General features: G+C 44.9%; 8 protein-coding genes and 1 long non-coding RNA gene across 10 annotated transcripts in view; 5 read left to right on the forward strand and 4 right to left on the reverse strand.

Moving 5' to 3' along the window:
• The window catches only part of fas (Fas cell surface death receptor), a 3,444-nt gene extending 1,373 nt beyond the window's left edge, over positions 1–2,071 (forward strand). The window contains exons 6-9 of the mRNA XM_084470922.1: positions 1–40; positions 337–383; positions 858–906; positions 1,011–2,071. The exon at positions 1–40 is cut by the window's left edge and continues 62 nt beyond it. Coding sequence (XP_084327048.1) covers positions 1–40; positions 337–383; positions 858–906; positions 1,011–1,330 — 456 coding nt within the window. The 3' untranslated portion in view covers positions 1,331–2,071. The remainder of the gene's footprint in view (positions 41–336; positions 384–857; positions 907–1,010) is intronic.
• A 1,733-nt stretch (positions 2,072–3,804) lies between these two features.
• itprip (inositol 1,4,5-trisphosphate receptor interacting protein) lies at positions 3,805–7,720 on the forward strand. Its single transcript, XM_084470397.1, has 2 exons — positions 3,805–3,936; positions 4,564–7,720. The coding sequence occupies exon 2, from the start codon at positions 4,649–4,651 to the stop codon at positions 6,287–6,289; it is 1,641 nt and encodes a 546-aa protein (XP_084326523.1). The 5' UTR covers positions 3,805–3,936; positions 4,564–4,648; the 3' UTR covers positions 6,290–7,720.
• A 6,697-nt stretch (positions 7,721–14,417) lies between these two features.
• nt5c2a (5'-nucleotidase, cytosolic IIa) lies at positions 14,418–28,518 on the forward strand. The gene is made up of 18 exons (XM_084470731.1): positions 14,418–14,457; positions 15,174–15,287; positions 18,202–18,275; positions 19,415–19,532; positions 20,085–20,180; positions 20,585–20,676; positions 20,762–20,819; positions 21,145–21,238; positions 21,333–21,386; positions 21,565–21,648; positions 21,902–21,943; positions 22,380–22,487; positions 22,925–22,991; positions 24,282–24,452; positions 24,876–24,927; positions 25,223–25,283; positions 25,645–25,821; positions 26,189–28,518. The coding sequence occupies exons 2-18, from the start codon at positions 15,187–15,189 to the stop codon at positions 26,426–26,428; spliced, it is 1,689 nt and encodes a 562-aa protein (XP_084326857.1). The 5' UTR covers positions 14,418–14,457; positions 15,174–15,186; the 3' UTR covers positions 26,429–28,518.
• A 23,957-nt stretch (positions 28,519–52,475) lies between these two features.
• LOC311350254 lies at positions 52,476–53,063 on the reverse strand. The gene is made up of 3 exons (XR_014636651.1): positions 53,020–53,063; positions 52,685–52,838; positions 52,476–52,578 (listed from the first exon to the last, which is right to left on the reverse strand). It is a non-coding gene; the product is annotated as an uncharacterized lncRNA (long non-coding RNA).
• A 17,390-nt stretch (positions 53,064–70,453) lies between these two features.
• Positions 70,454–72,445, forward strand: cst7 (cystatin f). The gene is made up of 4 exons (XM_084470277.1): positions 70,454–70,523; positions 71,176–71,354; positions 71,724–71,840; positions 72,046–72,445. The coding sequence occupies exons 1-4, from the start codon at positions 70,469–70,471 to the stop codon at positions 72,124–72,126; spliced, it is 432 nt and encodes a 143-aa protein (XP_084326403.1). The 5' UTR covers positions 70,454–70,468; the 3' UTR covers positions 72,127–72,445.
• A 1,688-nt stretch (positions 72,446–74,133) lies between these two features.
• borcs7 (BLOC-1 related complex subunit 7) lies at positions 74,134–75,395 on the reverse strand. Its single transcript, XM_084470924.1, has 5 exons — positions 75,262–75,395; positions 74,880–74,942; positions 74,742–74,785; positions 74,629–74,649; positions 74,134–74,501 (listed from the first exon to the last, which is right to left on the reverse strand). Exons 1-5 carry the CDS (start codon positions 75,391–75,393, stop codon positions 74,450–74,452), a joined length of 312 nt encoding a protein of 103 aa, XP_084327050.1. The 5' UTR covers positions 75,394–75,395; the 3' UTR covers positions 74,134–74,449.
• A 431-nt stretch (positions 75,396–75,826) lies between these two features.
• On the forward strand, positions 75,827–79,405 carry cyp17a1 (cytochrome P450, family 17, subfamily A, polypeptide 1; the record flags this gene model as incomplete). The annotated part of the gene is made up of 8 exons (XM_084471008.1): positions 75,827–76,138; positions 76,293–76,431; positions 76,624–76,859; positions 77,331–77,417; positions 78,092–78,298; positions 78,400–78,569; positions 78,839–78,942; positions 79,143–79,405. The coding sequence occupies 8 exons, from the start codon at positions 75,827–75,829 to the stop codon at positions 79,403–79,405; spliced, it is 1,518 nt and encodes a 505-aa protein (XP_084327134.1).
• Positions 79,406–79,947: 542 nt separating this feature from the next.
• On the reverse strand, positions 79,948–86,835 carry wbp1la (WW domain binding protein 1-like a). 2 transcript variants are annotated; one of them, XM_084470390.1, is made up of 4 exons: positions 86,674–86,835; positions 85,250–85,352; positions 83,315–83,476; positions 79,948–82,826 (listed from the first exon to the last, which is right to left on the reverse strand). In XM_084470390.1, the coding sequence occupies exons 1-4, from the start codon at positions 86,734–86,736 to the stop codon at positions 82,243–82,245; spliced, it is 912 nt and encodes a 303-aa protein (XP_084326516.1). In that variant the 5' UTR covers positions 86,737–86,835; the 3' UTR covers positions 79,948–82,242. The 2 variants fall into 2 exon arrangements, with proteins under 2 accessions (XP_084326516.1, XP_084326517.1); XM_084470391.1 differs by lacking the exon at positions 86,674–86,835 and adding an exon at positions 85,747–85,848.
• Positions 86,836–94,041: 7,206 nt separating this feature from the next.
• Positions 94,042–121,165, reverse strand: fbxw4 (F-box and WD repeat domain containing 4). Its single transcript, XM_084470979.1, has 9 exons — positions 120,827–121,165; positions 119,844–119,939; positions 119,468–119,656; positions 118,659–118,791; positions 117,969–118,054; positions 105,759–105,824; positions 97,060–97,200; positions 94,678–94,819; positions 94,042–94,340 (listed from the first exon to the last, which is right to left on the reverse strand). Exons 1-9 carry the CDS (start codon positions 121,006–121,008, stop codon positions 94,164–94,166), a joined length of 1,212 nt encoding a protein of 403 aa, XP_084327105.1. The 5' UTR covers positions 121,009–121,165; the 3' UTR covers positions 94,042–94,163.
• Positions 121,166–130,551: the final 9,386 nt, after the last annotated feature.

Raw genomic sequence — 130,551 nt, forward strand, 5'->3', positions numbered from 1 at the left:
GTAGTAGGCCTATGTAGGTGGAAGAAATGGTTTTGCTTCAGTGAGTATTCTGTTATCCCGAAGCAACATTAAAACGATCTGCTCATCAGATATTCTGCTTAAAGAGGCAGTGTGTAGAATTGAGTGACATCTAGCACAACTGACTCTGCAGAAATGGAAAATAATGTTTGTATGTTTGTTTTAATTAGTGTGTAAACTCTTTCACAAATGTGTTTTTTGATTTAAAGATGTGATTTTCTTTATGATAATTAACATACAAACAAGGTAGAAGTCAATGGTGATGCCTTAAGAGCAAATAAGGATCTATAATCTAATTTTAATTTCATTTGATTATAGAAATGGGAGAAGGAGAAGTAGAGGGGACGAATGGAGTAAATATCGAAGTAAGTTGATTGTAAATTACTCTACTTAGTATGTTTCCTTAGTCCGGACATAACACTTACTACTAACCATTTTATCTAATTGTAAACCCTGTCTCGTCACTTTTTCTATCATTAGCATACATAGCTGGCGGTTTTTGTACAAGGAGATGCAGGTTTGTTAGTCTTACCAGTTACACAGGGCGTATTGCTGTGTGTTTCCTGAGTGAAGTAAAGTCTGTTTTTGGACATGCGCCCTATGAATCAATGCAGCCATGTCAATCTTTCGTTTTTTAAATAAATGTATACAATTCTATATAGTAACATGTTTTTTTATCTATATTGTGTGTACATTTATTTCATGTCTTTCCCTGGCTGTATTTTGTTAGTCAAGTCATGTTTTTACTTACTTACTCTCTATTCTATAATTATTTTAAACAGAGCTAATTTTCCTGCTGAATCAGAATAACTTGTTAACTTAACTTCATGTTTTCGTAGCTTTCTTCTCCGAATCGGGCACTACTTAACAATGCATACCTTGATGAAGGTAAGGCAAATGACCTCCTCCTTCCTCCGTCAAAAAAACACATCACTCAATAATAAAGTAGACATGCTAATACTACATGATAATCTTCCTGATCATCATGACAGACGGGAACTTCTCCACGCTTATCCCTGCCATCGCAGACGTGGTGGGATGGGTTGAAATGAAGAACATCGCCATGAAGGACGGCTTCATGAAACCCGCCATCGAGAACCACCAGTTGAACAACCCCAAGGACTCCAAGGAGCAGACCATTGGGCTTCTGGGGGAGTGGGAGCAAAAGCATGGCAGGGAGGCCCCCAAGATGCTGGTGAATGGGCTGTTGAAGAACAACAAAATTTCCATAGCGGAGCAGGTGGACAACATCATTCAGAGTGACAGAAATTCTCGCAACCAACCAGCATCTGCCCCTCCAGGAATAATTTGATATATTGATTATCATTTTTACACTTTTGAATTATTACCACACAGAACTATCCAAGACACTCTGCATTTTTACACTGCCAAGCAGGTACGGTCGCTACTTGGCAGATGTTAAAATTTCACTGTCTTGCTTGTGTTAAACCGAAGGGGTATATTCCCCCTTCGTCAAGGAGCCGGCTTTGGTTCACTGGAGCAGGCGGGGCTACGCACAGAGACCTCTTTAGAATAATTTGCATACTCTGAATGTTTTATTTTATTTTATTCAAGCCACTCGCGTTCAAGAATAAGTAGAGTACATCTGAGTGTAGGCTACAAACGTGATTCATTATTTACAAGTGCAAAACCATTTTCTTTATTTAGATTATTTTATCTTCCCCCGCTTTTGTACGGGGGAAGTTTACATCCACTAGATATGTATTTGTGGCCAGAGACACAAACCTACGCAATTATTGATCAAATCTATTTAGCTTAAATTATGCATACAGGCTTTGTCTGTATTTTATTTTATAAAAAAAAGGCTATAAAGGTCCTAAGTAAAAACAATGGCTAAGGTGCGCCACACAAGCAAGTGCTTGGGGCGGGCACAGGGATTTGGGGCACTTGCACGCACACCCATATCTCCATCCTCGGGACCCATGTGTTATCACGTGTGTTAAGCTGGAACATATCTTTATCGTGCTTCCTTATGATGAATAAAGTTGACCTGCCACTGTGTTATCTTTGGGCAGTGTATTTTATTTTTTTTACCGTGCTTATCGTTAATAAATTTGTATTATTTGTATCATCCTCTTGTTAACATTGATTCACCCAGGCCTGCCATGTTTTCAGAAAACTTTGGAGTCAGATTTGAGCGGCAGATTTGTTTGGGGCCCGTTCGGGGTCGCCACCCCGCGCTGACGGCATGACTACTTATACCCATTTCCCAAGTTTCATAACCTCTAACACCCAAACCATAAAAACATTATAGGTGCCACTGATCACTATCAACCACCGGGTATGTTTTTTTTTTTAACCAGACTGGACCTAAATCCGCAATCCCACATACCCCCTCCATTGTGGCAGTATTTACTTTACTTTTTTACTAGTATTTTTACCAAGAACCCCCAACATATATCCCAAAAAGTCACATGACTTACAGACAAAGAGTAGACCACATTTAATTAATTTGTTAGTTCACAGTCGCCTGCACTCATTTTATGTAAGCATATTTGTAGAACACATTTATATTGGGTATAAATGTTTGCCCTAAATTTCCTGCTGCCACTGTCACCTTGCCTGTCTCCTTCACACCGTTCACCTCCAGGACTCATCTGTGGAAGGCTGGAGTGGAGTAGGCCAGGACAGTCCTGTTGCATCTGAAGCAGCACCTCCTCCTGCCTAAGTGACCCGCTGACACCAGAAACACTCAAATACAAAGAGGTGGCGGGTTTCAAAGAGGGGTACACCCCAAAAGGACAGCACCACTGTGATGACACTGCCCTTGATCTGTGCCCTCTTCTTATGGATGACATTTTTGAGAATGTTCCTGTAGATGCATATCATGCAGCTGAACTGTATATTCTCCTAGGGAGACAGAAAATACCTCCACAATACCTAATAATTTCCACAACTATTACCCTAACCCTTATTAAAGGGGTGATACCATGCCACCTAGATGTATGCTGGGTAGATCAGTCCACCAGCCTACCCAGTGGACTGTGGCAAATGTTGTGTATCTATTCATCATACATCTAGGTGGACACGCCCACTAGTGATGATTCTAGGGCACAGGAAAAGGCCGATTTTCAAACGGCATGTAATGGCTAATCACACACACCCCTTTAATAAATGACTTAAGTAAATCAACGTGACTCGACGGAGCCTACTGGTGAACGAACACTAAGCTCAGATTATTTCAACAAGGCATGTTTATTGGACACAATTAATGTATGTATCTTATTCATAAAACACATCCAAAGGTAATGCAGTAAAACCTGCTCCAATCACCCACTTTTTCAGTCCAAGCGCCAGACAGTACAGGGGCTAGGCTATACCCGAGGGCCGCCCAGGCAATGACCCCTCATGTGTGAGAACACTTCAGCTTTTTATGTGTCGATGAAATGTGCATTTGTGCAGTTAAATGTACTTAAGTGGAATGAAGAATAAGAGGTTGTTATTTATGCTTTTAGGTCCATGTTTAATTATGATCACTGTTGAACTTAAACAGACTTACCCGATCAAAGACAATTACATCCGGAAAAATGGTTTTGGCTGCCCTGCAGTTTCTTTTTGTTATAGGTTTCTCTGTGCACTGGCACCTTTATATATAGTCTACCTATATATTTCTCTGTGCACTGGCACCTATATATATATATATATATATATACACACACACACACACACACACACACACACACACACACACACACACACACGTTAACGTTGCCTTTTACAACAGGAAGTGAGTAGGCTGTTCCCTTTCGAGGGTGGAGACAGCAATGCCAGGAAATGTACAGTCTAGTTCCCTTTTCTCGCTGAACCGCATCTCTCTTAACAGTCAAAGGTAGACTACGAGCCCCAGCCATGGTGTGTGACAGTGCGACTGTGTGTGTTTCAGGATCTGCTGCCAAGGTAAGTTTGAGCCACATGGGTGAGACGCGGCTCACTAGTAACACGTTCGTGTTGTTCAAGTTAGATGTTGCTACGTCGGACTTGTATTGGCGCATGAAATTAAGAGCGTGGTTGTAGAAAGTCCCTGAGTTCATTTCTTAAAAAAGAATGATACATTTTTTTAATGACATTTACATAGACGGCATGTTTTCATTCCCATGAGTCATGGTTGTGCGTCACTCATTTCTTGTAACGGGTCGGAGATAAGGGTTTCTGAAGTTCCTCTCCATTTATTTGTATTGTTTTCTGTTGAATTTGTGTTTCTGGTGGTTGTATGTGTGTTCCTTTTTTTCTGGGAATGTGGCACATAGGAAATTGTGATGCTCATCAGTAGGCCAATGCAAATAACTTAAAAATATTTGAATAGATAGGCCTACTTCTAAACAAAACAAACTTTACACTTCCGCATGTAAAACCCTATATGTTCAATGTACAGGGCTTTATTAACAGGCATAATTATAAACGCAGTATTGATATTTATTTAAACTCGCATTATCAATTTCTAAATCTCATCCACTCTCAAAGCTCTCTCTTGTAGCTTGTGTAAATTGTTCTAATGAACTGTATTATGTGTGTCTCTTTTAAAAGGAAACATACAAGGGCAATGCGGTGCTTGGATGTGACGTAATTCCTTTTAAAAGGTGTGAAATTAAGTGAGACTAGGCTCCTCCAGATGTCGAGCGCCATTGCGCGGGTATGTCTGGTGGTGGCGGCAGCCATCTTCAACCACCCGCTGTTCTTTCCTCAAGAGAACGCCACCCTGCCAGAGCAGGACGAGGAGCTGCTGACCCGCATGCGCCTGCACGAGGAACAGATGCGCGCTCATGAGGAACGACTGGTTCGGGAGCAGTCCATGCTGGAGGAGGAAGAGCGCTCTAGGCTGGAGTCAAAGCCACAACAATCAGAGGGGAGCCCGGACGAAGCGTATGTCTGGTACTTCTGGGGTGCCGTCTCCCTGGTCGTTTTCCTTGCTATCGAAATCAGCCGGGTGGATCTCGCCCACGTGGAACCATGGACCATCGAAGACGAGGAAATGTACCCAGGGAATGGCTCTGGCGGGGCCAGAACGCTGGTACTCGACAAGGGCCTGTTGAGACAGTTTTGTGACCGATGCCTCTACACGTTATACCATGAGAACTGGAGGGTCCAGGAGTTTGCGGAGGGTTTGGCAGACAACCTGCTGGAGTCCATGAGGAACGTATGCAATACGGAGACACACATGGAGCTGGGGGACTTCCTGGGAGTCGGCAGCATGTTCGAGTCCTGGAAGGTGCACAAGCCTCTTACGTGCGACCTTATCGTGCCGTTCACCCCGCCGGCACCGTACACCTTCCAGTACCACCTGTGGTGCAGCCCGGCTAGCCGTGTGCCCCCTGACCTGCAGGGCTTCGCTGCCATCGAGGTCACCAGAAAGAATCTGGGCGTCGGTTGTGTGTGTGACTCTGTGGTCGTCGGGGAGGATGTGCTTTGTCTCCTGCACAGCAAGACCGCCGGGTTAGAGGAAGTCGACCGCAGGGAAGACAACCTGCTGTGCTCCAGGGACACCACCTTCTTGTCCAAAGACCAGGTCATGAGGTGGTTCCAGTTCTCCGTGAGTAAAGCGTGGGGACGCATCGCGTGCAAATACGACTTTGAGCTGGCCTTCCACCAGCTAGACACCGCTGGCGCCCTGAAGGTCAGATTCCGCTCGGGGAAGGTCATCGTGCTGAACCTTATCCCCGCAGTCCAATTGGACAACACGGACGCTTACTTCGTCTCGCACTTCCCGTCCGACACCAGCTCCACGCCTGACACCTACTGGCCCCTGTCGCTGGCCGTCTACGAAAGGAACTTGCTCAAACATTTTACGAGAACCCTACCGCAGAACCCTTGTCATTTGCACTGCCTACAGGTTCTCACTTTCCTCCATAAGAAGCAGACGGGACTGACAGGGGAGAGCGCTCTGACAGACTACCATCTCAAGACCGTGGTGCTGCACCTCCTGTTGCTGAGCAGACAGCCGTCGAGTTGGGGCGGCGGGTTCCTTGACCAGCGGCTCAGGGACGCCCTGGTGTTCCTTCAGAGGAGCCTGACTGAGAAGAGGCTCCACCACGTCCTGATTGGAAACAGGCATCTGCCGGGGGAACTCGGAGTGCCGGAGGTGTTCAGAACTGCAGAGCCTGTCAATCTGTTTCGTGCGTTGGTGCTGCAGAGGGTGCTGTATGTGGACACGGTCAGACATTTAGAAGAAATGCTTCGAAACGCACCGGCGTTGTTACAGGAATACACCCCACACTTGTTAAATGGAGTGGTTTGCCCAAGTTTAGATAGTTAGTTTCACTGTCCCTGTTTATATCTAAGCCAAATATTTTTGGAGTTGAAGTTACCTACCGTGTTAAGATGAGATTTGACTTGGTCAACAGTTTATCTGTAATTTCAGTATTTACGTTTTACAGTTTTTCACAATTGCTTAAACACATTTCCTGATAGACTACCTCATTTTCTCAAAACCCTAGACACAAATTTCAAAACTCACACACAAAATGCAAAATCCTACACTTCTCTTGCAAAAGCACACTTTGCCCTCAAAAGTGTTAACTCTTCACTAAATGGTATTTTCTTTTCAAATGACACATACAACACATACATCATATGAGTAGACATTTCTAATCACCCATTGAACACTGGTGTGCAGAATGGAAAACACTATTGAAAACACTGAATGCTTCATCAGTAGAATTATGCTATTGCATGTTGAGTGTTACACTGTCACCTGGTGTAAAATATTACCTATTAATGTTAAATGTTTTTAGGTACTCAAATAGAAAACAACACACAATACTTTACAGTAACAACAAATACTGTATTTGTATCCAAAATGTGAAGTCTACTATAAATCACAGCAAACAGGATGAAATGGAAGAGATAAAAGAAAATAGGCAATACTGTAAACAAAACATCTGAATGAATGAATGATCGAATTAATGCATTTTTATTGGTCGTAACCAAAGGGTAGGGCAGAACCTTCAGCTTATATCAAGCCCCCCCTTCTCACATTTTTAACAAACAAATGTCATACATACAGTGTGTTTGCATATACATGCATACACTTACCTACATAAATACATACACATACCCATAAGGGTCAATTATATCCAGTACATTTCCACCATAAAATGGATAATATCCTAAATAATGATCATGTTGATGTTCATCATCATCACCACTATCAACATTCTCATAGTGATATTACTCAATGTCTGTACTTTAGTGTCTTTCTTTATTTCTTTCTTTCTTTCTTCTGTGACCCTTCTATAGCAAATTGCAGATTGCTACAGCATTTGGAGTTTAGAAATGTGATTGGCAGTGTGTTCTGTGTGAACACCAAGAGAGGGAATTCAGGAAGAGTGTGTAAGATATAGAGAATTGTGTGTAGTGTTGTGAAAAATGTGTGGTTTGGAATGGGAATCTGAGTAAAGCAGAAAATATGTTTGGAGTTCAGCAGAATTGGTTTTGCAGTTGGTACATGAGTCATCATGTAGTTCAGGTTGTGCACATTGTGTCTGATGTTCCAATTAATGTGTTTAAACAATTGTGAAAAACTGTAAAAAAACGTTACAATGGTCATTTGTCTGAAAACTTTTATTTTTCTATAATACTGAGACATAGTGGAACTGTGAAGGAGTGCAACCAGAAACAAGTTGTTGGTTTATTTTTGGTACTGAGAAAATCCTATCTTTTTTTTTACGTTTAAATAAACTGAATTAATGTAGAACATCAATAAACATTCCTGTTGGAAAGCAACACACCATCACATTTGTCTGTTACACCTAAACATGTTACAAAAAGGAAATAATAAAAATAACTTAATCTGAACACCATAACCATTTCAGAATTATCTGCGGATCAGGAAAAAATCTAAAATACCTGCAAGGAGCAAACTAGCATGTTTTGGGGGGAAATCCATGTTTGTGAAATCACAGCAGCATGATGTCATGATGTCACCTTTTCTAATGAGATGAGGACATCCAATGCATCACTTCTGTCCAGCTAACTAAAGCTGAATACATTTATACCGTACCTTCTAAACCTGCATTTGTCTGTTTGTATTAGAGTAATGTTTACTCCAAGCAATAACATATTGCACAAAGTTAGGCCTAACTGTATAGATTTTCTTTAACATTAAAAGCAATATTTTATTGAATACCTGTTTGTTACTTTGTATGGTAGACAATTTCATCCAATTAATTGTTTTACCCTTATTTTTTTAACTACTTCTGCAATTTTTCCTTGCCAATAAAGCTGTTGAATTTAAGGTGACAACAGGAGTTATCAGAAGATAATGAAGCCTTTGTGACCTATTGTGGTAAGGTTATCAAAACATATAAGCCTATTTAGGGGGACCTTTGGTTCAACGCCTAGGCCTATCTAGAATCAATCAGTCCAATTCAACAAAATCTACTCAAATGTTAGAATAGACTCAGAGTTTGTTTTTATACTTAAGCAATAGATCACGACAGGCTGTGGTTCTATTTCATTTAGGTTTCGCCTTGAGTCCACCGGGGACGTAAGCGCCACGGAACATTTCGAAGGCGGAATTGATGGAGAGTGTGGATCCACAGGTGCATGACCAGCTGAATCAAAAGCTGTTACAGACTGTGTTAGAGCACACCCAGCAGCACCCACGAAGAATGTGTGAACGTTGATGCACATTTAAATGCGCGTTATTGTTAAGGTTTTAGTTTGTTTTATTGTTTCTTTCTTTATATTTTCAATTTTATTGTGTGGTGTGTGTATATATATATATATATATATATATATATATATATATATATATACACACACACCACACAATAAAATTGATAAAATATATACACCACACAATAAAATATATATATATATATATATATAAACATCCACATAATCCAATATCGTCGCCGACATTGACGGTGACATCATTGCTGCTGCCAGTTCTGCCATTGTTTACGTTTTATTCTTCTTCTAGTGCGTGGAAATAGTAAAAAGTCGGTAGCCTTTCCTCAGTGGCGACACCTCTGTTTAGGAGAAGACTGCAAATAGTGTCGTGGCCACCAGCGCAAGTATAAATAGTCACGGCGCTCCCGTGACAACTTGGGAACGGCGAGTATACTGCGGCCTTGACGCAGGGCACAGGACGCAGCCGTTCCGCGGCGCTTACGTCCCCGGTGGAATCAAGGCATTATGGGCTTGTCCCATGCGCGTGCTCGCGCGCACTGAAAATTTCAGCTATGCACCAATCAACGTGGGCACCGCCCACATTCCCCACGGCACCGTGTATATAACGCGGCGCAGATCAGCATTCGTCCTCCCTTTTCTTTCCGCAATTGCTGAAACTAGTCAACTACTTCGACTATGATATACGATGAAGAAACGCAGCGGCGGCGTGACAGAGCCCACAGAGGTAAGGCCTCTCTGCTCCTCCTGCCCGGCGGCGTGACAGAGCCCACAGAGGTATGGCCTCTCTGCTCCTCCTGCCCGGTGGCGCTTCCAGCAGCACGCCAGCGGCGCCACGCCGTTTGCTTCGACAGTGCCAGTGAAGTCGGCATCATAGAAGAAGACAACATGGTGGAGGAAAAAACCCTAAAGCAGTCTACTGTCCAGACTCCGGGTGGAGTCCGAACGTAGAGCCGCTGCCCCCACCATTCCCAAACAGCTCGACTCTGTGGGATAGACATGTGTCTGTGCCTCCCTGAGCGCTGCGGATGTTACGAACGTAACTTGCTCTCCTCTGCCTGTCGGCCATGACAGTCTCCTGCCAGACGACGTGGGAAGCGCCGTCGTCATCGCTACGTCGAGGGGGACCAGACCGCGGAAGAACCGACCTGTTTTATCTTTCTTTCCTCACATAATGATATATATGTTGTATATATAAATTATGGAAAGTTATAAAGTCGCACTTTACACAACCATGTGTAGAATTGTCACGCTCCCTTCCCTTCAGCCTAGTGGTTGTAGTGTGGTGTAGTATAGCCCGTGTTCGTCCGCCTCCATGCGGGTGACCCCATGTGCTTCATGAGTGGGCTGGGGACTTGTCGCACGTTGCCACACATGCGGCCTCATGCACGATAGTGGGGGATTTCATGATTAGTTTGAATGCATCAGTTTGCCAAGAACATTCTTTCGTTCGTTCGTTCATTCGCATTTCCGGTAGTGGAGAATCATGATTCTCAGTCACTGAGTCGGTCAGACTCGGCTCCTCCCTCGTTCTCGTTCAAACGAATCGCGAATGCACGTTCTCAGCCAAGTCGGTCAGACTCAGTTCCTCCCGCGTTCTCATTCTCAAATGAATCATGATCGTGCAATGGTGCAAACGGTCATCAATCAACACAACAGAGTGCTTCATGTTCGGAATCGGGATGTTGTTGCCCGGCTGACTCTCGTGACTTCTCAGTCCTCGAGTCTTCACCGCTAAACACAGTCAGTGAACGAACGGCGACTCGCGAGTCAGCTAGTGGGTGGAGCTGGGAGTCGAGTCTCGGCAAACGAACGACGACGAATGAGAGCGGCGAATCAGTTTGGTTCGTTTGTTTTAAAGAGTCGTTTGTTCGAACTGATTCGTTCGTGAACGAGCCACCACTAGTGCACGAGTCCCCTAGACCCCGACATTTCCCCTCTTCCTACAGTCGGTTCGCTGTAAGGAGAAAGCAGAGTTGCTCTGTCTCTTCGGCCTGCCTCCGCTTGCAGACGAGCCAGACATGACACACGTTGTGAAGGTGGGAGGGGCCAGACAGATTTAATCAGCTGTCTGCTCGCCCTCTCCCCGAGCGCTATGCACTTTGGCAAGAGCCTTTCTCCCTACAGTCGGTTCGCTGTAAGGAGAAGGCGGAGTTGCTCATTGTACGTTCTTCTGTCACCCTGTCGCTTCGGCCTGCCCTGCAGCGGTATTCTCCGCTTGCAGACGAGCCAGACATCACACGCCATGTGAAGGCCCCAGTGGTGGATGTAGGAGAATCTTTGTTGCTCTGCATCGCCCTTTTTTCATATATTCTATGAAATGGGGTTGAGTCAGAAGTTACAGACTCGCTATATTCTCCTGATCATCGCTTTGTGTGCTCTTAGGAGAATTTAGGGTTATTTATAGAGCCGTTGTGTTTTGCACACCCTCGGCCTATTGAGCTAGGTCCCCGCTGAGAGCATGACTCTGCAGTGGAGGTGGCTGTCTCTTGAGAGACGAGCCCATTCTGGATCTAAAAAAGCTGGCTCCGCGCACCTCATAGTGTGTGGGGGTTGTGCTGGTGCCACTCAGGCGTCAAGGGATAAAAATATTATTTTGTATCTCAACAACCTGCTTGTCCTGAGCCACTCAGAGGAAGCTGCGAGACGTGACACCATGACGTGATAAACGATTGCTCGATCTTCCTTGGGTTTAGCCATAAACTGCGAAGAGCTCACAACTCCCCAGCCGTCGGCTAGCCTATGGGAGTTTCCCTAGACTCTGCCACGATGACAGCGAGGCTCTAGCCTCCTCTGTGAGATGCAGGAGCGTGACCGCACTGTCTATCATGCACCTGTTGGGGCTGATGGCAGCTGCCCACCCTGTGGTTCCCCTGTGTTCCCCTTTTTGTGTAGACTACAGCAGTGGTTACCCAGAGGTTGGATCCCCAGGCAATATAAGCTCAGGGTGCTCTCCGTACTGGCTCTGTGTTGCCAGACCAGGAATACTGGGGAAGCCCCCTTGCATCTCTCAAGGGGATTCCCTTTGAGTGACGTCTTACGTTGTGGTCTTTATGGACACCTCGTTGACGCATTGGGGAGGGACTCCCTCACTTAGTCATAGGCTGACGCCCCCCTCTGCACACATAAATGTGCTAGAGCTTGCCATGGTGAAATTTTTTTTTATTTTCCTTTTCCTCACCTGGTGCGTGGCCGCTATGTTCTGATCAGAACAGACAGCGTGTCATAATCTGCTCAGCCCAGCCTAGAGCCCTGCATATCGTGGGCGCCCAGACCGGTTGCTTTGGTTTGGTTGATCCTGCAGGGCAGACTGCCAGCAGTGGTTATCAACACTATCCAGAGTGCCTAAGCGCCTTTCGCTATTCCGCCCTCTGCGCGGTGAAGTGGAGCGCTTTCTCTACATGGTGTGACAACAACCATGTTGACCCATCTCTTGTGAGGTGGGCAGTGAGCTTGGTTTCCTTCTGTGCTTACTGGAGAAATGCTTTGCTTTCTCCACTATCAAGTCCTTGCGGCAGCCATTTCGGCTGGCCCCACAGGCTGTGAAGGTAACCGTTTTTTCAGTCACTCACTGGTCAAGAGATGCTTGCACCACGGTTGGATCTTCCCACCGTGTTGTGTGGGTTATCCAGGGACCCTTTCGATCCTCTGGCGCTTTTTATCCGTCTTTAATGTCCTGTCCTCTGACCATTTCTAATGAATGTTATCCTTGTCTCTTATACGCTTTGCGTTTATTGAGAAAGTTATGATTGCTTGTGTGGACTTTTAATCCAATGTCGCATATTTGATCCAGTTTTACACATTCTGTGTGTCCACTGGCAACCAGAGCTTCTTCGTTGCTTTGTGAAGCCGATTAGATGCTCTGTTCGTTGTTATGCCTGCCAGCGGTTCCTCTTACCGCCTCTCGTTGGGAGTGGACGTAAGAGGGGCCTTGCTGCTCGCCGCAGTTGGTGGCTTGGGTTTTTTCCTAGCTCCGCCCCCAGTGGCAGCGGACGTAGGAGAAGCCTTGTTGCTCTGCATCGCCCGATTTATCATAGATTATGAATTAGGGGTTGAGTCAGAAATTACAGACTTGCTTTATTCTCTTGATCCTCACTTTGCGTGCTCTTGGGAGAATTTCGGGTTCTTGAGTCTGTTGTGCCCTGTGACTTAGGTCTTGTGACTTGGGGTCCAGCAGGAGTACATTGATTGGGCTCCACTCGCAGCTTCACCTTAGCCCATAAGGCAAAGCCTAGACGGCGTAGCCTACATGAAATAGAACGTTAGTTATGTTATTATAACTCTAGTTCTATGATTGTAGGCGTAGCCGTCTAGTTTCCCACCTGCTGTTTTCTCCAATAGCTGAAAGAATAGCGTGGAGGACGAACGCTGATCTGCGCCGCGTTATATACACGGTGCCGTGGGGAATGTGGGCGGTGCCCACGTTGATTGGTGCATAGCTGAAATTTTCAGTGCGCGCGAGCACGCGCACGGGACAAGCCCGCGAAGCCTAGACGGCTACGCCTACAATCATAGAACTAGAGTTATAATAACATAAATATCGTTCTCATTATACCACAGTTAAGGGGCGTTGCGCGTCGGGACGGCGACCCCCTTAACTGTGGTATAATGAGAACATTTCACTGACTGAAGTGATCTATTGCTTTTATAAAACGATTACGTAAGTATGGCGAAATGAAAGTCATAGACACCCTCAATTTTGAAAAAGCGAGAAAGTCTGAAAAGCATTTTTTTTAACGAATACAAAAAAGTAGTCCCTCCTGGCTGCCTGCAAGTGTACGGCGGTTGCTATGCAACACACTGTAGCGTCCTTCAGAGAGAAGGGTAGGCTAGAGACGGTAGCTTGGTTCGCCGGCAATTTAGCCTACTATCGAGTTCACTCACCGTGTGCCTATTGCTTTACAACATTTCCACCCTCTCCAGCAATCAATATGTTTTTAGTCTTCAGTGAATTATGCTATTGCTTTTATATAAATAAACAACAGTTCAAGTTAGGCGCGGAGTGATACGGAAGTCTATAAACTGAACTGGCGTCATAGCTGTGTGTATATGCTCAATATATATATATAATAGTTGGGAACCAATCAGATCGCTTGATTTAAGCCACCCGTTTTCGCAGGGGAAAAGTTGCAGCAGTGTGAACTGGTCATCGCAAGGAGTCCCCAAAAGATTGAACATGTCAAATCGCCAGGTCCAGTTTTAGAACGCAACGATGTGGCTATTTCTCTTCAGCCAATCAGGACACAGCACAACAATTTAGGCTTATTAAATACAAGTTGTAGATGCTAACGGTATTATCTTTGGTTTTACACCGCACTTATTTAACATTCCCTGCAAATGTATAAATCAGTGTTCGAATTACGTGGGAGCCAGAGGGAACCGAGCTTCCAAAAAGGCAAAGTCAAAAAACTGAGGGGTCTAGATAGATCACGACAGGCTGTGGTATAATGACCGTATACCACTGACTGAAGTGATCTATTGCTTTTATAAAACGGTTACGTAAGTATGGCGAAATGAAGTATGGCCGTTTTATAATTAAGCAATATATTGTAATAATAATAATATATATATTTTTAAATGTCTATACAGTTAAGTTTCTGTTAAAGTCTTGAAAAAGCTATTACTAGTATTACTAGATTGTCAATAAAAAAAAGAAAACTGTTGCAACAAACATTACCCTTAATGGTGTTATTTGCATTGTAACTGAAAACGCAATGCACTGACTGCGCATGCTCAGCTCAGTGACCACCACAACAGAATCTGTGAGACGATATTACACAAGAGTTACGGGTGAGTTACTCTTCCCCCTTCCTCTATTATGTTGTTTCACCAAACCGTGTTTGAATAATATGTATTTACGGGTAGTCTAAATAACCAGTCGCCACAATTTGCTAAGTCAACAACTTGTTTTCGTAGGTTTTTAAAAAGTTGTGCTAGCTCCATTAGCTTCACAGCTGTCATAACTGTGCAGCCGACCTTAACCCGAGAAATCCCTCAACCTGTCAAAAGCTTCCTCGTATATTATATGATATAACTAAATATGTGCAGATTTTTGCAAATAAGCAACTCGAGGTTTATAGTTCATTCGAAACGTAGCCATGCAACTGATTGAAATGTCTGGATTTGATATTATCTCCTTAGCTTATGCGTTAAATCTGCAAACGCTGCTTTTCTATTTCGTCCTGTTCTGTTCTTGCAACAGTTGACGTTATTGATGATACCTAGTGATCTATTCTGTTGAGTTAATGTTATTGATGATACCTAGTGATATATTCTGTTGAGTTAATGTTATTGATGAAACCTACTAGCCTAGTGATGTTTTCTGTTCGGTCAACGTTATTAATGAAACCTTCTGATTTGCGTTTATACAGTGATGCAGGGCATGTCGATTTCTTTTAAATTAATACTGTATTTAGATTTGATTGCAAGTTGCTGAAACCCAGACCTCAATGTACCGAGTTAATATTTTACATCATCAGCAACTTGGGTACTTCTAAATTTCGCAGGAACCAATCCGAGATGACGACTTCGTGGAGTGACCGATTACAGAACTACGCCGACTTGCCAGCAAACATGGACGGTATGGCGATGAAGAAATACCGTCGTGAAGCCCACCACAGGTAAAAGATAAGAAAGAGAGACATCTTGAAAAGGAAGTTCTTCCCCATGCAACATATACCGGGAGTCCATTAGATGGTGCAGATGCAGGGCACTTTAATTTCTGTTAACCATAAACTTTCTGCAGTATTCCTATTCCTCTTAATTGTATTCTTTAATCTGCTTTGACCAGAACTATCCTTGTTACACACTCGTTATAGCACATACACAAAGACAGATCAGGTGCCAGTACAGACAAGAGCAGTGGTAACTTTGTTATCATGGCAAATGTATTCTCTATTGCAAAGCTTTCCAAGGGATCTGGCCCCAATCCACCCTGCAATGAGGTACGCTGTCCTGTTGCCGGGTAATTTATACTGACTTAATGCTTAATCCTTTCCTTATTTGTTGTTGGATCAATGTCCATGAAGTGAATTGATCCTCCATCACGTCATGGACCATTAAAGCTGAATGGTACGTCAGTGTTTAATAGCTGCTGTAGGTATACGTGGGTCTCTACGTCACCTGCATGTGCCTTAGGTTATGTGCACCGCCGTGAAAATCTAACTACATCTACAGGCTACAGAGAGCCCTCTGGTTTGTTTCTCAACGACAGGGAAAAAAACAGGGAGTAAATAGACAAGAAAGACTATGTTCACTAATTTGTTCATGGGTATGACACATCATCTTCATACTCTAAAGGTGACTCCCGATGCCATTGAACTGTGACGATACAATCTTTTAAGCAGTCTACCAGCAGAACCATAACTGTGAGTGCTGGCGTACCTCTGGCGGCTATTCGACACAGAAGTATAATTCAGCCTTTACCCATACTGACACTAGGCCACCCACCCCCACCACCATCGTCACCACCATGAAAAACAAAACCACAGCCCGTGATCAGGGCAAGTGTCTGGACGTGAGGTGCTCTCGTCTCATTCCCTGGTGATCCTGCCATCTGTTTTTCATCCCTCCATCTCCATAACCCTTCAGGCGGTTCAGGGTTACCTGCCTGTCCACCAATGTCATCTGAATATAAACTTCAGGCTCCCACGCATGTCACAGCAGGGAACATGAACACTGCATACTGTGGTAGGAGGACCAGGCGCCAGCCCTAATGATCTGTTTGGGGGTCTCAGGCGGAAGACACCAGCGTGTAGGTCCTCTACGTCCTTTAGGGGGCTTGCTGCTGGTGGTGGTGGCAGAATGACCCAGTTAAGGGGAAGAAATGGGGTTTTATTCACCTAACACAAAGCCAATCTATTTTTTTTGTCCAGTTAAGATCTCAGGGAGTAGTTCTTTAGTTTATGTTTTTTGCAAAGTCCTGGTTGATAAATACATAAAAAAGTCCATGCTGGCCAAAGTTGGTCAAGTCCATGCTAAGGCTGTCCGAAGCGGTCATTCAAATTTTTTGTGTCTTGTAGACTAGGATGTCCATGTTCGTTGTCAGTGGTACTATGATCTGTCTAAACATTCAGCCCCTATTGCCCTCATAAGCATCCCTGGAAGCAAGGATCCCTCTTCTGTGTTTTGTCCCTCTGGTTCTTGGGGAGTTCCCCCATGCCCCTTAGAGGGCTTAGGGTTGGGGTGTATGGGGTAATATAATGTGGGCCATCTCTTTGAGTCCATGACTGGGATTAAGGGCTACAATGATTAAACCTCACTTGATTTGGGAGATGAGATGTTATGTAGTAGCAATTTGTAGAAAATGTGAAATCAGAGTGTAACTTGATTCTGATTGTTATGTGTCATACATGTTTGCCACTAAGCTGTTATTACAAATGAGAGGAAGCAATATAGTCCACCGGTTAGGCCTTTGACGCCCGGCTGAGATGTTCTGAGTTTGATCTCCAATTCCCCAGTTGATGTGTAAGCTTCCCAGAGTAATAAGCCCTAGCCCCTACTTGGTCCTTAATGAGCTGTACCTGAATTAGCTGAAAGATACTTTGGATGATAAGGTCTGATAGTATAGGGGCAGATCATTTCTGCCTATATTATACAATCCTTTATGTTTTCCATTGCATTGGTGTAACTTCAATGTATGCATCATCCTCATTTGAATGTTAGCCTTGTGTGGACATTACGCAGTAGGGAATCAGTAGCACTGTTTTTATAGAAAGTATTGCTCGATTTGAAACAGTGATGTTGCCACAGAGTTCCTGCTGTTCTGTGGTGAACAAGTAAATGGTGAGGATATGTTGGTGTGGCAAGGAAGTCTTTTGTTCAGATGCTCTGATTGGTCAATGCATGCATGTGGCGGGTGTGGGTTTAATTTACATTCCTAAAAAAAATGCATTAACCTGCTGCAATCCTAGCCTTTCCCCAAAGCATTCTTATGCCTTTCTCTTTTTTTAACTGAATTCAGTGGAATCAGATGTGAACACAACAGTAAGCATTCTAGCAACAGCAAGAATAACTGTTTTACAGATGTCAGGAGAGGATATGCAATATTATGGGTGGGTTGAACGGCTTGGGAGTCATGTTGTTCCTGATCACCTGTTTCAAAAGCGATGACACCCACTGTTGCAATGGCTTTGCCCAGTGTAATCCATCCATCCATTACGACCAGAGTGAAGCTGGCTCTATGTTTTGCATCACTTAAGACAGACGCAAGCAGAAATCTCACTCTCCTTAAAACGTCTGTTTTCTCCTGATTTAAGAGATAAAACAAAGGCATCAATTCAACATGGACCATCAGACAACAGCCAACCCAATAATATTATTGCACTCTTCCAGAACTCTGTACGGCTGCTGCTGCTGCTGCTGCTGCTGCTGTTGTTGTTGTTGTTTGGTGTAGGAATGTATCTGGATGTCTTGTGGTGTTTGGTGTAGGAATGTATCCTGAATGTCTGGTGGTGTTTGGTGTGTAGACGATGAATGTAACCCAGTGGTGTTTTTAGGTGTCAACTGACTGTATGCCAATGTTCCTCCCTGCAGGGTGTTTGTAAACAGAAGCCTGGCCATGGAGAAGATCAAGTGTTTTGGCTTTGATATGGATTACACACTAGCAGGTACGTGCAGACGAGCGGTGGGGAAACCACCACTCATAGTCAATTCTCCGGATTCACAGTATTGCTTTCGGGAATGTACTGGGCTACAAACTCCTACAGGTTGTAGTACAATAATTAAGAAAGAAAAGTACTCCAATGTATCAGAGCTATTTAAGTCCAACAGCGATTTCAAACGTGACCCTTGACACAATACCCGGTGTGCAGCAACAGATCGTGCCCACACTAGCCAACCACAGTGTCCCATTCTCCTGCTGTACCTCCCACAGAACTCTGTCAGGGACAATGGTCATCATAAGCTTTCCCCCGATCCACAAATCCACACTGGCTGAGCCAAACCACCTACCTTATTGACCTGCCAGAATGTAAAGAGCAGATCCTAACTTTTGGGCCTGAGAAAACACTTGTCAGCCTGCTCCTCTTCAGTTCCCTGGCTTCATGCTTTCTCTTGGGGATTGCCCTAAGAAGGGTGACCTTTTCGCCTGGTCGTTGGACCCTATAACCTATTATCCATTACCTTTTAATGTGTGACAAGTGACACAACAGCTGAGCATTAAGGGAGTCGGCATGCAGGCTTGGCTTTAGGTCCAACATAACTGTCAAAGCGATGATATCGCGGCAAAGTCCTTTTGGCGTACATGGTCAGGCCCTGCTGGCGAACGCTGGGGGGCTTTTCTAAGCCTTTCAGACCCAACCTAGCTTACCCCTGCCCTGCCTGGTATTTCCTAGAACCGCTCTTCACAGAGGAGTTCACATTGCGTTGGTTTATTTGGCTTCTCCTTTTTTTAGAAGTGTGTCGTCACACCTGAAATATAGAAAACAACTTGTTATTTTCCCTACAAAACCCCTTTTATCATCAGAATCAAGAGTTGTGTTGCCAGGTAAGCTTTCACATACAAGGAGCAAACTCCTTGCCACTTGACAGGATATTCAAAAAAGGAGGATATGAAAAATACAATCTACTTAAAATATATAGTTTGAAACATAAAATATGTGGGTTTGCAATTGGCAAAGTGGTTGAGTACCGGGGTCGATTTAGATTGTGAAGCATCAACGTTGGATCAGAAGGCATATACTGTATATCCCCAAAACGGCCAGCCGAAGGAACGTATTAAAGCATTGTGTGTCTTTGTGTGTATTAGTGTACAAATCTCCAGAGTACGAGTCGCTGGGCTTCGAGCTGACCGTGGCCCGGCTGGTCTCCATCGGTTACCCCCAGGAGCTGTCCAGCTTCGTGTACGACCCCACCTTCCCCACCAGGTCGGTGGCCTCCCGCAGCACTGCTCCTGCTGTTCTCTAAACCCTGCATGGAAGTCATGTGGAAACACATAGATTTGAATGTCAGGCCCGTCGCCTCGCCTGGCATTCAAAATGCAAAATTATGTTTTTGAATGTTATAGAGCTTCCTCTCCCACTTGTGCTCTCTTTTTCTCCCTCTCCCCCTCTCTCTCTATTTCTTTCTCTTTCTGTCTCTCTCTCCCTCTCTCTCTGTTTATCTTTCTCCATTTCTTTTCTCCATTTCTTCCTCTCTCTGTCTCTCTCTCCCTCTGTCTCACTCTCTCCATCCCCCCTGTTTTTATACCTTTCACCATTTACAAAGTGTCTACGAGTCAATTGTCCTAAAAATGGAAGACCTTATGGATATAAAAAGATGATATAAAAGGGAACCATGAAGCACACTTTGAACCAGACCTAGCTAAAGGCCATGGTTACTTTCCATTTACACAAAGACCCTGAGGATTATGTTCCACCACTTGGGCCATGGTTACTGTCAACGCTCTCTCTTTCTCCCTCTCCATTTCTCTCTCTCAGAGGTCTGATGTTTGACACAACCTATGGTAACCTGCTGAAGGTGGACACCTATGGAAACATCCTTGTGTGTGCGCACGGCTTCAACTTCATGCGTGGGTGAGTCACGCACATGCACGTATTGATATCACCTGGCCCCTCTTCTTCTGAAGATGGCTGCTCCATGTTGTTTTAACCGTACCTCAGACACTGCAGAAGTTGTCACTACGTGGTTAAAAATCACATGTTTAATTAAACACCTTTTTTCATTCCCAGAGGCAGTAATTGCTTAGTCAAGGTAGAAAAATAAATAGTTGCTGGTAATAAAATGCATAATTATTGATACTTCACTAATAACTTTTCATAAAATTTAATTTGCCACTGCCAAACTATATGTAAATTATCCCAACTAAGATTATATGGGATTTTATTTTTTTCTCCATAATAAGATCAATGTTTTATGGATTATTGCTTTCAGTGGTAGTTGAGGTGTCATCCATTCATATTCATGTACTCATCCCCAGGCCTGACATCAGGGAGATGTATCCTAACAAGTTCATCCAGCGTGGAGATATGGACCGCTTCTACATCCTCAACACACTCTTCAACCTCCCTGGTATGAATGGCTGAATATCAACGAAAGAAGAGAATGTATATATATATATATATATCTCAATAAATGATTTATGTGTTTTCTTCAGAGACCTACCTCTTTGCTTGTCTTGTGGATTTCTTCTCCAACTGTTCCAGATACAAAAGGTAAGCCTATCCTAAGCCTAACCAACCATAACTTACTCTCAACCATACTAACACTAACTAACCCTAACCCTCACCCTTACCAACCCACACTTAATTAACCCTAACCCTAACCCTCCCTACCTTTCCTAATTTTAATTAATCCTCGCTAAACCTTCTTAATCTTTCCCTAACCCTGAATTTACCCCTAATTGAACTGCTAAGTAACCATAAACTCTCACAAACCTTTCAATGACTCCTGACACTCCCTAACCCTGACAAACCTTGCCTTGTGCCGTTATACGGTCTTCTTACTGATTTACATCTCTTCCTCCCTCACGGTTTGTAGTTGTGAGAAAGGCTTCAAAGATGGAGATCTGTTCATGTCCTACAAGAGCATGTTCCAGGATGTCCGCGACACCGTGGACTGGGTCCATATCAAGGTTTGGTTCTTTCTCCAGTTAGAACCCTGCGTCTCATGGTCGGATCGAGTGTTCTCCTTCCCTTCATGACCCATGTTGTTTGTATTCCCTCTAGGGCTCTCTCAAAGAGAAGACGGTTGAAAACCTTGAGAAGTACGTTGTCAGAGATGTAAGTCACCAAGCTCCTCTTACTAACCAATATACTGTACATAGCTTCTGATGTTAGAATGTAGCTTCTGAGGGGAGCATGGTTGGGAGCATGGTTTCTAAATATAGCACGTAGCTTCTGACTCGAGCTCCTGACTGCAGCACCAGGCCTTTAACTCTGCATTCCTCTCTGCCCCCAGGCCAAACTGCCCCTGCTCCTGAGTCGGATGAACGAGGTGGCCAAGGTGTTCCTAGCCACCAACAGCGACTACAAGTACACACAGGTGAGCTCAGCGAGAGAACCTCCTCTGACCTCAACCGTACAGCGGGAGAAACACCAGTGAAATTATGGAAAACATGCAATAAAAAAATAACAAAAATAAACCGCTAAAGGTTTAATGTAATAAATCATTTGTTATAATGAGGAATAGACCTGTCGTTGTTGATGTCTGATTTAGACATCAAGATTTAAATATCACTTGTGAGCCTGTGAATTTGAATTCTAACAGATTTTCCTTTTTCCCCTCTTTCTAACAGAAAATCATGACCTACCTTTTCGATTTCCCTCACGGCCCCAAGGTAATGCAGATGGTTTAAATATTAATCTGTGATTTGTTTTTGTTCACAACTACTAGCGCGTGGAGGTGGAGCCTTTAATTGCAAACTACTTTGAGTGGCCACCAAGGTCAGAAAAACGTAATATGCAATATATTGTTGTCATTATTATCATTATTATTGAAATAATGACATTAGTGTGTGTGTGTGTGGCTGTGTGCGTGCACGTATGTGTTTGTGCACGCCTGTGTGTGTGTATGTTTGTGTGTGTGTATATTTGCATGCATGCATGTGTGTGTGTGTGTGTGTGTGTGTTTCTGTGTTTGCATCCATTGGTGTGTGTGTGTGTGTGTGTGTGTGTGTGTGTGTGTGTGTGTGTGTGTGTGTGTGTGTGTGTGTGTGTGTGTGTGTGTGTGTGTGTGTGTGTGTGTGTGTGTGTGTGTGTGTGTGTGTGAGACAGTCTGGTAAGCCCCACAGGCCGTGGCAGTCGTACTTTGACCTGATCCTGGTGGACGCCCGCAAGCCGCTGTTCTTCGGCGAGGGAACGGTGCTCCGCCAGGTGGACACGGTGAGAAGAGGCTTTGAGGAAGGTCTGCAGGAGCAGGACATGCAAATGCCTGCTTCCAGTTACCCTGGTAACCCCGTGTCTTCGTACTCTGTTGTAGGGCTGTGCGATTAATCTCATTTTGAACGTGATTTCGATTTTAGCATCAAACAATCAAAAAACTAATATAATCGAGTTGAAACTTTTTTTTTTTTTTTTTTAGAACAGCTGTATACATATTTGTACATTATTTTAGATCTTATTTTCTATTTTAACATTTTGTGTATTTTCTTAAGGGGAAATTTTTCTAACCCTAAGTTCTTAGTTACAAAGGGTTTTTTTGGAGAGAAATGCTGAAAAAATGATCAATACTCAAAAATAATCATTTGAATAACCATGATTTCGATATAGATTTTTTTTTCCATAATCAAGCAGCCCTACTCTGTTGTGGTTTGTGACAGGTTACGGGTCGCCTGAAGATCGGCACGTACACCGGACCCCTGCACCATGGCATTGTGTACTCTGGAGGTAGTCAACACACACACACACACACACACACACACACACACACACACACACACACACACACACACACACACACACACACACACACACACACACACACACACACACACACCTTCGTAGTCTCTATACTGGTCCTGTCTAGCTCTCTGGTCCTGTGTAGCTAAACTGGTGGCGCATGGCTCTAACACTGCCAGCTTTAGGGGTTTGGGCCATCATGCTGAGAGATGTATGCACCCAGTGTTACAGCCTCCCAGGGTTCTCCCCAGGGGTGTTGTACATGGTGGCGCCAGGATTTAAGGGTTAGCCCTGTTTTAACAAAGTGACCCGTGATAGAAATGAAAAGGAACATAACAATTAGTTAAAAATACAGATTTTCGTGGCGCCTCTACTTGGTTCTGAAATGCTTCATAGTGACACAGGAAAGGAAGCATGGTGGTGCAACGTCACTTGACCATCGTACCATCGAGAACCCTGTGATGTAAAGGCTTCTTGTGGTCCTCAACACCACTCCTCGTCCTTACCTCGCCTACCAGATGTCCCTATTCGCCCCCTCCATGTCATGTCCACCGGACACATGTTGAGGGATGAGAAATGTGCCCAGTGACACCCTCTCAGGGGCGCTGATTAGTTTTGAGGTCACGATGGAGGTTAAAAATATAGCGGTCATTAAAACGTCAGCTGTTAATCATAGGGAGGGTGTTATCCGACTCATAAGTGCGGCGATGGTGTTGACAGCGCGTGCGTATCAGTGACGAAACGTAGGAACGCCAATGCAGATCTAAGACTGCCCACGTCAACTAGAACAGGATGACAAATATCTACTGGAGATCTTAAGTTGCACACAGTTTCACCTGTAGTTTGCTAGCGAGCTTGACTTCCTGTGTGTGGCTGTTGGGACATCACGCACCACCTGCACCATGACAAAACGCACCTCATCAAAGTTATAAACTGTTGTCAAAGTTTAACCGCATCAAACGTACACCTTGTCAAAGATCCATCTCCTTAAAGTTTTACCTCGTTAGAAGCATACCTCGGCAAAATTATAAAAAGTCAACGCACAGATAAAAAGATGTTGAGTGAAATATCAGTATTTTCAAGCATAGAGTAGAGCATAGAGAAACTCACTCTCAATGATATTCTCAATATACACACAGCTAGCATGCTTAAACTGATATACTCTATATACACACAGCTAGCGTGCTATCACTGATATTCTCTATATACACACAGCTAGCGTGCTATCACTGCCACTACTTTTACTGGTCAACATATGACCCCTGCCTGCTGCCCCAGGGTCGTCTGACATCGTGTGTGACCTGCTGGGGGCCAAGGGGAAAGACATTGTGTACATCGGGGACCACATCTTCGGAGACATCCTGAAGTCCAAGAAGAGGCAGGGCTGGAGGACCTTCCTGGTCATCCCGGAGCTGGCCCAGGAGCTCCACGTGTGGACCGACAAGAGTGGTGAGGGCTCACACGTTCAATACCTCCATATACTGTATGTGTACATATGGACATAGACAACGCAGTGGTGAGGGCTCACACCATCAATACCTCCATATACTGTATGTGTACATGTAGACCTAGACAAAGCAGTGAGCACATACTTAGATGTACTGTAGACATAGACCTAGACATTTACATAGGCCGTACATAGATATATATAAGGATACATAGACAGAGATGTATGCACACAGAAATAAACACCAACATAGATATGTATATAGAAAAAGCTACTTTTGCATAGACACACAGAAGGGTTTGTTTTTTCTGCCGTTGAAGTTGTGGATAGTTCTTCTGAATCTTTTTGTCAGATAAACCCTGCACGTGTGTAAGGCTTTTGGGAGCCAATTTAAGCGATTGATTGTTTTTGTGTCTTTGTTTCAGCCATATTTGAGGAACTTCAGTCCCTGGATTGCTTCCTGGCAGAACTTTACAAGTGGGTAAACTCGGTTACGTGTTTTTGTAGCCATGATTACAATACGATTACTTATTATCCAACATATTGGATAATAAGTTAAAGCAATTCACCCTCTTTGTCTGGCTGCTGATCGGCCCTTTTTTAACATAAGAAGCTTAACATAAGACCTCCTATATATATATATAAATATTGGCTGAAAAAAATTGGTCTAATTTGGAAAAACACAAATTTCAGACCAATAGGTTCCATGGCCCATTCGTTCATAGGCTGACAGGATAGGCTGACCCTCTGGTGTGTGTTTGTGCTCCTGTAGAAACCTGGACAGCAGTAGCAACGAGAGGCCCGACATCAGCTCTCTCCAGAGGAGGATCAAGGTAGCTCCACATCTCCCGAATCTTTAAGTATTTTGTAATTCTCAGCTTGAAAAATACGAGGTCTGGCATGGGAGCTTGTGAACTGGTTCACATGCGTGATATGCGAATCAGATCATTCAAAAACCCTGGCCAATCAGATCACTCGAAAACCCCGGCTAATCAGATCACTTGAAAACCCCGGCCAATCAGATCACTCCAAAACCCCGGCCAATCAGATCACTCCAAAACCTTGGCCAATCTGATCTCTTGAAAACCCCTGCAAATTAATTCTCTCTCTCTATTTATATATAAACATGTCGTTATGTACATGTTTCTCTCTTTATACATATGTATAATATACATGTGTCTCTCTCTCTACCAGAAAATCACCCATGACATGGACATGTGCTACGGCATGATGGGCAGTCTGTTCCGCAGCGGCTCTCGGCAGACTCTGTTTGCCTCCCAGGTGATGCGCTACGCGGACCTGTACGCCTCGTCCTTCATCAACCTGCTCTACTACCCCTTCAGCTACCTGTTCAGGGCCGCTCATGTTCTGGTGGGTCATCTGGTTGAATATGTTATTACGTTAGTGAGGACGTGATCGTTGCTTACTTAGGGCTGGGAGGGCGGGGTAGTAATGAGGAGGGTCCTCTAGTTAAAGTAAGGAGGGGGGAAAGGGTGTGTGAATTAAGGTGAAGACGAAATAGTGGATGTTTCGGTCCGCTTATTTATAGCGAACATCAGTTCGACAGAGAACACTAGAGCTCTTGTTATATTGAGTCTTGCGCCACAAGCCAATTTCTCAAAGTCTCTTGTTTTTTTTCCAAATTCAATTATCCCCAAAACCTTAACATATCACATCGCATCATATAATTCCGTAAGTACGACCCTTGCCTCTCTAACTCTGGCTCCCTCTCCCCCAGATGCCCCACGAGTCGACGGTAGAGCACGCCCACGTGGGCCTCAATGACACCGAGTCGCCCCTGGCCACGCGTAACCGCCACGAGGCCGACCTGCGGCTGCTGGAGGGCAAGAGGCAGCTGCTGACACGCTCGGTCAGCGAGGTGCAGCCGCCGCACCTCTTCCCCCAGACCCCCGAGGAGATCACCCACTGCCACGACGAGGACGACGATGAGGAGGAGGAGGAGGAGGAGGAGGAGTAGACTCGAGAAATGGCGGTGGAATTCAAGTTGTGTGCATGTTACGGGAGGAGAGAGTGGGTGGAAGAGGAGGGACAGGAGGAAGAGGAGGAGTTGTTTCGGTCAAGAGAGTCCAGTACATTGAAGTGTTACATGAGGGGAGAGTGAGGGGGGGGGGGGAGAGGAAGAGGAGGAAGAATAGCCGGTTGCATGAAGAGAGGACATGCTTTTTGAGAAAGTATGGTAGAGGTCGAGTTCATTCTGTGGGAGTCAATCGTCCATCCTAGTCAACTCATTTGTCATTTAAAAATGCACCACTTCTACTCCTAACTGTTGGTCTGCAAGAGTTGTATTTTCTTTGTTTTACCCGCTGGGTATTTTGGTTTTATTCATGTGTGTATTTGTGGAGAGAATCCTTCCATTGGCCTCTGCTCCTCTCGATGTTGACGCATTCAACAGGAAGTCTGCATCGGGCCACTTCCTCTTCCCCTCTTCATTGAATCGTGGTAAGCTGAAATACTTGCAAAGAATGACGGCCCTCGAGCAAACACTTGAGAGCCATTCTATGGATAGCCATAGTGTATTTCATGAACAGTACACTGAGACATGAGCTCGGTGGGCGACGCCTAGAACGGTTGTATTGCGTCCATAAGAGTATTTTGTTATTATTTTTGTACAACCTTTGAGGTATTTTTCTAAAACAGAAGGTGTTTTAACAGTAGCCCTAGTGAAATGAGGCCAGTCACTCGCTGTGCCGTCCTGCATCCTGGCCCCCACTCAATCTACTCCTCTGTTGCAGTGTTGGACCACGTTACCCTGAATGCTGTACACCACGTTACCAGAAGTTTGTAGCTCTCGATAGTTGGTTGTAGGTGCTAGCTGTCATCACCTTGCTTTTCTGGTTGGATGTTAAGCAATATGCCCCAATATTGCAACATTTTATTTTTATATAAGAAATGGCCTAATGCCTTATTCTGGTCAACTGGTATGGATATTAAGGGGGGATGACAGTAAAGATTATTGTTTGGTGTATTTCCGACGGTTTTTGCTTTTGTTCATTTGTCATATTTGAACATTTGATCTGTAGTGTTTGCGCGCATGGCTGCTATTGCTTGTGTTGCAGTGTGATTTCTAAATCAAATTTAAACTGAATTTATTATACTGTAAGCGATGGCTGTTCATGTGTCCAGGCATGCAAACTAGTCACCTTTCGGCGAAATTCGCCGTTTTTTAAACAAAATTGGCCACTTGTGTGATTCGTGGAGATCCATTGAGAAAACATTGGGGTGTGTGTGTGTGTCCCGCCCGGCAGGTCAACTAGCAGGCGCTTGTTGCGTCGCAAGCAAGTGTCCCAGTTTGGCGCAACAATTACCGGTTAAAACACAACCAACTTGAAGTCATTGGCAGACGAGTCATCCCGAAATTCACGCAAAGATAAGCATCCTTAAACAGTTTTCTTTCAAGCTAATGTTATGTGTGTTTTTCGCTAAAATTGGAATACAATACAAGCTGAAAGAAACCACCGCTGTAACGGTACCGGAGCTCTGTGCTGTCGACACCACAGCGGGGCACAGAAACACATGATTCACTGTGGTTTCTGTGACATGATAAACACTAAAAATGAATACTAATGTTTTATAAAGAAAGCTATCTTAGTGGGAATGCCACGCAACAGATAGCCACGGTTACATACAGTAATGTTCTTATGACGGGAGAAATAGAAATATAGTATAGAGACAACTTTGAGCTGTGTGTGCGCGTATGTTTGAGTGAGAGACTGGAGTAAATGAGAGACAGAAAAATCGGACCCCCTCCATTCTACCTCAGAGGTAGCCTGGCTATTGCCAGACCAAGTACAATCGTAGATTGCACGTTGGTCTGGTAAGGGTGCCGTCATTTTCTCCTGCACAAGAGGCGGGCGTAGTTCAAATGGCTGCAAGCAATTGGCCACCAGCGGGGCTAGCTGCCCCTCGGTGCACGGTGGCTGGTCCCCGCGGTCGCCGTGCACCGGCCGAGCTCCCGAACTCCGGCGGTGCACTCTCGCGGGCGGATTGGGATAGGAAACAGGAGGATTAAACATGTTCCTTTCCATCCCCATGTGCAGGGCGAATTCCAATCGCCGGCAGATGGGGGTGGGGCTACCCAGTCTACCTCACAGGTACAGAAGGCCTCCGACAAGGATGGGCCACTGAGTGCAAATAAAGCTAGTGCATCCCAGAACAACAACAGACCAAGGAGGACGCGGAAAAAAAATAAAAATAAAAAATAAACTCCAGGGAGTTAAAAAAAAAAAAAGTATATTAAAAAATTTATAAAAATATATATATATTTTTAAAAATAATAAATAAATAAAAATTTACCTGCGCGCGAATGTTTTTTTTGCGCGCATCTTTGTTTTTGACATGCGCGCAGGTCCAAAAAAAAACATTCGCGCGCAGGTCCAAAAAAAAAAGATGCGCGCAGGTCCAAAAAAAAAGATGCGCACGTAGGTCCAAATTTTTATTTTTTTTATTTATAATTTTTTTTATATAATTATTTTTTTTATAATTTTTTATATATATATATGTATTTTTTTCTAACTCCCTGGAGTTTATTTTTTATTTATTATTATTATTATTTGGGATGCACTAGCTTTATTTGCACTCAAGTGGCCCATCCTTGTCGGAGGCCTTCTGTACCTGTGAGGTAGACTGGGTAGCCCCACCCCCATCTGCCGGCGATTGGAATTCGCCCTGCACAACACATGGGGATGGAAAGGAACATGTTTAATCCTCCTGTTTCCTATCCCAATCCGTTTGGCACCAATCACCAAGCTGGCTTTTTTCACCTGGCGCGCTATTGGCTGGTTAAACACGATGACGACAGAAGCGTCGCAAGCAGCCGAAGCGGAGCAACCGCTACCCGTTGATGCAGCTGTCGCTGCTGTTTTAAATGTTTTCAGGGGCAAGTTTTCTTTGAATTGAATACCCGATTGAATACAGATTGAATACAGAAAGAAGAGCCGCCTCGGAAACGACGGCTGACCGACCAATCAACCAACCATAGACTGTATAATAATAACGCGCATAACTGGTACGCAAGTACGCATGCGCGCCCATAATCAGCGCCTTTGCGTAACTCACCGTCAGGTCATCAAAACAAAACTACACGTGTATCTTGTACTACTTCTGCGTCTCCCCACCTGCAAAAAAAAAGGCAAAACGGAGCCGGAGCGCTGTGTGCACCGCGCGCACACTGGAGAACTGCGCAAAATCAGCTGATCGCAATATCCGTCACTGTGAGACATCCTATCGCTCCGTGGCAGTGACGGACTGGACCCCCCCGTCAACAATCCTGCCCGACCGCAACCAAACACTCTCCCCCCCCCCCTTATCAGTAATTAATTAATTAATTAATCGCCTTTATTATTATCAAAACGACGCTACTTGTGGAGTGCGTATCGAACACCATCTCCTGGTAGCCTACTCAAATGAGTAACTCACTAAAAAAGTTATGTGCACCCCTGATAATAACCGACTGTATAATGAGCGAGAAACAAGTTTGCTATCTTCACAATAAAAAAATCTTTGGCCAAATGACTCCACGTTCCACGTTCCACGACCACCAATCGCTATCAAGATATAGCGCGCGTTTTTCCCCATCGTTCCAGTCCTGGAGTGGACTGCTCAGTCGTAACTGACCAGTTTATGGGTTAATAAATGTGCCATTTTTACTATAAGAAAATGTTGTCTTTTCCCTTTATTTTCTTCTGGGAGTACACCAGAATGTTTAATTTACATGTTAAAATAGCAAAATATGGCTGGGGGGGATGCCCCCATACCCCCCTACAATGGTTTAGTTTGTCACCTTTTTCAACCCTTATGAGTTTGCAGGTATGATGTGTAGAGATGGTGTACAATGTTACAACGGTTATCCTGCACTGTAACCAATCTTTGCTGTGTTTTATGGATGCACGCTAACCCAACCTCATCAATATTTGCAGAATTATTTTCATGATCTACTAGAGCCTGCATTGTACTTTCGAATGCCTTGTGACACTGGCACTGTTAACTCGTAGAGTATAAATTATTATATTATAGTGTATACATATGTATATACATAGTATGTAGTCCATAAGGTCTTCAAACCTCAGATACTGAGCTTGACCGCTGCTCCAGGGGTTGCTCAAGGGTCTCTCGTGCTTGACGTGTACAACCGTATTCAGCACCACTGTTTCAGTAAAACGGTTTTGCAAGAGAAACGTAAATCAAACCTGCTTTGTTTTTTTTTTCCAAGCAAGTAACAATATATTTTGAAAATGTTTTTATCTTATTCCAGCAATGCATATCTTGTGCATGCATTTTTCTGTGCTGTAGGTCAGATAATTGTCTTGAATTTGACTGAAATGGCATATGTTAATTGCAGAGATTATTTTACAAAAAAACAAGTAATTTAATTGTGCATGTCCTGCCTGTTTTCACAATGGTTGTGAGCAGAATTGCTTGCATTTGTATGCTCAGCTGTAACTTTTTAAATAAAATAACAATCCAAACCGGTGTCACCTTGTGATATGTGAAAGCAGAAGCAGGAATTACACTTCCTTGACTATACTGTTCACTATCTGCATCGTCATGATATGCATAGTTAAATCTCAGCTAAGTGGTAATAGTCTAAATGCTAAGCCACCTTCAAAGAAAGCAATTGTCTACTGTTATATTTACAGTGGGTGGTGTGACATTGCCACTAGGGTGGGATGTCGGTCCGTGTACGAAGTATAATTCATTTACAATTGTTCACGTTGTATAATGAAACAGGCCAGTTTAGGGGGTATTGCCTAATTTCATTGTCCGAGACGTGCAATGCAATTCAGCGCGCCAAAGCGTCAGCGTGTTTCATTAACCAAGTAGTACAATGATATTTGAACAAGGAAGTCGAGAGCCGGAAACAGAGACAGCTCGCCTTCAAAGTAAAGCTCGCCTTAGAAATAAAAGTCGTGCGTTTTGAAGCGTGAATTTAATTTAAGGAGAGCTAAACGAAATAAATAAACAAATAGCCTAAAGAGTTGTTCAAAAGTTTCAACCATGCAACCAACTATATCATTCATTTGTTCACTTAATTTGTTATTATCGTTGTGCAACCAGGACTCTCGTATCGCAAGTTGTTTAATGAGAACACAATTCGGTGTTTAGCTAGGCTAGTTGCACACGTCTTTTTTATGTAGACTAGCCTAGTCAAGGCCTGCGGTTCGATGAATACTTTTCTATTAGATGTAGGTACCCAATGTGTTCGCGTTATCCATACAGCATGGCCTTTTCATGCATTTTAATTGCCCATAGATAGGCTACACCAGCGGTCCCCAACCACCGGGCCATTCAGATCTTAGCAGATCTTAGCTAGATTCCTGACCGGGCCTATGGCCGGCGGCGGAACCCCGACCGCGGAGCCCCCCGGCGGCGAATCTTTTTTCCGTAGGATGGTAGGGGAAGGTACCGCCTTTTTCGCCGCTGATTGGTTAGAAGTGCTCTCCTCCGATTGGTTATTAGATTTGCGGCAGGCTCTCCTCCAATTGGTTATTAGATTTAGTGGCTGTCGGCTAGTCTACCACCAACAGTAGTAAACAAACTCGATCCAACAGTGCTAAGTGCGTTCCGTCAGAATTGATTTTCACATTTTCATAGCCTGTTTAGCTAGTCATAGCTGTTTGGGGGACTTTTGTGATGAGAGAGAGAAGCAAGTGCTAGTGATGAAAGAGACTGTGAAACCGCTCTCCAGTGGTGTGTATCTGCAAAGGAAATTGCAGTGCCCCTCAGGCAGAAGTTGCTGTTTAAATAAATTAAATATAATGTTAGTAAATCAACCATATTATTTCAAAAGGCAAGCTTAAAATGGACTCTTTATTTGCATTGTAATAGAAAAAAGTACAGGTCATTAATAAAGGTAGAGATTAGAACCTATCAACACAACGAACAACACACCCTAACTGTAAGCCTAACCTCATCCTCATCCTCATCCTCATCCGCTTATCCGGGGTCGGGTCGCGGGGGCAGCAGCTCAAGCAGGGGGCCCCAGACTTCCCTTTCCCGGGCCACATTGACCAGCTCTGACGGGGGGATCCCGAGGCGTTCCCAGGCCAGTGTTGAGATATAATCTCTCCACCTAGTCCTGGGTCTTCCCCGGGGTCTCCTCCCCACTGGTCGTGCCTGGAACACCTCCCAAGGGAGGCGTCCAGTGGGCATCCTTACCAGATGCCCGAACCACCTCAACTGACTCCTTTCTAAGCAAAGGAGCAGTGGCTCTAATCCGAGTTCCTCCCGGATGACTGAACTTCTCACCCTATCCCTATGGGAGAAACCAGCCACCCTCCTGAGAAAACTAATCTTGGCCGCTTGTATCCGCGATCTCGTCCTTTCGGTCATCACCCATCCCTCATGACCATAGGTGAGGGTAGGAACGAAGATCGACCAGTAGATCGAGAGCTTTGCCTTGCGGCTCAGCTCTCTTTTCGTCACAACAGTGCGGTAAAGTGAACGCAATACCGCCCCTGCTGCTCCGATTCTCTGGCCAATCTCCCGCTCCATCGTACCCTCACTCGCGAACAAGACCCTGAGGTACTTAAACTCCTTCACTTGGGCTAAGGACTCATTTCCTACCCGGAGAAGGCAATCCACCGGTTTCCTGCTAAGAGTCATGGCCTCAGATTTAGTGGTGCTGATCCTCATCCCAGCCGCTTCACACTCGGCCGCCAGCCGATCCAGTGAGTGCTGAAGGTCACAGGCCGATGATGCCATCAGGACCACATCATCTGCAAAGAGCAGTGATGAGATCCTCAGACCACCGAACTGCAACCCCTCCCCACCACGACTGCGCCTCGATATCCTGTCCATGAATATCACAAACAGGATTGGTGACAAGGCGCAGCCCTGGCGGAGGCCAACACCCACCGGGAACGGAACTGACTGGCTGCCGAAAACGCGGACACAGCTCTCGCTTTGGGAGTACAGAGATTGGATGGCCCTGAGGAGTGAACCCCTTACCCCATACTCCCGCAGCACCTCCCACAGTTTCTCCCGGGGGACCCGGTCATATGCCTTCTCCAAATCCACAAAACACATGTAGACCGGATGGGCATACTCCCAGGCCCCCTCCAGGATCCTTGCGAGAGTGAAGAGCTGATCCGCAGTTCCATGTCCAGGGCGGAAACCGCATTGTTCCTCTTCAATCTGAGGTTCGACAATCGGCCGAACCCTCCTTTCCAGCACCTTAGAGTAGACTTTCCCAGGGAGGCTGAGAAGTGTGATACCCCGGTAATTGGCACACACTCTCTGGTCCCCCTTTTTGAACAGGGGAACCACCACCCCGGTTTGCCACTCCTTTGGCACTGTACCAGACTCCCACGCAATGTTGAATAGGTGTGTCAACCAAGACAGCCCCTCAACACCCAGAGCTTTTAGCATTTCTGGCTGGATCTCATCAATCCCTGGGGCTTTGCCACTGCGGAGATGTTTAACTACCTCAGTGACTTCCACCAGGGAAATTGACGACGAAACACCATCAACCTCGAGCTCTGCCTCCATCATAGAGGACGTGTTAGTCGGATTCAGGAGTTCCTCAAAGTGTTCCTTCCAACGTTCGACTACCTCCTCAGTCGAGGTCAACAGAGTCCCACCCTTACTGTACACAGCTTGGATGTTTCCCCGTTTCCCCCTTCTGAGGTGTCGGATGGTCTTCCAGAAACACTTTGGTGTCGACCGAAAGTCCTTCTCCATGTCCTCTCCGAACTTCTCCCACACTCGCTGCTTAGCCTCCGACACGGCAGCGGCTGCAGCCCTTCGAGCCCGCCGGTACCCTGCAACTGCGTCAGGAGTCCTCCGGGATAACATACCCCGGAAGGCCTCCTTCTTCAGTCGGACGGCTTCCCTGACCACCGGTGTCCACCACGGTGTCCGAGGGTTACCGCCCCTTGAGGAACCTAAGACCCTGAGGCCACAGCTTGCCGCCGCAGCTTCAGCAATGGAGGCTTTGAACACCGCCCACTCCGGCTCAATGCCCCCAACCTCCACAGGGATGCTAGAAAAGCTCCGCCGGAGGTGTGAGTTGAAGATCTCTAGGACGGGGGCCTCCTCCAGACGTTCCCAATTCACCTGCACTACCCGTTTGGGCTTACCAGGTCTGTCCAGCCTCTTCCCCCATTCCCTGATCCAACTCACCACCAGATGGTGGTCAGTTGACAGTTCCGCCCCTCTCTTCACCCGAGTGTCCAAAACATAAGGCCTCAGATCAGCTGACACGATCACAAAATCGATCATTGATCTTCGGCCTAGGGTACTCTGGTACCAGGTACACTTATGAGCACCCTTATGTTCAAACATGGTGTTCGTTATGGACAGTCCATGACTAGCACAGAAGTCCAGTAACAAACGACCACTCGGGTTTAGATCAGGGAGGCCGTTCCTCCCCACCACGCCTCTCCAGGTGTCTCCATCGTTGCCCACGTGGGCGTTGAAGTCTCCCAGCAGAACTACGGAATCCCCTACCGGAGCCCCATACAGGACTCCATTCAGGGTCTCCAAGAAGGCCGAGTACTCTGAACTGCTGTTCGGTGCATACGCACAAACAACAGTCAGAGTTTTCCCCCCCACCACCCTTAGGCGTAGGGAGGCGACCCTCTCGTCCACCGGGGTAAACTCCAACACCGCGGCGCTCAGCCGGGGATTTATGAGTATCCCCACACCCGCCCGGCGCCTCACGCCCTGGGCAACTCCAGAGAAGAATAGAGTCCAACCCCTATCCAGGAGTACGGTACCAGAGCTGAGACTGTACGTAGAGGTAAGCCCCACCAGATCTAACTGGTAGCGCTCCACCTCCCTCACAAGCTCCGGTTCCTTTCCCCACAGTGAGGTGACGTTCCACGTCCCCAGAGCCAGCTTCTGCCGCTCGGGTCTGGTCCGCCGGGACCCCCGACTTTCACTGCCACCCATGTGGCAGCGCACCCGACCCCAGTGGGTCTCCCTGCAGGTGGTGGGCCCACAGGAAGAAGAGGGAGGGGGTGCCACGTAGCTTTTTCGGGCTGTGCCCGGCCGGGCTCCGTGGCAAACCCGGCCACCAGGCGCTTGCCGGCGAGCCCTCCGTCTGGGCCTGGCTCCAGACGGGGGCCCCGGGCTTCTTCTGGGCAGGGTCTCTCTTCCTCTTTCTTGTATGTTCATTGGGGTCTTGGTGAACCATTCTTAGTCTGGCCCCTCACCTGAGACCACTCTGCCATGGGAGACCCTACCAGGAGCACATGGCTCCAGACAACACAGCCCTCAGGTTCACAGGGACACGCAAACCTCTCCACCACGATAAGGTGACGGTTCCAGGAGAGGAACCGTCGGAAAATAAAGTTGGGGGAACGTGAAAAATAAAGTCGGGGGAACGTGATGCGGAGTGGCGGCGGCGGCGGCAGTCAGCCTAACCTTAACCATTGAATACCTGTGATACCTGTGGCAAAACCATTTATTACTGGAGCTACTGGAGCTGCTCCCTATCGTTGAATTATTCCTATTCCTAACCTCAAGGTGATCCGGTATGATGGTCTCCAACTCCTCCTTTGCACAAATATGACACCACTTAACTGTCATGGCTGCACACACACACACACACACACACACACAATAATGTTTAACCTACAGTTAATATCTGCTTCTGTTTTAAAACACTGGTGTTTAATCCCTGCTCATCAAATTGCAATTGCTTTTTAGTTTTATCTACTTATTTAAAAAAACAAAAAACACCACCATCACTAGCTTCTCTCTCATCACAAAATTCAACCAAACAGCTAGGACTCATCTTAACACGATCTAAACAGGCTATGAAAATGTGAAAAATAATCTCTCCCAAACAGATATGACTAACTTAACAGGCTATGAAAATGTGAAAATCAAATCTGATGGAACGCACTTATCACTGTTGGATCGAGTTTGTTTACTACTGTTGGTGGTAGACTAGCCGACAGCCACTAAATCTAATAACCAATCGAAGGAGAGCCTGCCGCCAAATCTAATAACCAATCGGAGGAGAGCACTTCTAACCAATCAGCGGCGAAAAAGGCGGTACCTTCCCCTACCATCCTACGGAAAAAAGATTCGACCCCCGGCGGCGGAGCTAAGATCTGAATATTAGCCCCAGCTTGATGATTCGGATCTTAGATTATGGTAGGTGAAAAGTTTGGACCCCTGGGCTACACTATCCATTGGAAATTGACACAGTTTCTCGTCGGTGAGTTCGCCTTAGCACTACAGGCATCATGCACTTAGCACGTGATCAGACCACCAGAGTTGTTGGTCGTAGCACATTGAGACTAGTGCCGCGATCAGTCGACCGCCTATTTATTTTTGTTCTCCCGTCAAACGGCTCACTGTAAGTTCACCTCCGCACAAGTCTGTGCGCTGTGCGCGCCCTGCTGGCTAATCTGCTATCCTCTTTCTTCCCCCTCCCCCCGCCTTCACTGCTTTGATATGAAAAATGGCTGAGGCAGGTGAGTCCTCCGAATCAAGTCGAGTATTTCAGGCCAACTGGTAAAGGAGTGTCACGGCTTTCAATCACACAAACCATAAAGCCTATGGACGCCCCAGAACGGACTAGTCAACGCGCTGCGGCATCGTGTGTGTGTGTGTGTGTGTGTGTGTGTGTGTGTGTGTGTGTGTGTGTGTGTGTGTGTGTGTGTGTGTGTGTGTGATTTCAAAGTAACAAACTCAAAGCCGATGCATGCGTCCAAAACTATTCGTTCAAAACCAAATAAACAACAAAAACAGCGTCCCTTATTCGCTTTAAATACTTTATTTACCGCGCCGTATTAATTCCCAAGTTTTGAAAAGAAAAGAAAGTATTTGAAGCGAATAAGCGACGACACACACGCACGAACACACGTGCACGCACGTTCATTCACGCAAGCAGGCACCCACTACAACCTGGAGAGGCTGTAAATGCTTTTAAAAATGATAATGGCTATAGACAATTTTTGACAGGTTACAAATTCTCCCAATTTACTTACTATTCCTCTGTCCATATTTGTTTTTTTCCTGCATTTTACAGATTTGTGAGGAGTTTTTCTGTATTACAAACAAAGATCTACTCGGAACATTCAGAGCTGCTGTAGAAAAATATGCGCCCCTACTGCTGAGTTTGTACCGCGCCCGAAAAACAGAGTTTGGCAAGGACCTGAAGGAGATACTGAGAAAGCTTGATGATGAGGTGTGTGCACAGTACAGTACCAAACAATACTTTTGCCCAGATGAAATTCAATCTGTTGAATTACAATTAGTCTTGCTATTATTAGAGCTATCTTTCAGTTTTTTTCTTTATTTCTTTGAGACCACCAACATCGTCAGACGGCAAGGAAGCAGCCATGAAAGGACTTCCTGTGTTCCTACGTGAAGATCCTAATCTACTTTTCAAGCAGTGTCTTGTAAGTATTAATGGTCATTAATATAAATTTTACAAGCATAGAGATACGATTGTAAAATGAAGATACTGTAATTGAAAATACTACACAAGTAGAAAATCTGAAAGTTTATTTCTGTTTCGCCCTCGGACTGCTTGAGAGAGGGAAGGGAAGTTAATTGCCTGTCTTATATAAAAGCTTATTGGTTGTGAAGTGAGTCCCTCTAGCACATTTGACAGGGGTTTCAGATTATACCATGAGGAAGATGCTGCTTTGATATACAGGTTGTTGTCGGCAGATGTTAGACCGAGGCTACCTGCTTTGGCTAGAACTAGGGGGCTAGATCACAGCCATATCACTCACCACCTGTCAGGTCATTCTTTTGATACTAGTGATTAGGTCTAGGCCTCTACAGGCTACAAGCTATTATTTTTCTTACAGTCCGAATCAAATGTTCTGGGCCACATAACTACAAGGGTGATATACTCTTCTACATTGGGTTGGAACCATTTCCTTGGTTTTGTGGACATTGCAGGTTATGCTGGTGAGCTATGCATGATGGTGGAAGTTCAGTTTGTATTATTTGTTAAAATTTCTTGGTTGATGCTTTTGCCCAACAGAACGTAGAGTAGGTTTAAAGTTTAGGATCACTTTGAATGTTCTTGTTTTCAATGGAAACACACATGAGTTATCCTGCATAGGAAATATAGGAGACCAAATCCTGTCTTTATTCATTTTTTCCAGATTCATATGGCGGTCTTATCATGGTAAACTAGCTGATTGTCAGGTGTTTAACAGCGGCACACACTCGGAGACAGTAAAGAAAGACGGGTCCTAGCTGCTACACGCGTTTGATGTGCTCTCACCGTTCTCATGCACACAATTGTTTTTTTAATACATAAATTAAAGGCTTGGGGTTTGTCCACGATGCGGCCTATATGCGGGAAATTACGGTAGTGTAGTTTACATAGTTTTCATAGTTATCAGCCTACGTGCTGCTGAGAAGACCAGAGTTTTTTTACAACACCCTCAGGGGTCGCATAGCTATTGGATCATGAGGAGATATTAGCTGAATGCTAGGAAATGTTATTTGTTTAAAGGGCCCATGGCATGCTATTTTATGGATGCTTTAATAAAGGTGTTAGTGGGCCCCTAATACAGTACTTGAAGACGTTCAAGAAATTCACCCTTGGTGCAGAGTTACAGCCACTACGAGCCAGTCCCACAATGAGCTCTCCACAAACGTGCCGTTTTTAGAGGCGGGTCAAAGTGGAGGGTGGGAGTGTGGCCCTGAGCAGCTTGCAGCCACGGTACCATGCGCTAGTGTTTACAGTGGAACACTGAACACTCCGGGTGCTCCGGCGGGAGTCCTGGAGCTCTATATCTAAATAATATATTATATTTATATATCTATATAATATATATTATCATGGTCAAAAGCTGTTTGCGCCTCCGTATGATATTATGAATCTCAAACGACTGCGACGGGTTCTCAGACGCCTCTGGTTCTTCCACTTCCACGTCAATATTAAGTAGGCTACAGACTCAACGGAGAAATGAAATGGAGGAGAAGGGGATTGTTGCCCGCGATTGTTGCCCGGGGTTGTCTGCGTCGGGTTGGTTGAGAAGGAATTGGGAACCGCGACATGGAGGAGAAAAGGATTGTTGCCCAGGATTGTCCGTCGGAGCCCCGCGGAACGCTGGCCGCCCCCGGGGCTGCCCGCCCAGCCCCGCTGCCACGGCAGCGGTCTGTCGGAGCCCCACTGCCCGCTGGCCATCCCCGGGGCTACCTGCTGAACGCTGGCCAACCCCGGGGCTGCCCGCCCAGCCCCACTGCCCGCTACAGCGGGGCTCCGACGGACAATCCTAGGAAACAATCCTTTTTTCCTCCATGTCGCGGTTCCCAATTCCTTCTCAACCAACCCAACGCAGTCTAGTCTTTTCACCAAATGGGAGCTTTATGCAAGCTTGCGTTATTGTGTTGCATGTTATGCGCCATGAAGGCCACCTCATACCTCCGGATCCGGACGAAATTTGTCCGTCCGTACTAAACGTTGTCTCCGGGACTACCCTTCATACCTCCGTCCGGTTTCAGTGTTATGGATGTTACGCAAAACAACCTCTAGAGGGCAGTGACTGTCGTGTATAAAATGACCGGCATCGACAATCGCAAACATGGTATCTGTAGAGGAGATGATTATGCTCTGTGTCATCCGGCACAAAGTGTACGTGGAGGTGGCATGTGGCACCCCTCACCAACCTGCAGATTCTCTGCTCAAAATTTAAATTCAAAAAAGTTTTATTGGCATAAAAAATATACATTTGCATTGCCAAAGCAGGTGAACAATAAAATTATAAGGTCAAGTATATAGTATAATATAAGTATAAAACGTTAAATACAAAATATATATACATATCAGTTATTATAGGCCTACTACTCTCGTGGTTGGGACTTCTGCCTCTACTGCCGCCTCGATCTCCGGTGGTAGTGCTCCGGTTTGTCCGGAGCACTCCGGATTCGTAAGCTCAGAGGCGACGGACCCACTGACGGACGACCTCCGGGACCAGACAAAAGCGTCCGTATCCGTATTTACCGTAGGGTGTGAATGGGCCTTTACACCAACAGCGGAACGGTTATCCAAATAACAAAGAACACTTGCGTTACAGTGTGTATTCACACACACACATGTGGCGCTCGCACGGTCCTAGCTCATTGTCTCATTGGCTGGCCAAATTCTCTGGGCGGGCCAAGCAGAGAAAGGGGAGGTAACATGGCCCCATATGACGTCATATGGGGCCGGAAGCCAAATCGAAGCGTTTCAGCGATCCTTTTTTCAAAGACGGCGCAAGATAGCTACTTCTCGGTTTACACCTAACGCAATTTTTAGGACCATAGGGAGGCTAGGGGAACTCAACTTAATGTTAGAAAACCTCAAAGTGAAAATTTCATGCTATAGGGCCTTTTAAATGGCTTATTAATTCATAGGGCTCCTTTTTAGGTATAGGCCCATTTGATTGTTGTTTCTGCTGATCAGGTGCACCAACCCATTGCAGCAGCAAATTTGATGATGGAGGTGTGATTGCTGCTCTGCAGCGGGTGCATCACATAGCCCTGGGCAGAGCCGTATATAGAGAGAGTTCTGCCAACTGAAATCATGGGTGCCATCTTGTAGACCCAAGTCAGCTCACTGTACAACGTCTGCCAATGGAACGAAGATGGGATGTTGCAACAAATCGCTCATTATCATCATAAACTGTTTGTGAATGTTAAAAGGTTTCTCATACTTTGCTAAAATATAAACGCTTTTACAAATATATCACGTTGAACGTCTCGAGAAGACAGACAATTATGCCTACATCACCTACAGGGCTCCAGACTAACTTTTTCACAGGTAGCACTGGTGCCACCTAGCTTTTCATTTAGTAGCACCAAAACAAATTAGGTAGCACCATATTTTTCTTTGTATAGCGTGTTATTAATACATGACCTTATGTTTATGAAAGATTGACAAATAAATAGATAAAGAATAAAAATAAAGATAGATAAACGCCTTAAATTAAGCACATAACATGGAATATTTATATTTACACACACACACACACACACACACACACACACACACACACACACACACACACACACACACACACACACACACACACACACACACACACACACACACACACACACACACAATTCTGTGTGTTTTTATAAGATACCTGGGCATGATGGCATTAAATAATAATTTAATTCTAACGGAAATTATAATTAACCTATAGAGCATTTTTCCATATAGTTATTATCATTTGGCTATATGAGACACACTCCTTACCTTCTGCATGGGCATGTTCAACCACAATATGGCCAATAAGAATATTGGTTTTCCATCTTCAACGATACGGGCATATATAATCTCGCACTCTTTGGTGGATTTGTCAGTGGAACCGTCAAGCATGAACGAGAGGTAGGGGGTGGATGCGACTTTGTCAGCGGTCTTTCCCTTGAGTGTGTCTGCTATAACTCCCACAAATTGTGCACACGCAGTGTCATTGGAATATGTGGGGTTGACGTTCAGTCCGTTATTCTTCATCATTTTGTGAACGGGAGTTCCTCTTTAGCGATGTTGTAGGCGGTGTTAAACTTGATGATCATTTGTTCATTCTCCGCCGAGCGATTGGTCTCATCTATCCGATTAAATGAGGTGGGGAGAGACTGGGAGCTTCATGTGATGCAGCGGTCCCTGCACGTCTTGTGCTTTTGGCTTTCATTGTGTAATTTTAATGACTGAACTTTGAATTGTGTAGACCCATTTACAAAATGTGTTTTGCCTGCAACGGACGGGCCACATGTCCTGCAGTACACACACCATGGGTTGTCCCTCATAACGCTACCACGGGAACTGCGCCAGCCATTTTTGTTGAAAACAATACTTTTTTTTTTTTCTCCCCACTGCCCCCCGCCTCTTTCGCCAACCTGTCACTCAGTACGTTTACATGCACAGCTTAATTCGATTAAAGCCATAGCTCGATTATGCTCCTCAATTGGACAACTGCAATTGTCCGCGTATACATGGCGGTGAGTAAATCGATTCATTGGCCGAAGCGTGTCATGCCCCGGTACGATAGGTGGCGCTGTGCCCATTTCAACTAGTGGTAATAGAGCCACCGGTTGACCTCTTTACGTCACCAGCAACAACAAACTCATTCGAGAAATCGATGTTTCAGCAGACAGCTGTCAGTTCACTTCGGGTCTATATAATTTCTCCGACGCTCCATTGTTCCGACCTCTCAGTCGTATGCCGACTCCTCCGGCTGCTCTGCCGGCGGAGCAGGTCGCACTCTGGAGCCCTGATCGCCTATCAGTGGAGCCGCGTTCACCTTACCTTCTCCGATAGCCGTCGCCGTGTAGCCTACGATTACTTATTGAGACATTGGCTAAAAATTACAACTTCTTGGTTATTTATTTTAATCTAGACTATAAATATTTCCCCTAAACATCAAATTAACCCTTCTCGTAGCCTACTTAGGTGTCATGTGTCTGTGTCTATTGTTAAAAGTCTGACTGATGACTAATGCCCAAGGGAAAAAAGACCATACACGTATGATTTTGTTTATCAATTAAAGAGTTTTCTCTTTCATAAAAAATTAATCAGACGTTAGCAATATAAAAATAACTTTGGTAACTTCTTAGACTATAACTTATAATGCATTCTGAATGTTTGCATTCAAATCCTAGCAGTACGCAATAATTTGTACAACATTTAAACAGACTCTCAGGAAGATCCTCCAACAGGAAAATTCATATTCAATATTCATATTAAAATATCAACAGTGAAATCAGGGAAGAGCCATTAAAACATCTAAAATATTATGGTAAAAGTATACATTTTGTATTAGACAATCTTTAATATCTTTACTTCTTACACTATATAGTGTATAATACATTCTGAATACATTCTGAATGTTTGCATTCAGAGATGGTTCATCTTCAGTCCGTTTCGTTTGGTGGGTCTGCTGGGCGGTGTCGGTGGGGTGAAGACGAACAGTGTTGGGATGGAATTTGGCTTGAGCTTCCTAACACCATCAGCTCTGTGACTCTGTGTCTCATCGAAGTGGTCCTACAAACGGAGTCAGACATTTTAATGCAATTTCAAAGAGAAAGTAAATGATGGTAATGGATTTTCACAGAATGGCATCTAACCAATGCATGTTATTGCATGTTATTGCATGGATTACATAAGCGCTTTGGCACCATGCTGTTTGCACTAGACTCTAGACAAGAGTAACATAAATCTCTCCAGCAAACATGAACTGACCATGTATTATCTGTAACTCGAGAAATAGCTGACCAAGCAATGCTGCAAAAGGGCATTTGTTTGCAATATATCCACATGATTTCCGTGCAAAGTTAATCACAATCTTTCTGACATGCATGAACATAAACAAAGACAATGCAGCCGGTGTTTTGAAAGAATGCAGGGTAAAATGCGGCAGTGCAGAAAGATAGCACGTCAAGTAGGCTAGCCTTGCAATGATGTAGTATTAATAGTTGTCATTATTCTAAAAATTGCATAGATTTTCACAGAATGGCATCTAACCAGTGCATACTTATGCATAAAAGAGCCTGGTGGAAAAATACAGACGGCAGACGCAGGTTGTTTGTCCCGGAGTTCAGTGCTAGCATTAGCATAAAAAAGGCGCAAAGAGCTAGCGAGCATCGTGTAGCTTAACACTACTAGGCTAAGTTCAAATCAAATTCACTTTGGTTAGTACTTTTTTCGAAGCATGCCATGAATTGATGGGGTACAATAATATTTTGTGTTTTCTTTACAAAGTCCATGATAGAAATGTTCTTATCTCACACAACAAGGAAAAATTATTCGGCTTCCAGTTCATCCTTCTGACCCTCTGCTCCCACAATTTCCTCCTAGTAGGGTCCTGAGGGAAATGATGCAGACGTTTACCACGTCCGGGCCTTAGAGAGCAACCATAGGCTACACAACACAACATTTTCTTTCGAAAAGTAATGATATTACAGATATATATTCCTCTCTTGTAAATTGTCGCACTTGCCTTGATAGCATGGTAATGACGATTGATTAATGTTTGGTCTGTAAGATGGCGTACACAAAACACGTGACTACCTTTGAACCAATCCACGACAGAATTGTCCTGAACGTTCTAAACTGAGTTGGCGGAACTCTCTCTATATACGGCTCTGGCCCTGGGAAGCACTTGTGCTGAGGGATAGTGGATGTCACATTTCCTACTCTGGCCACCTGTGATCGGTTCTTTTAAGCAATCTTACACAAGATGGCGTTCTTGAATGTCATTGGTACGCAAAGCACAGCTGTAGGAACGAGGCGCTTGCGCCGAGTTCCGAAGTCCTGTGCTTCAAGTACCAATAATGACATTCAAGAACACCATCGAGTGTAAGATTGCAAATCAATAACACAAACCATCTTCATTATCAACAATATTGTAAAATGTTTTCATATTGTGGGTTAATTTGCCCTCAAATTCAAGCTTTCTGCCCGAGTTCATCTCCATCAGAAAATAGTTCCTATAGTAAAAGCGCCTCGTTCCTACTGCGCAAGTGAAACAATGGAACAGTTGAACGTTGTTATGGAAACTAGGCTCATGAAAGTAGTTTCAGCTAGTTAGCGTAGCGATACTTTCTGTAATTAGGCACATTATTTTTGTCCGTTCTTTCACCAGGCATTTAAACATACTCTAGAATGGGAATTGACCAATCGGAGTGCTTGCTTAAACTTGTGTGTTATTGAATACCACATTAAGTCAGCTTTACAAATTTTCTAATTTTTCCCATGGACAGCACCAGATAGGCTTGAATGACGGGGATATGGATCAGTATACACCGGAATGGTCCTTCAACAACAAAGCTAAAATGACAGACAACTTCATATTGGATATGACAATCCAATTTGAGATGCCTGGCTCCCTACAAGACATGTAGTATGTGATGTGAGTTTGAATTGAAAATCATATTTCTTAATGTCCTCAAACAGGAAACTGATCCAGATGACGTGGCTGCCAAGGGAGTCACTGTGGGAATTCTGTATGTCCTGTGTGGCTGAAGCCTCATCCCCCAAGATCCAAAACATCGCACTCATCTTAGAGGAATCCATAGGCCTACCTCCATGGCCTACCTTCTCGGCCTCCTTTATGCACTCAATATTTCCTATCCGGAGGACCTTAAGTACACCTTTGAAACACGTGTTCCTGGATAATGGCCCAAAATGCTCTGTGTGCGATCTCTAAAGAAAAAGCTTTGTCTTGTCTAAACGTTGCAAAAAAAAAAGTAAAGAAACAGGTTTTCCCTCTTGGAGTCAGCTCTGATTAGCAGCTGTGAAATTTGACAAGTTCACATAATTGTTTTGTGTTGTGTTCTCAGACTAATTGCTGGTTAATAACTCAAATGTTTGTAAAATGTGTTACACCCATTTGTAAGTTATGTAGTTATTGCTAATAAGGCAACGTGAAATTTGACATTGATTTATTTTATTTATATTTTTCTACATTGTTACATTGCTACATTTATTGTTCTAGCAAAATGTTAATGCAGAATGTATTTTCAAGTTAGACCTGTGAAGCCATACGTGTCAAGATAGCTGTGAATGACATGTTATGTGAATTTTAACAGAACTTTTTCATGTTAATTCTCTTGATGCCCGTAGTCATCTCTGACCAGCAGCTGGCAAACTAATGTTTTAAGTGTTTATCACACATTTTATTGTCTTAAATTGTATTTTAGATGCATCTGAGCAGGGATTATTGTTCTAGCATAAGTGTAACTGCAGAATGTTTTTCAAGTTATACCTGAATATTTGGCCATATTGTTGAATTTGAAATTCACACTTTGATCACTGACTAGCAGCTGTGAATGACATGTCATGTGAAATTTAACACTGGACTTTTTCATGTTAATTCTCTTGATGCCCATAGTCATCTCTGACCAGCAGCTGGCAAACTAATGTTTTAAGTGTTTATCAAGTGAAGAATGGGGAGATCGCACACTAGGGCTGAGAAGTTCCAAAAGTATTTTAAAAGCCGAAACAACAATTACAGGACACATAAACAAGGGTAAACGTTTCGGGTCTAGCCCTTCATCCGTGTTCATTGTACGTGATGTGTCACAGGGCGCAGCGGCCTTTTATAGGCTCGCCTGCCAATCACCCAATCACCCCAAGACACATGAGTGTGTTTGGGGTCACAGTGTATCCAAATCACCAAAGTTACACCACAGGTAGGCCTACTATAATATCACGATTATATACAAACATGTACAGGAGATATAACATTTGTATACAGAAACATATAGTCACATTTTAATAGTGATACTATATTTAAATTAAAAAAAATATATATATATATAAAACATAACAATATTTAGAAAAAGGTACACATCACCCTTATCAAAAGCAATATCATCATAGCACATTAGGTTATCTTGCGTCCATGTTGGTCTAGTCCATTATTCAACCAACTATTCTAATTACAACAGTTACAGCGAACATGTTATGGTAAATTCATCATTGATACCACATAGACGGTCTCCTAAGACTAGTTCAGACCAAAGATTCGCGACGCAACGAGACTCTTTTGGGACGTCGCAGGGGGAAAGTTGCAGCAGTGTGAACTGGTCGTCGCAAGGCGGCTGATGCCGTTGCAAGGAGTCCCCAAAGATTGAACATGTCAAATCGCCAGGTCCAGTTTTAGAACGCAACGATGTGGCTATTTCTCTTCAGCCAATCAGGACAGAGCACAACAATTTAGGATTATTAAATACAAGTTGTAGATGCTAACGGTATTATCTTTGGTTTTACACCGCACTTATTTAACATGCCCTGCAAATGTATAAATCTGTGTTCGAATTACGTGGGAGCCAGAGGGAACCGAGCTTCCAAAAAGGCAAAGTAAAAAAACTGAGGGGTCTCATATCTGAAGGTGTCTGCCATATTTGGCATTGTAATTTCATCTTAAACAACACTCATCCATCCCCGTGCAGTCTCTTACCATTAAAGATGTTAGATTAAAATATAGGCTAGCCTACTATACGTCACGTAGACTGACTCATTTCACGGATTCCTGTGAGACCGGGTTGCCTTAATTACATCGGTCGCATTTGTCAGGTGAAAACTAAATGTCAAGGGAAAGAGGCGGTGGTTGAAAATAGTATTTCGATCGCTTATTAAGTTCACTCGTGGCGTGTAATGGTTTATTAGTTTCCCTGTATAATGTCCTTAATTTAGAAGACAGTTAAAAAATATTAATAAAAAAAGAATAATTCAAAAAAAAAATGATATAAAAAAAATTATTTAAAAAAAAATTATATAAAAAAAAATTATTAAAAAAAAAAATTATATAAAAAAAAATATTTTAAAAAATATAAAAAAAATTATATAAAAAAAATTATATAAAAAAATTATATAAAAAAAAAATTATAAATTAAAAAAATAATAATAAAAAAAATTGGACCTGCGCACAAATGTTTTTTTTTGGACCTGCGTGCATATTTTTTTTGGACATGCGCACGCGCATCTTTTTTTGGACCTGCGCGCGCATCTTTTTTTGGACATGCGCACGCGCATCTTTTTTTTCTCATGCGCGCAGATCCAAAAAAAGATGCGCGTGCGCATGTCCAAAAAAAGATGCGCGCAGGTCCAAAAAAAGATGCGCATGCGCATGTCCAAAAAAAAGATGCGCGCGCAGGTCATTTGTGCGCAGGTCCAATTTTTTTTCATTATTATTTTTTTAATTTATAATTTTTTTTATAATTTTTTTTTTATATAATTTTTTTTTTTAATAATTTTTTTATATCATTTTTTTTTCATGGATGGATAATGAGCGTTGTTTAAGATGAAATTACAATGCCAAATATGGCAGACACCTTCAGATATATGAGAGACCCCCTCAGTTTTTTGACTTTGTTGCCTTTTTGGGAGCTTGGTTCCCTCTGGCTCCCACGTAATTCGATTTATACATTTCAGAGCTGCCAACTTGCACGGTTTCACCGTGTGACACACATTTTTGCCTGCTTACACACGCCACACATCCAATTTCTCACGGCCAAAAAAACAAAAAACACGCGTCCCTCCGTCCCCCCTGTCAACAATCACGATCACGATCCCCCCACAGTCAACATTTACACCCGTGGACCCTGCTATAAGGTATGCATTACAAGATTCTACAGAATCTCACGCCAGTAATGTAATGCATTACTGAACTGGTCGTAGGAGACCATTCGGGAACCATGCCTATGTAGGTAAACAAATGATACGTCTAAACGTATGAGTCTTTGTAGCGCGTTAAGACTGGACGTTATCGGGAAACCGGGCCCAAAGCTCTTCTGACTGCGCAGATTCCACAAGATGGATCATATCTGAAGCGGACTGGTTCCACGTTGCTTAGCAAAGTAAACATTCGTTGAAAAACACACAACATAAAGCATGTCAAATGTAAGTAACATAATTAATATACCTTTCCCATATCTGACCCAACTCTTGTCTCTGGGACTTGCTGGTGGTTGACTGGTGTGCATTTACAGTTATGGTCAACATTATGACAGCCTCTAAACTCGCTTCAGTAAAGATATAAGACTATACAAGCTATAGTTATAGTAGGCACACATATGCGTGTCCAGAAAAACGTGAGATTTCAAGACAGTTGACAGATAAACGGCCATCATTGGATCAAATCAATATTTAATATCACGTCCATCAATCATGAAAAACAAATTTAAAAGCTACTGAATAGTAAAAAAATAAAATTAAAATAAGCATTGAGTTTAGTGAGTTGAAGAGAATACTTCCAACGTGAATGATTCCTCTGCTTGGTCCTCCATTCGAGAACTTGATTAGCAGAATATAACAAGGTGTTGCAGTAGACTGTTTTATAGGCCTATTACAAGAATAAGCAGACTGTAAAGCACTGAAAACTACCAGCTTATAGAGGCACAATGGTAGTCTCCTATACTATATTCAATCTCCAAGTTGGAACTTGCAAACGCACAGCATTAAAGTAAATGAGACCAAAGTCTAGGCTTGACAGATTTACAAGCCAAAAACTTTTTTATTTGAACAGAGGTTGAGCAGACTCATAAGGAAATTAAGGTAAAACATTAACAATCGGTTCCTTTGACAGCCACTTATTAATATCAATTTTGGTTAACTCGCCTTCACTTGACTTAACATCATGGAAGTAAATAAACCAACCCACTTAGAAGACCATGAAGAAACATCTCCACATTTATTCTGAACCTGCCTTCCATTCATCTTTGAGGTTTCTGCTACTGCAGTGTTTCAACCAGTTGTGTGTTGTGTTGTGTGTGTTCATATAAACCAACAGAATTCAGGCTGACAAGACCAACAGCTCAGCTCTGTAGCGGTAACCGTGTCGCTCTACCGCTTGCGTTTCCCTTTCCTCTGTTTGATGGTGAAGAGGTTTTCGTCGGCGGGGTACATGTCTGCACCGCCGCCTTTAGATGACCTCTTCTTCTTCCCGCCGGCCCTCTTCCCCTTCTCCTTCCCCGCGCCACGGCCGCCGTACAGCTGCTGCGGGGTGTAGGACTCGCGCTTGAAGGGCGACGTGTGCGGCTTTGTCGCCGCCGCTCCCCAGTTCAGCCAGTTGGGGTTCTTCTTGTTCCTGCTCTTCTTCGCCGCCTTCTCTTCCCCGCCCCGGAAGCACTCCTCCTCGTAGAACGTGCGTTTCTGTGGTGTGGCGGCGCCGGCGGTGGTGGTGGAGGAGGAGGAGGGCGGAGCCTTGGTGGCGGGGACGTCACGCTTGGGCTTCCACTGGTTGCCGGCGCCGCTGACGGGCGTCGGCTTCAGCTTGGCGGACATCTTGGTCTTGAAGACGACGGCCGGCCAGCGGGGCGTGGGTGTGGGTGGAGCTGGAGCCGGGCGTGGGGACCCTGGCGGAGGAGGGGCAGGTGTTGGCGTTCTCCTGCTGCCGGTGGTGGTTCTTCTTCTTGTAGTCGTGATGGTGGCTGGTCCTCTGCCCCTTCTTCGGTGGTCCCGGGGCGGTGGGGGGGTTTGGGTGTGGTGCCGAGCAGGCCGGCTTCCTCAAGTTCTGGACGGGAGGGAATAGTAAATAAAATCACGTTATTCAGTGGCATTCTGAAACTAGTGGGGTCAGGGTGCTGTGTGTCAGAGGAGAAGAGAGAGACAGAGCTTACCTTTGACCTTCCACTTCACCCTGTGCTCCCTCTGGTTGAAGTTGACGGGAGTGTCGTAGTGATTGATGAAGGGCGTGCTGGGGTAGGTCCCATTACACATCCGACGTTGTGTACATGCCTGAGACACACACAAACACCTAATACTGATCTTGCAAAAAGGGCACACGCTCGCTATATTTTTTGATAATATTCATCTTTAGATCATAAATTTGATTCATCATTTGCTTTGGAGAAAATGAAGAAAGGGAGAGCAGGGTAAAGAGATAGAGGGAGGGACAAGAGGAGAGGATGCTGCAGTGCAAACTGAAGCGGCGACTCACGTGGCCAAAGTGGCCCTTTCTGGAGCAGTTGAAGTAGTAGGCGGGCGTCCTGCCCTGGTCCAGGGGAGAGAGAGAGAGAGAGCAGGGGAGAGAGACAGAGAGCAGGGGAGAGAGAAGACGCACATGAATAATCACAAAAAAAAGGAAAGCCTATCAGAACGACACCACACTGCCTGTCAGAACACCCCTCCAGCGTCAGCGTGTTTAAAAGTGACATGTTATACCACTAGGTGTGAATGCGATTAGCCGTTGCAAGCAGTTTGAACAAGTGGGCGTGTCCACGTAGATGTGCGCTGGATAGATCAGTCTACCATCGTACATCTAGGTGCACACACCCACTTGTGATTTTTAAAAAACGGCTCGTAAGGGCTAATCCCACTCCCACCTGGTGGTATAATATGTCACCTTTAAGAGCAGGATGCTGGGAGTCCCACAGCAGGTTAGCCCTCTGCCGCTGTCACCCGATAGCCTCCATTAATATTTCACATCAATGACATTGTGTGACGAACATCTGCATTCTGAAAAAAGGCCTACTAGTAAACTAGGCCTAGGCTATTCACATGAAATAAAACAAAACATTGAGACCATTCCACAAAGCACACTGGGTAATAACAAATTCAACCCAATGGACTTGTGGTAAAACCACTCGTGGTCTCCACAAGTAACTGTAAACTGTAAACTGTAAATTGCAACTTACGTAACTTAGGGACTGTTGGTTATTTATCCCGGAGGGATTTGGACCTCTGATCACTTTATGCATAACCCCCCCTCCCGGCGATATAATTTCATTTTGACATGACCCTGCAATCGACCCTGCATGACCCCCCCCCCCCCCCCCCCCCCCCCCGCGGACAATTCATCATCAACTCAATAAGTCACATCAGAAATATTGAGTGACATATATGAAAGGATAAATCTAGTGATATATTCTGTCAACAAATTCCATGAGAAGACAAAAACCAATAGATAATTGATCCTACTAACAAGTATTAGTTGTGTATCCAAATCCCGATGTGGCATAAACATGGACACAAAGCATTTTCATATATATTTTGGAGTTGCCCAGTTGAATAAAAATAAATGAATGTTCACCCATGGCCCATTTATTGTGTGTGAGAGCAGAAGCCAGCGTGCGAGTTCTCGGAGTAGATGCCCCGCAGCCCCCCTCTTTTTCCCTTTCCTGTAGCCTGTCGCTAAATAAAAACAGTCCTTGTTAGAGGGCCCCCCTTTATTTTCTATGGATTATCACATTGAAGAAACCCTTGGTGTCTAGAAGTCCTCTGGTCAGTATTCTACCCATAGAGATACCCACTGTAAGGTTGTATTTTTGTGTCTCTTGGGTTTTATTACTTGTAATTGCAATGTTTACTTGTGTCAGTTTTAAACGGCTACAATTATTAGTTATTAAATTATTTATATCCATATTTATTATTCTTTTACTACTGCATGAGACCATCATTACTGCCTTATGGATGCCCATGGAATAGGAATAAATTTGTCTTCAAGTACTTGGTCAATACACTACAGTCTTTGCAACAACTTCTACAAAAGTTTTAAAAACAAGTTTTCACTGCCATCTTTAGGTAGCAATAACTGAAAGAAGTACTCATTACATTTCCATGCATAATTTTCATACCTGGTATGCAGTTTTTGAAAGTCACCCTGCACTCTCCACACATATCCAGAGTGTACATTTTGTAAAAGTCTGCCCTGTATTGTGCCGAGAACATGGTCCAGTTTGCAACACCTGTTGCAACACCTGTTGTTACAACAATTTTGAGAATAAGATGATTTCTCAAATTGATTTAACATGGAAAACATGCAGTATGCAACTAGTATAGCTACGACCGTTTTTGTAATCTTACTGTCAAGCCACAGAAAATGCACTTTTCTCTTGAAGTATTCCCTCTCCACCACTTCTCTGAAGCAGGAAGGCACCAGGGACAGGGTCATTAGAGCTCTGTCTCCATCATGAAGAACGACCTCAGCAAAGATGATCTCCAACAGGCAAGATGGCAACTGAAACAAATAAGATTCTTCTATTGAATACATCATCTCCAGTTAGTATTAAGCCAAACAGCATTAATAGAAATACTGAAAGCATGAGCACTGAATGTATTCAATAAATATTATATTCCCCCAAAAAAGAAACACATGCAAACAAACAAAATCAAAAATAAATTATTAATAAATAAAAAACCTGCTCAATACATGTTGCCAACTCCTGCTCCTGCTCTCTTCCATGTGTCAAGGGCTCTAGCCATCTTCTCTTCCTACGTAGAAATGTCAAAGGGGTGACATTAGCAAGATGCTTTTCATGTAGGGGGGTTTGATGGTACACATGGTTTGGTTCATATTTCGGTTTAAGAGTCCATTTGGTACAGGAAAACAATGTTATTATTGTTGACAAATCCTCTTGCTGGGGACTAATACAAACTACAGTACCTTTCCTGTTCCTTTAAGCGCCCCCCCCCCCCCCCACAGAAACACATCGTAGTTATCAAGTAAGAAGTTGTTCATACCTTTGGTGTTCAATGTTGTCTAACAGAAGCTGGCACCACCATCTCCTTATATGTGGCATATCATGCTAGTAGATGAAGAAAGATGTCATTGTAGTTTCAATCCTAAAATCTGTACATTAACAATTTCAGATTTAAATTGCTGACCTGAGTGAAGTCAAAGGTCCAGTCCAGTGCCATGTACAGTGCATACTGTAATCCATATTATAAACAACGGTTAACATTCTTTTCATATGATAGAACAGTTGATACACAGTTGTTACTGTACATATAAACCATGTCAATGATTTTTATCTTGGCACCTGCTTATGTTATTATGTTTGATGTTAGGTGCACAATCCCATCACTTATTTATCACTTACCATTAGCATGAACACGCCACAGTCCACGCTGCCTGCTTGTTCTGGAATATTCTGATAAAAAAGACAGAAGTTATTGACAACTCAATTATATTTAAATATATTTAATACAATTACATTTCTTAGTACTATTCCAATGCATAGCACATTTCACAAGGCATATATAAATCCAAAATTTCCATCACCTTGTTTGAAACAAATGCCCAGGATCCTGGCACTATCTTTGCTGCAATGGTGCTATAAAAGACAAAAGGATAGCATGGATGGACCTCACATGATTTTGATGTGACGTGACATTTGTGGTCAACATTTTAAGCCATTTAAGCTTGCTTAATTAATTGGCTTCCATTATTGGTTTAAGCAACAGTGGAGCAGGTGTGCATAGTATGACTCCAGATTGTGCTACCTTGATCACCACAAATGTAATGAACACATCAACAGAAGGCTTTTTTGAACACAGCAGAACCAACATTGAACGGTTGATAACATACTTAACTCTACAGGCTTCTTTAGAACTCAGCAAAAGCAACATTGAACGGTTGCCAACATTCTTAACTCTACTAGGAACATTGAACGGTTCCTAAACATAACAATATGAATAATAACAATATAACACCATGCAAAACACAAAAACGAACCGAATATTAATTTACGGGAACAATGAACGGTTCCTCAATATTAGACTGAAACATGAACATGGATAAATAATGCCAGTCTCCATAGCAACTAAGCTTGGAGCAATCAAGACGTATTCTCTTAAATTTAGGCTTCAGGACCTGTAAAATATACAATTTTCAAGTAAAGGTTGAATCTGCATTGTACATTACAGCTTCACTGTAATGGCTTTTTCGTAACTTTTAAGTGAACATATGTGACAAAGCAGATTATTTTACATGACATAGATTACACTTCTCATGACAATGTGTGGCTGGAATTTAAAAACTAAAAGTAGATATACAATATTTGAAAAGTCTGTCATGTGACCAAATAATAAAATGGTGACATTCTTATAAAAACTCTGACATGATGCCTGTTAAACTTACACCTAGTATTCAGTTTCCTGGTTTCCATACAGGAAAAAGGATGCAGTCTCTAGATGCTGCATCTACCTGCATCATTCGAATGACAACAATAAGAGCTTGTAGTTTCAATGTGAAGATATTTTTTAGATACGCAACCATAGTACAAGATACTGTTACACAACACATGCATAGAACTTACTGGCAGCGAGAGAAACGGGTCGACATTGAGAGGTCTCCAAGTGGGGATAACATCCACAGCATGAACATCCTTTCCCTGTAAATCACAGAACACCATTTTAAATTATTTGGGTTTACATAAAATAAATAAGCACTATCAATGATAGAAAGTTGTACCTTCAAATGATACAAAAAATATCTATACACACCTTTTGCCTGGCAATCTTGATGACCAGTGATAACCAGTTGACGATCTGTAATAAAACAACAGAATGTTTTATGGATTGCAAAGACATTTTACTAAACAATTTTCAAATATTTGGGTGATTAAAAGTGTACTTACTGTTGCCTCCACTTCTCTGTCCAATCCCAGGGACAGGAAGTCCAGCCTTTTTAAAACTGTGGTGCCCACTTTACAAATCGCCTCGTCTGGTGATTTTGTGTCCAGATTTTGTATCCAACACATCATCAAGCTTTAAAATGACAGTCAGTTAAGTACTTACTACTACAGTATATCATCCTTGACAGCAAAAAACAAACAATAGAAAACCTCTTTAGAACTCAATTATATGAAGAAAATACTTCACTTTGTTTAATGTGGGCCATATTAGGCCTATTAGAACTAAATCAAGAAAAATAAAAAAATACATTTACCCATGTCAATTGTCCTTCGTCCATCTCATGCTCCGTTACTTCCCTTCTTGCACATATGTGGTATATGTGCTTCATTCCACAACAGTGTTGATTGCAAACCTCAAAACCTCCTGCAATATGGTCAGAGAAGCCCAATTTCAGAAATGACAGGAGCATAATAAGCAATGTGTGGAATTTGTACCATAGCATGTCTTTCCAGCAACTGACTTAGTAAATAATGTTACAAGTTGTACAAAATTATATTTTAGTGCATTAGATAGTATTAGGTGCTACATTTTTGTACTGTGATGATCTCTGGAATACCTGTTGTGGTTGCAGCTGGAGCTTCCACTGCTATTGTTGCACTCATGCCAGAAGCTTCTACGTTAATTGTAGGGGCTACGTTGACAGCAGGGGTCGGTGGTGGGATGATGGCAGCGGCCTGGTTCGTACAGGTGGTCGGTGGTGGGATGATGGCAGCGGCCTGGTTCGCAGGGGGTGTCACGGATTGTGTCACAACAGAGGCTGCTGCAGTGTTTACAGACTGGGCAGCTGTGCAAGATGCAGCAGTGGCTGCTGATGCTGTCAGCAGGCAAGGGAAACAATTAAGATTATGACATTTGACATTCTAAACAGTACGTGTTAACCAAAACAAACAATTACTGCTAGGAATTTCCACACATTGGATTAATAAAGCCTTTTTATTGCAGGAGATGGCTTTACAAGACAATACCAGTTTGAAATCCGAATGTCACAACTATACTGTGCACATACACCTAAAACCGTCTGCCCACTGGAGTTCAACTGGATTTGCAGTGCACTCCCCAATGTTTTCTTCATGTTCTCTTTTGTTTTGGCATTGCATCCGTTGTTGTAGTGGTGCAAAATGTTCTTCATTAAAAAAATATAATAATATATATAATAGACTCATCATGTCTAAGAAGTGGTTGTTCTTCCTCAATCCACTGAAGAGCTGCTCGGCACACTGGCTATTGGCCCAGCCACGTAACTCAGGCACAAGCTCTATCTTGCGCAGAACATCCTTTGGGTCTTTGGTGTTCCTCATGAAAGCGGTCATAAGGAGCATAATGCTCTGATGACCCTGTAATAGGGTGGCCATTTTCATCAGGTACTGGCTTCTTTGTAGTTAGCCAAGGCAAGCTGACTTTCACTTTCTTTGCAGAGGCCAATCTGATGTTGTCATCAGTAGGATCCAGCAGTCTCCCCTCATGAGGGCTTAAGGGCGAGGACTATGGCTCTCTTATGTTTGTATGTATGTGTTGCCAGTCCCCTTGCAAAATCATACAAGGTCACATTGGGGAAATGCTTCATTGATAGCAGCAGATCAGCACAATCTCTTGGGCTCTCAGCCCTTAGGTTGAATTTAACTCCATAAACAACAGCACAAGGGCATGTGACCACAGCACATCCACCTGGTAAAAGAAAGTTATCGTACCCGCTATGAGTAACCATTACAGTGAAATGTAGTGAAGTCTGAAAGTTATTACTGATGCAAACACTTTTGAATATAAATCAACTCACCAGAAGCCCCCCAGACCTTTGCAAACACTTTGTCATATGCTGACCAGTTCTGCATTTCTTTGCGGAGCCTCATAATAAGGTCCATCCTGGAGCCCTTGGAGTCTATGCCACACCCCTTGCAGAGACTTCGCACAGCTTCCACCTATGATGTTAAATAGCAAATATTACAGCCCTGATAGATTTAACAATGAGAAAAACCATACAAATACTCCACAGTGTGCAAATACCTTCAGTTTCAGAATCTCGTCAGTGAGCCGGTCCTCTGTAATTAAGAGGTCGGATTCTTCAACTGGGTTCCTTGGTGTGTGGATTTTGCAGTGTTCTGTGACACCACACTGGAGCCTCTTGTGTGGGGACCAATCCATGGTGCCCAGTTATGGTAACTGGGCTGTACCACAAATGGATTCTGCTTGTAACCTGCAGGAACATCTCTTACTCTCATTGCAGCACCTGTAGGATTTTCATTCATGTCACTCAAAACATATTTTGGATGTTGACAAATTCTGGTTCTGGATGTAGTTCATACCAGTGACGGCTGGTGGTTTTTTAAGTGAGGAAGGAAGGACTGCGCGCTTGGTTGCCATTGGCCTGCTTGCACTGTTTGTGGCATATGGTGGCATAAGAATGTGAGACTCAAATTGTTTCAGGGTGTTTTGGTGAACTACAAAATAGCAGGGAGGGATAATTATGTGAATAAAATTGATACAAAGCCACTAGTGGCAGCATTGTAATTTGAAAGCTGGTGGGCAGCATGTCTTGGACTACAAGGGCAGAAGGAAAGGATGCAAATCAGGCCTACTCTTGATTTGTAAAACTAAATAAAAAAAATCTGCCCTCAATGACTGAAGCTATTGGTTGTAATTTGGTTCATCAAATGTTTATTTTCAGTTACAATTGTTGCACGAACATCCTTTCTACTAGGGCTGAACGATTAATTGCATTTGCGATAATATCACGATATGACAAAACGAGATTTTCTAACCGCAAAGGCTGCGATTTGATTGGTCACGTGACTTGCGAGTGAGCCGAGCGGAGCAAAGCAGTGCAGGCAGGGAGAGACGCTGCGCTTTAACCTGCTGCACAATGGCCTCAAGCTCGTCAGAAGAGCGCACAGCTGAAAGTTTGGTACCAAAGAGGGGCGGCACATCAGTTGTGTGGAATTATTTTGGCTATAAAAAAGACGATGCTGCGCAACTGTCCCGCATTTCGATCACAGCCTCGTCGGCTTGAAAAAAAACCCACCTCAGTGCACCAAATCAGCCGGCCGAGACCTCGCTAAAGAGGTGGTCTCGGTTCGCTTGAGATGTGAAAGCGAACGCACCACGGTCCGATCCAGTTCTAAAAAGCATACGCCTCTTTGGACGTAACAGGCACCCGCTCAGCCGCGCGCATTATGGGAATTATTGTTTGATTAGCGGTAACAGCCAGGGACGTGCACAGGAGTTTTGAGGGGCAGGTGCCGAATTGTTGACCGGGGGGATCGCGGACGAGCGCTATTGTTGACGTGGGGGTTGGATCGCGGACGAGCGCTGTTGCGGGCGCGATTGTTAACGGGGGGGGGTTGCATCGCGGACGAGCGCTATTGTGGGCGCGATTGTTGAAGAACACTCAGAGGGCACTTTTTAATACGAGGCAAAAAGGGCAGGGGCTCAAGCACCCCTAGGGCCCTATGTGTGCACGTGCCTGGTAACAGCACATTGTCGGACCGTCGGGTGAAAATGAGTCGTGGCTCAACATGGAGCAAAGAGGAGACGGAACGTCTATTGGATATTTGGGCAGACGCCCACATAGAACGTATGCTGGCAAACACACATAAAAATGCCGATGCATTTAACACATTGAGCACCAGGATGAGGGAGAAGGAGTTCGAAAATAAATCTGATATTGTTTATTATGAAACAGATAGATTTATTGCTTGTGTTCGTTGAAAAATACATGATATGAGGACCTTGAAAAAATAATCGCATATTAAATCGCAATCGCAATATTGAGGGGAAAAAAAATCGCAATTAGATTATTTTCCAAAATCGTTCAGCCCTACTTTCTACAATATCAAACAAAACGGCCAGAGTAACAAACTAGTAAAAGAACAACAATAACATTATTTAACAACTATTTACATGGGCTGTAAGCCTAACATTGTTTGAGGTAAATGTGGATGTTGGTCATGGTTGAGGGACTTCATTTGTATATCAACTCAATCCTCCTTGAGGTTTGTGTTGCGAAGATATCAGTGACCTGGTCATACCAAACTGGATCTTTTGTTTAGTGATTTCAGCATTTTCTTTTCAATCAAAATAATGGCCAAATTTGTTAACCTCTCCTGCCCCTGAACAGTCCACATTGGAGATTTGACATTATTCATGAGCAAACAGGGCCAGCAATACAGTCGATTGTTAGTAATGCTACCAGTGAGCCATGAGTACTTAGCAAACCATGTAGCACTCACAACATTGACTCTGCCATTACTTTTGGTGATCTTGATTTTGGGAATTGGTCTACCTTTTTCTTTGGTCGCTAACTTACCACTGTAACTCAATGAACGGAATGATTTGTTTAATGTGACGGTCTCCTGTCTAGTGTTGATGTTTGGATGTGATTAACCAATTATTGTTTTTCCTATGCGTCCTTGAACATACCATCAACAGAGTACAGATTGGGAGCACCTGGTGCAGGCGCTCCTGAAAGGATAAAAACCCTGGCTCAACTCTGCTCTGGTCTCTCTCTGGCATTCGGCTGCATCTCCGCCAGCAGCAGCAGCAGCACATTTCTTTGTTTGGTTTCTGCTTTGTTTTCGCTTTACAACATTTACACCTCATATTGCTCACACATCCACATTTACATTACTGATGTTACTGACTGACACACTTCACATTGGTACTTTTAGCCTCAGTTATTTAAGTTAATATAATAAATTCACTCATTTTTTGCCATATTATCGTGTCCAGTGCCGTATTTGTCATAGCCTAGGAGCCGGGTTATGACATTAATACAACATTCCATTGTTTCCATTTTGCACTTTATTTGCAAATGGTGATAATCTCGCTATTGTTCAGATGATTTCACTTGCTTTGTGTCTCTTAGACTGAGCTGCACTGCAGCGCGGGTTTGATCTCGTAACCGAGACAGCGTTGCCAGATTGGGCACATTTTCCGCCCAATGATTATTTTTCCAATCTAACGTGGTTAAAAGTAGACCTGTAAATCTGACCAATCTGGCAACACTGAGCCTAGCCAGGGCTCCTGCTTATTGGTTCATAGCGCAGTGCGTATGAACCAACCACCGCGTAGTTGGCGCGATTCGATCCCTTAGCTAGTCCCACCCATATATATAGTGGGTGGGACCATAGATATATAGAACATAATATATGTTCTATATATCTATGGTCCCACCCTCTCGGAGGAGGACTTTCCTCCTCTTGCCGATTGACTCCCATGTAACTCACCGGCCGCCAGTACTATGAAGGTATTATTGTAGCAAAAGTCTTGAGCATGTGTACACTAAAGTCACAAATGTGTAACAGTAAAGTTGAAGTCGTAAATATTTATTCTACCATTGTAAACACAAAATAGGGGCTACGAGTTCACAAGTCCTTTGTTACAGGTGCACAAATCCTATCCTGTGCATCACAACTTCAAAGAGTCATGCACTTGACACTTTTGCTACAATCATTGCAGTGCAGTTGGTGCAAAACACATTCGCACACCCGTGTTTCATAATCTGAGAACGTCAGTGGTGACTGGTCATTAGGGGCAGGTGGGGCTCGGCCCCACCTACTCTCACAAGAAAAAAAAAAAAAAAATTAAAATATAATAAATATATTATATAAAAAAATAATATATATATATATATATATAAAATAAAAAAATCTCCCCAGAAAGTACTGTAAAATAATAATTTCGGCGCTTTTAGTTCATTTTTAGTCGACCCTAGCTTGCTTCTTCCGGCTGAGTTCGTCCGGTGGGGCAAGAGGGGCTCTAGCCCCACCAGCCCAATGTAATGTGTATTGGGCTTGAAAATTTGAAATGCGCATGCTCAGAGTGTTTCTCTGTTGAAGTGGACGGAGATTATTTTACTTCCTGGTGGGGCTAGCCCCACCGGCACCGCCATGGACATATATGGTTCGTTCCACTACAGCGTAATGTGTGTGGCGCGCGTGATGAGTCATGACTCGAGTGACCTAGTCCTCACCTCATGTATTCAGAATTTTATTAAAAGGTTTTATTATTGAGCTATTGACGTTTAATACGTAACAGTGCTTGTGTACATTTTTATTGGTTATTGAACTGTTAACCCGCGAACTTGGGTTCAATATGTGTACGAAAGACTCCCTTTGTTTACGTGACGTTGCCTAGCAACGCTGCGCATGTGCAGCCTTTATCCACTTCGTTCTGAGTTGGAGAGTAGCACGTTTAAGTTCAAATAGTAATTAAAGTAGTTTGTTACTATACAAGTTAAGCGCCTGTAACATCAGTGTTAAATGCGTATGTGCCGATTGGTGTGCGTACCTTATGAACGTGTTTATCGGTTCGCAGACGTAATGAGCGACGTTGCAGTGGTCTACATGTAATGCGCACGTTCTATTGTTTACAATTAGCATGCTAAGCGGCGTTAGCTTTATTCACGTCTTATGTTGCCTTACTATGTAATATGGATGAGATTCATGTTGCTTAGCGTAATGCCCCATCCACCGCTTGCTTTGCATGTCCCGCAAACCAACCAGTGGAAGTCAGGGGAGGGCGAAATAGTTTTGGAAAGCACCACGCTGCTGCGATGAGGTTGATTTGTTTATCGGCGTTACCATGGCGATCATGACGGTACTGAGCATAAAGTAAAAAGTAGATGAGACGATAGAGGGGTTAGAAAGGGGGTTAAAAGGATTTTTATTTCAGTTATCCTATTTTTGCACCGAAAATATTTGAAAACCATGAAAGTTTAAAAAGTAAAAAATAATGACCGCTACACAAGCAAAGTTTCACAGCGCCCCCTAGGTTCTATGAACGCCCCCGTTGAGAAACCCTGAGGTAGATCATCTGTTGGAGCACAGATTTGAGACCCTCTGGAGGAAAAATTAAGAGGTAAAACGCCTTGGTCCCCACCATCCAAGGGATTTTGGCATTAGCCAAACCGCTGGCAAAAACATCCGTGCATTTAATGTGGAGTGAAAAAAAAAATATATATATATATATTAATATTAATTATTTAAAAAAATATATATATATATATTAGCCTAGCCCCACCTGTTTTTTACATGTAGAAACGCCACTGGAGAACGTGCACAACATTTGTGCATTCGTAAACCCAAATGTGAACTAATGCATCAGAAGTTGCACATCTGTGAAATATTTCCTCACAAATAAAATGATATAGATCACTATGTTCATTGAGCATTTTAATGAGCGAGCACAAGTCCATCGATACAACTGCTTGAATCTGCTGCTACGAGTCTCAGCTGTTGTTTTTCCTGCGGGTACTGTTGCAACACGTCTAGGTGGTACATGTGTAGCAAAAGTGATTCGTATCCGTATGACGCAGAGCGTCCGTGGGCGGGACAAAATTGCAGCATAAACCAATGAAAGTTGCCGGCAGGGGGTGCAGGGAGTGCAAATGAGCTCATTAAAATGAACATAGCGATCTATATCATTTTATTTGTGAGGAACGGTTTACGAATGCACAAATGTGCACATTCTCAGATTATGAAACACGGGTGTGTGAATGTGTTTTGCACCAACTGCGCTGCAATGATTGTAGCAAAAGTGTGTGACTCTTTGAAGTTGTGATGCACAGGATAGGATTTGTGCACATGTAACAAAGGACTTGTGAACTCGTAGCCCCTATTTTGTGTTTACAATGGTAGAAAAAAGATTTCCGACTTCAAATTTACTGTTTTAGTGTACACATGCAAAATAAATATTTCCGACTTCAAATTTACTGTTACACATGTGACTTTAGTGTACACATGCAACATAAATATGTCCGACTTCAACTTTACTGTTACACATTTGTGACTTTAGTGTACACATGCTCAAGACTTTTGCCTCCTTGCGTCTTTTAGTTGCGCTTGAAATGTTTATTTTGAGTGAAAGACGTGCGTTTGGGAAGAAGAAAATAAAGTATTGGTTAACCTTTGTGTCGTGTTCATTTCTCCGCCCTTATTTCGGTGCTCCCGGTCAAATTTGACCAGCCTGTTGTAATTGCTCTTACATTAACACACAAAAAAATGTATCATCACCAAATTTTATTTAACTCCCCTTTAAGCTGTAAACAATGTCTCAGAGTCATGGTTTACATGAATAACTGCAGTGAATATACAAAGAATAGACACAGAAACTGTGTGTGTGTGCGTGCGGTGGTGATGGTGGACCACAGGTGTTACAAAAACCACTCAAAATTCAATGAAAGTGGTGATCAGCAATTGTATATGTTCAAATGCCTAGTGTGGAGGATATCATAAGGCCTTGAGACAATAAAATGTAAAACACAATATGTATGATTGATGAAAGTAGGAAATCGGTCAGATTTGACCCGAACACGACAGAAAGGTTAAGGTCTGAGAGCGCAAATAAATGCCTCAAACTAGTGCTGTCATTTTAAAATAACAACGTTACGTTTCTTTTATTGCTGTTATTTTTTAAGGCAATTAATGTGGATACTCTGCTATTTGGTTTAATTTACTTACTTAATACTTAACCTAAAATTACAGCCAGGGCATCAAAATGAACAAGAACATTTTTATGTGATTCCAAACATTTGAACAAGAGAGAAAGATGGCAAAAAGATACCTCAAAGAGCTTTTCAGAGAACTTCTCTTAAATGGCATGTGTAGCGGACGGAACCTACGTCCGCTTAGTAGGGGTAAATCACTCTTCCCTGAATGGCTGGAAATCAGAGGATCTAGGTCCCTAACCCCCAGGCCTATTAGTCTCGTGTCTACTCTGCCTGCTCAGTTGAAGTACAATAGCTTAGGCTTCAGAATTTAGACCTGTCACAGTGAAGACCTAAAGAATAGAATTGCAGTAACTAGCTGTGTGTGTGACTTACCCTGTATTCCCCCTAACTACTACACTTTAAGGACAGAGGGTGAGACGCCCCTACTTCAGAGAAGAAAAACTCCACAATAAAAGCAATAGTGTAAAAGTTGAAAAATGAATGGTTATCAAATGTAAAGCATAGAGGAATAGCTTCCCTATCAACCTGTAACCACCATATAATGTTCAAAACCTTACATCAACATCCACTTCACCAGAGTGGCTCAATAACACTTTCACGGTTTGGCTTAACAACTCTATCACTATTACACAACAGTAACAAGTATGTCAATTGTAACTTCAGAAACGGTTTTGCACCATACACATAATAACACTCAATAACAATATGTCCACTCTCGGTTCAATGTTCCTTTTGGTTCGGATTGTCCACGTTACGTGTGTGCCGACCGTTCACCAATTAGACATGTCCATCACGAGTGCGTTGCTGTCCGTTGAGAATGATAGCCATCTGTGGCAGCAGGGTAGCCTATTTACTCACCCACCGCACCGTGCATCAATGGAGGGAGAGGGAGAGAGCAGGAGCCACAGACACGTCCCGGTCTGTAGCAGTGAACTGGCTGGCTCTTCGTCCTCTGGCGTGACAAGCTTCCAACGTTGGCGACGGGCTAGTAATATAACTGAATAGTCAACACTTTGCACTACCTAGCGAGGACGGTCGCCTCGCACTACGCGAACTATACTTGTTAATAATACGACCCCGGATGAATCTTCAGCGCTGATGGCGTGGAGTCTTCCGCTCCTCCACACGCCACTCCAGCCGTAACTGTTCCGTAGCTCAGATTAAAACATGTCGCACACGCAATAACTAAGAGCTAAACTGTTATTCAACTGATCTATCATACCGAAATCTCCGTCAGCATGGGACCTCGCCGAGCGCCGCCATCTTCTTCGTTCTTCGTTCTCGCCCACAGCTGGTTCATAATTTTCATCTCAATTACACCTCAGGTGTAGTTTGTGATGCATTTTGGAAACAGGAGTTGAGCCCCTGGTCCAATGCGCCACCTGGCTTGAGAAACACATTCTCAAAGACTTACTTTTAGTCATTATTTAGGTAGCACACACACATTATGAATGCCTTCGGCAGAATTCAAATGAGCCATTTTAATCTAGATTAATCTAGATTAATTCCAAGATTAATCTAGATTAAAAAAAACAATCTATGCCCACCACTAATATTTATATATATATATATAAAACCAGGATGTAAATATGTATAAGGTCTGAAAAATATGAAAAAGCAATAATAATGATTATTAATACGTGACAAATGAGTCTATTTAAATAAAGGCTAGTCACCTCCCAAATAAAGTTGCAAAAGCACGGCGTGTCTGATTTTGTTGTATTGCTCTTTACTTACCACTGCATTAATTTTGTTATTATACAGGCCAGAGGATAATCTACCAAAAATATATATATTTTAATTTTATTTATGTAGCCTAGTTAAGAGAGAGAACGGTAAATAAACTTGAAGGATTTTTACATCGGATAGCTAGTGGCGTTATTGTCATGACAACAGAGCCAGCAATAAAGTCAAGGTAAATCAACTCTTTCTACCAGTCAGACTCATCACAGGTCACAACACTATATAACCTTTAACGTTCACCCAAAGTAACAGATTAAGTAGCCTTAATCAAGTAAATAAGTTGATGAATAAATGAATCATTAAATGCACACATGAATCACAGCGCTCTATAATAATTCCAGTGTTGGCACCCATTGGCAATTTGCAATTGACAATCAGTTGTGGGAAAGTGGCAGAAATATGACTGTCTAACAGTTATGAATTATGTTCATTATTTAGGCTATTTGTTTATTTATTTAGTTTGGCGCTCCTTAAATTAAATTCACGCTTCAAAACGCACGACTTTTACTTCTAAGGCGAGCTTTACTTTGAAGGCGAGCTGTCTCTGTTTCCGGCTCTCGACTTCCTTGTTCAAATATCATTGTACAACTTGGTTAATGAAACAAGCTGACGATTTGGCGCGCTGAATTGCATTGCACGTCTCGGACAATGAAATTGAAATGAATCAATGAAATGAAATTAGGCAATACCCCCTAAACTGGCCTGTTTCATTATACAACATGAACAACTGTAAATGAATTATACTTCGTAGGCCTACACGGACCGATGTCGTGCCTCTAATGTAATAAAAAGCACTTAGACTAAAAGTGTATAGGCCTACATATATATCAGCGATTGCCATTGTGCAGAATTCAATTAATTTGTGACTCAGGTTGAAACAGAAGCACAGGCCGACATGACTTTAAATATGGAATAGTTGTATTTTTGTCATGTTCGATTAGTAAACAAAATAAGAAAACTCTTGACTCAAGCGTCACACATTAAAATATAAATAATGTCATATACATCGTAATAAAATATATAGGAAATACATAACAGGCCTACTAAGAATACCAAATAATCGAACATAATGGAGAAAACCCCTCGGAATATGTACAGGGATGCAAACAGACCTATGGTCAAAAAAGAGAGAGATTTTCGAAGCCCGCGCCCCCGCAGCAATTATCAAATAATGACATTTCCACCAACCTCTGCCATCCCCGGCCCACCCTATACACAGACAAAGTGCAAACTGAAATTCTTAAAATGAAAATCCACAAACGTTAATTTTGTTTAACTAGTCTTCAACACACACACACACACACACACACACACACACACACACACACACACACACACACACACACACACACACACACACACACACACACACACACACTCACCTCTCCATTGGCAATCCGATTGCACATTGGAATCGGGAGTACTACACTTTCCCAAATCTTTTCGGCTGCTGAGGCCTGATTCTGGCTGGTAGCTGGTAAAGGATTGTCCTTACAGAGGAGCTGGGCCACACTTTGGGTAGATACGATGGAGGCCACTCTCTGTGTGTGTATTGTGCTCTGGCAGTGTTCCAACAGGGCATGCAGCCCTCTGGAACCATAACTTATCTCTTTAACGCAGAGAGTGCATTTAGCACATCCCTTTTTTTCAATTTTTTTTTAAAAGTCTGATAGTTTGAAATTGCGTTGACTGCCTTGACCTCAATTGCAGTTTCAACTTTTAGCCAAGGCCACTTCCAACTGGTTTTACATCCTTTATCCACTTGTTGCACAGTAAGTGCCGCACTCTCATCAAATTCTCTTTCTGCAAATGAAGAGTTGAATATTTTAGCCATACTAGCATAACGCGACCAGACTGAAACCGGGACGTCTGATCACCCAGACTTTCTGTATCATAACGGAGAGCAAAGTAGTTCACTCAGCCCCCTTTCCTCAATGTGCCCTGCGCCACCTTCAGCAATCTATGTGACTCAATTAAAATGTATTAAATGATTTTAGTATCCTTAAAAAAGCAGTGCCGCCTGTTGATAAAATAAGCCCACTCCAGTGTTTCCCACACATAGGCCAATATTGAACAACGAGCGCCACAAATTGATTCCGCTTTTCTTATTTATTTTTACTTGAACGCGATTTTTAAATGTAACTCCTCTAGCCCGTAATCGCGCCCCCGTAATGCTGCCAGTCCGACGTGTTCCCATTCTGACAGTCCTGTGCGCGTATGCAAATTGGCCAAGTGCGCACAGAAGAAGGGCCCTATCTTGCGCCCGGCGCAATTGACTTTCTACACCGACGCATGTGTCATTGCTAGTTTGCACCCGGCGCAAAGCTCATTTTCCCCCGCAGCAACCAGGCACCACTACACTTGCATGTTAAATATTATGATGTCAAAGATTATTCATACGTGTGAAACTGCATAGAAATGTGGATTGTGGAAACATTTTTTTCCCTGCATGAATGAACATGAATGAAGTATAGTAGGCTATGCCATCCGTTAAAATAATAATAATAACAATAATACATTCGAGCAAAGTATATTCCAGGCTTCCAAAACAAAGTTATTTGGGAAAGAACAGCTGATACAGCGGTAAGTTGTACTTTTAAATCAATGCATCTGCAAACACCGTACAGCAAACACATATGTTCTTGACCCAGACATCGTGTACAAGCCCATTACTTTTAGGATTGATGAGTATTTGATCGTGGGAAAAAACAGTTTTACCGCGAGTGAGTATTTAATAGAATGAATGAATGCGGGTGATGCTTGGTGCGCGTGTGTGTGCGCGCCCATCTAAAAAAAACACGTAAGTGTATGAGAAGGAAATCGAGTCAGTCGACCTGCGATAAGCAGCTGATTCTGAACGGACTCGTCTTCGAGATGGACGTGTTCTAACGCATTTTTAATCAATGAAATGTTAACACAACAGTATATATCTGACCATTTGATTTTCGAAATTTTAGGTGAAGCCGAGCTTCCCTTGCAGTAGAGAAGTCGCCACTACGAAAGAATGCAATGCAACTAGCGGGATCTAAACAAACTAAGCTCCAGCGAATTACTACAATGCAGAAGTAGTGGAGAATGGCGAAACACAGTAACTCTAGCCTACTCTCAACCAAATTAAAAATAATCGCCGCCCGGTGCAGCAGTGTGAACTGCCCCGTTTTTAGAACGTCTCAGCCCGTCTCGTCGCAAGGAGTCGCGAGTTGCAAGCAGTTGCGTCGCGAATCTTTGGCCTGAACTGGGCTTTAGCATTATAAGCAGTGGCGGTTTTAGGCACGGGCGAAAAACGAGGCACACGAGAAAGAAAATGATCCGCATTTTCTATTATCGATAATACCCCCCCCCCCCCCCCCCCCCCCGTGATTGGTAGATCATCTACCAAATAAGTAAATGCATAGATACAGTCTATGAGAAAACAGTAAATCAGAACGCTGCGCACGCGAAGCCAGTTGTTTCGGCAGGGCGCGCGCACCTGTATCTCGCGCTGCAAGGATTTTCACTTAGTCTGACCCTGGAGTTTGGCGCCGCGTCTGAGGGTCTGATTATAATTTCATCAACAGTAATTCTGTATTGCATCTACCGTTGATGCAATACAGAATTACTGTTGATGAAATTATAATCAGACCCTCAGACCCTCCCAGAGGGTCCCCCCCCCCCCCCCCCCCCCCCCCAAAAAAAAAAACTCATCGGATCTACACGGTTCACACAAGTCACCCAAACAGCCGTGAAAAAAGCGGCAGCCGCCGAAAAGCGCGCTGTTTGCATCCCTGATGTAATTTATGTAAGAGTTTGTTTGCTTTTTTACTGCCACCTTGCGGTTAAGTATTAAAATGACAATGCACTCAGGATGAATTTATGTGTGGATCATATATGGATGAGTTTACGTGTATAGGTTTGATGAATGCACAAAACTGTTCAAGCTTATTGTTTTAATTTACATTTACTGCAATTTTTGCATTAATTGCAACACATGGCGATGATTATTTTCAGAATAAAATATGCTAAAAGTGAACAAAGAAAAGGGGCCTTATGCAGATAAATAACCCTCAACTTTGTCGGGCAATTTGAAAATCAACTTTCAGAATTTTATGAAGATAATTGTGTGTAAACCCACCGCATTTTACATCATCAAGTTGTAATATATATACACACACACACACACACACACACACACACACACACACACACACACATATATATATATATATATGTGTGTGTGTGTGTGTGTGTGTGTGTGTGTGTGTGTGTGTGCGCAGGTTTGTGTTTGTGTGTATATATATTAAAGATTCAAGATTCAATAACTTTATTCATCAAATACACATAGGCCTACAGGATGGACAGTGAAAGCAAAGTGGCCATGCTTATGGGATGTGTAAAAACAGCTATTGTATTTACAATAAGAAATAAACAACAATCAATACAGTAAATATATAAATATATACACAACCATGCTTCTAAATTAAATCCCAAAGACAGACATTGTTTGATGAGAGCTAACCGGAAGAATGTCTGTGGTTGAGTAAAGGAAGTTGTGAGAGAGGCAGAGCAATTTAACCTCTCTTTCACTTTGATCAACATCTTTTAAACATATTCAAATGATCTACAATGAAACAGAATATAAAATATCAATACAACAATAAAGAAGGAAGCAGTTAATCTATTCCGTTGGGTTATCTCGTTAGGCATCATTTGTCTCAGCTGAGTGTATGCCTGTTTGTATGTGTGTGTGTATGTGTTTCTCTGCTCTAGAGTCAGCTTGGCCAGTTCCTATCTGCTGTGGTCTATGTTCAGTATAACTGATCCCCGATCAGCTGACACTGCAGAGGCCACTGAGGTACCCTGTGGCCTGCTGTGGCAACAGTCTTGCTGCACAGGAAGCTAGCCTGGAGAGAGAGGGGGGAGAGAGAGAGAGAGAGAGAGAGAGAGAGAGAGAGAGAGAGAGGAGAGAGTCATAAGAGACTCATAGAGAAAGTAAGAGAGAGACAGGCATGATGAGGACTTACGAGAAGGTTCTACTGTTGGTCTCTCTCCTAACTGTTCTGGGTAAGATGTTTTCAACTTTTAAAACTTCTCTAGTGTTAATCTCAAGGTCTCCAGTTTAAAAACGGACTGTTAGACTGAGATCCAACAAGAGCTGGAGTTTGTGTGTGAATTAAAAGGCAGAACACACACAAATGTTTGCATGATACAGTTCACTTGCTTAACTATATTTCACCACTTCATCTCAACTAATGAGAACTGATATTGGACATGGCTTTAGATGTTGAAAGTCTCAGGTCTGGATTTGTTGTTATGTCTGTAATTGAGGCAGGACTGTCACGTTCTGAATTCTTATTGGTTGTGGGGTACATCCACAAAGCTATCCAAGCAGCAACTTGTACCCATTGGCTACCCTCCAAAGTCCACTTTTTTTATCTAAATGGATACCAATGTGTCAAATGGTATTTCTACTATTTAGTAAATTAGCTGATGTTTTTATCCAATGCAACGTCCAGTGAATTCAGATAGGCTGCAAGTCATTAAGGAGGAGCCTTAAGGTAGAATGTGGACATTGAGCATCAAACCCCTACTTTTTCGGCCGGAAGTCGGACACCCTTACCACTCCACACACTTGAATGTCTCAACAGTATTTCTTCACGCTAGCCCAATGTTGCTAACGGTCATATCCCTAACCATGTCTGTGTTGATGGCCCAGAGGTGGCGTGGAGCAAAGGGGAGCACAGGGAGGTGATGGTTCCAGGCGCTCCGTCCAACGTCAGTAAGAACGACCAGGGGCTGGCCAAGGCCTTGCTGGTGGCCACCTACTCCTTCAACAACCAGTCTAACGACGCCTATCTCTTCAGGACCTCCGAAGTGGAAAGGGCCCAGAGGCAGGTATGTAAGATGGAGACTTTTTTTTTGATTAATCATTTAGCAGGGTGTGTGACTATTAAGTCATACAGGGATTTCCAGTGAATATAGATACATCATTTAAAGGAGCAGGTAGGGGTTTAGTATATATTTGCTCAAGGATGCCTAGAGGTATACTGCAGATATTGGGGATCCAACCCAGTTACTTTGGGCTGGGAGTAAAACTTAGTCATGACAACGAAGTGGGTATGGTGCCGGGTAAGTCTCAGACTGTTTTTGGAGCATGAACTGAAACACCAGCATCAAATGGCTTTGGAGCTGGCTCTTGGGGTTCTGTGACTGCTGTCAACCAACCAATCGTAACCCTACCTTTCAATCTCCACATGGTCACAGATCGTGAAGGGGATCCGCTACATCTTGGAGGTCCGGATCTCCAGAACCGTGTGTCTTAAACGCCTGGGCCGGGACCTGTTGGACTGTGACCTCCAGCCAGAGGGACGTCTTCACCAGGTAGCCCACCCCAGGAGGAACTCGCCCCAGGGGGAGAAACCTTCAATTTAGACGGCAAAGCACTGTTTCCATCTGAATATCTGTATATTTAAAGGGGACCTATTTGACCACCAGGTGTGGTAAAGCAGCGATAGTGACTGAAGGTTGGCTGAATCCACTCTCTGGGTAATTCCGGGGGTCCTTTTGTGCGTCTCCTCCCCTACAGACGTTCCAGTGTCACTTTGTGGTCCTGTCTCTGCCCTGGCTCCACCAGATGACCACCACCTCCTTCCGCTGTCAGGACTGAGGAGTACGCCGTGCAAGCCCCACATGCTAGCGCCACATGCTAGTGCCACATAAAATTCTGCTGCTAGCATCCTTAAATAATGTGCTTAATCCCTGCTGTACATAGAAATAAAAAACATAGAGGTCTATAGTTAATGAAAGCAGCTGTGTCTGTGTTCATACCTAACTTATCCATCTACCAGATGAGCTTATCTATACAAAAAAGTACATGATGACACATAACTTACATTTTACAGTTCAAATGAGAATGCATAAGATGTAAAAATACTATATAGCAGATCAATCCCACTGTTGAATCATAACATCCAATATCATTCATAAATTTTTTTTACCAACACAAGATGATGAGTGTGATTATGTATCCATTTAAATCCACCCTGCCTCTGTAGATCACAATGTATTCTTACATTATTCTGACCTAGATTCCCCTCCCAGACTTCCTGCACAAGGAGGCCTATAGGTCTCCTTGTACAGGAAATTCTACGATTTTTTAGAATCAAGCTGGACAGTAGGTGAGGCCAAGGACTGATACCAGAAGAAAGGGGTGTAAATCTATGCTGATCTGATCTATACTGTGATCATTGTCAAAAATGACCTGTCACATACACCACAGTATCAATAAATCTGCACACACATGCCAGGTGTGTTTGCGTGTCATGTGCCCGGCTCAGCCAATCAGCACCGGGGACAGTTAGACGGCCTTATTGGGGTTGCTAAATGTATCTGAGAAAAACCTAACAGACCTCTCACCTCTAACAGACAGGAAACCCTAATGTTTCACCATTTGTTGTGGAAACAAGATATCCAACAAGAGATCCTACATGATGGCCAGCCTAGCCTGGCCATCATGTAGGATCTCTGGCCCACTAGCTTTTGGATTTCCCCTTCCGTGGTACAAGTGTTCCGATCGTCGTGCATAACAAATAACTATCACATCAAGGTTAGTGTAGTATAATGTAAATTATAATACAGACCTCCTGTATAAGAAGGTGACTTTACATTTAGCAGATTTAGCAGCTTTTATCCAAAGCGACTTAACAAGTACAGGTGATAAAGGCAGTGTGTCCTTTCACGCTGCTCAAATTAACTTCTGAATGAGGTGTTCATTACTTATCAACATATCATATCATATAAATAAGTTATTCTATTGGTAAGTGTCGTGATTGAAAGTTCCAAAATGATTACACTATTACTTTTGTGACAATGATGCACAGTATAAATCTGCACACCTAACCTTATGTAGATGTTTGGTATCAATGTGTGGGGAAATTTAGGCCATTATAATTTTTTCATACCTTTTGGCAGAAGCAGCAAATGTACAATTGAGTACATAACAAGAGAAAGCATTGAAAAGTGTAGACTTTTATTACGATTTCCCACTGTTGCCTCTCCAATTATCTGTGCGTGCCACTGACTTACAACAAATCAAGCCAAGTTTTCCTGTCCCTGGCAGACTTCCGTCCAGACCTTGGAGCGTGATAAGGTGTGCATGGGGTCATCGGGACAAAGAACATTATTTTGGCTCAAACCACTGTCACGTTCCCTTGTACAGAACATCAAAAGCACACTGGGCAGATAGCCACACGTGAGACCTCGTCAAGCAGAACTACGCTACAAATCCCGACCTTGTGTCCCGGCTAGGCGATACTCCCTACGTCTGAGGAAGGGAAGGGGGGGGGAGGGTGGAACAGCATCATCATCATCCTCATCGTTAGGGTTGTGTTCTGAGTCGACCCAACACGTGCAGCTGTGGGGCTCTGGCCAGGAAGCCAGCGGCGGCGGCCCTCTCACGTCAGAGGAGCTCAGGGACGGCCCTAGTCAGGGCAGGCAGCTGCTTGGCCTTGGAAGCAGATTGCAGTGCTCTACGTGCAAGGGGAGAACAGTTCAGTCTGACTTTGGAGACATAGTTGATGACCAGCAGTGTTGCAATCCAAGTAACAATATAACTCAATTTAAAACGTTCCTTCATTCTAAGTATGAACATGAAAAATTCAGCTGGAAACACCAGGAAGAGGGAAAGCATTTAATTAATAATAATGATTAAAAAAAATAAAAAAAAGATCAATCAAATTCTAATTGATGTGTTATCAGGCATGTTTGACAGTGGAGTAGAATATTCAGTGTAGCCTATACAAGTTTCTCAGTCTTGGTTGAAGTCTAGGGGGTACACAGAAGTCGGTTGTGTTCGGCATGTCTTTTGTATCACCACAGGTTCCACTGCTTGTCTGTCATTGGTGCACCGATACCACAAGATGAGAGTCTGTATAATACTGTAATGAACGACTGGAGAGAAGGTGAGAGAAAGATCTGTTGGTTGGACGGTTTCATTTCAGCAAGTGTCTGAGTTGATCCTGAAGGTTTTTTGAGTGTTCCACACTGGAGAGGGAGTGAAAATGGGGGGGGGGGGGGTGATATTGTCAGTTAATTGAATAGTGTTGTGGCATTGGGTTGAGATAGCGATGCAGCCCAATCATAAACAGTGCTCCATAGACTTTAGACTTACTTCTTTTGGATCGCCTCTTGTCTGAAAGATATAGAAAAACAAGATCTATCATCAAGATATTGTATTTTTTTTGCATTTTAAAAACATCATGATAATAACTATTAATAACTCACTGATATTGTAAGTGGGTGGTGATTATTGACATTTTTCGTAAACTCTGCAAGAAGAAAGATAGCGGGCTGAATTCTGACACCTTGTGATACACAACGGTATGGCAGGCGAACATAAATAAGGCAATTATCGTTACTTACATCCTCGGAGTGTAATATGGCATCTTCCTGAATAACCATATTTCTGGCTGCTTGGCCGAGTAGCTGGGTGAAACATTGAAATGTGTAAATATGAAGTGCTTCACATATTTGACAGTAAATACAACAATATACCAAACTTCCTCTATCCTACAAAATTGCAATGAGCTATTCCAGCTATTCCATTCCATAACAGGTACAATATAACCCAATGCACAGAGACCAAAGACCATTAGAACAATTACCTCAATAATAAAGGTCTGTGATTATTATTATATTAACTGTAGAGGTTAGCTAGTCATAACATAACCACATAACCACTGCTAGGCTATCCCGTTAGCGTTGTTCAGGACCACTTGGTAGATCATAGCCTCCAAGGTCTTACCTCTTGACTACGCGATCCTTTTAACACTTGCCGAGTCAGAGCAATCACATCCCCGCTACATGTGCCCACTTTATCCGACAAAAGACCCTTGACGGACTGACCGAACCGCGGCTGGGGTTCAGCAGAAGACATGTTTCATAGTGTTTATCCGAACTACGGTGCGCCTCATAGGACAAAACTCATTTGGTTACTGAATGTTGTATTGGGTTTTTTCCACGTTCCTTTTTTAGTTATAGTTAAGAGCAAGTATTAATTATTGTAAGTATTTGTGTAATATAAAGCATTCATAACGGTTAAAAATGGTATTCGATAGGTCCTAGGTATGGGAACAGAACAGGGTCCCATTAGTGGGTTTGTATTGGCACTACTCCAGGCGATAACTCATTTGAAAAAAAACAAACACTTATTTGAATAGATTATGGTGTCAAGGTAATGGCATTGAAGGACTCGGATAAAATACATCCCATCCCTGTCTAAAGTCATTCTGCAGCATTTGCTTTACCGCGATTATTGGCCTAAATATAATTAGAATAAAATTTGCACTGAATCCTCAGTCGCTTTCACCATGGCCTTTCTTTTTTTTATTCTCGTGTTCTTGGTTGTTCTGTCAGCTTTGTTGCTGCTTGTGAAGCTGACGGGTTCGTCGAAGGGGCCCGGGGGACCCCCCCACCTGCCGGCGCTCCCGATCATTGGCAGTCTGCTCAGCCTGCGCAGTGACAGTCCGCCGCACATCCTCTTCCAGAGTCTGCAGGAGAAATACGGACCGACGTATTCTCTAATGATGGGGGCGCAAAAACTGATCCTGGTCAACCACCACGTGCACGCCAAGGAGGTTTTACTGAAGAAGGGGAAGATATTCGCCGGGAGACCCCGAAGTGTATGTAGCCTATAGTTAAAATAGTCAACGCCCCAAAATAAAAATCTATTTTCTTAATTGCTTTAATCATATTTTCGTCCTCTTCATGCAGGCATGCTTGCTCTTACACTTATGTTGTTTCTGTTTATTTTTGTTACTTTCCCTTTTCTTGCAGGTCACCACAGATGTACTGACTAGAGACGGGAAAGACATCGCGTTCGGGGACTACGGTCCCACCTGGCGGTTCCACCGGAAGATCGTGCACAGAGCCCTGTGCATGTTCGGGGAGGGCTCGGCCTCCATCGAGAACATTGGTGTGTAAATCCAGCGCTCGGTTCGGGTTGTCCCTACTGTATCTCTTTGACATCACTGTTACACCTCTCTATTGTAAAATACTCAAAAGCGATTTATTTTTCGAAAGATGATAGGCTTATGTCCGTTTCTTGACATAAGCGCAGCTTTTACGCACGCAAACTGTTTCCACGGTTTACTGATCCATTCACCAGTTTGCCAGGAGTCCCTTTCTCTGTGTACTGCCGTGTCCGAGGCGGCCTCGCGCGGTCTGCCGCTGGACCTATCACCGGAGCTCACGCGCGCGGTCACCAACGTGATCTGCGCGCTCTGCTTCAACTCCTCGTACCGCCGGGGCGACCCGGAGTTCCAGTCCATGCTGAGCTACAGCCAGGGCATCGTGGACACCGTGGCCAAGGACAGCCTGGTGGATATCTTCCCCTGGTTGCAGGTAGGCCTCCAGCTCACAAAAGTAGAACTACAAGACTATATCCAGTATGTATCCACTTGTATCTAGCATACTGCTTCATAGGGGTGGCTCAGAGCTGACACACAGAGCCGGTTACGTCGTTGTCAACTTCAATATTTATGACAGATTTGGTAGGGGTTGCCCTCAAGAGTGGCCAATAACTTCCTGTGCCGCCCACACCCCCATGGACAAACTGACAGCAGGGACACCAGAATATGTGCTATATACTTTTATCTGTTTATAACAAATACTGATATTGTAATACTGTTGATGTTTGCCATGCAAGGTTGTTATATTTATTTGAAGAAGGTTTTAAGAGTTTTGAAGTTTGTTTCCCAGGTATATCAGTATTGATTCTGTACTCTCCAACTGTATTGGGAGACTGGTAGGAGTACTGCAAGAGCCCCGTCTAATCTTATCTTAGTAAAGAGTGACCTGCTCTGACCCTTTCAGATATTTCCCAACGCGGACCTGCGCCTTCTGAAGGACTGTGTAGCGGCCAGAGACAGCCTTCTGCAGAAGAAATATGATGAACACAAGGTAGGCTCAAACTGTTTGACTCTCAAAGAGGGTTTGATGAAATTGTTTGCAAGTCAGAAGGATTTGCAAAGTATTATTCAGTACAGCCCCAATGCATATATTTGACTATGAGTGAGTCTGAGGAAGTACTTTCGCTTTCTCTCTCTCTCTTTCTATTATCTATTGAGTCATTAAGCAGGTGCTATTATTCAACTCCTTAAAATCATGTATTTCTTTAAAATGTAATTTCAAACCATAGGAAACGTTTTTCTCCAGCTAATGAAAAGGAACATACATTTAATCAAGAAGCAGGAAGGGGCAGGGCGCGGGGGGGTTGGGGCGTGGTGCTCAGGGATGACTACGGGTCGGTCCAGTGCGGGATGTGGTGGGGTACGTGGTTGGCTGTGACTAGACAAACCTTCCTAAAGGTTTTGTTTTTTTTTGCATTTTTTTTTTAGCTTCATGATAGAGTTAGATAGACAGGAAGGTATGGGAGATAGAAGGGAGGACATGCAGCAAAGGACCACAGGCAGGAATCAAACCTGGGTCGCTGCGATCACGACTAAGCCTTAATGGTACGCACTCTAGCCGATGAGCCACCGGGGCGCCCCTAGACAATCATTGTCTTTGGTAACAATAGTTGAGAGAGTTGACGATTTCAGATGTATCTTTTCCCCCGACGCCTCTCCTGATAGGCCGACTACAGCGACCACGTGCAGAGGGACCTGCTGGACGCCCTGCTGCGGGCCAAGCGCAGCGCGGAGAACCACAACCTGGCCGAGGCGGTGGGGCTGAGCGACGACCACGTGCTCATGACCGTCGGGGACATCTTCGGCGCCGGCGTGGAAACTACGACAACCGTGCTCAAATGGGCCATCGCCTACCTCATCCATTACCCACATGTGAGGGCCGCATGCAGGCAGACAGACAGACAGACAGACAGACAGACATGTGTGACGCCCTTACCGTGCGTTTGTGTGTGTGTATGTGTGTGCATGCTCAGGTGCAGAAGCGTATACAGGAGGAGCTTGACAGCAGGGTGAGCCGTGACCGGACCCCCCAGATCAAAGACAGGGGCAGTCTGCCCTACCTGGAGGCCACCATCCGTGAGGTGCTGCGGATCCGCCCCGTCGCCCCCCTGCTCATCCCCCACGTGGCCCTCGCTGACACCAGGTATTGTAACACCCCCCCCCACACACACACGCACAGCTCCCTGCATTACAGCAGGGGTTCAACCTCTGGCTCTCAAACCCACCGGTGGCCCTCCTCGTCAAATTCTCGGTTGTATAATATGAACATTTGTGAAATTCTCAGAGGGGAAATTAGGGTGTCAGAGCAGAAAGAATTAGCAGTGAAAATAAAATACTTTTGCATGATATTGCCTGCTGAAGAAAACAAAATGACGCACAGATCTTTTTCATTCATGCTTTTGTTTTTCTTAGTATTGGAAACTTTGCTGTAAGCAAAGGTGACCGGGTCATTATTAACCTGTGGTCACTGCACCATGACGAAAAGGAGTGGAAAAGTCCAGAAATCTTTGATCCAGGTGAGAATAAATTACATTGTTTGTGCTTAGATGTTTTGCATTAAACAGATTTGTTTACCAGATGTGGGACACATTCTGTTCCGCCCCAGAAGAAGGTCACATTTAAAGTGGGTTAAAACTGAATCTTTGTGCGCACATTCGATTTGAGCCATTAGTTTATATGTGGCTCTGGATCCCTCTCTCCACTCCTCTATGTCTAGGTCGCTTCCTGGACGAGGAGGGCTCGGGCGTGGTGCTCCCGTCGCCCAGCTACCTGCCATTCGGTGCGGGCGTACGGGTGTGTCTCGGGGAGAGCCTGGCCAAGATGGAGCTCTTCCTCTTCCTGTCCTGGACGCTGCAGCGCTTTACTTTCTCCGTGCCCTGGGGCCAGCCCCTGCCCAGCCTGGAGGGGAAGTTTGGGGTGGTTCTGCAGCCTGCCAAGTACGAAGTCAACGCCACACTGCGACCGGGGTGGGAGTCCTGATAGCCAGCGAGGAGGCGACCACACACACTGGGGTTACCGGTGCCTGGTTTGATATCAGGATTGTTCAGGGCAACTCATCTGTCCTTTTTTTCTAATGTATCTGTAAAGGAGGCTGGGAACAATTCGTAACCGTTGTCGGGTTACTCTGGGTAGCATGAAAAGAGGGTCCGTTTTGAATACGTTTGAGTTTTTCACCAAAATCATCAAACATTTTGGCCCCATGGTTAAGTATGAGGATTTGCATGGCAACTTGAGTCTGTGGATCTTCATAGACGTGTGGACAGAGACGTATAAACCCGGTTTTATTGGAGTGTGCTGCGCTTCCTTTCAGTTGTGAAATCCACTGTTTGTTGAGAAGTAAGTGTTGATATGAAATAACACCATGTTATTTAGGCATGGAATGTCAAGTAACACTTGAAGGGTGGATAATTGTGTAGCAAAGTCCTTGAATCACTCAATTGTGGGACTTCTTGGGATTCTAACCTCTTTAATTCCCATATTGTAGATCCATTTTCTAATAATCAGGCGTTACACAATTATCGGTCCACAACATCTTTTAATCATTTATACAATCCCAAAAACAATAAACATAAGGAAAGAAAATGAGAAATTTAGTAAATTCATTACACAGATAACAAAATGAGCTTAACGACAGGAAAAACACTTGGCACCATTAACTATAAGGCTTTTTGGTGCTAAAAGTAGAAAAGTGCTGATTTTGGAGAGTTTTAAAAAGTTAACAAATCAGTTAAAGAGGAACATTGTAATCAGTGCAGTGTTGCGCTTTAAATGGCAGCCTTTCAACAATTGAACTTCATTTTAAGAACTATAACTAACTTGAAAAAAAGAAACGAGAAAGTAGTATCAATTCAAATGTATGCATTTATAGCCATTAATTATTGATGTTTGAACCAAGCATAAATTCATGTCTGAAATTAACTTATTCTTTCAGCTTTACAATTGCTGGTTATTGATGTTAGTTACATGAGTTGCAGAGGACATGTACAATACATTTTTACACTGAAAAAGTGACGGCCTACATTGTTTTGAAAACGGTCATGCAGAATATAGACATGAATGTATACTCTCATGTTCTTATGCAGAAAATATGTTACAGTAAAACTTTATTTATATTATATACTTTTTATTCTTAGTAAGCCAATAATGTTCCATGTCCTTTTTAATATTTATTTTCAATGCATCAGAGCATTGTACCACATAATAATCCATATATTACTTGTTTAACTATAATGCCAACTCATTTTTGTACAATATTAAGAATTCACATATAAATCAAACATAAACATGTATTTTGTGATATTTTTGTGACTGTCTCCTGAATGTTTAAAAAAGTACAGTGTGAAAAAGTCCTGTTACAGTTCCGTATTGCGATCGTTTATATTTTCCTGATAAGAAGCTACATTTGCATATCCCAGACGTAAGGCAGTGACCATGGTGACCAGCATTCAACCTGTTAGACTGACTTGGTTACCATGCCAACAATTTCACAAGCAAGCCCTAGAAGAGCTAGCCAACAGTTAACTTCTAACTGTTGACTAAGGACTTCAAACTGTTAAAGGGAATTCATATACACTAAACTAATTAACTACCCTATGGATGTTTTCAAACTAATTTACATCATGTTTGTAATGTATAAATGTCCCGAATCATACAGCATCTCATCTCACGAGTGACATGTGTAATGCCATTACTCAAGGACGACAACATACTCTCCCTGGTGGCCAACATCAGAAATACATTCAAAGTTTCACTATATTGGTTCCAGTGAGCTAGGTAAACAGACGCCACCATCACACCCAGCTCTATACAGAAGGCTACCACAGTGCAGTAGAGGCGTTAGTTTTACATTTCATGGGAAATAACAAATGATTACCGTTAGTGGGCTACACAGGCATACTGGACATTAGTGAACGTGGCAGGATGAACAAAAGGTGAAACACATTCACCAATGGACAGATTCATAGCAAGGAGAAGCTATGAACAGACAGGAAAAATCATTAGCTTCCTAGATATTCACAGGTACAAATATACGTATTGCCTGTGACTAAAACCACGTTTTCATAATAGTTGTTTAATTGCATAGACTTTAAACCCTCATTAAAAAAAAAAGGTAATTTATTCTACGACAGGAAGTTGCTCTACAACAGGGAGTAATTTATTCTACAGGAGGTAGTTGTTCTGCAACAGGAAGTGGGGAAAAGCCAGCCAGAGCTGTGCTTGCTGCGTTTGTGTTGGCTAGCACAGATTGTCCTGTGCCTTAAGCCTTACCAACAAAACAACAGAATAAACCATTGAAACAAATCTAGAACATTACGACTATAAAATACACCAACATTTTGGCACCACAACAGTTCATCATCATTGTTCAGCTGCGGATTGTATAAAGTTATTGTACAAAATAACCCAAATAAAATGGTTCACAATCACAGATCAATAAACATCTTTCCATTCTAAAACCTCAGACCCACTGACAAAACTGAAACAAAATTTGTTTTGTTTTTTAAAGTTAAGATTATGGCATAAAGATTACATTTGCTACGATAGGGGGGCATGGCGGGTTCCACTGCCTGGCCATCTTTAGCTACTAGGGGTCTTTGTTTGGCTTGGGCCACAACCCCTAACCGGAAGAAGTTTTGGATGTTCCCGCGTATTCCTGTAGGTTTCTTCTGTTCTATCGTACCACCTTCTAAGACACGCGGGCAAGTGGAGACGCTACACAACAAACAGCAAACATCCAAACCCCATGTGTGTGCCAGAAGAACAAGCAACAGCATCCATCTACTGTTGGATAGATTGTTCTGGAATCCCACAGCGGATTACCTGAGAGCCCTGGTGCGTGTCCCCCTGTCCTGATCCGTGTCTGGGTTCCGTGTGACGGCCTGAGCACTACAGCTATCACATGCCGGGATCTCCTCCTTTATATCCTCCTCCTCCTCCTCCTCCTCCCCCCCCCCCTTGTCTTCCGCCTCCTCCTCCTCCTCCACTTCTTCCTCCTCCTCCTCCTCCTCCTGCTCCTCACGACCCAGGAAGCCATGCTGGTCCCACAGGTCCTGGCCATCGCAGACCTCGATGCCCGAGTCCCCCGTGAAGCGCCGGTAGCGGGCCGGGGTCAGGTCCCTCTGGGGCCCGGGACCCCCAACACCACCGTTCAGGGCCGGGACCACCTGGCTCTGGAGGGGGTCAGCCGTGGCAGTGCTGCCTAGTAGGGGGTCAGCTCCCCTGGGATAACTCGGGGCTGCCTCCTCATCCTCCTCGCTCCCGGGGAGACGGAGGGCCGTCAGAGGGTAGAGGGATGTGTCGGGGGGGACAGGATACTGCGGTGGGCTGTAGGGGGGAGGGGGCATGGCCGGGATGTCGGCCACCTCCTCGTAGGTGGGCAACAGGTAGTCGGGGAGGAACCCTGTGGACAGGGGAACATTGTTTTGAGAGGGGGATCAACTTTCGGTGGTCAACCTTATTATATCACAGGCTGAATGCTTAGCCGATCCATTACTTTAAGTATTATTAAGTATTACTTTATATACCATAACCTAATCATGCCATATAATCTCTTTTGTAGATCAGACAACTTGTCTGATATGCAATTTTGGAATCAGATGGGGTAGAGAGAGAAAGAGACAAAGAAAGCAAGAGAGAGACTCTAGGAAAGAAATACACAACTCTTAAGAGAAAATTTGAATCCATTTAAATCTACTCAGCAAAACCAGGAGAGACAGACAGAGACAGACAGAGACAGAGACATAAAGACAGACACAGTGAGAGATAGACAGACAGGAAGAGAAAGACAAGAGAGAGAATGTATGTTCTCCATTCCAATATAGCTCTTTTAATCTTGAAACTTGACAGCGTGACACAGAGACAAAGACACACACCCACACAGAGACTCACTGAGGTACAGAGGTAGCTGGGTGTTGTTGCGGGCCTCGCGGTAGGCGATGAGGTTGATCTCATTCTGCCTCCGCTGCTGCTGGAAGCGTTGCTTGGAGCGCCGGTGCTGACACACACAACAGCAGGTGAGGAGGATGATGAGGGTCCACACCAACCAGAACCCTGTGCCCCACACAGAGAGACCCCCAGACCGTTAGGACACAACAGAGGAGATCTAAGACACAAGTCGGGACCCTCTTGTGATGAGGGTTCACCACACCAAGCAGAACCCTGAGGGACCTAATGACATTGGAGCAGCCAGAAAACCTCAAAAAATAACGGAGAAGAAGTTTTTTTTTTTGCAGAAAAACGTGGTTTATACATGTGCTTGTTAAAGTATTTTCTTTGCGCTCACGTTTTTTCTGTTCTTAGGGCAAACCTCTTTTCCATGTGACAACATTACTTAGGTCATGTTAGGATACATGAGAGTTAGGACACACAAGGTCCTAGATCCTCACATGAGGGTTTAATAAATAAACCCTCTGTAATCAATCTGTAAATTTTTCCCCAAAAAATCTTACCAGAAGTACCAGAAGTAAATTTAAAGGGTTATTTTTCAAAATGTTCTTATTGAGATCAATCAGGGGTGGACCGAGGCAAACCAGGCACTTGCCTGGAGCCCCAGGCCTCATAGAGGCCTTTTGGGGCCCCCAAAATACTGTCTTTATATTTCTTTCCCATATCTATATTGTTTTTATAAAAATAATAGCATAATAGCAACCATAATAGCAGCGCCGGGATGTCCAATTACTCACGCATTGACGGTCTCCCTGCTAACGCGCGAAGCAATCATGCAACTTCGGTACGTCCCCCCCCACCCCGTCAACAATCCTGACTGCCCGCAATCGAACACTCCCCCCCCCCCCCCCGGAGCCCCCAAAGGGCACTGACAACAATAGATGTCAATAAATATGTTCTAAAGTTTGTTTTGCAGTCAAGTGTTATTTTATTTCATATTTTTCAATTACCCATTGATATTCACTCCGACCGCCGGCGTACCACACGTGCACCGCCCAGGTACAACATAACCCTTTCCCCCCCGCTGCTGAAAATCCTAGAGGAGACACTGCACTGTGAAATCAGAGCTTTTTGGCTGCAGCAGTCACAAACTCCCAAATACTGAGTACCCACAGAGGCCACCCATGCTTATAATGTATGAATGAATGAAATCATCCCGCAATTTAAATATATTTTTGGACTTAAAACATATTATCTGAACTGGGTTCCGTGAGTGAGTGAGTGCACAGTATAGGAAGGAAGCACAGATAAAGAGAGAGAGAGTTCACTAGAGACTGAGAGTGCTGTTTGGTATAGGATGGTAACTGGCTATTATAATGGGAATGCGGCCCGGCAGTAATATGATATGCATCTGCTGCTAGTCACTGGCAGAGAGACTGGTAAACAAGTCTAGATGGACAGACAGGCAGGCAGGCAGCTATGTAGGCAATCAGACAGACAGACAGGCAGACAGACAGGCAACTCTCTGGGCATTTTCAGTAGGGGTAGGCTCATGATCAGGGCCACAACACACATTCCATGTCTCATGTCACATACGTCAGATTATCTAGGCTGTGAAATGGAACCATGGAACAAGGTGACAAATGGGCCGTTGTGGTATAAACAGAAAGCTGTCAGGGAGAGCTCAGGGAGAGGGGTGTCGATGCGTCCGTGAACATCTAGCGAGCGAGCATGACGTCAAGATGTGTTATTTAAGTGTACAACTGGCAGGGAGCCAAGAGAGGCCGAAAAACAAGAGCAGAGCAGACATGAAACACACATGAGCCTGTCTGTGTTGAGCGAGTTGAACCACTCTGATTTGCAATGGGCTGTGGCGGACACTTGCAAATATGCATCCGTCAATGCATGCTTGTGTGTGTGCAGCACGAGACTACTCACACCACAGTTCATAGTAGTAGCTGCAGCACTGCGTCTCTCCGCAGCAGTGGCCCGCGTCACATATGTAGCTTCTGTTGTTGGCTCCCTGGCACACCAGGGTGTTCTGAAGGGACACAAAACATCACAAATGGTTTAAGAAAACACTTGGGGAATCTTCAGGTACGTGCTGCCAAAGACGTAAAGACAGATCTGAGCCTAAGTAATCTTTTACCATGCACCTTTTTCTTCTCCCCATGTTGATTGTTTGAAATACATTTACAGATACTCATTTACAGACAAATTTAAAAATAGATTAGATGCCTAGTTGACATCTTACAAGCCAACAGCAAATCATAAAAACGAATCTGACTACACTAAACTAACTCACTGTGGATGGATCACAACATCACGATTGACTACCATATTGTTAGTAGTATTAGTAGTAGTAGTAGTAGTAGTAGTAGTAGTACTAGTAGTATCCCAGGAATAGAAGAAGTAGTATTAGATCGTTTTGTTACCTGTCTGGTACCCAATATGAAAGACATGACAGCACCATTCATTAGAGGAAGACTAGGAGGTCTTCGCTCTTCTTGCTGAAGAGGGGCGACTGAATAAGCCCAGTGCTATCTTGAAACAGCAATTCGGAATCGGACGCCCAACGTGTTGCCAGAAAATTCGAGTAAACAAACCTTCCCCATCCGTTTCCATTAAACCCAGTAATCGCATAGACCCCAACCAGACAAACTTTCCTCCTGATCGCCAGCTACACTACAGGCTTCTGACATTTCTCCTCAAATGTCAAACGCCCAATCAAAGTTTAGCAGAGTGAACTACCTCAAAAACGACACCAGCGAGGATACATAAGAGAAGATTTAGTTCTTGAGGGCTAACTAGGCTGACAGCAGACAAAATACTAACATATACAGAAAAATGTATAACAATAGGAGTAGTAAAAAAGCTAGAGGTAAGATAATACATGTAATGACATAAGCAGTTGAGGTAGACATTACGGACACTTGGACAGTTTATGCAGCACTATTAAGACAATAGATGACATATCATAATTGATGCGTGTAAATCAATGGCTATCTGCTGGTACAATCACCTGGACCTGTTTCACTCACGACATTACAAAATAAGCACGTTGTACATTCAGATTTATACTGGACGTAAACTCTGTATTTTGCTGCTGTGAAACTATTTAAAAGTATTGAACAAGTAACGTTATACACTTTTAGTTACACGATGCAGTGTAACTTATAGATTACATTACACTGATTACACGGTAAAGGAAGATTATATATGGAAGCGTAAGAACTACCTAGTACAATGTGGGATCTCCCTTCACGGTGAACTATGGTGAATATAAATGAAAGAGAAAGGTAACGTTAGAGAGCTGAGAGAGCTAACCAGCGGGGCTAATAACGTTATACAACCTATTTTACCTCTGGGACTGTCGGCACCGTGGTCGGATCTTCTCCTTCAACGTCCAGTTTCATCATACCCATTGTTTTAGAGTTGAGTAATTAATCCCTTTGGAAACTGAAAACATTTGACATTCTTTTCTTCGTATTTTATATGCTCCGCAAAACAAAACAAGCTAAGCGAGGAACTCGAGAGAGAGAGAGAGAGAGAGAGAGAGAGAGAGAGAGAGAGAGAGAGAGAGAGAGAGAGAGAGAGAGAGAGAGAGAGAGAGAGAGAGAGAGAGAGAGAGAGAGAGAGAGAGAGAGAGAGAGAGAGAAGACCCGCCTCTTCCTAGCGCTCCGATTGGTCAGGGTTATGGGTCATTCATTTTCTGGAATAGTAATTGGCTAGTTAGGTTGTCATTTAAACGACTGCACCTCGTTCCCAGGGCAAGCAGGTAACCTTATGAACTCTGAGTGCAGGTGTGAAAACAAATTCTTGTTCTACAACTTGTAATTAATAAAGCAACAAGTTAAAGTTAAAGTTATATTTTTAAAGCCTTTGATCAAAACAAACAATTCTCAAAATACGCAATAATGTTTGTAGATCCAACCTTAAACTATGGACTATATAATAAAGAAATTATAGAATCGGACACTGAACTTACAGTCAAAGGTTAAATATGGTAACAATTACACTGTTATCTCTGTTAAGCAACATTTATCATGTGTATTTATCATGTGTAGTGTGTAGTTATCATGTGTACTACAGTATCCTTGGTTTACTTTATGCAAAGTGAAAAAGTCCACTATTTTGGTTATTATTACTTTAAACTAAAAGTATCTTATTACTTAAACTATATTTATTTTATATAAAACTTTATTAAAATAAACCAAATAATCAGAAGCCTAGGTAACACTTTGCATTAATAAACCTGTTAGTCAGGCTTATTATGTCCTTGACCATGTCATATAATGACATTCTATGCACCCTAAAACAAAAGTTCCCAAAGGTCACTTTTAATTGTATTATTAATCTAATGACATAAGCTGTTGGTCGACCTCCAACAATAAACTGGACCTAACCCTAACCCTAACCCTAACCCTCCAACAAAATACTGATCATCTGAAATGTTAGACCTATATCAGTAACATACACATAAATGTATTATACTTAATCATTGTGTTGTTGAACTCATCAGGCAATGCAATATGCTCTCAATCATGTTGAATCCCTGTAATTGAGCAGAAGACTTGGAACAGACAAAGTAAAAGGCAGTAGGGAAACAACGCATAATTAAGACCCACTTGGAATGAGAATCCAAATGCAGACACTTAAAGCGACCGGGTTGAAATGCAGAAAGGCCTGTTTTTAAAACAAAGGCCAAAGCAGGGACACAAAGCATTCATGAAAAAAATAGGCAAACCAATTTCCAAAAAACATTGAAATAGAGAACCCTAAGCTGGAATGGGCTGCATAGGACAAGCTAAAACCGCAAACCAAAATGTGAACTGACTCAATGGTTTATTAAGAAACATATTAGCGGGAGGGGGAGCGGTAATGTGTCACTGTGATAGACACTTAAGGAGACAAATCAACAATATGAAAACCAAGGCGAAGGAGAGAGGGAATGGATTTTTCAGATTAACTTACATTTTGGTGCCGAGTTGAAAGCATGGCTGATGGGCAACTTCGATACAGCAAAAAGTGTATTGACAAAGCCTTTGGTGACATAAAAAACAAGGATTGAGATGAAAAAGGCCACACAAAGACCACAAGCTATGGAAGAGTTTAATTGTTTGGCTTGGGTGAAGATGAATAGAGAGTGGACATGTTTAGTATTCATGTGTGTTGGATACAATGATCAAGCATTCAAAGCAAAATCTTAATAAATACATGCAAGTATACAGGCCTCTCAGAGAGAAGGTATTTCTCCTATTTTCTTTACCCTCTCTCTCCCTCTCTCTTTCTCTCTCATTCCTCCCTCTCCCCCTATCAGAACCGTCTCTCTCTCCTACCCCTCTCTCCCTCCTCCCTCTTGCTCTCCTTCTCCCACTCCCCTTTTCCTCTCTCCCCCTCCATCTTATTAGCTCCCTCTCTCCTTCAATCTCTCTCATCCTCCCTCTTTCTCTATCTCTCCTTTACTTCTCCTCCCCTCTCTCCTTCGCTACCCTCCCGTTCTCTCTCCCCTTCTCACTCTCCTCCCTTCCCGCCTGCTCCCTCTCTCTCTTATCCCTAGCCTCTCTATCCTTCTACCTCGCTCTCTCGTTCCCCCTTCTCCGTCTCTCTCCCCTTCCCTCTCTCTCTCTCTCTCTCTCTCTCTCTCTCTCTCTCTCTCTCTCTCTCTCTCTCTCTCTCTCTCTCTCTCTCTCTCTCTGCAAGATTCCTCTCCTCAGGGGTAGTTCTTTGAACCTTTCAGCCCAGTTCAGGAGGAACAAAAGCAAACAAATCACATTGTCCTTTGAGGAATTTCTTCTTGTCTTCCATCGCCTTTCATGGCCCCTCCTCCTCCTCTCTCTCTCTCTCTCCTTCTCTGGGACCATGCTTTGCCCTGGCAGCCGCCACCACATTCAGGGTCTCCAGAAGTCAATAGCCTCCTCACATCCCGGCTTGACAAGTCAGGAGGATACACGCTAATCCCTTTAATCTGGCCTTTCTCCTGCGGGCAGCCACAGGGAGAAAGGCAGCCCAGAGAGTAATCCTGTCGGGGAGACAATAGGATTAAGGGCCCGACCCCGGCCACCGACAATCAGGTACCCAGTGACTGATCTCTGGGTCCAAAGCAGCAGCCCGGGCCACTTGCTTCAATGTGACTTATTTTGTAATGGTGGTGGGGCGGAGAGTGGAGGGTGGAGGGCGGAGGGTGGAGGGTGGAAGGTGGAGGGAAGGGAAGGGTGGTGGGTGGGGGGAGTCTTTCTTTTAAGAGGGGCTGCTGGAGGTCCTCTCTCCTCTCTGACAGGCCTGCAACACTCCCCCCCCCCCCCCGACCCCCGAGTGAAGACCCCCGGGAATGACTGACAGGTAGGAGAGGAGGGAGGGGGTTGTGGTGGTGTAGGGGAGGTGGTGGTCAGATATAGACCTGGGTGGGAAGGACTGGTGGTATGCGTGTTTGTGTGGTGTGTTGAGGGCAAGCTTGCACGGATGTGTACATGCGGACAAAATCACAAAAATATGGCTGTGGACTGTTTGATCAGATCTCTCATACACCAGGGCGTGGACAGAAGTGTGTGTAGTCCTTTTTTTAAGATGTGTCTTGTGACTCATGTTTTATGGACAGAAGTGTTTGCATACACGATCAGGGGTTTATAACAGAACCTAGCTGGACTAACTCCTACTATGGGTTTGACTACAACAAATAAACAAACCAAAAAATAAGAAATAACAAAATAACCCTGACTCCAAAACCCCCTAACCTGTTTAAGCTCCTATTTCTTATCTGGTTATTTTGAGAAATGTGTTTGTGCACCATTTGGAAGGGTTATTGAGGGTTATTGTTCCCAGTCTTACCTGTATGGCACTTTGAATTAGTGTGCTAAATTTACATATATAAAAAAAAAATAATAATAATAATATATATATACACACATGCTATCATGAATATATGGTAAAGTGTATTTAAAACAATAATATGCAGATTCAATTAAATATATTTTAACCACGTTGCAGCTGTATCTTTCCTCTTGTTATGTAATAAGACTATAATAACTTACGATGTGTTAAGCTTCTATAATATCTATAAGATGCATATGACGATACATTATTTTATAATGTGCGCCAGCCGTCAGCGTACAGTGTACTCGCCGTTTCCACTTGAAACAAGGTCAATGAATCACAATGACCACTAGGTGGCAACGTTGGATCAACTATCGCTTCAATCGGTGGAACTGAGGCCTGTCGTAGAGCTGCCACATAATCCATCACCTGCTGCCGCCTTGCAGAGCACGAGGTTACCTAGCAGGAATCCTAGCAAGAACAAGAAGTAGTTCCGTCTTGTTGACGCACTATGAGGAAATCAAACCTCAAGTTGCACTGGGCAGACACCCGATCCCTCCATCCTCCCGGGTCTACAAGCCCATGCCTCAGTTATTCTCAGGGAAACAAGCCTCATGTCTGTGGAAGAAAGCAAAATCCTTCTGGTCCATTCAAGTCCAATGAACTTGGCCAAAGAAAACAGCGGTGGATTCTTCACATCTTCTCGTGTTACAGCGCCGGCCCCACTAAGTGCTCGGGGATAAATTACAGGTTAGCCATTGTGTTGCAGGGAATGAGTCACAGGACGGTGGATTTCCGTCCGTGGCAGGTGTCTGTCGGGCCAGTGGCGTGGCCATAAATGTGAGCAAGAGCAGCACTTGTCCATGAATAGGGCGTAAAAAACGCCATGGAAATCGCCATGTGAGGTAGGCCTATGGGTTAAGCGAGTGGGCCCTTCAAAAGGGCCCCAAAACCACACTCAAATCCTCAGCACTCTTTAGTTGAACTCAGCAGAAACACAATGACAAGACGACGGAACAACAGAATGGACAGGTATGCCCTTAATCACATCTGCTAGAGCCCCCTCCGGAGGGGGTCCGCGGTGAACGGTGTTATTGGTTCTGCGTGGCTTAGTCTCTCTGGGGGTCCTTGACTTTGGGAACCCAGACAGCCTTCAGTGGGTTAAACGTATCAGAGGTCACTATGGAAACCACAGTGAGAAAAACACATTTGAACACAGAAGTAATCTTTTTACTGAATAAGCGTTCACTAAAAAGTAGGCCTATTTTATTTGACACGATGGTATATTACTGAGCAAAGCAAGAAAGGATTTGGTGCCGGTTTAAATGTGTCACCTTGAATATACGAGAGATGTAATAACAGATAGATCACTTGACACAGAGAGGAACAGATTACGCTAAAATCAGAGTTGCAAGAGTGCAGATATGGGCACAATGTGTGACATCACAAATATATCTTACCAATCACGGTCCACATTGCTAAGATACACAACTTACAGGAGTGCCAAGTGTTAAGTTAATGAATCCTGATTCAATAAATGGATCAGGATGGACCGCATGCAGGTGGAGGAGCCCTGAGGCCTGGTTGGGAAGGAGCATGTTGAAGGCGAGTTCAGAAAAGCACTGACAAATTGTGTCTTTCTGTTGTCAGGGATTTAAGGCGATCAGAGACCCCAGGGTTTAATGGACAATGTCCGACTAAACACACGCAGCTTTGTACTCGGTGACGTTATCCTCATCTCAAGCGGATAATGTCACCTGCGATAATGCTCCTGTCTCCTCCTAAGTCCTCTTCACCTGGACCAGCTGGGAGGGGAGGGGCAGGTGTCCTCCACCACAACCCCCATCCACGACCCTCCCCTCCACCAAGACCCCCCCTGTCCACGACCCCCCTCCACCACGACCGCCCGTCCACACACACCTTCCACCACCTCATGCACAGACACGAAGCCTTGTCACTCAAAGTCATGGACGGCGGAGGAATGGTGTGTCTGTGTGGGACGGCACACATGTGTTAGTCATGTGTGTGTCAACGTTTACCTGTGGTGGAGGAAAGACACTTCCAACTCGGGCCCAGAATTTAAATTGAAAATACATTTAAGAAATTGTTATCGTCCCAGGTACGTTAAGTCTGAAAAAAACTATACAAGAAGTCCAACTTGTTTTCAACTTTGCTCCTATGGTACTGTGCTTACACACACTTCATTCATTCAGTGAAATTTCCAACAAAACAACATCCCACAAAAATGGCCGGTATGTTGTTGTGAACCCCCCATCCCCTCCCTTGATTAATTCACCCTTGGTGGGGTCCCCGGGGGCCACATCTCCTGCATGGGTGTGCAATGTGTGTACGCACCCTGAACACACCTCTAACTTGGCCCCGAGATATTAGCTAATGGAACAAAGTCGCCCAGCATATGATCTAATATATGCCATTAATGGCCAGAAAGGAAGGGTCACCATGATAGACACTGGACTGACAAGGCACTGCCACACACACACACACACACAAACATACTAAGAAAGAGCTTGGAGTGTCAGATAAATCCAACACTCCCGTTAAACTACAGGATGAGCACACTACGCCGTTTCCGTAGTGATTGTGTCTGGGACTTTTCAGTGATTCAGCAGATGTTACTAACCACCAATTTATGAAGAATCTGACACTACAGAAATGATTGGTTCACTTTCCACGCACAAACCGCTCACCGGTCACCCGCAGATGTCACCACCTTGCAACCAAGCTACAGTGAGTGAACAGTGCTTATATTTACCCGTTCAGCGGACGCTTTGATCCCAAACCACTTAGTGACTTCAGATACATGTCACAGAGGACCAGGTAGAGGTCAGGGGCCAGGGCTCATGGTTGTATTACACAGACTGTGGACATTGGGGATCAAACCCAGTACCTTTCAGGGTCCTAGACCAGCCGAGCTGAAAGAACCCACCCTCCCACCCTCTCCATCAATCAAAGCAGATCCCTGCATGTGATAGGTGGATTTAGTGGGTCAAACCAAGGAGCCCTTCTCTTTCTGGGGGGGCGGGTGATCCCAGGTGCAGGGGGGTCATCGTGTGTGTGTGTGTTTGTAAACCGAGTGTGTTGCCACGGCGACGGGATGAGGTTGTCGAGGGGCTAATGTGACTTGATCCCTTCAAAGGCTACGCGATGTCGACCTGTGTGTTCCTGGATGTTAAGGTGTTAACCACACACATTAGAGAGAGAGAGAGAGAGAGAGTGAGAGTTGAATGGAGAAAGGAAGAGAGAGAGAAAGAGATAGATGGCGAGCCAGTGTTTAGGCGTGATTCTGCGTTGTCCTGCCGAGGTGCCTTCAGGCTAAGGGATTAGTCTGTTACAACCTGTATGTCTAAACCAGGGGCCAGGGACTGTCAGCCTCCCCATCCCCAGCTGCTAACGGGCCCTTCCCAAAGTATTTTCATGAATGACTCCATGATGGCATCACATCCCCCCCCCCCCCCCCAACTAAATGGCCCTTCAATAGCCCTCAACTGTTTCAAAATGAGCAAACAGATTATCAAATAGAATACACTGATCTAGTCGTTTCCTCGGTTTCATATTTTATTATTTGTTCATACTTTAATGATTTTGACTAAGTGTTTATTTTTTAGATACATGTCATTATATGTAGCCATTCAGGCTACAGGTTGGCCATTCTTGAGGGGGACATTGAGCTTTGACCCACTAGTCCATCCATGTATGTCATATTTTGTCCAACACAATCTGCCCTATTCAGCTCTTGATATCAATCCTACTTTGAATACGATATGAGAGGTTTGTATCAAATAGAATTGCATGTCTTTCATGATGACGCCCGATATAAGAGATGGATTCTGAAACTAAATGGACAAACTAACAACAAGCGCAACGATTTCAAGAACAGTTTTTAATACGCATGTCTTAAAAAAGGCATTTTCAAACATGTTTCAAACAATAAAACACGTTACTGTTAAAAAACTACAATTCATCCCAAACCTACCGGCAAAGTGTAGGACTTCCAAAAAAATATAGAAATCTTTATGAATCAACCAATAGAGTATGAGACCGCTGGCGTGGGCGGCTGTCGGCAGAGCAGGTCCTGGGCGCTGCGTCTGAAGTCCAGCGCATGGAGGGCGGTCGCGACGGCAGCGTACAGGTGGGAGCTGGAGAACCTCAGGCAGTAGACGGGGCTGCTCACCCGGTCCGTGGTCAGCTGGAAGTACTGCACCCAGGGGGAGGTCATGATGGATGGGTGGGTGGGTGAGAGAGTGTGATTACATGCACACAGAAACCCGCTTATGCAGAGTAACCAAGGCTAAGGTTGTTATCCAGGTGAGGACAAACCTATGTGCACTTATGATTGCGTTTACATGGCCACTAGTGTCATCGGGTCACCCCTGGTAGAAGAAGTGACAAACAGTTCTTGACTAATTATAGTGCTGTGGTTTTCTTTAAAGATGATATGATATGTTTAGATCTCTCACTAGATCTCACATGAAGACGTCTACTTGTCGATCCGAGAGTGGGATAGCCGGCAACACACAAACACAAACTCGTACCTTCAGACACTGGCTCTGCCGTTTGTCCCAGAGGCGCACAACGCCATAGTAGGAGGAGCCACTAGCAATCATGTGATTCCCATCCGTCTGGAGGCAGTAGAGGGCGCAGTCGTGAGGCTCCTCCCACTCCATCACACACTTCCTGTTTGGGAGCAGCAGACCAATCGGAGGGCATCCGGCTTACACGCGGCTCAATGTCTTAATGAGCAACATGCAGGTGGACATCCCTAAAGATTGATCTATAGGCCAGTGACTGACAAGTAGAGCCTTGAGACCAGTGAGGTGAATGAGGTGCGTGGCCCGTCAGCAGGACTGATGGGCCACTGCCTTATCATGTAGTTGTCCAATTTACCATCAAAGAGACGACTAAAACCTACAGCAAACTACATCCCCCGGAAGTAGTTTGTCCCCCGAAAAAAAGAATGAAAGTTTCATAGGTTCAGCCTGCAAGTTGCTCTTTAGCTCCAGCTATGTATGGAGGTATGTTTGCCATACATGTGACATGATACAGCACTGACAATTTTGCCCGCATTTCTTTCAGACAGCGCAATGCTAGTTGGAGGGCGCTCTGTGCAGGTGTTTGTTGACCATTGTGGAACACCATCTCTTGTTCACTTGTAGTCAAGTGTTTATATGTGCCTGTGCGTGCCTGTGTGTGCCTGTGTGTGCGTGTGTGTGTGTGTGTGTGCGTGTGTGTGTGTGTGCGTGTGTGTGTGTGTGTGTGTGTGTGTGTGTGCCTGTGTGTGTGTGGCAGGGTTAGTGAAAGTCCAGGGTGAAGCGGATGAGGTGGTTGCGGTCAAGTTGGGGGGGGTGAGGAGGGGTGGAGGTAGGAGGGCGGGGGGAGATCGATCCTCCATTAGAGTAGGTTCATCAATAAGTGATGGAGGGGGAGCCGGTGGTAGACAGCAGGGCTGCAGAGATGTCTGGACACACACACACACACACACACGGAAAATGCACACCCTAATTTTAGCCATCCAGCCAAGGTAAGGTCACTTACCAACATTGTGTCCTTTAGAGATAAAGAACACACACACACACTCACACTCACACTCACACTCTCTCTCTCACTCACTCACTCTCTGGTCCAAACTAGTTAATAGTTTGGACCAGATAATCACGTGGTCTTTGTTTCAGTTTTCCCTGTTGGTTTTGTAGATGAGGTACATAAGCTCTTCTGGCTCACCCTGTCTAGTGGTGCAGTGATCACAATCCTCTCACTGTCTATTAGTTAATCTCTCCCGGATCACATTAGTTCACACTCATTGGCTCAGGGACTCTTTTGATTGACTCCAGAAGACTCTGGGCCGGTCCCTGACTTCCAGACGACCGCTACCTTGTGGCACTGACCCTCAGACCCCGTCACCCCCCCCCCCCCCCCCCCCCATCCCTTCAGGACAGCCATGGTTTTGGTCTGTGAATTATTGATGTCTAAAGAGGTACCCCCTTCTGCCTACCTCCACCCCCCAGACCCTCCCCCCACAAACTCCCCAGAGCCATCTACCAATCAGCTCTTATTTGTCTTACTTGAATGACCCCCCCCACCCCCTTCCTCCCTCCGCCCGTCCTCTTCCTCGCTTAAATATACCCCCCCCCCCCCCCCCCCCCGAATCCCAAAATAAGTGACGAAATAAGAAGTCATTCTACAGTGCCCCACTAGCGCCAAAAATGTATTTTTAAACAAGAATGGCAAGTGGCACAAATGGTGCCTGATCGACTCAGAAAAGGACAAAATCCACAAGTGTGTTCAACAAATCCCGCCTTGCATCTCTGGGTATATTTATCTATCATCTTCCTACAATTGCTGGCGAACCCCGCACTAGTTCTCTGTGGAAACACTTTTTTCCGGTTACGGAAACAACAGCCTATACATACTAGATTATGACTACTAGAACTGAATGTACACATAATGTATTCCATTACCAAAGTCCTACACTCTGGAAATATTCTTTATTAAGAGTGGACAGAGTGGGAAGGATTGTGTGTATTTGTACATTCTTCATGAAGATAAGACACCTAGGGGGCAGGGCAGTGCAGCAGCAGCAGCAGCAGCAGCCCAAAGGTACACAGCTGCTCAATACGAATCAGGGGGGTGACGTGGCTCTCTGGCTCCTTTTAAGCCAAATGGTGATAAACCCGAAATCATGAATTCATGTATCCGACATTATGCAAATACAAATCTGAAATGATGAACCATGAATCAAGAATAAATATATCTCACATTGTGCACGAAATAATAGCACATTTTAAACCTGAAATCATGCGTCTATAAATCTGACATTATGCACAAAAGAAAATCACAGAGAGCTGTGCGTGGGGTTGGGTGTATGGGTGGGTGGGGTTGGGTGTGTGGGGTCGGGTGGGTGGGGGACGGGGCTCTACCTGGGGCTGAGGCGGAGGTCCCACAGGCGGATGTAGGTGTCGTAGCCGCAGGTGTACAGCTGATGGGGGGTCTCGAACACCATGTCCAGCACCCCCGCCCCGCGGCGGAACTCCTCCCCCAGGCTGCACACACACTCACAGCTGCACAGGGAGGGAGGGAAACACGCCGTTAACGACCCGGAGAAGGACAGGGGAGGAGGAAGGAAGGACGGATGGATGGATGATGGAGAGACAGGGGGGCAGGCGGGGAAGTGTGGCGTAGTGTAGGGGGTGACGGTGTGTTTGGATTTCCCGGAGAGAAAGGTCCCCAAGAAGCCACGTCTTCTGCCTCTTTGAGCGAGTTGACTCACCGCCTACCTGATGCTCAATGACGTGCATCTAAATTCACTCCGGGTCGCTTTGACTAAGAGCATCTGAGGACGCGACAGTCAAATATAAAATGAAAATAAGCAGTGGAGAGGAACAGACAGCCGGGGCGAGGAGAGGAGGAGGAGAAGGGGAGCTTGACAGAGAGAAAGAGAGAGAGAGAGAGAGAGAGAGAGATAAGGTATGGTTAAGACACAAGGTTGTCTAGGATTTGAGAAGAACTGCTCCATAGTCCTACATTGCATTGATTCAGAATTGTTAAAAGGCAGGGTGACCTGATGATGAACAAGAATGCGCTCCCTTGTAAAGTTACTGACCACCCCAGGATCAAGTATTCAACAATGCTGTGGTATAATGATATGATAATGTATGTTTCAACAGGTAGACTTGAGGTTAGGAGGACGTGTCGTGTGTTTGAATTAGTTTCAGTTTGACGCGTTTTATTCCTTCTCAACCAGCAGATGATCCATTAGATCTATTGGTTTAGAATGATTAATTATTAAGAGGAATATTCTTGGAATGGTGAAAGGAAAGTTAACTCTGCTAGCTTTGTGTGTAAGTGTGTATGTGTGTATGCAACCTGTGTGTGTGTGTGTGTGCGTGTGTGTGTGTGTGCATGTGACCCGTGTGTGTAATCAACCAGTGTATGTGACCCGTGTGTATGGGACCTGTGTGTATGTGTGTGCACGCAACCTGTTAATGCATGCAACCCGTGAGAGTGTGCGTATGCAAGCGTGAGTGTGAGCAAGCGTGTGTGTGTGTGATTGTGTGTGTGTGTGACTACGTGACCCGTGCAGTGTGCACCACGCTCTTGTGATCACAGTGTTTTCAACGCTGCAGGTCAGTCCTCTCCTCTCCTCCCTCCCGCCACAGAGCAACTCTTGCACCGTGGGTCTGGATTATGGCAGAATAACTATCTCTTTGTTGCTGTTTAATTCCCTCCGTGCCCGTGATACCTGCCCCCTAGCAACCATTTAGAGGAAGCTGCCGGCCATGGCGACCGGGCGGCGGGGATCCCGGCGTAGTCGCGCCCCTCCCCTGTCGCCCTGGAGGCCGAAACCCTGGAGGGCAGGCTGGTAATCCCCTGGTCTTACCCGCAGGGGGGCTTCTTATTGGTCCAGAGCCTTCCCCATGGGGAGCCTTATTGGGTGAGAGCTTTCCCAGTACCGGGGTCTCATGACTAAAGCCCGGGCCAACGGGGAGTCCATGATGAGGGGCTCAGTCTGTGTCTGTGTGTGGGGTAGCGACCCCTTACCACCACCACAAGCACCACCCCCCCCCCCCTTACCACCACCACAAGCACCACCACCCCAACCCTCACACCCCCTCCCCTCTACTGCTAGAGCCAAGAGGCTTAGCACATGCCGGACAAAGGGAAACTCATTCGATCCAAGAGGGCGATACGAACATGGTTCATTTAAAATGAATTAACGACGTCTCAACTGGATCGCACACAACATAAGCAATTCATATGGTCTTAATGATGAATGACGGATGGAGTATTGAAGACGGGAACGATTATGTTGTAACTTTTCTGAACGAGCAAGCAAAGAAAAGGTCAACCACTGTCAAAAACACTGAGGAGCAAACCTTTTTCCCCATTACAACAGCCCTGACATCTGCGCTGGGGGATGTTCTAAGATCATAACACTACTGTTTGACGGGCCGACGCAGGGAGCAGAAACAGCAGGGATTTGGGAAAATTGTTAGGTCACCGTCTTTTATGGAGCCTCCCGTGATTACAGGACGACGGGTGGAAAGCGTATAATCTGTCAAAACGACGCCGCCGCCATCTTTCGATTTGTTTTTCTGTTCTTTTTTTCTCTCGCTCTGACCATCGGCTTCACGGCACGTCTGGGTTTGCGGCGGTGAATACCTGAGATCGGGCCTCACGCATACCTGACTGTAGAGCGTCACACAGGCAGGGGAGGGCTGAGCCGCATAGTCACCTGTACGAGTCATAGCCGGCGGGAACACACCTACTGCATGGTCGCCAGCTGCAGACCGCCAACACTGGTGTACAGCAGGAGACATGAAACATGAGTTTGAAACCCATATCTGCCATCTACACTCCTTTACTAGAGTTAACAAGAACCACCTGATAATCAATATTTGTTTCTTCACTTGCAAGAGGAGTGCTTGTTTGTCCTCCCTTCCTCGTGATGGCACCTGCAACCCTCATTTTGGTGAAGTGTACACAATCATTTAGTCCAATCCCGTGATTGGACTAAATCAAGGATGGACAGATGCAAGCCTCTGCACAATAGATGGCTGCAGGTCACCGAGTGGGCCCTCAATATTACAGCAAGGGGTGCTGCTCCTTGCACCACCACGGCCTCCGGACTGGTGGGCCCGTGGCCTGTGTGGTCCCAACCCTCAGCCGCCGGTGGCCCTCTCAAGGTATTTACGAGGACTGGATGGCACCAAAAAGGCCTCACTGATAACGCTTCTCAATGTGCTCCACGACTGAACACTGGGCAGCTGGCGGATCACTGAACAACATTTGGTTCTTCACTGGGATCCGCTCTGTAGATCTTAGGAGCAGTAAAAACCTGGCTAAGGGTTATAAAAAAAAAAAGGGGGTGGGGGGGGGGTTGTTTGCTAATTCATTCCTGTGGTTGGTTAAAACGCCACGGCGTGCCGCGGAGACTTGTGTCCAACGTTTGGACAAGCCAGAGAGGGGGGTGTGGCGGGGGGGGGGGGGGGGGGGGGGTTGAGAGGTCGCCGACTAAGAAGAGCAAGGGCCCCTGGGATGGGGCCGGGCTGCTAAAGACATCACATGGACAGTAGAGCCCAGAGAGGAAAGACCAGGGCATGCAGCGGGAAGGCAGGGGAGGAGGAGAAGAAGAAAAAGAAGAGAGGGGAAGTTATGTTTCCCCTGGTGTACCGTGTGCTACGTACCACCTCAACAACCAAAACTACCACTCTCTCGACTTCTACTACCAGTCTACCACCTCAACGTGTATGTGTTGTCCCATTGGAGTGTTACTGTTAGCCTGGCTTCATTTGCACTGCTTCCATTGTCCATGTCTGAAATGTACTGCTGCAACACCTGCAAATTCCCTCACAGGATTGATTACCACCGCCACTACAACTACAACTACTACTGCAGTGCAAGGTTGGTTCTGTGAGCAAGTAGGACACGCATATAGTGCAGTGGAACGAATGGCACACAATAAACACTGAACAATCAGCATGCACCTATTCACATATGCCTGCATATGTGACACAAGCATCCACACCCAGAAACACAGACACACGCACGCACACGCATGCGCGCACACACACACACACACACACACACACACACACACACACACACACACACACACACACACACACACACACACACACACACACACACACACACACACACACACACACACACACACACACACACACACACACTTCAGCTACTTAGCCAATCAAGTCAGGACTAAATTCCAGGCGAAGACTAGTGGATTACAAAAAACGAGGGCTGTTCCCGTGTGATTGCATTGAGGTGAGTATACTGACCGCCCCAGAGGGGGCACAGACTTACTGATTGTTATGAAGGGGCCACATACAGGGTGTAAGTCCTGCTTTAAGCCTGTCTGGTCTCACTTTAGGGCACACACACACACACACACACACACACACAGGCACAACACGCACACACAGGCACAAATGCACACACACAGTGAAAGAAATCATGAATGAATTGAGTGACTTTTCAAAATAAAAGAGGAGAGGTTGGAGGCATTCTCTTCTTAAGTCTGGGACTGGCAAAGAATAGCAGTGTGAGTCTCTGCCAGTGGGTGTGTGAGTGTGTGTGTCTGTGTGTAAGTGTGTGTGTCTGTGTCTTTCTGTGTCTGTATGTGGATGTGTGTGTGTGTGTGTCTGTATATGTATGTGTGTCCCTGTGTGTTTCATTGCAACAGCAGTGGTTGACATGTGTATGTGTGTGTATCTTTCATTGATTGTGTTTTATTGTAACAGCAGCATTGGTTAGTGGGTGAGTGTGTTTATGTGTTGATGTGTGTGTGTGTGTGTGTGTGTGTGTGTGTGTGTGTGTGTGTGTGTGAGTGTGACACTGTGCTTGTGCATGTGGCGTATGTGTGTGCGTGCATGTGTCTGCCTGTGTCTCAGTGTGTGTGTTTAATTGTAACAGCAGTTGTCGGTGGGGCCCTTATAAAGACTAAGTCTGGGCTCCAAGCTGAGGAGCCCTGGGGACGTACTGGGGGAATCAGACAGGTGGAGAATAGGGACCCCATGCAGGGGTTTTCAGCACCTAAAACAAACAGAAGGGAGCCAGGGGCCAGGAGCCACATACACCATCCCCAGCCCAGTGGTTCCCAACCTGCTTGACCCGGGACTCCACTTTTAGGTAAGAAATTAATTATCAAGTTCTTAAGGTTGTGGATCTCCTTTTCCCAGATGTCGTTTAAACCCCATCAACATCTGCCTTAATATATATGTTGGCCGACTGATTATGAGAAACATGTTTTAGATAATATGTTGCCCGATATTGTTATTGCGATTAAAAGATTATCGATTAAGTTAATATTCTGCGGCACCTACTGGGTATTAAAAACAATAATTATTAAGCAATGGCTGAGTTGTAACACTTTTTATACATATTTTGGTTTTAGAAATGAAATGCAACCTTTCAGGATTACTTAATTAATAAACAATTAATATGCAATTACATTTCCGTCAAAATTACATAAGGCTCTAATATCAATTTCCCAGTGAAGTAGTAGTAGCTTGGTCATGATTAGGACCCTAAATGCTTAAAATAAAAATGCACCATCAAATATCCTAAACTCACAAGGCAGCAGTGTCCCAGGGGAAACACTGCCTTAGCATCGCAAAGTGACGAAGACCCTGGAGCGCTCTGTCCCCACAAAGGTACGTCCCCACAAGCATGGGCACGCAAAGGGGGTTTCCTGGCAGAGAGGTAGAGAGAGAGAGGTGATGGCAACGGGGGCCCTGTCCACAATGACCAGTGCATGCAGGTACACACACAAAGACGTGCACGCACACACACACACACACACACACACACACACACACACACACACACACACACACACACAGTGGCAGACAGGAATGCCAGGAATCTCCACCCAGGCCATTAGACGCGAGAAAAGAGTTGGGGTTTGTGAAAGGGACCGAGGGGGGAATCTTGGGAGTCAGGAGTGACGGTTGGGGACGTTTCCACTTTGATGCAGGTTTTGTCTCGCCCCATACACACCCCCCCCCCCTCTCTCTTGTGTTTAGCCATGAGCGAAGGCGGCCTGAAAAGTTGGGTGGCAGTCCGAAAGGTGCTGCTAGTGTGGGGTCCTCTGTAACCCCCGACGCCCACCCGCCCGCCCGCCCTGACTCCCACCCACACTCCCATCTCGTATGGGTGATCATAGGGCTTCTTTGTGCCGAAGATGAGACACAGTATTAATTGCACTGGAGGGGGGGAGTAGTCAGTGGGGTGGGAAGTGGGAAGGTAGAGGGAAAAATGTGTTAAATGAAATCAAAATCAAAGAGTCAGGGGCTGAATGGGCTCCTGGTCACTATGGGGCCCTCCTCTTTTCTTTGCCTTTGCCCCCCGATTTGCACGGCAACACTTTTCAGGGTCAACAAAGAGAAGGCGATTTGTAAATGGAAAGGGTGGGGAGTCAGTATTATAAGAAGAAATAGTGAGCGGGCCGTAATGAATTAGGAGGTTTAACTTTTCGATTTGAAAAATGAAAATGTGTGCTGACCAGAAGAAGGGCCGATTTATCTTTGTAAGACAAATGATGATTTGTTCCTCGTGTGACTTGTTGAGCAGACAATGGGAAGAGTTATGAGGACTCGGAGCTACTAGCACAGGTTTAGCTAAAGCTTCAATAAGACTCACACTGGTTTTTCACACGCACACATCTAATCTTCAGATTGGAAACTGGACACCATAGTACCACAGCCCTGGAAGAGGCTGATAAGCACAATGACAACCATCATCCACCTGCTGGAAGTGGTGCAGAAAGAAAGCCACAAACAGTTGCAACGCTTGAGGGATGATGAGCCGTGTGTGACACACAGCGCCCGGGTGTGTTGGCTGAGATAAAAAAATGATACATGATAAGATGACGAGATAAGCTCACATGCGGGAACTGGGATTGAGAAATAGATTAGCAATAAAGCTATTGTTAGCTAGCACATTATTATCTTGGTAAAACTTTATTAACTGTAACACATGTGGTATCTGTTAGCCATATATTACTGCTAATATCTATGAACTTTTTGCAGACTTCTTTATCCAAAACAACAAATGAGAGAAAATGTATTTATTATTATTTATATTGTATAATCCTGGCAACCTACAGCCACGGTTTTCCCTAAAAACCAGTCAACAAAAATGCATCTATGATTTCCCGTCAATGTGTGACGCACCTCGACATATCTTGTCTCATGTTAAACCCTCATGTTTTTGTGTGGACCAGTCCTGTCATCCAACCCGCTAAGATCCCCTGTCTCTCCACAACCACAACGTCTCGCCTCAAACAACAAGAAACACGGCAAGCGACAACAAACAAAGCGCCACGAGGAGACGGGACACAGGAACCCCTTCACAGGAACAGTCCCCGGGTGGGACGCACATGTTGTTGTGGTGTAGTTAAAGAGGGCTCTGCCGGGGCAGCTGTTTGTCTGGGGTGTTGTTGTGGAGCTGCTGTGCAGGTGGACCACTGGGCCGTGTGATGTCTAGGGCTCAGATCGGGCCGTGATTCAAAGGGGAGTGTGCAGTGTCGACGCAAGGGTGTGTGTGTGTGTGTGTGTGTGTGTGTGTGTGTGTGTGTGTGTTTGTGTGTGTGTGTGTGGGGGGGGGGGGGGGGGGGGGGGCGGTGGTCCATGCTGGTAGCGGTTGGGGAACGTGTGAGGGTGTGTGTGTCGATGTGATGGTGGTGTGTCTGTGATAACCGCTCGTGAAGGGATTATCATGGTGGAGGAGGAGAATGTGTTGATGTGTTGTGTTTTTTCGCATATACACAAAAGACATACACATGTAAGGAGAAGGTTTTTGAATTGATCACACTATAATGTTAGGGGAGACAGGCTTTTTACATCTTTCTTGTTTAGAAATTTTAACACGATTTAACACAGCGACAATGTGTAAATAAGTACATTTTTCTCTCTTACTGCAGTTTTCTCCTACTTTTCACTCTCCCTTCGTCCGTGTCTTTCTCTCTACCTCATTCTGTCGCTCTCCCTCTATCAGTCTAACTCCCTCACCCTTTCCCTCTACCGCTCTCTCCCTCTTTCACTCTCTGTCTCTCTCCCTCTCTTTCCCTCTACCACTCACCCCCTCTTTCAAACTACACCTCTGTCTCCATCACTCTCTCTCTCCCTTTGCAGTCTACCCCCCCACCCCCGACTCTACCTCTCTCTGTCACCTGTCTCGGGTTTCTCTGTCTTTTTGAGTACAGGAAGCGTCCCATTTAGTGCGTGGGGCCCCCTGTGTCGCGTCGAAGCCTTTTGATTGGCCGCAGGTAAAGCCGGGAATTACGGCGGCCTTGTCAGGGGTGTATCAGGTTTAAGCCCACCATGACGTCTCGCGGAGTCGTGGTGTTTGACTGTTGAATGTGCGGACCCGACTGACTTTTGTGTACATTGATTGCCCGTATTGTCGCCACAAAGCGCAAGAATGTTCCGGAATATTCCGGGAATCTTCCACATACCATGAGAAACCGGGGAAGGAGGAAGGGGAGGATAAAGAAGAGAACGATGATATGGAAGAGGACATAAAGGAGGAGGGGAACAACAGGAGGAGGTGAACAACAGGAGGAGACGAGAAGGAAGAACTATAGATGGCCAATCAGGGGAGACCGAAGGAGAGTTTCGGGAGCGGTTTGGGATGCAAATCTGAGATTCAGTACGGGTGTGTGAAAGTTACGATTACAACAAACAACGTTGAAAGCTTGGGATTTCTGATCCATTCTAATAATTCATTAAGCAGACTGTTCTATCCAAAGCTGCTAGAAGTGAGTTCATGTCATCAAGGAGCAGATGTTAGGCAACTTGTTGAAGGATTCCTACAGGATTAACCTCAGAAGACCTCTACGTCAACGGACAACCCTTCCAGCAATTGTTTTTCCTGGGAATGGAGTTGATGTTGCGCACAATAAAGCAGTTCTCTCTCATATTTGCAAATATCCGAGCGCGACGGTTCCACTTCACGTGTGGCGTATGTGTATTTAAACAAGGCATAACTCTGGGTAAGCTGAACAGACTACGGCTGAACAGAGGCTCGGGGGGGGGGGGGGGTCAGAGGTGGTGGAACCATGTTGCGGGGGTGGGGGGGGCTCTCTGACACTCACCTTTCCACGTCCCAGACGCGTAGCGGGGAGAAGTTCTCGCAGCACGCCGTGCCCGTGACGAAGGAGCTACACACGCACAAACAAACACACACACAAAGACAAAAATGTACACATGGGGATATTTTTATTCTTTATAAAACGTTGTAGTGACGTATTGTTGGCATATTGACAAGCTGTCATTCACCATTTTGATCTCAGCATAAAGCACCAGCTCAGAAAAAAAAAATCAAAAAACAAACAGATTCCCGGGAGTGACCAGAGACCCCCCTCCTGCATGTGGAGACCCTTCCCTGAACACTGTCCATTGTTTGGGGGAGGGGGGGGGGGGGGTGGTAGTTGAAGAGGGGGTTACCACACATGAGCTCCTATGATTGGCCGGGCAGGTTGGAATTAGCAGCCTAGGTATGTGCGGTGAATGCCATGCATGGGGAGGTGAGGAGGGAGAGGTAGAAGAGGGGTGAGAGTGGGGGTGGGTGTGGAGGGAGGGGGGCACTAAGGCTCTATGTGGAGGGTGGAGCTGCGGCCCGCGGTGCCGTACCGGTAGGGGGGCTTCTGTTGGGCCGGGCCAATGTCTCGAGGCTTAAGGCCCTCCTATGGGGTTGATGGACAGGGGGAAGGGCCCGCCATTTAACACACTGGGGAGAAAGGCTACAAGTGACGCGCTTGTCGGCACCCTGGACCAAAGACACATCCACGCAGGCGCTGTGGCCCCGATCTGGTGGGGGGGGGGGGGGGGAAAGGAGATAGAAGCACTCTGACATCTGACATCAAACTAACACAAGAAGGAGCAATATAAGCTCTCCCAACACAATATTAACAAAATATTTTAAAGTGAAAAGTTAGCCTGAAAACACTTAACCCTTAATCTAACCCTAACCCTAACCCTATAACAAAAACTTTTCTTGAGTTACAAGTGAACCTAACCAAACTTCTCTCAATTCACAAGCTAGCAAAACACAATCCCTTCTAAAGACACAATCTCTTTTAAAGTCACACACTGACCTGATGCAAATAATCCTAAACACACAAACTAATCTAACCCAAATTATCCTAAGAACACAAGGTAACAAGCGAACCTAACTCAAACTCTTAGTTCACAAGCAAAAAACAACAAACTCTACTTAGGGCATTAGCTCATCAAAACAAAGCTGATATGAATCTAACACAATCAAAGTAGACCTAACCAGTTGCATTGTTAGTATTCAGCCAACTGAATTGGTTCAGCATTCATTTCATTTTAGCCACTTTCTCAAGGATTGCCGAAAGGTCCCTATGATGGTGCCAGGGGGAACTCCACTTGGGATTACCCCTAAAGGTCACTAAAGGTGGAGTTCCTTCCCATTACACAAAGAACAGAAGGGAAGTGGAGCTGGCTTCCTCTATTATGGTAGTGGATCGAGAGGATAGCTTCATGCATCCATTTCTCTTTAAAAAGGCTCAATGTACATTGGGGTTTGTTGTTTGATAAAGAAACCATTTCTGTGATTTACCACCTGATTACATATTGGTTCAAATTGACCTGATTCTATTTCACGGTTGCGTTTGCAACCCAAACGATGACTGAATTTCTTCTGAATTTCTGCGGAAGAGATCTTCTGGTGTATAAGTTAGCCCACCAGATTTATTCACGAGAGTTTCCATCAAACAGTGCAGGAGAACCACCAAGATGGGAACCAGCTCGTGGGGGGGGGGGGGGGGGGAGCGCGGCGAGGGGCGGCTGAAGCGGGCGATGGGAGAGGGGATAGGTGCGGGTGAAAAACAGAGAGAGAGAGAGAGAGAGAGAGAGAGAGAGAGAGAGAGAGAGAGAGAGAGAGAGAGAGAGAGAGAGAGAGATGGGTGTTTCGGGTGGGGGGGGGGGGAGACAAGCCAGGCAACAGAGGCAGCTGTCATGCCTGTTAATCGGTGCGGCCCGTTTGGCAGGCCCCCAGTAATTAGTGTTGGGTAAACTCATTTACGACCCAATCAGTTTGGGGCTGGATCTGGACGGGTACGCGCAGCGGGCGACCTCTGACCCCCGCTGACACAGGATACAATAGGGGCCGCGGTCACACTCGCTCGCCGGACCCTATTACTCTCCATTACTCACATCACTCACCCTTCAGCAGTTCCCCTGGTGCTGGGGGACGAGATGGGCCAGGTTAGGTCAGTGGCGAGGCGGGAAGACCGCTGTGAACGAGTGATGGAGTGAACTCGTGATTGGAGGAGGGAGGGAACATGGCCCAGACCCCCTGCTACGGTTTACTTCCTCCGGCGACCTCGACGAAGGTCTGATCCGGCCTCGACACCTTGGTTGATTACAGTTGATGTCATCGTCTCTCAACCCTCTCCACTCTCCCTGTCTCTCTCTCTCTCTCTCGCTCCCTCCTAATGTTGGGCAGGTGTCTCTTGCCCCGCGTGAGTACCGCCACACTGGTCAACCGCCACACTGTTCAACCACCACACACGGTCACCCATGCAAGAAAGGAGGAAAGAATAATCATGGTTGTGTATTGGCAATAATCTAGTGATGAGATATGGGTCAAGGATTAGGGATTAGACAAGTTCTTTAGTACCGTACAATATAAGTGTAATAAGATGGCTACTCTTCCAAAAACATTTATACATCACTCTGAAATCTGAATATTAATATATCTTAATATTCAAGTAGTATTATAAGACTCTAAGACAACGTATTGGCCTGAAAACACCTTTCCTAACCCATTTTCAGAAACTATTTTACGAAAAACAAAGGACCACTTTTTCAGAATGCACGTGAAATTCATCCCTGTGTATTTTCTCACACAACGAATTCCCATGAATGCAGGAAATGTTTGTCAAACTCAACCCCCAGGCCCACTGCTCTCCCACACCCCCCACCTGTGCCTCACTACACCTTCCCGCCCCACTCCCTCCGTTTCTCTCTCTCCCTCCCTCCATATCATTCCCTGGCTCTCAGCCGCTCTCTTACTCACTCACTCTCTGCCTCTCTCTCCCTTCCTCGCTCCATATCATTACCTCCCTCCCTGGCTCGCTCTCTCTCGCTCTCTTTCTCTCTCCCTCCCTCCATATCATTACCTTCCTCCCTGGCTCGCTCTCTCTCGCTCTTTTTCTCCCTCTCTCTCACTCTCTCTCCCTCTCCCTCCCTCCATATCATTACCGCCCTCCCTGGCTTGCTCTCTCTCCCTCTTTCTCTCTCTCCTTCCCACCATATCAGTACCTCTCTCCCTGGCTCTCTTTCCCTGCCTTCCTCCCACCTGTGCTCTCTCCATCCATATTCTTCCCTCCCTCGTTTTCCTTCCTTCCCCCACTTCTCAATCTCTCTCTCTCTCTCCATCTCAACCTCCCTCCCCTCTTACCCCTGGCTCTCTCCCTCCGTCCGACTCTCCACCTCCCTCCGTCCCTCTCCCTCCCCTCATCATTAGGAGCACGCTGGGTCTGGGCTGCCGTTTTGGGTAACCTCATCAGCTGGTTGTATTATCTAAGGGTCTGTGTGGCAGGGTCACACAAACTATTTCAGCCCCTGCTGGGACCCCCAGCCCGACATACATACACACACACACACACACACACACACACACACACACACACACACACACACACACACACACACACACACACACACACACACACACACACACACACACACACACACACATACACACACACACACACACACACACACACACACCCTGGGCATTCACAGACAGACAGGAACATATACAAACACACAGACACACTTATCCAGGCAACACACACATACTCACAAACACATAAGCACTAGCTTATTTTATTGCGCAATGACAATAAAGAGGATACTATTGTATTCTATTCTTCAACCCATACACTTGCATACAAGTGCAATTAAATTTGAAAATGTGGAGCAGTACTCATCTACCAGTAATGTGTGTTTGTGTCACGTGTGCATTTATTTTGGTGGGTATTGCATTCGCAGGAACGCACACGCAGAAGCAAAACACAGTAAATACGTCCGGGAAGCAAAATGTGACACTGACACACACACACAAGCGGAGGTATCCACTAGCTGTTGAGTCCAACAGTGCCAATATTGTTATCTCTAAACTGACACTCTACACACACACACACACCTCCCCAAAACCACTAGCAACACATTCCCACTCCTTAACCCTGCTCCTCAACACTCTCACACCTGAATTCATGCCAGCACACCAATAACAAAAAAACAACAACTTTACCCTCTTTAGGCCAGCAAAGCCACACTCAAGGGCTCTACGATAGGTTCATCCCAAGAGACTCGTAGTGAATCACTAACATCTCACACGAGAATCTCATCAAAATGCCTTGACAGACAACCGTGCAACTGTGCAACTTAAGTTGGCGACTGAACACAGCCCACGCGAACATGACATTTGTTTTGCAGCATAACTCCATGACATGATCTATGTTGCATGTATGGATATTTGATCAATTTGGACATTTTCCATGACAAATGAAAAACATTTAAATCCAGGTTGGAGATAGGGTATTGGCATCTGTCTCAAGGACCTGTACCTACAGAGACAGGCAGGGTCCCACATCCTTTTTTTGCCTGTTTAGTGTTTAGTTCAGACCCTGGGAACAGGACATCCAACATGCATTTCAATGGCTTTAGTGGCATTTTTTTTTGGAAAATGACCCAAACAAATATTTGTGATGTCTTAATTCATTCAGCTTGCTGATATCTAATACTGCAAGAAATTCTTTATTTAAAATATAACTTGTAATTTAAGTGTGAAAAAAACAATAATCCAAGAAGATCTAAAATCACACCGGGTGGTAATGAAAAAGTACCAGAAAGATAGAAGAAACTCAGTGCTTCTCTTTGTCCTGTCCTGTAACTCTGTGTGGTCAACAACTAACATTCTTGCCTTTCACAATAGAACAGTAGTTATGAATGGCAGTCAAACTTTTTTTTTCTCTCCCTTTCCGTCCCTCTCTCTCTCTCTCTCTCTCTCTCTTTCTCTTCTCTCCCTCCATCTGTTGGAATTAGGGAATTCCAAACAAGGCTCCTATTAGAAAGGAGGGGAGAGAATAATACAAACACATAGAAGGTAAGTCACTATTTATCTAAGACCCCAGAGAACCAATTACCTATGAATGGCTAAGAGAGAGCCGCCCGCAACCTAGCTCTGGGAATGCTGAGCCGTGCAGGCCTCTGGTCTCCAGGGGCTGGTTAGCGATGCTCGCTCCCCCCCCCCCCCACCCCTGCACCACCACCACCACCAGCTCCCCTAGTCTCCCCCATCTCCCCACCCTCCCATCCCCATTCAGGGCCTGGGCCCCCCCCCCTGCGCTGGGCTCCTCGGTCAGAAAGAAGGGGCTGTTAATTTGTTGTGCTTGACCCCGGCTTTGTGCCCACCGTGTATCCAGTTTGTAAAAAGTGCTTTTATCTGTTTTCTAAATATGTCCCAGCTCAAAGGGCTTACGGGGCTTTTATATCTAGGCTGGCAGGGGGGCGAGGGGGGGGGCGGGGGGGAGGGTCGAGGGTGAGGGGTGCGATGGCTGACCCCCGCTGACACCGGGACGCACATAAGACACACACACACACACACACCGTTTAAAAAAAAAAATCATTTTGTGTCTGTCTCACCATCCATTCTGACACACCGATATGCATGGGCGGTCATATGTACACACACATGCGCAAACACACACACACACACACACACACACACACACACTGGTGTTCTTTCCCTGACACACACTTTTATGGCTGAAATTCACACACACACACACACACACACACACACACACACACACACACACACACACACACACACACACACACACACACACACACACACACACACACACACACACACACACACTCGGAAAACTCATCCCTTCCAACAGCAATCCACCCCTCCTCCTCTCCAACACCTCCCACCCCCCCCCCCCCCCTCGGCCCTTTTGGCTTCTGTTTGTGTGCCCGCTGTCTGGGGTCACCAGGACATTCCATACACACACACACACACACACACACCCAAACACACACCCTCCTCTGTGTCCAACGGGCTGGAACGTAGCACGCCACAGCGCATCGCTCCCACAGGTCCAGAAGCCAGCTAGCAAGCTAGCTAGCTAGCCTAACCCAAAGAATAACTAAGAAGGATCTACAGAGATGCTCTTCCAGAACAAAGGGCACCTGGGGAATGTCTAGTCTGTTTAGGGCTTCATTGATGATGAATTTGTTGAGGAGGTTCACAGACGTGCTCCTTTGTACAAACATCGTTACATTATACAAAAATAGAAAACAAAAATGGTTACTTTTGACATATTAATCAGAAGATTGCTGTTTGGCTGAGAAGAACATTTGCAAAAAAACACCATGTTGGCTGCATTTAAGTAAATCTCACCCATGTTGGGTAGTTGGGTCCTTATCAATATCAAAGCCGATCAAGACACACCATGCCAGAATCATACCATCCAATTGGTTCTCAGCACCAAGGAATGTCAAATAAAACGAATTGAATGAGAGCGGGGGGTTAAAATATAACAACGTATGATCAGGCCTGTGGAAACTCTCCCTGCACACCTGAGACCTAGTAACACCTGCATTAGGCCGCCAGTAATGAGGGGTCTTTTTACCAGGAGCGTGTGTGTGTGTGTGTGTGTGTGTGTGTGTGTGCGTTTACGCTGGACAAACAGCAGAGGACATAGGGTCGAGACTGAAAACATATTTGGAAAACACAATATGAATGTGTGTGTGTCTGTGTGTGTGTGTGTGTGTGTAGGTGCGTGTAAATCCATGGGAGGCCTGCATAGTCAATAAGGCATGTCGGAGTCTCTCTCTTCCGAGGGAATGTCTCTGCCTGCAATATTATGTGTGTGTGTGTGTGTGTGTGTATGCGTGTGCGTGCACTGGTCTGTCAGCAAAAAGAATGTTAAGGGTTTTGTGTTGATGTGTATTTATCTGTGGGTGTGTGTGTGCATGCGTGTCTCTGTGCATGTGTGTGTGTCTCTGTGCGTGAGTGTGTGTCTGTGTCTCTGTGCATCTGTGTAAGGGTAGTGTATTTTATGTGTGTGTGTGTGTGTGTGTGTGTGTCTCTGTGCATGTGTGTGTGTCTCTGTGCGTGAGTGTGTGTCTGTGTCTCTGTGCATGTGTGTGTGTCTCTCTGCGTGAGTGTGTGTGTGTGTGTGTGTGTGTGTGTGTGTGTGTGTGTGTGTGTGTGTGTGTGTCTGTGCATGTGTGTGTGTCTGTGTGTGTGTCTCTGTCTCTGTGTGTGTGTGTGTGTGTGTGTGTGTGTGTGTGTGTGTGTGTGTGTGTGTGTGTGTGTGTGTGTGTGTGTGTGTGTAATGAGCGGGCCCTGAGTCGTAGGAGCTGTGATTATTCTGGCCTCCTGCGGAGCGGGCCCGTCGTCTCTCCCTGTGTGTAGCGTGTGGGAACGCTCGCAGCGGCCCTCGCTGCTGCATTGTTGCTGCCTCTCTCTCTTTTCTCTCGTCCCCTTCTTCTCCGCTCCTTTTTTTAACTAATTGAATTCTTGACTTCTGAGCCGCAGGGACGGCCCAGCCAGGGGAGACCAAAGAGAAAAGACATGCATTTCAGCCTTTTTCTTCTGGTTAAGTGGGGTGGCGGGGAGGTGGGTGGTGGGTGGGTGGTGGGTGGGGGTGGAGAGATTGGGAGTGTGTAGTCGAGGGGTTGGGTGGCAGGTTGGTGGTGGTGGTGGAGGGCCTCTGTGGTCAGAGAGGCGTGCCCGGGTTGAGGGATGGAGGGTGGATGGGGGGGCTGTCGTACTTTGATACTAGAGGTCAGGGGTCGTCAACCCCCCGCCCCCAACACACACACACACACACACACACACACACACACACACACACTGTTGTTGGTGAGAAAGTGGTGAATTGGGGCTGGTTTATCCAACAATCACGGTGTACCCCTTTTTTTTTTTTGTCTTTTTTCAGGAGCTTTCAAAAGCGCTTTGGGCCCCAGCAGCATCTTTTGTAGTTGTGCTTGAGGAATTCTAGACAAAACAAACCAGCAGAAGAAGCATAGCCTCCAACCCCCCACCCCCCCTCCACCCGACCCCAGACACACACCCTACCCCCCTACTCCCACTTCCCTCACCTCTCCTCAGGGTAGCTTCTTCCTTTACCACCCTCCAGCAGAGCCTCCTGTCGCTATGTTAGCTAGTGCTGGTGGACAGTGTGAAGCCCTCCCCCCCTCCTCCCCCCAGGCCCATGGGGCCACTGTCCACTCCCATCTGCACCACGTTTGCTTGGTCAAGGCAAGCCAAGGGGTACTTATATGATAACTCAACGCAACAAAGTCGATTGTCTAAATTGTCGCTTTTAGACTAGGATTGAGTTTCAATCTTTGCTTTGTATCGTTCAAACTCACGGGCGGACATTGGGGTTGGAACCCAGGACCATTCGACCACCTTACAACGAGACCACCCTCTCCCCGCCCCCCCCCCCCCTCACAATCAACACCTCATCAGAACCAAACCACGCTACAAACCACGCACGGGACAGCGCTGCTAACTCAGTGGAAGTGCCAAGTAAGTAGATCTTCAACGGTTTCCCCAAAGCCCGTCCTCTCCCCAGAGGACCCGACCCCCTCCCGGGTAGTTTTGCTCCAGACCGCCATTAGATGTGCTGGGTGACCGAGCAAGCGGCCATTAGCCGCTAATTCCAGACTAGCGGCCAGCGGGAAACCCTATCAGCCGTGACTCTGCACTCCGGAGACAAATGGAAAGACCCGCCACGCAGGGGCCGACCCCTCACACTGCAACCTGCCCCGTCTTGTTTCAGGCCAAGGGCCCCGTCGGTCAACAGGAAACACTCGGGAGTCACCTATTAGAGGTAAACACCTGCACTGACTTCCTGTTGGCTAAACACCTGCACTGACTTCCTGTTGGCTGAACACCTGCACTGACTTCCTGTTGGCAGCTCCTCCTCCAGCTCCTTGGAGATCAGACAGTAGGAAGAGGGAGGGAGAGAGGGAGGGAGAGAGAGAGAAAGAGAGGAAGAGAGAGAGAAAGGGATCAACAGAGATACATAGAGAGAGAGAGAGAGAGTGAGAAAGAGAATGTGAAACGTGGAAAGAAAGAAGTGCTAGAGAGATAGACAAAAATAATACAGAAACTGTTTATCTGATCTGAGGGTCTACTCAAAAAGACAATCTAAAAAGTCTAAATCCACAGTATATGAGCAGTACACCAACTCCCTTTGTTCAATTTAGATTATACTAACCATACACAGTACTATTTCAGTACATACTATTCCAGGCACCATCTTCAGTCTGCACAGGCGGTGGAGAGATGATTGAGAAAGTGAGTGGGAGACGGGGAATTTATATTTTACAATAGGCCATGGTGGCTGCCCACTGATGAAATGGATCTCTGTTCCCCAGGGACGGGCCCGGCCAGCCTTGGCCTTCTCAACCAAGTCACAACACAAAGATAATCAGACCTTGACATGATCTCCACCACCACCACACCAGGCGGACACAGATGGAAACAGAGGGCGTCGGGGAGAGGTGTGTCAGTGTGTGTGTGTGTGTGTGTTTATGCACTGCTGGGTGTGAGTGGGTTCAAGGTACGCAACAGTAGCTTGTACATGTGTTTGTGTGTGTGCATTACAAAAGTAGTGTGCATGTGTATCTGAGTGGTGTCAAGGTACACAACAGTACCGTCTGTGTGTGTGTGTGTGTGTGTGTGTGTGTGTGTGCAGTCTTCTGGGTGGTGGAAAGAGGGGTTGGCCGTGCAAATTCTGTCAATTTTCAGGTCTAGATGACATCAAAGAGGGTGGGTTTCCTTGACAACAATACACAGCTTTGTTGACCATGGAACAGACGGCAACCCTCCGCTAACTAGCTCACACCAATACTGATATCGATACTGGTAACCTTGGCTCCAAGATTGTTTAAGGAAGCACAAGCATTAATCTTCCTGATAGTATAAGAATATTACAATAATTGCACTATTATTATTATCATCATCATCCATCCAGGACATCCATCACTTCTTACTCTGTTTCTTAATCGTTCACTTTGCACAAATGTAGACATATCAAACACGTCAACAAACAAAGACTCTTGGCACCAATGCAAGCCAATCTGTGTTTCCGTCCCTCCCTGTGGTTTTATCATATCATTGGGTATCGGTAAATGCAACATATGGAGTGAATTGGAAGGAACACGATGCCGGTGTGGAATACAGACCTAGCTCCCTTGTATCTCGGGTCTTTGAGCCTGCCATTTCTTTTTCTTTCACATCTGTGCCAATGGACATTGGGGGCCTAGCCAATGCTAACGCACTAGCATGAGCAACGTTGGCCTCTTAAAGTGAGATACCATTCACCCTGAGGTCAACCTGAACCGAAAACATTTTGACCACACTGTTCTTTTCACAGTTAACACATTTTTTTTCTTGGCCCCCGAGGGAGCACATGGTGTAAACAAATGCGGCAAACTGTTAAGTGAGTGAATTACGACACCTAATTGTCTCAAGATGCAGTACATCTGGAGAGTGCATCAAGCCACCGACTGCACAACCTTTGCCAGCATGTTTTAGTTCTAGATGAACTTTAACCTGTGGGATGATGCGCTGGCGCTTAGCCACATGGCTAGGGGCTCCGGCACGTGTCACCACTTTGGTCTTGACCACTCCCCACTCCGCTCTGTGTTGTTGTCTTAGCGCCGGGCAAAACCTTACTACATTCCATCATCACTGCGAGAGACTATACATCATATGGAATGTCAATTATTCTAAACGTTTAGTACATAAAAGTCATAATTGACATAATTCAGGTCATGTAAAGCTGTATTCTGGGATGTCGTTGACAAACAGTGGAAAGCAATATTTAAAACTATTTTAGAAGCTGACAAGCAGACAGTTTAAAGTAAGCGGTTCTCTTCTCTCATAAAACCACTTGTGCTGCTTAGACTCTGGAAAGTATGGGAGGTCAATAACTTTTTTTTTAACCATTTGACGCTTTTATCAATTCCAGCACATTCAGATACAGTACATGTCATTGAAGAGCGGGTAGGGGTTAGGGCATCTCTTGCATGATCTGTGGCATAACTTCCAAAGTAGGACACGGGAGGCAAAGGTGCGCGTTTGTAGGGAAAGAGTCCTGGGGGGTAGCGGGGTGAGTCACTGGACGCTTTGGAGTTTTAATAGCTTCATCAGTGAGTTGACACCTGGGCACCAGAGGATTTTTAATTAACCAGGCCACTGGTTTACTGGGGGAGCAGGGAACGGGGCTTCCTGGGTGGGGAGGTGCAGGTGGGCTGGGACCAGGGGGCTGCCTGCCATCCCTGCCCACAAATTAGAAGAATTAATGACGTGGATAATCTGCCCCATTCCTCTCTGATCTCTGAGAAGACTCTCCTGGTCCCCACAGAGACAGGATAACCAGTGTTTTTTTTTATGTGGGAGTGTGTTGGCACGTTTTGGATGTTTAGACACTATTGGGTCAGTTAAGTTAGGTGCTTTATGTATTAACATCTTTAAATCAGTGAGTTTGAGCAATTCTCTTCCCACCTTTATGAATATTCCTTGATATTGTTATATAAATACTGTTTTAATTATATATATATATATATATATAGATATATATATATTTTTTACTCCCTATGAGTAGGTTGGTTGCCTAACTCCAACTGTAAACCTGAAATAATTATTTATTTCAAAATAATTCTGTTGTACTTTAAAGAAAATACTTCATATCGTTGTTTGTGAAATGACCCCGGCTTACACATGTTATACATTAGCTTATGTCTTTAATAACTAGCAACGCCTGGTAGGAAAGAAACCCACCGATGCTGGGAGCTAGGGGACGCGTTGTGGGAAGACAGACGACGGATCACCTGCCTCTCTGCTTGGTTACGAGTGATGAAAGAGGGATACTGTTACCGGCCGGTGGGCCTGTTGGATTAGGTGTGAACACGGGCGAGAAAGAAAGACCTCACAAAGAGACCAATCAAATGGGAATACCTTGGTTTAGCTAGCACACTACAGTTTGATTATTAGCTAGACGGTTAGCCTGTAGGTAAAATGAAACACAGTGAATCACTTGAAACTATTTTTTTGTTGTTGAGAACTGTCGTTTTTTTTTTTTTGGGGGGGGGGGGGGTTCAATTCCGATCCTGATGGACTGAACATGTGTTAAGCTTACCTGAACATTTATTTGAACTTGTCATTAAAATTAATAAAAATACAAATATTATGAAATAAACAAATACAAGTAGGGGCTGGATGGGATGCCTACCTCAACGCAGGGCTGATGGCCACAGACCACACTCTGTCGTACAGGGCAACGGTGTCTCGGGGCACGGTGGAAGACGAAGTCCAGATCTGCAAGGAGGATTTGTTTAGGAAAAGCGTGCCATATTTAGCGTGCCGTGTATGTAAATCCAACACTTCTACGGGTCTGTGCGCTGATCCTCAGCTCATTTGCACGTTTTGTTTGTAACAAAGCATGAAGCGCAGCCGACTTAAAATCACACAAGGCCTTGTGGTCAAACTGAAATCAAACTGACAGACATTTGTGGCTCGTGGTCACGGGGGAGGACTGCTAAGCTCATGTTGACATTATTTTGTTAAGATCACTCGGCCGTAAAAGGTTCAGATCTCAAAGTAACTACCATTGTTATTTACTCATTAATGAGGAGCTTCAACTCAAAGTGGCTCACTGTGAATTTGGATACATTTCATTAATGGAGCAGATAGGGGTTACAACGAGGCGTCATGCTCAACGATGCCTTTAGGTTAGGCTAAGGACAAGGGCTTGTAAGACACCATAACAACCAGATTGCCCCTGCCATAAAAAAAATCAGGTTAGAAAGACATAAGGAAATTTCTGGAGAGGGAAACGTACAGTTAAGTCCAAACACGGGATTCATTAGGATACATCTTCATCACAGTGAATCTATCCTAGGGGTCTATCGACGTATCTTACCCGAGCCGTACGGTCTCTGGAGCCGCTAACGATGAGTCCGCCCCTGGCGTCCAGGCAGTTTACTTCTTGGTTGTGCCCCAGTAGCTCCACACGCCCGTGGCCTTGTCTGTTGTGTACCAGGATTTTACCGTCGCTGATAGAAACACAGGAGGAATCATTTGTTCATGTTAATTGGTTATATACTGTATATATATATATATATATATATCATCACCTACAATTTGCTTTCTTCTATTAATATTGAACATATTACCTTACTTATCTATGTCTATAATAGCTAGACTAGATCTGATTTTCTTCAAAAATAATGAAGATAATAAAGCCATCCAGTAGGGGATGGTGTTGTGGCAAGGGTGTTCGACTACAAGCCGAGAGGTGGTGTGTTCAAACGCCGGTGTCCTGACCTGTCGGACACCTCGAGCTCACCGGTTGGCTGAGAGGAATGCCGTTGAATTAGATCCTATATATTTTTTTAAACCATTGATAAACCATTGATTTTAAACCATTTGATTTCTCCTCTGACCCCGATCGAGAAATACCACAGGCGGGCTCAAGCTTAACTGCGCCACGCTTCATTATATTTGAATATGATTACTATTGAACTGGGAAGACTCAAAGACTAGATGTCAGTTACTTTCATATAGAACGTTTAGGTTTTTCTAATGACTTATTTAGCTGAACTTGTATTCTAATTATGCAGGGCTTTGAGCGTGTTGGTTTTGTTGCATTGTCAAGGAATCTAAATCACTTGCTAACCAATAAAATAACATTACTAACACTAACAAAGCGACCGGCGACGCCCAGGCTACCTTCCGCCGCTGATGAGATGAGAGTCGGTGAGCGTGAAGCGACACACGTCCCCCCTGTGGCCCAAAAACACCGCCACCAGGTTCCGCGTGTGCCTCCCACCCCGGTCCTGGCGCAGATGGTACGCCCTGATCTCCGCCGCCTGGGACAGGAAGAGGGCGTCACCGTCAAGTTGTAACCATGGCAACAGCCTGAGGACCAAGGACACGGAGGAGGAGGAGAAGAAGAGTTGAAAATGACGACGAGCGGTGAGTGTCGGGCATCATGCTAAACACTCGCTAGTAGTAACGCTAGTATTTATTTTAGTTTTTAAGGAGATGACTAAATGACACTTAAATGAAAGGTTTCGGGAAATAATGGGAGAGAAAAAAAACATACTTTATCTTCCACTTAAAGGAAACGGCGATCTTGCAGACTCCATTGTACCAGTTTTGTGACATCTTCACCCTCTCCTTCAGGGGGACATGCGGATATCTGCAAGGACAGCGATGTGTTAATGATAAAATGCAAAAGAAGAAGCAATAGGTGTCATAATGACGGTGTATGCAATAGGGCTTGGAAATGTGTGAATAATTTAAAAATATAGTATGGCAAAAATTGATGATTGATAATTGTATTGTTTTTCACAGGAAGACAGAGCTTGTAATACTTGTATGTGGCCGTCTCTCTCCTTTTCTCGGAGTGTGTGTCTGACTCTCTCTCTGTGTCTGTCTGTCTGTCTCTCTCTCTCTCAGCAGGTTCCTAAAGAAGTCCTAAAGAAAGCAGTCCTGGAGCTCTTGGCCAGTTGATTTACATCAGCGTTTGCATGTTATTTGTGAGGCGAAGCCTGATTTGATTAGAGTTGATGTTTTGCGCTCTGTCCTAGCTAGAAAAGACTGTGGATTGGTGCCTCTTATCAGGCATTGTGGACAGAGTGTTCTGCCAGTGGAAAGCCAATCCACAGATCCTGGAGTCCTTCAAGAAATGGACGAATAAGAATACAGACCAATAGTTACTAAGTAATACACTAAAGAGATGACACTGTACCACAAAACATAGACCTATAGGATGAGACGCATCACCCATGTAACTAGTTAAATTACGCCCCAATTATTGGTATGCCTGCTTTGCATCCCTGTTTATAAATGCCCCTCGTGTTATGATGAACTGAATTGACCTTTATTTTTCCAGTGTGAAATATGGCGCTATGTGTGTTGTGAATTTGCAATGAAAATACAATATGACAAAGCTTAAGAAGAAAAAGGGTTAGGGGAGACATAGCATGGAGGTATGGGGGGCATAAGAACAGGTCATGCTTCCAATATTGCAGCACAAACACTTGGCAATGTGTCACTCGACTGCCGGAGATCGTGTTTCCTTACATGTCTCTTCCATGTCGAGTGATTCCAGTGTTCAATAACTCTTTGGCAATTTTCCTCCAGACAGCGTCACGGTTTACAAATTGATGAATAGTTTTGCATACTTGAGAGAGGCGACTCAGAGACTTGTAGTCCAAATTTGATAAGATATGGTACAGCACCTCTTCTGGTAAATTGGAAAGCATTGTGATGATCGTTTTGAAAAGGCGTCTGGTCTTTTTGGATACAATCTAAATTTGACACGCGGCGGTGTAATATGTCGCCTACGATAATTTGTATGAATAGGTTTTAAAATTGGTGAACAATATTCCATCTTTCAGAGAGCTGCAAAACAGAAAACACAGGAAGCCATTACAAGAACGTAGTGCACGTTCGTGACGCAATGACGTTATGCAACGTAATGACGCAACCTGTTGCGTTTAGAAATGCATTGGAAACATATGAGTGGAATATAAAAGTATGATATCATATTGTTAACAAAGTATTTCGTATTGTTGTCAAATTCAACAAAACATTTCCAATTCATATTTTAAAACGTATTAATTTTTGTTTCCTGTGATTAATTTTTAATAGCATCATTAAGAGGCCTTAACAGAGGATCTTATCGCTGTAACCCCGCCACCTAAACACTTTTAGTTACCACTAATTTGCCGCTCCTCCTCCTCTAACTCCATGACCCACCTGTCTACTCTTTTGTCTCTGACTTGTTTTGTTTTGTGTTTCTCCTATGTCCCACAACCCCACGGCCTGCTTCTGCAACATGTACCTCCCTCTCCACCTACACATTAGGGCCGACGATATGAGTGTTTGATCAGGGTGGGGGGTGGCGGTGCTGGGGGGGTTATGGTATAAGATATGTAATTTGATCAAGGGGTCACGCCGAGTGGTGGCCAGCTATGCCGCTCCCAGGTGGCTGCTTCTGATTGGTCTGAGGTTAGGGGAGGCGGTGGCGTGACCGTTCGGGACGATGAGCGCGACGCTTCCAGGGAGAGGAGCGGGGGAGGGGGGGGGGGTCTTGTGGAGCACGGTCCCCAGGTCTCTGTCTCTCTCAGGGGGGTCCACTCCTCTCTTGTTGAGGCGGCTGTGGGTCATCTCAGGTCCGGTGTTTATTGACCATGTGGATGTCAAATGGCCACGCTCTCTATCTGGGTAGTTCAACTGGTGGACACTGCCGGGGTTAGGGCTTTGATTCCCTGTCGAGTTCAACTGGGAGAGCATGGTGTTAACAGTGCCCGGGGTAGGGGTCGACTCCCTGTCTAGCTGAACATGGGGTTTAAACTGCCCGGGTTGGAGTTTGATTCCCTTTCTATCTCAACTGGTAGAGTATAGGCTTAATACAGCTGGGATTAGGGCTTTGATTCCCCATCGAGCTCAACTGGTAGAGCGTGGCATTAACACCGCCAGGGTTAGGGTTTCAATTCCCAGCCAGGCTTAACTTGTAGAACATGGCATTGTTGTAGGTTACTGGTTTGATTCCTGCCTGTATGCACTGATGGTATTTGTATGAAATAAGTTTTCAACTGAAACTTGTTTATGTTTTCTTATGCTGGCAACTTGGAAGTGACCAAGTTTGAAACGAACGAGATTATAACTCATGCTGTACAGTTTCTATGCAGCTCCTCTTCTTTTGTGAACCAAATGCAAATATTTAAAGGCAGAACACCCATTATTTTATTTGAGAACAGTAGGGATTTAGAGTCACTCAGTATGTAAATACACCTTACAGGGAAAATGACCTTAATTTGTTTACTCAGCCCTAAGCAAACAAAGCCCCGCATGTAAAAATACTCATTGGCCGGTGGAGCCGGAGAGCCGCGCAGGCGATATGTTTGATGGCTACGTGCTGTACGTTGGTGTGTGTGTTGTGCGTTGCCGTGTTGTCCCTCGGATTCCCGGGGGATGAGCTCAGTAGGACCAGGGGCAGTCAGCCGTGGCCAGGCCTCATTTAGCCGCCGCACAGCGCTACAAGCGACACGTTGTGTCACGGTCAAATGAGTACCAAAAGTTGATTGACCTCGTGACATTCTGTGGGGCGCTTAACCGTTTAGCATCGGTAGCATCAATTTGCGCTCATTCACATCACTTCAGCAGCGACGGGACATCCCAAACCCGACCCCCCCCCCCCCCCCCCCCCCCCCACTCCCCGACCCCCAACGCCCCTCCCCCTCCCCCACCCAGCCCACCCCCTCACCAAATAACCCCCCCCCCACCCCTGCTTTGATCGGTTGAGCAAGACCGCACGTAATTGAAATATGCAGATCGTTTGTTCCATGCTGGTTGTCTCTTTTTTTTTTTTCCTTCTTCTTATGCTTTCTTTTTTCCCTCCTGGGAGTGACGCATCGCCCCCTTGTCCGACGCCCCACGCTCCCTGAAAAGGGCCGTGTCCCGAACAACTGGGACGTCGGAAAAAATCAGTTCTGCTGGTTTGGCTTTCCATCTGAACCGCCATGGGTAAAGAAAAAAAAGGGAGCGAAGAGGAGGAGGGGTGCATTTGTGGGGATGTGAAGGGGGAGGTGATGGGGGGTGGAATTGTCCCCTTTTGATCTTTTTAGGGCAGCAAAAGAGTGGAGGGGAGGGGAGTGGGGGGGGGAGTAAGGGGGAGGGAGGGGGGGGGTACTCTCCCTGAGCTGGCAAACACATTTAGCTGGTAATTGTTCAGATCAGACTGACAATCAGTCTTGGAAATGCATGGACAAACAAAAGTTTACAGCTCCGATGTGAAAAGTCAACAGGTCTCCCATAAGGCCTGTGTACAAACCAAGAGGCCGCGGAGCTGAGGCTGCCCTTTGATCCGTTGTGTGCGTTTCAATTATCCTGCTCAAGTGCTGACTTTCTGTGTGTGAACATTGTTGTTTTGGGAGCATGGCTTTTAATAGGGTGGCGGTCCCTGTCTTAAGAAACTACAATTCCAAGTCCAGCCACGTCATATGCATTAACCTTTAACATATTTCGACTACAGCTTCCCAACAAGGACAGAACAGCTCCACCCTTAAAAATAAAAATAAACATTTAAAGTTGTAGCCAACAATGGCTGCCAATCAATGAACATATAAAGCTCCTCCCAGCTCTACAATGTGGGGGAGTACAAATGACACAACGCTTAATTGTGTTTCGAAATCACAAGAAGGCAATGAACCACGTCGTGGTGAAGTTATGGGAAAGGAAAAGAAGCATTATCCCTGAAAACTGACCACCGGGACGCTCCAGTGACAGCCATCTTGGATGGTCCTCAGATCTTCGGACGCCTCGGTGCTCGTCTATGCAGCCGGGCTCCGATCTCGCCCGTCAATCTTGTTTCTTCCCCTCTCTCTCTCTCTTATCCAGTGTGGACTGGACCACACTTTGTAGAAAGAGTGTTGAGCGGATATTTTCCCTATCGCTATATGTTAGAACAGTTGGACGTTCTGAAGTTCTGAAGTTTTGCTGGAGGTCAGAGGTTGGGTGGAGGTGGGGCTGGGGGGGGGTGGGGGGGGGGTGGAGGGGGGCTTGTGTTCGACTTGCGGCATGCGGCATGCAGGGTTGTTTTTAGGGGTGAGTTCAGGGCAGTGTGTTCCCTGGTCACCCCTTGTAGTTCTATGGCCTCCACCGGGGGAGGAGGTGGTGGTGGTGGTGGTGGGGTTGGAGGTGGGGGGAGGGGAGGGTGAAGGGGAGAGGACAAGGAGCTAAATTGCCGTCTAAGCAAATGAAGAAGCTAGTGGTTGTTTGTTTATCAGGGGTTAAAGATGATGGCTGGAGGCTCAATAAAATGGATGAAAGCACATTTGAACCCCGTTTTTTTTCTCCTCTGCACCCGAATTGCTCTGCATTTGCATGGTATCCCTGGGCAGAGCTGAAGGTGTGATTTTTCCCACAACCGCAGCTTCCCCTAGGCTTCACTACAACTTTACAGTCCTGGGAGGGAGCTGGGGTCGTAATGGAGAGCGCAGACTATATAGGGCCCTAATTCAATCAATTTACTGATATATGCCACCTACCTCCTTACCCCCTACCCTCCTCCCTCCCCACTGGCCTCCCAGCTAAACTATTCCCTCTATTATGGTGGGGATAGAAAGCAGACAATCCGGGAGGTTTCATAAAGTAGGCCTGATGTTTATGCATTCAAAGAACAGATTCAGGGCTCACAACACCAACACCATACGATAAGACATTTGTTCCCAAAAATTTGTCTGCATGTCATGTAGCCGACTCTCTTTTTAATATCTCTGGGGTTAGGCCAAAAGCATATTTCCAGCCCAGGCTAGACAATGATTGAGGCATGAAATATGCTATACAATATATATATAGACACGATAAGCTACAATTTATGGACAAAAAGGGGAGCAACAACAACACCAAGTTGTACAAACAACATCTAATAATTCAAAAGAGCACAGCAGCAATGAGTCAGTAGGAGAAGTGAAAGTGCACAGACTTAAAGAGTTAAGACACATAGGATATGTTACAGGTAAGATGTCATTCTCAGCGGCGATGGCTCATTGACGGGATGACTGGTGGGCAGACGTAGGGGAAACCAAGAGGGACAAATCCCTGGTAATCCGAAGTGGAAGGGCTTAATCAGATTAATGTCATCGTATTGTCAGGACTATTTAGTGCAGAGCTCAGGGCTGGAAACCCTTAACTACTTCATCATCGAGGGAAATGTTTGTTTTGTGTATATATGTTGTATGTTGATGATTACTTTGATGATGGCTTTCAGTAAAAATATAGATTGTTTTTGTTTAACAGGGCCACAAAGTCTAGGTTTGTGATTATTTAAATGTTTATTTTAACCATTTAATACATAACATAAATGAAAAGGAATGTAGAATTATTATCACACTTTGCAACACTTAAAAGTTACTTGTTTAAAGAAATCTAGCAAGTACATTCACAAAATTAACTTCCTATCAAAAACCACTTTGTGTATTCACTTGAGTTTAATGACTAGTGATTTTGTTCATCAACAACACTTAAAGAACAACTGTAAGTCTGATTGTTGTTGTAGAATCCACATAAAGCCTTGCATCCTCTCTAGTTTTTCTTCAAAGAGGCCAAGAAAGACCAAGTTGTATATTGCAACCGGCATGCTGCAAGGAGAGCACTGCAGACAGTTATGAAACATCACACGTATCTGCAATGCCAAGACATGTACTGTTATGCAAATTACTAAAACTATTGGTACCTTTGAGTTCTTTGGTCTCCGTCCATGGCTTTAGTTTCAGAGTTCAGCTGTACTTACTTACTAGTCACCATCTACTATGTATACTTCTATGTATTTATTTAGTTATTGACTCGAGTGAGTGAAACGTTGTGAGTTTAACGCATTCATGACACCCCCCCAACACACACACACACACACACACACATACCAACAAACATGCATGGACTTGGGTTTGGTTTGGTCCGATCAGACAAACCTGTGGGGTGTTAAAAGGAAGGCAGATGAAAGGATGACACGGGTTTGACACTAGGCAAAAATACTAGAGACTAGATACATACAGAGAAGGTTCCAGAACCTGGAAACCCTAAAAGCACACACATACACACACACACACACACACACACACACACACACACACACACACACACACACACACACACACACACACACACACACACACACACAGATCACTGCTATCTCCCTCCACCCGGACACTGAGACACTGCCGTCTGACAGAAAGAGATGGAGGGTGGAGGTGCAGGAGGGGGGTAGTGGTTAGTGGTGGCGGTGTTGGTGGTGGTTCTTCATGACTTCAAATGACCTTGTTATCCCTGTTAGGATCTGAGCAGGAATAACCACCCTGTCGCACCCCCCTGACCCTGCCTGCTCAGGTTTCACACAGGGAAGACGTTTCCACAGGCTGCCATACCGGGGGGGCCATGGGGGGCACGGGAAGGGGGGGGCGGACAGGGAGAGTAGGGAGGGGGGCGGGGGTGAGTCCCGTTGGCGATGGGGCGAACCGCAAGCGAGGAACTTGTTGCCTTGTTTACATTTTGGGAAATTTGGGGAAATTTCTTAGATTCTTCTTTCTCATGACGAAACACAAAGTTAAAATAGGGATGCCATGCTTGAAAAACTTTGCTGTCGATAAAAATATTTTTCAGCTTTTTTTTAAACGTAAATAAGCTATTTCTTTTAAATGTTTAGTGGAAAATATTAAATAAGCCACAAATAATGGACATTTGGTAAGTGTTGCAGGGAACGGATTTTGCTATTCGGATTCCTTTACTGGGTGATGTACGTGGGCCAATCTGAATATATTATGTCATTCAATTAAAATAGTAATTATAATTTGGAGTGTATATAAAATTGTAGGATCATGATTACTTTGGGATTTTTTGGGTGGAAATGTTATGTGTGTTAAGTAATAAATGGTTAAGTTCAGGTTAAAAGGCAGCTACGTGGGAGATATATTTACAAATAAGATCATTGCAAAGAATATAAAGGACGAGATGATACCAAAAAAAGAGTTTAATATCAGTATTCTAATGTACATTTATTACATTTTTATTAAATAAATATTCCATCCTTAAAATTATTTTACACATCCTCAAATAAAAATATATTTATATATGTATAAAAACAGACAGACAGGGGTCAACAGAAACAACGGGGATGGGGGAAGGGGGGACGACTGACTAGTCTTTACAATTCAACACAATTATAACACGTCAAACACAGTCCGAACAGAGAGCCTGGTATCGTCCGACGTAGCTGCCACATTTTCTGTTGTCGTTGTCTTAAAGCTTGTCTCGCTTTAGCCGGTTAGTCACAGGTTCACTTCACGAAGAGCGCCTGAGAGGTGCTGACATTGTAGTGTGTGTGTGTGTGTGTGTGTGTGTGTGTGTGTGTGTGTCTGTACGCACGTTGTCTGTGTGAGTGTTTGTGTGTGTGTGTGTGTGTGTGTGTGTGTGTGTGTGTGTGTGTGTGTGCGTGAGTGTGCGCATATGTATGTGTGTGTGTGTTTGTGTGTTTTTGTGTGCATGGGTGTGTCTGTCTGTGCGTGTCCGCCAGCACCCTTCAAGTCTGATTAAGCAGCAGGCAAGAGTCCCAAAAAAAGACTAAGAGAAAGGACAATGTTTAAAAAAAATGACTCAAAACATCAACATTCTACTAAGACATCCGCTTCTCTCATTGGTCAGACGTAAGTTATGTGCACCTAAAAATAAACATATTTTTACGATCTGGTTTTTTTTTACACAGGTCAGTACCAAAAGTCTGGAGTACAAAAATAGAGTTCTTGCGTGTGTTTTTTTTTTTACAGCGTTTAAGTCTTAATTTGAGAAAATAGAAAAAACCTACATAAAGATATGGTAATGTTCCGTATAAAAAAACTCAAGTCTGTGGAGGTGGCGGAGGAGAGAGAGAGAGAGAGAGAGAGAGAGCGAGCTACGAAGAGCAATCGGCGTAATTCCCACTTCGATTCAAAGTCACGTTTATTCTTCTTCTCCCCCCCCCCCCCCCAAAATTCCTCAATAAGCCCCGGTGTCCTCTTCGTCGCCCCCTAGTGGTCGGCCGAGTAGTGCGTGCGTTTAGTCCTTCGGCTGAAGGGGTAGTGGAGGAAGTCGAAGGAGCGGTGGTGGGCGGGCTGGGCGGGCTGCGCGCCCTTGGGGAGCCTCTTCATGAAGTGGACCTCGCGCTGGTGCTGGCGTGTCCGCGAGCCCTTGCGTGGACGGCCGCGGCGTGTGAACGCCATGTACCAGTTCTCGTAGCGTGCGTTTCTCAGCGCTGTGTAGTTGTTCTCCAGCATGATCTCTGAGAAGATGCAGTCACGGCCCTGCCCGTTTTTCTGTGGAGGGACGAGGAGGAGAAGATGATGGAGGATTAAAAAACAGGGTCCTTAATTAGAGGGGGGCTAGGCTAGCACAGCAAGAGTCACTCTCTATCACTCTCTCTCTCTGCAAACAGATCCCTGAGATCTGCACATGGGAGGTGGGGAGGCGAATGAAGGCTTACTCGCTTGGGTGGTACTGTGCATGCACACACACACACACACACACACACACACATACACACACACGTTCACAGTTTCACTCGCTATCACACACAAACCTACACACACATACACACACACGCACACTCACAAACACGCATGCATGCATGCATTCACATGCAGCATATGCTACAGTCATTACAGTGGCAGATCAGAGAAAGGCAGAGGACGGTAGGCAATGGCTCTTCCTCCTCCTCTTCCTCCTCCTCTTCTTTTGGCAAACATACAGAAGAACCCCCACCCCCTTGAAGGTCTTCAGGACCCCACACGATCCAATGACCCTCCACTCTATCAGTTTATTTACTATATAACCATTTTGACAGACGCTTTCATCCAAAAAGCGACCTACAGCAAAATGTTTGGTTCACGTTAATATGAGCAGGTAGGGGCTGTTGTATTTTAGGCGTATTATTTAAGGATGACTGGCTTTAGCTAGTTACACACTAACCATCTCTATCCAACCCTCAAGTCGGCGCCACCGTAACGGCCCCCAAACAACCCCTGATCGCCTCACTCCCGTTTGAACCTCCACTCTTATTGAGGAGCTGACTTCCGCCAACACAGCCAGATATACCGAGCCGGGTCATCTATCAAGCGATCGAATCAATCGATCTCCAGAACCTCAGGGGCCATCTCAAGGGTCCTCTGGTATTGCTCAATGAACGCCCCCCCGAACCCGACCGCAAGATCACACCGTCTGCTTTAAATATCGCAATGTCAACGACGGAAATAGCAGGCGGATCTATTGATAGCGCCAATAGGGACTACACACATGGTGACATAAACCATCCACAACAGAGACACAGGAAGAAAAGAGGACTGGCCGCCAACCAACCAACCAACCCACCGACCAGCGAACCGTCCTCACTAGTGAGGCTACACCCAGGGTAGGCCTCACCTACAGTACACCAGCAAGTGCCCCTTGTCAAAGACTGATGGTTAAATATAGTCCAATGGGGTGAGAGAGGGTGCAAAATCACCCAAGCGCATGCACACTACACACGCATGTGCACACACCCAAATGCTAAACGGACACACACTCACTAGCTTTTAATTCCCTTTTTGGATGTCACTCGCTCCTTTTTGCGCTCTCTCTCTCTCTCACACACACACACACACACACACACACACACACAGAAGCAGACACACACACACACACACACAGAAGCACGTACATACACACACACACGTTCTTGTGCACGTAAAGACACACTGAGGCCTGGCAGGCTGTGACTGGGCTGGTGGGAGGCAGAGAGGTAGCTCGGGACAGATGGTGTGCAAGGCAGGGTGCTGGGACTGGGGGAGTGGGGGTGTGGGCGGGTGAGTGGGTGGGTGTGTGGGGTAGAGGCTAGTTGCTTTATTCATTAGCCTACACCGTGAGAGAAGCATTGAGATAACCGCTAGCCCTAACTACACCACCTAGCCTAAATTGCCACCACACCTAACCATAACTCAATTGCTAAACCTTCCAGGCCCTAACTTTAGCTTTGGTGTAGTTCTAACCTTAACCTTAATGTTAGCCATAAACCTGAACGCCTGAAACCCTATACCCTAACCATTTAGCTCCTAACCCTATCCCTGGCTTCCAGAACAACCCAAACAACCAACTGCACCTGCATGGTAATATTCAGAGAGGCCTGCAGTGATTTGAAATCATGGACCACAGTGCTCAGCTCCAGACTTTGTCGTAATAAGGGGTTTGGCGTGTTTGAAACTAGCCATGTGGCCGTTGTGGTCAGCGCGGGTGAACAGCAG

This window comes from Micromesistius poutassou (genome assembly GCF_964030765.1).
Source record: "Micromesistius poutassou genome assembly, chromosome: 7".
Lineage (NCBI taxonomy): Eukaryota > Metazoa > Chordata > Actinopteri > Gadiformes > Gadidae > Micromesistius > Micromesistius poutassou.

Excerpts from the sequence above, each read along its gene's own strand:
- nt5c2a (XM_084470731.1), top strand. The coding sequence starts at position 15,187 with ATGACGACTTCGTGGAGTGACCGATTACAGAACTACGCCGACTTGCCA. Across the intron at positions 18,276-19,414 it reads TATGGATTACACACTAGCAG|TGTACAAATCTCCAGAGTAC; the intron begins GTACGTGCAGAC and ends TGTGTGTATTAG. Across the intron at positions 20,677-20,761 it reads CACACTCTTCAACCTCCCTG|AGACCTACCTCTTTGCTTGT; the intron begins GTATGAATGGCT and ends TGTTTTCTTCAG.
- borcs7 (XM_084470924.1), bottom strand. The coding sequence starts at position 75,393 with ATGTCTTCTGCTGAACCCCAGCCGCGGTTCGGTCAGTCCGTCAAGGGT. Across the intron at positions 74,786-74,879 it reads CCATATTACACTCCGAGGAT|AGTTTACGAAAAATGTCAAT; the intron begins GTAAGTAACGAT and ends TTCTTCTTGCAG. Across the intron at positions 74,650-74,741 it reads ACCACCCACTTACAATATCA|ACAAGAGGCGATCCAAAAGA; the intron begins GTGAGTTATTAA and ends TATATCTTTCAG.
- cst7 (XM_084470277.1), top strand. The coding sequence starts at position 70,469 with ATGATGAGGACTTACGAGAAGGTTCTACTGTTGGTCTCTCTCCTAACT. Across the intron at positions 70,524-71,175 it reads CTCTCTCCTAACTGTTCTGG|AGGTGGCGTGGAGCAAAGGG; the intron begins GTAAGATGTTTT and ends TTGATGGCCCAG. Across the intron at positions 71,841-72,045 it reads CAGAGGGACGTCTTCACCAG|ACGTTCCAGTGTCACTTTGT; the intron begins GTAGCCCACCCC and ends CCTCCCCTACAG.
- itprip (XM_084470397.1), top strand. The coding sequence starts at position 4,649 with ATGTCGAGCGCCATTGCGCGGGTATGTCTGGTGGTGGCGGCAGCCATC.
- fbxw4 (XM_084470979.1), bottom strand. The coding sequence starts at position 121,008 with ATGCTTTCCAATTTACCAGAAGAGGTGCTGTACCATATCTTATCAAAT. Across the intron at positions 119,940-120,826 it reads ACTCGACATGGAAGAGACAT|ATATCCGCATGTCCCCCTGA; the intron begins GTAAGGAAACAC and ends CTGTCCTTGCAG. Across the intron at positions 118,055-118,658 it reads CCAGAGACCGTACGGCTCGG|ATCTGGACTTCGTCTTCCAC; the intron begins GTAAGATACGTC and ends TCCTCCTTGCAG.
- wbp1la (XM_084470390.1), bottom strand. The coding sequence starts at position 86,736 with ATGGGTATGATGAAACTGGACGTTGAAGGAGAAGATCCGACCACGGTG. Across the intron at positions 85,353-86,673 it reads CGGTGCCGACAGTCCCAGAG|AACACCCTGGTGTGCCAGGG; the intron begins GTAAAATAGGTT and ends GTGTCCCTTCAG. Across the intron at positions 83,477-85,249 it reads CTACTACTATGAACTGTGGT|GGTTCTGGTTGGTGTGGACC; the intron begins GTGAGTAGTCTC and ends TGTGGGGCACAG.